Source organism: Camarhynchus parvulus, chromosome 3 (assembly GCF_901933205.1).
Source record: "Camarhynchus parvulus chromosome 3, STF_HiC, whole genome shotgun sequence".
Classification (NCBI taxonomy): domain Eukaryota; kingdom Metazoa; phylum Chordata; class Aves; order Passeriformes; family Thraupidae; genus Camarhynchus; species Camarhynchus parvulus.
In genome coordinates this window covers 7,555,458-7,677,353 of record NC_044573.1, presented here as the reverse complement: position 1 = coordinate 7,677,353, position 121,896 = coordinate 7,555,458, and the positions used below count along the sequence as shown (strand labels likewise).

Sequence of the window (121,896 nt, the reverse complement as noted above, 5' to 3'; positions counted from 1 at the left end):
TCATGATTGTATCATCTGTTCAAGGGAGAGCCTTAAAACAGTGAGACTGAGATGCAGTTTGAAAAATTAAATGAGAAATTGATATATTTGCATCCACTGTTCAATTTTAGTACTAGTGTCAAGGGCTGAAAGAAAGGTCAGAGCTGTCAGGGAAAGCAATTTTAAGTGTCTTATATCTGGTTTCTTAAAATAACTTAAAACTACTGAGGCCAGCTTTACTGCTTTTCTAAAAAGAGCACTTGCTTAGAAACTTAGCACTTGCTTTTTGTTTCATAGTAAGGTTGGAGATTTTTTAAATGAATTTGTGTACCTAGTGAACATGGTGAAAATAAGATCAAAAGGTACCATAGTGGTACTTTTTTGAGGGAAAAGCTGTTTGCAACAAGGTCTTGCTTCCCAAACTGAACAGCTTCTGTGTAACTACAGTATGCAAGGAGCCTCCAGACCTGGGCTAATGGAAGTGCTGAAGGAAGAAAGAGTACCTGCAAATTTCACAGATTAAAATCAGATGGAAACAAATGGAACTTGGTCAGTTCCTGATACTCAGCATTGCATGTTAATCACCAAATTCATTAATGCTACAAAGGACGCCTGTGTGTAACTTCTTAATGCAAAAGGTAAGACAGAATTGAACAGAAACTAGGTTGCTCTTACTCAGATCTTCTAAAAGTGAATTGTGGGGAGCACTAGGGTTGCCAAAGGAGTTTTCAACATCAAGAGCCTCCTGAAAGTAGGATGATGTAGGATATAGTGGAATGTGTCTCAGCACAGGAGAGGATTCTCTGATTCCTTGGTGTTCCTGATGCTTTTATGAGGGTAACTAGCAAATTTCAGTGATTGTTACTTCATAAATTAGTAAATTCAGTTTGGACTATTTTACAGCAGTATGTCTGCTAGTTGTGAACTATTCTGTTCAACTCAAGTTGCATTTCTGTGCTACTGTGCACTGTACCTGGGCCAGCTTGCTTGTCCATGTGCTCTCCATTCCTGCAGTTCTGCCTGGATCTCACCTTGCCCATTCAAAGGATGCAGTCCTGGCTTTGGTTCACATGAAAGTGAACATTCCAGGAGTTTTGTTCAAGCTTTGTGCCAGCTGAAGACACAGTAGGTACTGGATCTCACTGTCTCTGGAATGGAAAACATCAGATACAAACACTGTTGGCTTGCTGAAGACCTAATAAATCTGGATATGTTACACAGACTGATCAAATGCAGTGATTAAATAGGGAAAACACTTCGCTCTCCAGTACACTTGGGCAATTAAATTGTCCAAAGCTTTCCTATTTAATATATTTTTTTAGTTGTTTAAGCCTTGTTTAACTGCTCTGGAATGTTTAGTTTATAAACCTGGGATCTTCTGTTTAATTGCCCTACTGAAATTCATGACCATTTACAAACCTATGTATGTTTGTGGTTGCTGTAAACCTGCGTCTGTGTACCAAATTCCTCATGTGCTGTCACTCCTCCAGTGCTCCTGTCACCTGCTGCCACACTCCTTTTGGCTGGATCTTTCCCATGGGTGAGGAGGTCCTTAGCACAATAATTAGCAGTGCTAGTATTTGAACTCCAACCAGAAGGGAACGCTGTCAGAAATGTTACATGTGGTGTTTGGAGTGCAGCTGAGTGAAACACTTGTGACCCCGGCGATTCTACAGTCAGCTGCTGCACTGGCAACCCCAAAGCTTCCTGGTTTATTGTGAAATGGTCACTGACCAAAAAGTAAACCTGGCAAGGTCACAGAGCCTCGATGCAATCTAGACATCTGCTTTGCCTCTTATGCTGCACCAGTCTGCACAGTTCAGATTTTGTGACTGGGGAGGGAAAGGCTGAGCAAAACTTTCCCATGTCTCACCTCCTTGCTGCATTTTTCACTTCTAAATCTCACCCTAATGTGCCCTAATTAAAATGTACGCAAACCAAACTATTCACAAAAGTGCTATGTTTTACAGATCCTGTGCTTTGCCCACTGCTTCACAGAATTGCAGACATTTCCAGGGAGGGATTGAATTTCCCCTTCAATAGCCCTGTTGCATGTAGGACTTCCAGCCGCTTGTAGGCATGGGCCTTTTGTACTCGTTATTACTAATAAATTTAAAGTGATGAATCATAACCTTGAGATACTAACACTACCTGAAGAGATAAGGCATAATTTACTTTGTGATAATAGCCTCCATTGTTTTTATCACTACTGCTGATTTAGATTAATTTGAGTGGATTTTTGATCTACTGTTGTAGATTATTATGAGCAGACAACTGAAATTCCAAGCAAGTAGTAGTTCAGCTTCTACACAGGGTAATATTTCTCACTGAACTGCCCACAATCAGTGTTTTATGACAAATACATGCAGTGACAGATTAAATGGAGGTAAATTCTTACAGAGGAGTTTGTCAAAGAAGTTCTTCAAATATCTTACCCTTACAAAAAGGGAAGGAAACGGAGACTTTGCTCCAGGCGTTTGGAGTTGTAGTTCAGTACCTTTAGGCAGGGGCCTGGAAGCACGGGCTCAGACCAGGACAGCAGCTCACGGGAACGGGGGTTTAGGACGGCGGATCGCTGCTCTTTCCCAGCTCTGAGGGCTCCTCTTGTCCGCCCTGGGGGCTGCTCCTGTCCCGCTCTGAGGGCTGCCCCTGTCCCCCGCTCTGAGGGCTGCTCCTGTCCCGCTCTGAGGACTATTTCTCTCCGCTCTGAGGGCTGTTCCAGTCCCCCGCTCTAAGGGCTCCTCCTGTCCTGCTTTTAGGGCTTCTCCTGCCCACTCTGAGGGCTGTTCCTGTCCCGTCTGAAGGCTCCTCCTGCCCTGTCTGAGGGCTGCTCCTGTCTCCGCTCCGAAGGGGGCCTGCCCGCTCTGAGGACTATTTTCGTTCTGAGGGGCTCCCTTCCCCACTCTAGGGCCCTCCTGTCCTGCTCTTAGGGCTTCCCTGCCCGCTCTGGAGGGCGTCCTGTCCCGTCTGAAGGGCCTCCTGCCCTGTCGGGGCTCTCCTGTCCGCTCTGAGGGCTACACCTGCCCGCTCTTAGGGCTGCTCCTGTCCCCCGCTCTGAGGCCTGCTCCTCTGCTCCTGTCCGCCCTGAGGGCTGCTCTTGTCCCGCTCTGAAGGCTGTTTTCCTTCGCCCTGAGCGCTGCTCCTTCCCCGCTCCCCGAGCCCCTCAGCGCCCGCCCCGCCGCCAGGGGGCGCAGCGGCGGCGGGAGCGCGCCCAGCTGCCGGCGGCGGCCAATGGGCGGCGAGGGCGGGGCGGGAGGGGCGTGGCCGTGGGCCGCCTCCGCCGCGCTATAAAGTGCGGTAGCGGGGGTTCGGCGCAGCGGGTGTGCAGTCGGTGAGGGGATTTCTCGCTGCCGCCATGGGGAACACTGTGGCCAGGGAGGATTTCGAGTGGGTCTACACGGACCAGCCGCACGCCGACCGCCGCAAGGAGATCCTGGGTGAGGAGCCGCCGGCTGCGTGGCGGAGCGGGGGGGACGCGCACGGGCACCCCACAAGATGGCCGCCCTTGTCGGGGGGCGCCGCGGGCCCCCGGAGCCTCCCGGCGGGGCGGCCGGAGCCGGGCCGGGCCCGCGTACGTGGAGGCGGGAGCCGCCGCCTTGGCGGCGCTGGCGGGGAGGGGAAGGGAAGGGAAGGAGCGGGGAAAGGAGCGGGGGGGCGGCCGCCTGCGGGGGCCGAGCCCGAGGCGCGGGGCGGCGGCGGCGGTCCGGGCTGCCATCCCGAGCGGCGGAATAGGAGCCCCGGTTCCCCGGCGGCCCCGGGCCGCGCCCTGCCAGCGGGACGGGCGGTGCGGCGGTGCCGGGGCCGCTGTGCGCAGAGGTCACCGCGGCACCCGCGTCTCGGCCGGGGCTGGCGGATAGCGGCGGCGAGTGCGGCGCTGAAATCGGGGCTGAGCCTTCGAGAGCCCTTCTGAATTACCGGGGGTTGTCGGCTCAGAGGCGTTTCCTTCCTGAGGAGGCTCATGTGGTACTGGTGCTTGACATGTACGTGTGTAGTTGCTGAGCAACGCAAAAGTGCTAAAACGACTTGGTTGCAAATGATTCATTATAGCAGTAAGTATCTCAAGTGGAAAGGTCACGCGTTTTCATTATCTTTGCAGACAATTCCTAATTGGGACAAAGGGAGGAAAAAACTGTAATCTAATTGGGATAGTTGGCTATGAGGAGAGCTTTGAAATAACTTTTCTTCATTTAATTTTTTCCTATCTAGCTAAACATCCAGAGATCAAAGCATTGATGAAGCCAGACTACAACCTGATCTGGGTGGTTGTGCTGATGGTTCTGGCACAGCTGACTGCATTTTACCTGGTTAAAGACTTGGATTGGAAGTGGGTGGTCTTCTGGGCTTACGTTTTTGGAAGTTGTATTAGTCACTCCATGACTCTGGCTATTCACGAGATCTCCCACAACAGTGCCTTTGGCAACTGCAAAGCCATGTGGAATCGATGGTTTGGAATATTTGCCAACCTCCCTCTTGGTCTCCCCTACTCCATCTCCTTCAAGAGGTACCACATGGATCACCATCGTTACCTCGGCGGTGACGGCATCGATGTGGACATTCCTACCAACTTCGAGGGCTGGTTTTTCTGCACCCGTTTTAGGAAGTTCATATGGATTGTTCTTCAGCCTTTTTTCTATGCCATTAGACCTCTCTGCATCAATCCTAAACCTATTAGTCGACTTGAAATAATCAATTTATTGGCTCAGCTCGCCTTTGATGTGGCAATATATTATTTATGGGGAGTCAAATCCATTTTTTACATGCTTGCTGGTTCAGTACTTGGTCTTGGGTTGCACCCAATTTCAGGACACTTCATAGCTGAGCATTACATGTTTTTAAAAGGACATGAGACCTACTCCTACTATGGGCCACTTAATTTGCTCACTTTTAATGTTGGCTATCACAATGAACATCATGACTTTCCCAATATTCCTGGCAAGAGCCTTCCACTGGTAAGTTAACTTCTAAGGTTATTACTTTTTCTTAAATCAAGGCCTAATTTAACATGAAAATAAGAAGAATGGAAGTTGGGAGATTAAAAACGAAAAGAAACCCCACACTATAAGTTGAGTGATAAAGGAGGTAATTATTAAGCATTTTAGTGATAGCCTGAATAAGCTTCCAGTTTGCTACTGCTCAGTCCTCTTCCATAAAAGGAGAGGGGAGGGAACGCATATCTTATGCTTTGCACTAACTTTAGCTTTCTGTAATTACAGCCTGTCTTCTGAATTCTTGTTTGTAAGTATGCAAGAAACTAGTTAAGAGGTTGTAGTTCCCTCTGGAGATTTGTTATCTCTGTCATTGAAATGTTAAGGGCAGTACTGTAATGTGTGCTTATCCTTCAGTCTTCTATCAGGGACATCCTCTGGTGGAGGAAGAGAGAGGGTTTGAGGTACTGTTAATGTTTGTTGTACTGCTGACAAATGTTAAATAAGTTCTCTAGTCTGCAGTGCTTCAGTTTCCTCTGGCAAGAGCCTTTGAACCCTAAATAAGTATCAGCTGTACGTTGGCAGTGTAGGACAGGCAGAATTAAGAGTTTGGAGCCAGGACTTAGACCTGTCATGCCTGCATGAGTAGCAGAGGTGAAGTTTCTCCTACTTCAACCTTTGCTACTTACAGGCAGGAGCTTCTTTCTCACTGTATCTGTTTCCCAATTAAAGAACAGGAACACAGGCTTCAGGGTTACACCTGGATCTTCAGTTTCTCATCAGATACTAATTTTGCAATTTGACAGCAGCTGTGGTGTTGGTCTTACAGCTTTGGCATTGCATTTGGCAATAGTGAGACCTTGTAAGATCATCCCTCTGGTGAAGTCCAAACTTGATTGGTATTTCTGTTGTCAGTGGTGGAACTGCAGCTGAAATAACTACACCAGCACTTTTAGCAGGGCAGGTAGATCATGCAGTTGGTTTGCTGAGGCTTTGTGTGGTCTTTTGTAATTTTTTTTAAACCTAGATGATTGCTTTTATTAATAGATTTTAATCTTTCAAATGCAGTGAAAGTTGCTTTAACTCACCTTTGATATTTGGGTCTGTGCTGTGAACCAGCATTTCACTTCTTGGATGGGTACTTTAGCTATAAGTAGGCTATGAGTTTTTCCAGGTTTTTAATTCTAGGGGTAGACACCCAGTTCTGCTGCAAGACTCATAATCCACAGCTCTGATAAGAAAACAAAGCCTTCTTTTGGAATAGTGCAGTTCATTTGATTGGATTGGACTGCTGTGTGTCTGTTAAAGATCCCTGAGTACTGAACACTTGATTCCTCAGCACTGGTGAGCTGAGAGTTATTACTGTGGAGTAAAAGTAGATTGCCTAGGTGCGCTATTTTATAGGTGTGATGGGTCACAACAAGCTTTGCCTTCAAAGCAGCCATGTAAATACCTCGGGTTTGTTTGTTACTTAAACAGATTGATATTATTCTTTGGACTAAAGCTATGGAATTTTGTGAAAATTCCTTTTTGTTCTGGTCATGTTTTTAAGGTTTTAAGTGGCTGGCCCTAAACAGCAGTGTGGGCACCTAACTGAACCTGCTGCTCTCAGTTAAAACAGTGGTCTAGCTAACATGTGGAACTGAGAACAGTCTTTGGATGCAGTTTATATCCATTCTTTGAAGTCTGTCCTCAGAAACAAAGTATTCCTCAGAAATAAAATGCCTTTTTTCTTCTGAGTACCGAGACTTGAAACGACAAGTAAAAACAGCTGTGCTAAACAGCTCTTCCTAGAACATAAAACATCCTTTTTACTGTTAGTTGTATATCTATGAGTCAGCATTGAACTGAGTCACACACTTTCAATAGCAACCAAACCACTTGCTTTGTGAGCTCCATCACCCTGTAGGAAGCATGGTGAAGGGACTTTGGAAAGTTAGCTGAGTTTGTTCTGGCAGCTCCAAAAACTGCACAGCAGATTTACTTAATAACTAGGGAATTGCTTTTTCCTTCAAGGGGTGTTTGCATTGTGGCATGAGTGGCCTTTCCTGTAGGATCTAACTTCTGGAATGAAACTTCCTGTGTTGTTACACATTGCCAGGTTACACATTGAGGTTTGTAAAGTTGCCACAACTGCTGTTAACATAACCAGTAAATAAACCTCATATCTCTCCTTCAGGTGAAGAAAATAGCAGCTGAATACTATGACAACCTGCCCCAATATAACTCTTGGATAAAAGTACTGTATGACTTCGTGATGGATGACACAATCAGCCCATATTCGCGCATGAAAAGGCAATTAAAGGGCGAAGTGAAGCAAGATTGAACTTCTGGCAACCAAAAAACTTTGAAATGTCTGCTTGCTTTAAAGTGGCTGGTATAAAGGTTTCCTGCTAAAGCTGTTCACCTGTGTCCTGAATTAAGATGTACAGCAACATAGCAATGCATCCTTAAGGATTTTGTAGCAGACTCCAACCAGCTATAACATTCCTCACAGTCCTCAGATTTGTTGGTTTAATGTGCCTCTGTTTGCCTAAGGATCAGTGTTATATGCATTAATGCAAAATCACTTTGTTACAGAATTTACTTTGGTAGGTGTTAAATCTATATAAAATGTCTGTCTGACTCATAACAGTTTAAAAGTTCTCAATGTATTGTACTGCCCTCAACATGCTATTTAGAGGACTAGTTTTAAAATGCTGTACTTACCTGTTAATTCTAAACTAACATGATTTGTTAACTTAAACATTCTGTTGAAAGTGTTTCCAAACTGATGGTTGGAAGAACTAAATTTGCACAGAATTGTTCAGTCTGCTTTTGTTTAAGTATGTCATTTAAAGCAATGCTTTAAAGTTCCACCTTTTCTACTGAGAGTACCTTAAAGGAGCAATCTTACCAGAATGAAACTGGTGTCTTTGAGATGGCTTCTGTGACTTCTTTGTTAAAAAAAAAAAAGGTGGGGAATTCAAGGGTATTGCCAACTCCAAGGGTTCCCCCCTACTGCCTGAGCTGCTTCTGTTGGCATGCAGAGTGAGCAGGTGGCATTTAGGTAACTTAATATACCTGATGTGGGGTTTCATGTTGGAAAAAGTCTTGTTAGAGAGTTTGGGGCTTGTCTGATCTTTGAAGAAAAATTATTACCATGTTACTATGGCTTCAAATATAAATATTTACACTTACTTGGAAATTTGGCTTTTATGGAAGAGTGAACGGATGAAAACAGATACTATTTTGGCAAACAAGTTTAGCTACAGCCCCTGACAATACTGCCTATTAGCACATTAGTCATTTGTGTACACAGAAAGGTTGTTAAATAATCTTGTTTGGTTTTTTCCCCCTAAACCTACAGTACCCTCCATATATACTTGTCTTTCTTATATATTAAAATGTGGTCAGAGGTGGTGTTATCAAACTTCTTGCCTAGGAAATTTTTCATTTGCAACAGATAGACATGCTGCACAGTGCAGAACCTTTCCATACCTCAGCACAGCAGATTTGCCTTCTTGGCTTTAAGCAGTCAAACCTGGCTACAAATTACCCTCAAATTTCAAATGGTGGCTCTGTGCTATGTTCTTCATGAATCTCAAAGATGGAATCTGAGGAAGGTGGAAGTTGTAGCTGCTATAACTCAATTTTAGATGCCTTCAGCTCCTGTATTTTGGGGTGGTTTTTGGGTGTTTGTTTGTTTTGAAAAGGTGAGTGCCTGAAAAGATTGTAGTGGTACCTCTTAACTCGGTCTCGACTGTGGTGCTGTTTTAATGTGTGTTTTGTTTAAGTGTGGGCCCTTATCTGTGGCTAAACAATAGAAGTGGTATGAAAGTCTGCCAGCCACCTACAGAGTGACTTCATTATGCTCACAACCTGTGAGGGAGCCAGTGTGTTGCTCAGGGTGGAGTGTAATGTCAAAATAGAACTTGTCCAGTATTTTTACATGTAATTAAAAAGAAAAGGTTAAAGTAATACTGGGTGAATTTTTGATTGGTCCTCTTATGCTGAAGGACTTTAGAGAAATTTGGTATTTCTAAAGCAGATTTGAGACCTTTCTATGGAATGGTGATTTAGATGAGCTGTAAAGAAAAATTACCTTTCCTCCCTATGCAGAGGAAAACTGACTTGGGTTGAAATACTTGTAAAGGCTGAAGAAGTTGCAAACCAGTTTCTTTTTAAGCCATTTAATATCACTGTTTGTTTTTTAAATTATATTTGGTGTTGATGATTTATTCATAGCTGGATGAAGGATGGGAATTGTCTACCAAGTTTTACGGCTAAGAGCTAAAGTTAAGAAATTCAGTTATCCTACATGAATATTTAAGACAAGCAGAGTTCAGAGTAAAAATTTTGTAGTTAGTTGTCTTAGTTATCTACTTAATGGAATTCCTGCTTTTTAAAAGGGCTGAAGTTGCCATCTTTCTTGTGTAAATTGCAATTTTTGTTTTAATGTGTTCAGACTATGATTTTCTGTTCCAACTCAAAATATAAATACATTATTTTCACTTCAGGAGGTACTGAATGGTGCAGAATTCTGAGGGAGATACTGTGCTTGCCATAATCTTTCTGCTGCTAGGTACCTACTGGAGAACAAGTTACTGTATCAGGTTAATCTGAGCTAGTGAGATTTAAGTTTGGATCTAAACAATGGTCTGATTCTTGCAAGCATTGGGAGCTACCCTTCTCAGGCACAGCATTCCTGTGTAATACATAAAAAGCCTTAGCAGCCAACCTCAGTGGTAAGAACTGCCAAAAGCAGATCATTTGAGAGGTAACCAGCATTGTTTCCTCCCTAAAAAGCAGCAGCATTTCTGCACCACGGGAAAAGGTAACTAGGAACAGCTGGCCCTACTTGACTGGTTTGATGTATTCTAAATGAACAATGAATTTAAGTTCTATGTCATGGTGTTTACTCCAAAGACATGACATAGAAATATGAAACACCAACATTTAAAAAATACAAATATGAACCATCTAGTTATTGGTTTAAGGACTTAAATAGTTTTTGTTAATACAATTAAAACATACCTGGCAGAAAGCTGTTAGTGTAATCTTTGAAACATTTTATCTGGAAGTTGGAGGAAACTTAGACTAACTGGTGAAGAACAAATTAAACCTAAAGAGCATCAAGAACCCTGACAGTTAACCCAGTGGTTTTATCTAAATCTATTCAGATGGAATGAGTTAATTTTGGTGTTTCTACATGTTTATTAGGGTTTGTTCCATTCAGTTTGTCAGTTTGGAAAACATCTCCTTTATGTGAAATCAGTCAGGGATTTTAACTGTCACTCAAGTATTTTAGTTGCAGTTAAATTGTGCAGAGCTCTGAATCTTCAGGGCTTTTAGAATAACCTGCAGCGTTCAGAATAAATGTCCTTGCATGGCCTTTAATGCTCCCTGCCCCCAATTACCTGGAGCTGCTTAAGTGGAGTCAGTAATGCATCCTGGAGTCTGATTGTACTAGGCATTAGTTTTCCCACAGGACAGGCGTGGATCTGCTCCTCTTTCAGAACAACCCTTGCCTCTGGCATTCCCCATTTGCTGTGGAACCTGTCTGTTCCCAACAGGAACGTGCTGAATGGGTGCATCTGTGTCTGCCTGCAGAGCTCCATGCTTCAGACCAGGGCAGGGCTTCCTCCCTGGAACCAGAGGTCAGTTGGAACAGGTGAGAATTCCAGCTGTGTGTTCAGAACTCCTCTGGTGAACTCACTGAGTGAGCAAAGGTCTCCAGGTGTTGAGACATGGATCTGGGCATGGCAAGTGGCCACTGTCAGAGGCTGAGGTCAGTGGCTCACCTCTGCCTCCCTGACATTTATTCTTCTGTTAGATGCAGTGGCATGTCACAGCAGAGCTTAAAGATGTTCATTCCTTATTTAATGATGAGGTTCAGCAGGTGATAACATCAGTGCTACAGACTGCAGCCTGCCCTACTCCTGCTGGACTGAGAGGAAGAAAGTGACTTTGAAGCAGCAACCTTGTGTAAGTAGTTTGGCACAGCTTTTGGAAACTGTGCTCTTTAATTTGGAAGTCTCAAAAGACTTAGAGCAAAGCAAGTTCTGCTGTTTAGCTTGCTCATTGCAAGGCACAGGAGGCACTTCTGGGTCTGCCAGCATTGCTTCTGCAAGGTCTTAGGAAAGCAATCTGATAAATAGGTGTGTCTGAATCATGTGGATCTGCCTTTGGCACAGCAACCTGCAACTCCATGCAACTATCTTTTCTCTAGCAAATCTATTTCACAATCAACCTGCAGTGGGATACAAGACTTTAGTCAGAACAGAGATGTGGAAGAAGTTTTCTACTGAGCCAAGAATGAAGACAGCATTTTTCTTTTCTCTTTTTGACAGTGCTCTGCACTGCCTCTGCCCCCCATCCATGCTTATGTTAGCACCTACTGTGCTCTGGGACAGGCTTGTTCTTGTGGTTTTGATATGTTGCTAGCCTCAGGAAAAGGGAGAGGAGAATGGCATGATGAACAATTTCTTGATCTTGTCACAACAGAAACAAGGTGACTGGAGGCAAAACCTCAAGGCATGTCTGCTAGGAGGGGTGGTAGCTGCCTATGCAGAACAAAATATTTGTCTCTATTGGGTGAAAAGGCTCCTTCCTTAAAGCAGTTCCCATTTTCTCTGTACAAAGGATCGTTGTTTTTTTAGTGATACATACTATAGCCTAAGCAGAATTTCCCACAAGGAGCATGTGTGAGCAGGCAAATGGAATTCAGCTGCCTGCCCCTGCCTGCTCCTTGTGGCACATGGAGCCCAGGTGAGGAAGCAGACAGGATACTTCACTGACCTGGCTTTTTCTCCTTTCACCTTAACTTCAGATTTTCTTGTGCATTCAAACCCTCCTGCGTCCTACTTCCTCTATCACCTGATCATGAGACACCTTGAATAATACACCTGTTTTGTGCTGGCAGTTTTGACAAGACTGTAGTGCTATTACTGCCCCTTGATGTTGTCATCTTCTTGCAGGGGTTCCACACTGCTGTCTCCTTATCACAAAAGTTTCACACCTTCCTGGTGTTTCTCGTGGGCAGCTCTTCAGAGCACTGACTCTTTCTTCTTCACAAAGCAGCCAACTGACCCCAGCTCCCTTCTCACCCAGCCACCCCACTCTTTTATAGCACTCTTCTTCTCACTGGTTACAGCTGTGGCCTGGTAAAGTCAGGCCTGCTCCTAATCTTTGATAATTGGCCCAGCTGCAACTCCTTAGGGGTGAGATTACTTTCTACACTCTCTTTATTTTCTTATATTCTATCTCCCTACACCTTGATAGCATTTCCTCCCTTCTCTTGCCTTTCAAGCCCTACTTTGCTTTTTTGCTCCATACATACACAGGAATATCATCATAAAAGGAAAGGAAAATTCTCAGGTGGATATGCCAGGACTTGAAGACTCCACTCCTGCTTAAGGTCATCATCTGCAGCTATCAAGTATGGTGGTAGGAATCTTCTCTGTATATTCATAAAGGAGAAATAATTTATTCTTTTCATTGGTCCACTCAAGTGAATTGAGTGTATCATTATTATTATTATACTGTTGTAGTATTATGAGCTAAGACTGAGAGAACTGTGTTTGTGCAGCCTTGAGAAAACAAAGCTTAGGGAGAGAACTTAGCACTATGTTCTAGGGGTGGTTACAAAGATGGAGGGAGATTCCCTTTCTACGGGGGTGACATGGAAAAGATGAGGGGTAAGGGGTGCTTCCAACTGGAAATGAGGAAAAACTATTCCATTATTTGATTGTTCTCATGGTGAAAAATCTCCCCAGGGAAGTGGTGGATTCCTCAATGGCAGACACTTGTAAGATTCAGCTGGACAGGGTGCTGGGCCATCATGTCTAGACTGTGCTTTTTGCCAAGAAAGCTTGAACCAGATGATCATTGATCATTGAGGTTTCCTCCCAACCTGGTATTGATTGAAAATGGTGATGCTTCATCTTGGATTTCTGGGAACCATCACTGAAGCTTCAAGTCTGATTTACAATTAAAAGCAGGCACATAATCAGCATCTGCTTTATATCCAGGGGCTTAATTTGTTAGTCTGATGAGTCAGAATTTGAGTCACTCAGGCACCAGCTTCCCTAGGAGAGGGAGGGAATGTTGTCCCATGCTGAGCAAAAATCCCAGTGGTAAGAACAAGCTGCCATGATCATCAATATTTTTAAAATTCAAGTCTGTGGTGCTAAGTTACATGTGATAACGTGTACCTTTGGGTAAAAAGGTGCAACAAGATTTCTTGTTAGCTGGCAATTCTGAGAAGAATTTAAGATGTAAGGTACTATTCTCTATCAAGGTCAGTCTTGTAGTTAGATCTGGTTGTTCAGGGTATTTGTTTAAATGAATTCAAGTAGGAGATTAAATGTTGCTTACAAAAACTGTTTCACTGGGGTTTCACTGGGTTTTTCCCTGAAGGCTTGTAGGTTTCATAATCTGTCACTTTTCAGTGTTTTGTCTTGACTTGGATGCTTCCCAATTTTGAAAATATATCTGTTTAAGGAAAATAATTAAGAACCAGCTTGTTAAGTACCTCTTAACTCAAATGTTTCCTAGGTTGAATCATAGTATCATAGCACTTCTCCAATTTCCAAACTTTACTCTCTCCTAGATGACCCTCCCAGCTTGCCATCTGTGGGCAGTTTATTTTGGTGAGGTGGAAGGAAGCTGTTAGCAGCTCAGAGAACCTGTGCTGGCACACTCATGTGTCACTGTCCTTGGAAAATGCATGATTAATGGTGTGATAACATCCAGTGCAGCACTTTCCCAGCCTAATTTCACTGTCCTTGTTCTGGGAAACAGCAATTTTCTCTGGTGGTTGAAAACAGCTGTTTGAGCAGTGTAAACACCTGGAAGGGTTGGCCTGTGCCTCAGGGATTTCTGATTCAGGGCACCAAATAGATCAGAATGGTGTTAGCTTTTTAACACTAAAAGCATTCATTTGGAAAATGTAAATGGTTATCAGAGGGAAGCATGTATTGTATCTTTTATTCTGGAGACAGTTAAATTAAGGATGCTTTAGAGCAGTAGATTGTGATGACCATTTTTTCAGGTATAAAAAGTATAAAAAGTTGAGAGATAGATTTAGTACAGCTTCTTTCCAACTTGCCTCTTGAAAATAGGCACTGCAGAACTCTTCACCAGTGTAGTGAGTCTCTTTTGGGTATTGTCCAAATGTATCACCTGCACAGTGACTTCTGCAGCTCTTCATACATTATTTGATCCTAACAGTGCCAAGAGAAGAGGAAAAATACCTCAGACAGTGGTAAAAAATTACACAGTATTTAAAAGTGACTTTGTGTAGTATTTAAGCAAGTGAAACAAACCAGCTCTATGAGTCACTAGCTGCATTTTAAAACATTTACAAACAAAAACCTAAAGAAGGCAAACCTCCATTAGCCTGGCTCATAAATGAGGCTGTCCAGGAAGAGTCACCACTGGTGTAATTCCCAGAGGCCTCAGGCAGAGTTCTTACAGTTCCTGTTGCCATGCTGGGTTAGATGGCAGCTTCACTGAGGAGGCACTGCCCTCTCCACCACAGGAGCTGCTGAATTGACACTTTCCTCCCCCCTCTAGTTCTGCACCATGAACAGACAGGATCAGCCTTTGCTAGTCTAACCCAACTGTTCCTTAACCCTTTTCACTGGTCACTCAAAATGAGAGTTTTGAGGAGCAGAATACTTCCACTGAAATATCTGGCTTCAGAACGTAATGTCTGCCCATAGCTTAAAGAATATTTTTTTTTGTTTATCTTGAGTTAACCAATTAAACCAAAACCAGATGTGTATGGGATAGAAGAGGTAGATGCACCACATCAGTAAGATGCAGCTTTATTGCCTTTTTAAAAAATTTTCCAGTGTCACAGCAAAGTGTAGTTTTTGTCAAGACTGAATTTGTCTAGCAGATAGGAAGCAGCAGCTGGAAATGGGACATAAGTATCTTGTATTGCAAAAGATATTTCAAAATATTTAACTGACAAATCTTCAGATGAATGTAACTGAAATATAGGACTCTCAGATATGTGATATTTAAGCTGCCTTTGAGATGCAGAATAACATTTTTGGTTAACCAGAAGGAATATGTTCTAATACTTAACTGTCATTGCCATTTTAGAGGAGATGTTTTAAATTTTTGTGGCTGTTTGTTTAGTGATTAGCAAAGGGAAAACAACAGCCAACATCATCTTTAAAGGCTCTTGGAGCCACAGATCACTTTTAATTTTATGAAAGGTCACTGACCACCAAAATACAATAAAAATGAAAGGAAATAGTTTACTAACTTCTCTGGCTAGTGCTACATGTGAATACATGATTGTATTCTGGCTGCAGCACAGCACACTCTTGGCAAGACATGGAGACCTAGACACAAGCTCTGCAATAATAGCAATTCCTATATATTAACTTCAAAATTATAGTAATTAAGATGACTGAACAGCTTTCCTTTCAGTCATTAAAAGGAAAAAGGGCATAAGGAAAGGCTTAGAACAAACTTCCTTGACAAATCCAAATAACGAAAAGAGTGATAAGAAATAACTGAGATCATGAAGTGTGTTTTGTGTCCCATCTCAAATTTACATCTCTTGCACACCACCAGAAAAGGCTGAGCATCTTTTTGTGTGTCATCATCACAGGGGAGGAAAAGTTGTGGCAGGATGTGGTGCACACTAAAGGCCTTGACTTCTACACTGAAAGCTCAGCAGACATAAGAGCTTAAGGCCAGGTTAATGATCAATCTGGGAATGTCAGTGAAGTCCAAGGCATCACAGTAAAAAATAACCTTGGTATCTTGGTAAGCCATCTACATACAGTGCAGCTGAAAAGGGAGGCTTTAATTTCTGACCTTAACACAGACATCAGGTTTGTTTAATGCAGGATCAGGCAGTGTCAGTTTGAAATCCACCTCAACCATTCCCAGCAGCCTCCAGCATCAGAAGAGTGTCCTTCCCAAGGCAGTAATGAGCTTTACATACTGGAATTTTACCTTACCTGTTTGGACACTGAAGACTTCACTTTCCTGAAAGCTTCTTCAAAGTGTTTACGAGAAATCTTGATTTCTGCTTAAAGAACAAAGCATAATAAATGACTGAAATTGCAGACAAGGGACAATCAAGTGACTGTTGCATGTATTTCAAAGTAGCATTCATGAAACCTAACTAACTCACTTTCTGGAAGTGAATCCCTCAAATTCTGCTGCTTCCACTTCTGGGCTTTTTTTTAAACATAAATTCAATATTAAATTTCTCTGTTATTTAAGAAGTATCTAGAAAACATTTTGCTATCATTCCAATTCTACTCAATTTCTAAGTAATTGGTTTTATATCATTGCTTTATCTGGCATTACACAGAAGTGATGAAAGCTTTCACTGCTACAACTCCCTGTGTTTATGCAAATTGCCTTTTTGACCTTAATGCAGCTCTCCACAGTAATTATTCCTAATATTTTGAACAGGTTTTCTTAGTATGTTAAAACATAAGCATACATCAAATAAGTCACAGATTCCTCTGCTCTCACAAGGAAGTGCCTTGTTTAATCTGGATTTTAAAAATCCTAAAATGCCACTACATAAATAATTACCGCTAACACTGTGCACAGGTACCAGATATGTCAGAAATACAAATTGTAGTCTTGTTTGGTGCATTCTTCTTATCTCTTTCATTAGGATGATTATTGCTTTTATTTCCACCTCTGCCACATTAAATTGGATGTCCCAACATGAAAAAACTCTTAACATTAATCTGTTTTGAGTCCGAGTTGAACAAAAATCTTCTGCTGATACAGTAAAAGACTAAAAAGCAAATGGAAGATACTGAATCAAAAATGACATATATCTTGTCTAAGGTGTTAAGCAGAAGAGCAAATAGCCTACAGTTATGATTACCTTTAACACAGGTAAAGATGAAGGTTAAATTTCACTGAACTAAACATACAACCTCACTGCTTTCTCATCTCACTTCTCTGGAGCTCACGTTCAACATTCCTATTACCAGATAAAATAACACCTGGAAAATCTGAAGATGCAAGTTTAAAATATCAGGAATTTCACCTATTTCCCCAAGGAAATGCTATTTACAGTAATAAAAAGGTTCAAACTGGGACTTTCCCAGAAGACGGATGACTTTTAGACTGAGTCATTAAAACTCCATAAAACAATAAAGATAGGAGAATTTAATTTTGCTTTCACTTTTGTTTTTAAGCATGTAATTGTAATCAAACTGTGACAAGGCTACAGGGAGAGAAAATGTCCTGCTAGGTAGCTGACCTCTCACTGCAGGTTAAGTTAGACTGCTTCATGCTTATTATGTGATAAAAGCTTGCCCAAAGCTTGATCATGTAGAAAATGTAGCTGTGAGTAATCTAGACCTTGGCTACTTGCTTTAACACACTTTGCCTTGATTTCTGATGACCAAACCATTTAGTCTGAACAAGTAGGTACAAATATTATTTAAAACAATTTATATTGTTAAATTAAAATAATGAAGTATATAAACAAGTACAGTCTTTTAAAAATAAGACAATGTACTTAAGACTCTAAATATGAAATTGGGAGTTCTCCTATTTAAATAGATGAGTGAGGGATACATGGCTCCTATCAAACAAGGACCATATCTTGCTTTTCAAATTCAATTGCAAAGATGCAAAACTTTATTCTCACTTGTTAAACCACATTTGGTCTTAACTGCTCTAACAAAAAGTCTCACAGATTCTCTGCTTAAGATCAGCCCTACAGACTGCAGGTGATGTGGGACCACTGGCTATCTCTTACAAAAATGTACAAAAAGGGTCATGGTTTAGAAGGTCTGTATTTGTCACTGCAGCTGAAATAGGAGTAAGGCTCTCTCTCAGGCTCTCTCTCTTATTATTTCTCATATCCTGTACATTCTGTGTGACTAGATCTGTTTGAAATAAATACCCAAGATTAAGCTAAAAGGTAGGTGTGTTAAAATGTCAATGGGAAGAAGTCACCAGGAGCACATGGTGTTCCAAAGTTTCTGAGGAGCCTGACAGAAACTGCAGAACTGCTGCAGCAGGGTGGGGCCCACTCTGGCAGTGCTGCTGAAACCACTTTTATGCACCATCTTCAGTGGTTTGGAGAAGGGAGGCAGAAGTGAAACTCCAAGTTTGCAAATGACAGTGAACCTTTCTGGGCATTCAGTGCTGGCCCAATGATGAGAAAATCCAGGGGTGCTGCATAAAAGTGGAACTCTGCCCAGTTGTTAGGAATTTCCCCAACAAACTTCTGTATCTGGCAATTCTTAGACCATAGTGACTAACATGATCAGCTTGCCTAGGCCTGTTCAGATTAGCAGTAGAATTTCTGAATTCTCCTAAGAAATATCACCAAAAGGATATCTTTACATTTCACTTTCTAAAAGCACCTTCAAGCAAACCACTGCCAAGTGTTAAAAAAACCACACCCCCGATTTTATTCCAGAGGGAAAGTATCAGGTATAACAAGGAGTTGCAACAGTTCCTCCAGCACAGAAAGGAGCAGCCCTGATTCCAAAGGACTGACTGAGGAGGACACTCAGCAGCCAAGCAGAGCGTGGGAGGGGAGGCAGCCGAGCTTGTCCTGCTCAACACTGAAGGAACAAAATCCCCAGTCTTTATCTTGAAGATAAGAATGAACAGGGTCTCAAATCAGAGACCACCTCACATGTTTTCATACCAATCAGGGCTGACATCTTGGAAACCCAAGGACAGTGCTAGCAGCAGCTGCTATAAACATGCAAATCAAGCTGTACATGTATTACTGACTTGCTGGCTGCCTACACATTCACACAGTCAGTGCTTAGGCTGCAATCTGAACTGTGAAGGCTGAATTCAAGGGATGAACAGCTTTGAATAAAGCCTGCTCTATTCTGAACAATTATCAAAATAACCAGGATAAACTCAGATATTTCTACCTCAAATCAAGAGTTTTAGCCAGCTACAGCAAGCAAAATGGATAACCAAGTCATACAACAGGGAAGGTTTTTATAGCTCAGGGTTTTTTCCTCCTCTAGCTGAACATGCTTGTTGGCTCAGAACAGGGAATACAGACACTGTGCTCTGGTAATCTACTGTTGCTAAAATCCAGACAAGATTGGATAGGTACTAGATCAAAAAGAATGATTCAAAGCCATTAAAATACCAGTGTTACTCTTAGAAATCAGGGGCATAATGAAAGCCTACAATATTTTCCAAGGACGTAATCTGAAAAGTCACAATTCCATCTCAGCTTTGCGTTTTGGCTTAAAGATAAAATAACAAACAAAATTACTGGGAAGAAATCTAAACAGACAGGCATTTTACATAAAAGTCTCAATCTATAATTTAAAAATCCCCACAAAAATACAACTTAAACCAGCAGTGCAGACAGATAACGAAAGGGCAGAGATTGTACTTGAATCAATTTATAACTTCCTGTTAAAGTCCTGGCAAGAGGCACTGATGAGCTAAGCACCAAAGATCAAAAGTGGCACAGATCTTCCCAAGTCCATCGGTGCTGGATGTACGTGTTCAGTTACACAACACAGCTGGGTGCCAAAACCAGGAAACCAGGGAATGTGCAGTTTACAACCCTCCTCCAAATACATCAGTGATACAGTCTCTGATAGTGACAGGGGAAATTGCCAACGGTGTATTTATTTAGTCTAGAAAATAATCAGTTTACATAACCGTTTAACAGAAACCTTTCTTTAAGGCTGCAACCTTCAATTCTTTAAAAAAAAGAATTGTGCTGACTTCTGGCATAACCATTTTTCCTGTACCTTCCCCCACCTCCCCTTATCTGACTCAATTTTTGTTTTGCTCAGAAGTCAATCAATCAATAATGTACAGCTTTCACAGCCTTACGCTTGTCTTCAACTCCTTTAAATACCTGATATTCCATTTACCTTGTCACTGTTCAGTTAAGATTTTCTTTTTAAAGCTCTCTTACCCTTTTTGCTTTGAGTATTCTGCAGGGCCATTTCCTGTCTCAAGGCACAAATGGAAGCCTCACGCACCAGAGCTGAAAGGTCTGCCCCTCTAGAGATACAAACAACAGGTTATTTGGGGATAAATTGCTGATAAACTTCTGTTTTGCTGATGGCATATAGGAACACACTCAAAATGACATTAAAATTTGGTTGTACTGTCACAAAGTTTCATCCTAAGAACACTGGAAAGAGGCCTGATGATTATGTAGTCTGCAACCTTCATTATGGAGTGATGCCCTTCAGATTTTAGCCACAAATTAAGATCAAATTAATGAGAAGCAAGGGAAGAGGCTAAACCCCCATTCAGCATCTTTGAAAATGCCAAAGGGTTGATTAATACTGTGCCACTTCTTAGGAACATAACTTCTTTTTTTAATAAATCTTATGAGAGATTCAAATAAGAGCCCTCACCATTACAAAAAGAGTTGCTCAAAGCTGCATCAATAGTAAAGTTAACATGCTCTTAAAATAATAGTATCCACAAAGCATGGTCAGATCAGTTTAAGTATTTCTTTCCAGTTTCCTGGAACTGGAACAGCTTTCACATGTCTTTCAGCTGGTGAAAGTCATCAAACAAAAAAAAAATTTCAAAATTAACTCCCCATGCTTCATTTGGGGGTACTAGACATAAAGTATTTAAAAATCAAAAATTAAACCCAACCAGATAAAACAAAAACCCCAAATAAACCAAAACCATCAAAACCCACAACAAAAACCCAAGCACATGCACACACACACACACAAAACCCCCAAACTCAAAATACAGATATACCCAAGCATCAAAAAACCCAAAACCAGACAACAAAATCTCAAACAAAAAACCCACAAGAAAAAAACAAACCAAAACCTCCACACACTGAACAAAAAACCTCTGAACTATAAACCAGTGAGTGAAAGGTGTAGAAAGAAAAATTACTCATCTTTCCCAATAATATTGTGGCAAGCAGCCTGTCATAACCTTTATCTTTTGTGAGCTCCATAAAAACATTGAGCATTACTAAATTATTGGACAGCTTAAAGCTTTTTAAGTTTTATGGACCATAACTGCAAATTATTCTGACAGGCATGGTCATCAAGCTTTCCCTAAAGCCACACCTTGCTATTCCCAAAGCTGAAATGGGCCCTCATTCCTTTGTCAAACAGATTGCTCTCAACTCTGTGACAGAACAAGCTGCTTATGGCTGCTTAACCAATTTGCTTTCATCACCATTGTGTATGGGCCCACAACTTAAAGAGGGCTCTTTGTTCCTCAGATGATGCAAGAATTATAAAATAAAACCAAAGGAAACCAAAAGGCCTCCACTGTTCTGTATTTGCAATGTGAAGACTATTCCAGAGGAAGAAGACTTTAGCATCCATATATTCCTACCAACTTCTTGGAAAAAAAACCACAAGGAAAAGCAAGAAAAATACCCTAAGGGAAAAGGTTTATAAAGTTAATAAACTCTATTAATAATACCAAGAAAACACAGCTGATCATGCACCAAAGACTGCTGGCACTGCACATGAAGTGTGAACGTCAAAAGTAGAAGATACTCACGTGTAACAATCACAGTGCTCACTGTAAGCAATTTCCTCCAGGCTCACATCACTGTCCAGGGGAGGCCTGGTGCCATCCTAAAGGAGTTGAGGTAAGGAAAAAGAGAAGGTAAGAAAACTCTTTTTCTTTTACATCTACCATCCCTGAAGTGATGAAGTTTCTTTAATCCAGAATCATATAAGTATCTGACAAGATTCCTGCAATATCCACAAATATAAATATTTTTAACCTCAAACTGGCAAGAAGGATAATCAGCCTTAAAGCCATTTAATTAGAAAATGTTAAGCAATGGTGAATTTTAACTTGCCACCCACAGATTAGATTTTCTCTAAAGAAATGATGGCCAGCCTGTCCCAGGGCATTGTAACAACATTATTCCATACGTGGGCTTACTTTTAATAAAAGTTGGGTGCTTCAGCAGCTTGTTTAGCTGAACTTCCTCTGGTTTTACTGTGTGCTGAAATCAAACAGCTAAGCAATAGGCATGTCAGCTTAGTCTTATCACATTTAAGACTAAATTAATTGTCTATCTTTTATATTCTGGATATAGATTTTCAAACTCAGAAGTTTTCCATTTGGGTTTCATAGGAGTTTAGATATACTGTAGATTTTTGGACACTACTTTTCCATATTATTACTGCTTCCTCCAGAAAGACTCCAGAAGTGGTTTCTTTTGTTATTATTTTTGCATCTCCAACAGCAAAAGTCTTAAATGACATAAATGGTATTTGAAACTAGCCAACAAAATTTCCAAACACTGTAAGCTTAGAGATCCTCCTGTTATCCTTAGACAACAGTAAAGTATTATCATGATAGTACAGAGATTCAAGATGTCTCTTTGATCAAACAATATCTGAGTTTTGACAGGAAAGAACACTTTTAGGATAAAATGATACGTTTCTGCCAGATATTCATTTGACAGAAATGCACAAATTCACATAAATATTTTCTGACTCCTTCAGAGGAACTAATATACTGCATACCTACAATATCTTCAAGAGAAAAAAATAAAATGTATAGTACCTGGCAAGTTAAATTACTTGAATACTTAACAGACAGTGGAACAGTCAAGGACTAGGCAGAGTAAGGAAACAATCTTGAATGAATCTTTAACAATTAGAAAGGGAAAAAATCCAGAATAACACCACAACAAAAAGATAAAGGAGCAGTCTGATTTGAAAACATCCTGAAAGGAGAGACTTTAACCTGGAAACAAGGAAGCTTCATACAACTTCATATGGGATACTTTAGTAATTCTTATAGGAAATTGCAAGCCAGAGAGATGCCTTCTCTGCTAAAAAGAAATGTTTAACCTACTGTTTTGTGGAGCAAATAAATTGGGCATTTTTTGCCCTCCCTGCTCTGGAGCCCAGCTCTGTGCAGCAGAGGAGCTTGATGCAGCTTCCAGGAATGTTTAAGTACAGCAGTACTTGAAACATGTGAAGGCAGGCTTCTCTTGCATAATGTGCATAATTGGGAATGACTGATTTGTACAAGTTAACTGAAATAAGTCTTTCACAACCCACATTTAGGCTGTCCTCCTGACAGCCTGTTCCTCCCCCCAAGTCCCTTTTCTGCCCCTCACTGCTGCCTTTCTAAGCATCCATGTTTTCATTCAGCAAGGATTCAGTTTCCACTTGCTGTGCATGTATTCCCTGGAGATTTCTGGGAATGCATGCCATCATTCAGAAGCCACTCACATCTGCACCAAGCATTTTGTTTTCTCTGGCCTTGAGCAAATATGTTCTCAAATTTTTCACACTTCCTCACCTAGAATGCATGGACTGAAATCTGACAAAAAATAAAGTATTTCAATTAATTTAAAACGTTTTCCCCTCTTCCTACTCCATGTTCTTCTTTCAGATAAATCTTTAAAGATGTGTAGGAGTTAACTCCTCATTCACCATAAGGATTTGTAATCAAAATAGCCAGACCACTGTGAATAAAGCATGCATGAAAGCATCTTGCATTCCAAAAAGCAAGATAAACAACATGATAACCAGTGAGAGGATCCACAGAAACCAAGCTGATAAACACTGTGCAAGGTATTCCTGCTGCCAAGAAGGCCCCTAAGCAGGTAAGTTCACATCAAAGCTGATATCAGCAGAAGACAAAAATATTCTGGCAGTGGGATAATAACAGGGTTACCACATCCCACTGCCACTCCTCTTGGTGTTATCCCAACAGGAAGACAGGATTGTAGGCACAAAGATTCCCAGGAGAAGGGAGCAAAGACACCTTTCAGCGACCTCGCCCAGGATTTATGGCAGTAAATGCAATTCTGAGTTTGATTCCTGATGGGAAACTGCAAACAGTTCTCCCCAACAACCACCTGGTCACTGACACACAAGAGGAAGCCAGAGATGAAGTGAGGACTCACTACAGTTCCTTGTGCTCAGTGTTACCCATGAGTGATCCTGCCCTTGCCAGGTGGGTTCCTGTATCTTGGTGTGGCTGTGAGAGTGAGAGAAATCAGCTCTGTTTAATGCCACCTTTGCTCCAGGGAAGGGAGCAAAGTACCAAGCTCTGCTGCACTATTCCTCTACACCCCTAATTACCTTTGAAAATAAATCTGGTAAAATAAAAATTGTGATTCCTTACAGTATTCAGAGAGTATCCTTACACTCAATTCCTCTCAACATCTCATGAAGAACATTAAGAACAGGGTTGTAAAAAGTATGAACTGAAGTATTTCTTGGAATACTTCCAAGTAAAACTTGGAAACAACAAACTTGTCTACTGCAAATAGCAAATGGAGGAATACTCAATCTATTTTCATCCACGAAGCAAAGCACAGAACAAATGAAGGAAAGTCTAACATCCTGAATTTGTAATGAGAGGTCACCCTGTGAACATCCATTTTGGCATGAAAGAACAGGCTGGAACAAGTTCTCACTTTCTGAATTCTGAATCAACTATTGCCTATACACCACAACTTTAAGGTTACACAAGTCTGAATTATCCCTCATTACAAATACACTAAACAATTTTTGCCAGACTTCTTATAATGCTATCTTTCCTCTACAGCAAAGACTTTGTCTCCTTTGCTGCTCAAACCAAGATATGACAGAACATCTGGTCTTAAAAATTAATGTTGATCTACTGGAAAAGAGGAGGAAATATCCAAGTAATTCATATGCTTTTTATGTTCTTTTTTAAGGCCTTGATTCCTGCTGTGCCCTACTTGGAGAAACACTCCCAGAATTCTATAATCCAAGTGTCTGAAGTAGCAGATTGTGCTGTCCACCACAGGGAGGACCCATGAAGGCACAGATTGTACATTTTCACATTTACTTTAACGCACAACCTCAATCATCACAAGCTTCTTTTCATCCTAAAGCAAATTAGGTGTCACAACTACTGTTGAGCAAATACAGATGGAGCTTGTGAATCATTCTGCTGAATGTCTGGAACCCCCCAAAAAAGCTTACAAAACACTTCTAGGCCCATTACTCACTCAGATAGGAATCTTCTAATTAAATCTGTTCAAGCTGTGACTATCAAGGCAGCAACTTCTACGTTTAACAGGTTTGCTTTACTCAAGATTCATCAGCCCCTTGCAGTCCCAGAGCAAATTTAACAGCAGATGGGCTGAGTGATTCTTTTTATGACCTCATGGAATAGCTGAAAGTGTTTCATGAGACAGGATCCTGCAGTTCTTTGTAACATTTAATTTCTCTTACAGCATTCCACCAAGCTTCAAGATGAAGGATATATTTCCAAATACTCACTTTGGTGATGGTTTTTAGAATAGCAAGTCGATCTTCAGGTGGTGGCAAACCCACATAGAGTGTTTTATCCAGCCTACCAGGACGCAGGATAGCTGGGTCAATGATATCTTAGGGAGAGGAAAAATAGAAAAGAATTAATCCAGAAATGAGTTGCACCCTTAGGAATATCTGCACATGAGAAGGAATACATGCATATTTGTACCAAGACTCAAAGAAGCATTTGTGTCATGCATATGCATTTGAAGCTCTGAGCATTATGAAAAAGTTTCATTTTTGTCATCAAGTCTCTAACAGCCAGTAAAATTAAGCCACAGCTGATCAATGATGGCTCATAAATACCAGTTTCAACTCTTCAGATAAGAGGACAACTCTATATTTGGCAATACAGAATTAGAACGTTTTTGCTGAGGAATTCCACATTAATTATTAGCAGTTTCTTCTACTGGAAGGAACTCTACCCAAAGGGACAATGATAAGCCAAGCATAACAAGCACACAGGGCCAATCACAACCATCCATATGCAAACTTAATTTTATTGGTCATTTGTATTTCTACTACATCATGGTTATCTGAATGGTAAAACAGGAAACACAGGAAAATACCAAAAACAGCTGCAAAATACAGAATCAGTTACCCAGGGAGAGCTACAGCTTCCAAATTTATTATGTGTGGAGAAATAAGAAATCAAAAATTATCACAAATGTTTCTAGAAAACCATTCAAAGCCTAAGAGTAACAGAAATGTGTAGCTGCCTTTTAGCACCACAGGCTGTGATACCAAATGTACACAAAGTGAGTCAGGATGTAAATACTATTTGTATAACAAGAGATACAGACAGGGCATATAACCTGGAAAAGGCCTCAATTCCTGTCTGTGTTTCAGCACAAACTGCCTGCATGATGTTTCTCAATGCTTCTTGACACCCTATTTCCCCATCTACCAAAACCCAATAATGGTATTAATCTGCTTCACTAAGGAATTCTATGGAGTTACTATCCCTGGAGGTACTGAAAAAACCTGGAGATGTGACAACTGGGGACACTTGGGTTTAGTGGTGGGTTAACAGGTGGACTCCATCATTTCTGAGGTCTTTTCCAACCTAAATGATTTTGTAACTCTCTGATATCCCACATGCCACAGTAATGTAAGCAGCAAAGTCACAGAAGCACTCACAGAAGATATAAAGAAATCTATATTTTTACTATAACAGCCTATTTGGAAGTATATAAATTATATGAATGTGTGAGGTAGCTACTGCAAGAACCTCTCCCTAAAGTGACAGTTGATGATTCCATCTAAGTCTGAAGCTGGAAATTATCAAGGTCTCCCAATGAAGCTGCCAACAGCCTGCATTGGCTCTGCCCTCCTGACAAAACAGCTCACAGACAAACTACTGCATTCCTGTACATTAAAGGTGAAGGGCTGCAAAAAGTGAAGCTGCTAATCTTTACTGTACAGTAACAGACACCACCCAAGCCCTAAAACAGTAGCAGGGAAGTTAAACTATCACTTTTTTGCAAATGAAAAAAGTCTGCTTAACTCTGTCAACACTTGAACTACCTGATCCTACCACAGTATGGTCTTGATCCACTTTTTAAAGATGGGCATGGTTTTGTTCAAGTTGCTCTCTCAGTTATGCTTAAAGGACAACTCTGTTATCTTTTTCTTGGACAAAAGCTTTTTTCCCCCCCTAGGATACAGCAGTCATGGACAGAAACATCTATGGAAGAAAAATCAGCTAATGCAGATGCTAATGTGATGAGAATGGTGAGGGGAAAAAAAAGGAATTACTTGTATTAATTTAATCCAGACTAGATGAAACAAGAGTTAAATAGAATCCTTGTTGTGGCAGGCACAGACAAAAACATGTTACTTATACATCTGTGCATTGTTCCAGATGACACTTTGTCTTGCTTTTGACATAAGTGCACTTTCCTGTTTCTGTGTTCCTTATCACATTATTAATAGGAGATGACAAAGTTCACTCAAGGGATCTGTTACAAACACCAAAACAAATACTTTCAACAGGGCCTGCATTACAACAGCAGGCACTTGCTGATTTCCTCATTCTAATGTTCCAAAAATAAAGTATTAAATAATATTTTAAAATATTAAACTTGCTATGGAAGATACTGTTTCCATTAAGCACACTGACAACATGGTACTTGCTATTTGTCCAACAATATGAAGACAGCAATGTGGTCTGAAGTTGTATTCACCTTTTTGTATGGAAATTATCACACTGCCTGCATTCAAAAAGTTACCACAACTGACAGAACTAGATAAGCTGCAGTAATGGTGGTTTACAGCAACAAGACCACACCAAAGTCTGAAACACAGAGCTATACTCCTCATCTCCTTATGAATCTCATTTCATTCTTCTGGTTCAGATCTGGGCCTGAAGTTCTTGAAAACTCATCACATAACCCAGAAAATTATTATTTACTCATTGGACAAACTCACTCACTAGATGCATTCATATCCATTTAAAAGAACTGAGTAAGGTACCCCTTTAAGGAATTTCAAAGCATTCCACCCTGGCAAATCATAGCACTCCCTCCATATCTATTATCTTAAAACTTATCTAAACAGAAGAGAGTCAACTCAATTTAGACACATTTACCATTTTAATGAAATTAAGGCAGTTGTTGCAGATACCTCTTTCAAAGCCTATTATTATCCCTCAAGCTGGAAGGAAAGTGAAGCATGGAAATGTGATGAAACACAGCACTCCTTTTCCAAGCAGCTGTCTCACAGACAGAATATATTTCTATTGGGAGAAATGTTAATAATTTCCTGCCTTTCTGAGGTGGTCAATGGTGTTGACTGTCATTAGAAGACAGTAGTATAATTTTCCAAACAATGTGACAAAATTGCATGAGAAGATATTTACAGTACATCCATTCCTTGCTCTGTTTTAAGGGTTCAAACAGGCACGAACCTTCAGAGAATGAAGTCACTTTTCAGTTTGCTACACTGCTCTTCAATCTACTGCAAACTTTTACAGAATCATTATGTGCCATTGAAAGTATCTGTGCATAAATTCCTATACAGGGATATTCCATTGCTCTAGAATAGAATCTCTTAGTCCCACATTAATTTCTAGTTGATTATTCATGTCTTATCTCAGCTGTAGAGAATCCAAGCACATTTACAGAAGGTCAGTGAATACAAGCAATGACAGCTGTTGTGTGAGTCCATCAAACTTCTCCCATGCTCTCACTCCAGCTTTTAAAAATATATTTGAAGTATACAAGACCTAGGCCCTCCCATTTGTGATGTTCTGAAATGCAGGCTCAGAAGCCCTGAAAGGTTTTCTGAGACTCCAGGTGAATGCTGCACTTAACAACTGAAGTTACTGGGAAAGGTACACAACACTCAAGGGCTGCTGAAATGCAGAAATATAATTTGTGTGAATTAGAACTATTATGAAAGAAATTGTTCCATGCCTCATTTATTAAGTGCTTTTCTTAGATCTTATCTTGCCTTTAATTCAGCAACATGTATAAACAGGTAAAAACATAAACAATGCCCAAACTGTAACTATTGTTAAAGACTGGTGATTGTTTTTTTAATTGTGTTTCAAAACATGTGGTTCAGGTGAATAGCTCTAAAGAAATGAAAATAAACTTGCCAACAAAAATAGAACTCACTGAAACCAGGATTGTGCTCAAAGGTAAGAGCAGAAGAGGAATTTTGCAAGAATTAATTTAAGAAAGCTAGAGAAAGAGGCCACGAATAAAAGCAAGACATCATCACAATTTATGTTCAGTTTAAAATCACTGTCTTGTCTGTTTCCTCACATGACAAACAGCTCCCTAGATCCCAGGGGAAATGCTGCTGATGCCTTGGTCAGCATTTCTCGAAGGAGTTTATAATGTGCAAAGCCTGGGGAAGTAAGAGAAGAGCAGAAAGCAGCAGTATCCCATCCTGAAATTCAAACTGGTAGCTAGAAAGTTGTGGAAAATTATAGATTTCATTCAAGAGTAGTGTTTGGCTGTTGTGCAGTATTTAGTCTTGAATTTGGGAAAGGAAGTAGGCTGGAAAAGAATTTAATTATTGTGACCCATGAAGGTGCTAACAAGACAAGACAAGACATTTCTACCTCTATTTTTTTACCCCTCTCTAATAATACCAAATGCTTTAAAAGTTGAATCCTCTTCAGACAAAGTCTGACATTGATTCTGCATTTAGGTGGAGAGCTATTGACTTGGGAATATTGCACCCCTGCTAATTTAGGAGTCAAGAAATATCTGCAGAGGACATTCAAAGTCATTGAGTAAGTGCAAAAAACATTCAAATATCCTGCTTTTTAGGGCATATCAAAGGCTTTTTTCAGCACTGCCAGAATAAGAATTACCACTTGCAGATTGTAGATGATAAACAAAGGAATCAAACTATTGTGCCTCCCCTTTTGCCAAAATGGGACTTAAAGCCTTCCAAGTGTTTAAAGGCTATATACAAGAGAATTCGGCAGTTTTCAGCCATGGGGTATAAACCACCACCATTTCACAGTAATACTCTGTCCCAGGTGCCAACACCTCACTGCAACAACTGTGCCAGGAATAAACCTTGATGCCAAAAGTGGTTGGGCCACTGCTGTCCTAACTACTCCTAAACAATAACAACAAGAGCAATAATAACAACAACAGTAATAATAACTTAAGAGAGAAGACTCTTCCTATTGCACAAGGATTTCAGCAAACACAACAGTCATGAATAGTACCAGCAACCAACTCCCAAAGCTACCACGCGTGCCATCACTCTAAAAAAAGAAGCATCTTGAAAAGCCATTTTCTCTCCCAATAAATTATACCAACATGGATTAGAAACCATGAGCTCTCACACTTCTCAGCACTGGCTCTGTGGAAGACTGCAGAAGTCCTGCTGGGACACATAATATTATTTAGCTTTACATTACATAACTCCCCTCCCCAGCAGCACCTCTACTCACCATAATTAGGACAGAAAAATCTTTCTTACAACAATTTAAAAACCTTTTCAGGCATCACAACTTTAATTGTTTGGGGGAATTACTTCAATATACCAGCCAGTCTAAGCTATGCCTGTCCTACAGTTCTCTGCTTGGGCTTTGCATTCTTAAGGTGGTTAAGAATGCTTTACTAGCACAGACTTCATTGCTCTCTACCTGCAGTGTGCTCCTTTTAACTACACAGACCAAACCAGCAAAACCTCATTTAGTGAGCACTGCCTCCTCCTAGGGCCCATGAACTGTGAATAAACTACAGGAGAGAAACATCAATTTCCCCAAGTTAACCACAACTTCAGTAGAAATTGTCCTGATGAAACTCTATTTCCTCATATTGACAAATGCAAATATCACAGGAAAAATTTAAAAAAAGGTCTAAACCTTCCCAAAATATGTGTGTGTATATATATATACACAGATGTGTGTGTGTAAATATGTGTGTGTGTATATATATGTATGTATATATATATGCACACACACACACATGCTTTTGCATTTTCTTTACATTTGGCATTTTTACCTCAAATCCCCTTTTTTCACCAATGTCACTGGCTAATAATAGACTGCTGATTTCATGCCTTACACATTTCCCAGCTGCCCTCAAATATGAGCCCAAACCTCATTATTTGGTAAAGTTTTTTAATTTTAACTATTCCTGTATGGTCAAACAGTAGATCTGCCACTGCAGCTGAAAAAGATGATAGTGACTTTTTAAAACTGAAGGGGGAAAAAATATCCTAAAGCCATTCCAGAGGTACTTCCTAACCACATGAGGGTAAAAATGTACTTTGTATGAGGCTTATAGAGAGGGAATTAACAATTGAACAGGTGTCTATTTTGCATATGCATGAAAATCAGACCTGTAAGCAAGCACAGAATCAGTGTATATCTAAATCAAGGAATTAGGACAAACCTGCCACATATAAATATTTATATTTTGAAATTAACATCGAGCAATATTTACCCTAAGCTGGCCCTGGTGAAGCTGCTGGAGTGCTTGCACAGAGGAATCCTTGGCTCAGAGCAGCCCAAAAAAGGACTGGCCCCCTGCCCAGCCAGCTGAGGAGGCACTGCAGGAAGTACAGCTGGATGTGTCCTCGCTTCCACAGAGCTGGAATTCCCAGCCCAAGCTGTCATTAGCAGTCAGAGCTAATGACAAAGTCAGTAATTAGATATGAAGCCCTTGTGATACATTTCCAAACAGGGCTGCTTGATACAAATGCTTGCAACAGCACAGCTAATTCAGGGAGAGATCTCTTTGCTAAGGCAACTTGGTGACACTCCCACCAGCACTCCTGGTACATCCAAGTGCATCTACACACAGCATAACCTTATTTTCTATTGTGCATTGCATTAGATAGCTCAGGACCAGCAAGCTCATGCCAAGAAAACCTGATGCTTTAAGTCAAAGAATTTGCACAAGCAGGTAGAGATTTAAGCCCCTACTGCTCATAGTTCACCACATGGAAGGCTTGAAAGTCTGTCATGGTACAAGGAATTTGAGACATAGGAAGATCTTCCTCCAAATCTTTGAAGCTTTTGACCATTGGAAAAAAAAAACCAACCCACCTAATATTGCCTATTCTAGATGATTTCAGACCAAATTTTCCTTAATTTGTAGAACAAAAGCAATGTCAAGTATTTTAACTTTCCCACCTTCCAAATTATATCCAAAATAGCCATGCTACTATTTTTCCTGTTAAGCCATTTCTCAGCAAAACCACATCTTGTCCTTACTTAATACATGCAGGTAAGAAATAACTATGTCTCACTGTAAGTAGGAATTTGCCAAATATCTGTTTTAAGTGCAAAGGTTCTTTCCAGAATTGTGGTACCCACACCAGTATGGTTTTACCAAGACAGATTTGTAACCCTGTATTTCATTTCACTTGCAATATTCAGGAAAATAATCATAACCAAGGAAGTGCAACACCTCTGTGCTTTCCTAAACTGACAACAAATTCCTTTATCTACAACCCACAGCTTCTACATGGAATTCAAATTCAGGAAAGACAGGTTTCTTGCTATGTATAAAACACAAGGCTTCTCCATAATACAAAACAAATCTAAAAACAGAGATAGAAAGTTGCCTGTAAAATACATGATGCTTGTAAAGCAGACATCAGTGTTTAGATTATTAACTGAGAAGATGCTGCTGGAATTGCAAGAGTTGCCAAAAACTGAAGAGCCAGAGAGGGAGCAAAGACAGCTGTTAATATCCAAGCTGGACATGAAGCAACAGAAGAGTAACTGCTCCAAACAAGAGTCCAGTGTGGAACACTGAGCCCAGGAATCAAAAGATAAGCAAATGGAAAAATGACTTAACATGAGACAGGCGTCTTAAGGCAAAAAAAAAATATATATAGCAGAAAACTATAAAAAGAAAAAAAAATATTTTAGGTCCCTTTTCTGCTTCTACATTGCAAGGAGATAAACATCAGCAGTCAAAGGTATTTCAAAGCTTTTTAACAGCAATGATACCAGATGCTAAGTGAGACACATTTTAAAGAGATTGCTATATCTCACAATACCACATGAGCATGATTAACTGATCAGAAAGGCTTTGGATTTGAGCAGACACTGTAATTTTAAATACAGAACAGGCTTAGTTGCAGAATTCAAATATTTAGGAACACATAACTTTGTTAAAAGAGAACCAAGGATGTCTGATTTCTTGTTTCTGACCTCTGGCTCCTCACCTGGCCTGTTTGTAGCAGCCATAATGAAAACCTGCTGTCGATTCTGCAGCCCGTCCATCTCGGTGAGGAGCTGGTTCACCACCCGCACGCTGGCTCCTGACTTTGGGAGGAGAAATTTGTCAACAAATCAGAGAAACAGTGGGAATGTGAATATTTCAAGAAACAAAAGCTCTACTAACTCCCTGCACTGAAATATTATACTCAAAGAAAAAATTTCTTTTTCACACTTTCAATGGAGCTGCATTGTGGATTCCTTCTCTCATACTCTCAGTACATCTCCATTCCAAATTCATGCTAGCCACACACTTCCCATGTATTTTAGCATGTGGCAAACCTTTTCTTTCCCATCAAAACTAAAGGACTCACTTAAAGGAGTACATATAAATATTTGTACTAGTTGTTCTGATATCTACCTCAACAAGAAGACACAAAATTTCTCAATATTTAGTTTTTTGAGGGAAAAGAGCTCTTAAATATTGAAACCTCTGAAACAACATTTTAAGCAGGTGAGGTACTGAGAGGTAAACAGCAATTCCATAGTAGTGACATCCTATAACCAAGCTTAATATTGATGATATTTTTGCCCCTGACGAGGGGGAGAGAAATGATGCCTCTGAGTCCATCTTATCAGAAGACTAATGAATTACTTTATTATACTATATTATTCTATATTATATTACATTACATCTAAACTGAATCTGCCAAGCACTCAACTCTGCACACACTGCACAGAACCCATGACTGTCACCCCATAGTCCTAACACACACACACACACACTTGGCCTTGATAGGCCAAGGAAACAAAACACCATCACTCTGGGTAAACAGTCTCCATGTTACATTCTACTTTTGCACAACACAGGCACAGCAAATAAGATTTGTTTTTCCTTTCTCTGAGGTTCAGAGAATGTGAAACCCAGAAATATTCTTGGGAAGAATCGTGCCTTGCTTTTCTCTGTGAAGAGAAATGTGGCTACAGCTTAACCTGAATTACTCTGGATATTTTTTTCATATATGCATATGAAAAAAAGTGTTAAGCTTTATAAAATTTGATCAATATTATTTCCCTCAAATAAAAGCCTAGTGGATTGCCTTTCTTGAAAAATACTGGGGTAATACTTGGGAAATACTTCTGGATACTTCTGTTTCCAGCAATGTCTCAAAAGTTGTAACTGAGAGTATTTATTTGTGCAGATATCTCAAGGCAGACTCACCTCACGGTCAGACCTCCGAGGGCACAAAGCATCAACTTCATCAAAGAAAATCACACAGGGGGCAGAATTCCGGGCCCGCTGGAACACCTGGCGTACGGCACGCTCACTTTCACCCACGTACTGAAACAGCAAGAGAAACTACTTTGAAACAGTGTAAGACACAAAGATTTTGCTTGGGGAAAAGAAATAAATAGTTTTAAACACTATTTAAGGTACTTTGCAAGGGAGAAATGCAATCTAGTAATCTGTTTTTTTCTGACAACAGTCTCTTGTCTCTGTTTCCTCACTGATCATGATTTACATGGGAACTGTCACTAGTTGACTTATGACAATTCGCAGAACATTCAGAGTTTAACAGAATTCCTTTTTTCTGGGCAATAACTGTAACTTGCCATCATTTTGGTGATGAGAATTAACAAATAAGTCTTAATTAAGGACCCTGTTGTTCAGCTTTTCATGAACAAACCCAGCGAGCAATGTGAACACAATGAACATCTGAAGTTCATAGAGTTGTTGCCTGAAGACAGGGGCTTGGTGGTAGGGAACTGAAAAGTCACCCAGAATTTCACTTTGAATGCTGAATTGTAGGAACAGGAGCTATGAAGTTGTAAATGCAAACACTTAACTTTTTCCAAACAAAGATGTTTTGATTCAATTTATATGTTAACACAGTCTCTGAACCACGGCCAACCATTTTCTCTGTATTCCACAAGGAAGTTGGGCTCCTCATTAACTGTTTTATTTCCTGCCTGTATCAGTACTTGAAGCAGACATATAAAAACATTTGGAAGAGATCAAACAAATCCAGTCTGTGGGTTTCAGCTTCCACATTACTGATAATGGAGCTGCAGCCACCTTGCTCAGTTCAACACATTCTCTTGACTTTGAAAAGGACTGAAGTCACATCACAGCACTTCTAAGTCCAGTGCTTTGAAAATTTGAACTACAGCACTCTTATCTGTTGACATTTAAAATCTCCATGCTATAGAAAAGCAGTGATGCATGTAGTTGGTCATTTAGAAACCCTACTTCAAGTCAAGAAGGGTTACCTGCCACGTAACTTTAACTAAGATAAATATTTAAGTTACACATGTGACTTTTTTCTTTTCACATGAACAACTTCACTGCTAAAAACTTTAAGGAGAGGTTGAATACGGCAATTTCAGCTGCACCAGTACCAGTTGTGTAATTATCAGGAATTTTGCTTGCCCCACATGTTGGACAAGAATTCCATAAATAACAAAAGCCCCACGATTAGCACATACCATATTTAGCAGCTCAGGACCTTTCACAGATATGAAGTTCAGTCCAGACTCGTTTGCCACAGCCTGTAGAAAAGGTAAAGTGAGACAGATATAGATAAAGATATAAATATAGATCTAAAACACACATTTATCGTGTCTGCTTGGGTTCTGTCCATGGAAAATAAACAAATACAAGGGGAGGAACATACAGTCACCGACTGTTTGCAAAATATAGAAAACAGTACAAAGTATAATTATATGCCATTAAGAGTGGGAGGGGAGCAGAGAATTTAGCAATGTGTTCTCTCTCTCTCTGATGAGGCAGTTCCAGATTCACACCCCACCCCCCACACCAGCTGAAGAATGTCCAATAATTATGGGAGCTAAAGAGATATTCAATTCCATAAGAGCACCTGAAGACAAAATGAGAAAGAATCTGAAATTTGCATGATTATCTGCATTTACATGGAGATGTGGTAAGAACTGAAACGCTCAAGAAGCAAAACAGAAGTATTTTCAGTAAGAGTTGCAGAGTAGTCCCAAACACATAGTTTAGTTACAGTAAAATATTCCATAGGGTGGTTATCCAATAGAGTTTCTTCTCATCTTTGCTACTTCTTCCTTAATCAACTTCATTCCTCCAAGTTTTGCAGGAATTCCCACTCCATTCAAGCAAAGTTGTAACTTTATGCAAGAAAAAATCAAGTAACTTCAACACAAAGGCCTAAATTTAGAATTCTGATGAAATGTGGTACAAAAGGCCAACTTCTTGCACTGTGATCCAGACTCATCCTACAAAAACACCCATTTCAAGAGGATTCTTCAGTGCTTTTAATGATGTTTAGAAAATGCATTACCTTAGCTAACAGTGTTTTGCCACACCCTGGAGGCCCTGCAAGCAGGACACCAGCTGGAGTAGTCAGGCCCAGAGCTTTGAACTGCTCTGGGTTTCTCACAGGTGCCTAAAAAAGAAATTATCATCATTACCTCTGCATAAAGAAAACATGAAACTTTTCATTTTAGTTACAGCTGGATGAAAAATCATTCACAGCAAGTTCTTTATTCCCATTTTCTATAGACTAGAAGAATAAATATTCAACCAGCACCTTAGTATCTTGCACTGCTAATTACCCCTAAATGGGAGAAATATCCTTATTCAGAGGCAAAGATTTTATTCACCAAAGTTACCTAAAGGTGTTAATGTTAAGTTCCCCTCTGATTGGCAGCAAGATTGCTAAGCTTCCAGGTAAGCAGTCCCAATTCTTTGTGTGTTAATTGCATAACCAAGGTTATTGGTACACAACTTCTAAAATACTTAAAGATTGAGCAATACAAACACACCGAAAGCAAGAATACAAAAAGCAAAATATTAAATACAAACAGCAGACTTGAAACAAATTCTGAAGTAAATTATACAAGCCTGACTGTTTTAAATAAAGGTCCTGTGTCACAGTCATATTTTCTGAAAAATCTTTTGCCCAGGATTTTCTCCTGGGAAGCTGAGAAGCCTCAGAGAAAAAGGGAAACCATTCTTATCTCATTTGCTTCTCATGTGTTGTGCTCATATGTGGAATGTGTTTGGAGATTGTTTCATTGGTTTCATGTGAATTGTTTTGACTTATTGGCCAACCAGGGTCAAGGCTCTGGAAAGAGTCATGAGTTTTCATTATTATCTTTTTAGCCTTCTGTCTGTATCCTTTCTGTATTCTTTAGTATAGTTTAGTTTAGTATTCTTTAATATAATATAATATAAAATAATAAATTAGCCTTCTGAGAACATGGAGCCAGATTCATCATTCCTTCCTGCCACGGGCCACCCCACAAATACAATAACTGCAAAATATCCCTATATCTTAAATAAATATTGAAAATAAACAGGTTTATTTCCTGCATAGGGGGGAGTGCAAAAGCTCTTTGGAAGGAAGGCTGGGACATACCAATATTGCCATAGTCAGCTCCTCCCGAACATCCTCCAGGGCTCCAATGTCTGCCCATGTCACATCAGGGACTGTGACAAAGCCTTCTCTCTTGGCAGAGGGCTGCACTGATGACAGTGCAACAATAAAATCATTCATCTCAATGCACAGCTTCTGCAGCTGCTCCTCAGGCAAGGGGGCTTGCTCCTTCAGCAAATCCAAAAGTCTCTGCAATTCATCCTTAACGTACAAGGAAAGGGAGAGAAAAAGATTATGCAACTGGGTTAGACTTCCAGAACCATTTTAGGGCTTTTTCATCCTTAACGATACATGGAAAAGGAGAGAAAAAGATTATGCAACTGGGTCAGACTTCCAGAACCATTTTAAGGCTTTTTCAAAGCCACACTTCAACTATCAATCACATTATTATATACAATGCACATAAAATATGTAAATTACTATAAATGATAAAAATGTTTCAGGGAAGCTCTGTATATATTTAACAGGTCTAAGGGGACTGAGCTGAGCTTAAAATCTTGATTTAGATGCCACAGAAAATGAGCTAGCACATGTATTTTGCCTTCCAGCTGTTGGAAGGCAAAATACATGTTTTTTTGCCTTGCTACTGCTTCTCCCACACTGACTAGGAGAAAGGTATTTCCATGCTGAAATTTCCAAAAGATGTATTATTTATATGTATTCATTCTGCTTTTAACAAGAAACTGCTTTCAAGAGAAACTGAAAAACTGCTGGACAGCACAATTCCAACAATTTGCAGAATATTCAGTTCTGTATAAACTGCTAAAACTCTTAAGACACTTGTAGAACATACACTTGGATTTAACACCATTGAATTTTAACACCATTTCTTCAGCCTGGTCAGACCTGGTTCTGCAATCAGACCCTGATAAAGTTTGGGCAAACAGGACAGAGATGCAGGAAAATGCTTTTCTGCACTGCCCCATGCTGCAGACCACAGTGACCAAGGGAGGTACATTCCAATTTCTCCAATCAGTTCCATATTGGGAAATGAGAAAATATTCCATCAAAGAACTTTAGATCTTCATAACATAAATGCATCCTCATTCTAAGGCAGTGTCAAAGCAAATTGGTATTGTGCTACAAATAGAACTGTTTCAGGATTTTCATTATAAAATAGAGGGGGAAAAAATAAATGTAAAAACTCTGTTAAGTTTCAACGGTTTTCCTACAGGAGTAGGAAGAAAAAGTATCACTTCCTATCAATTTCAGCTAGGATAGCTCTACAACTGACCACAAAGAAACACAAGTGCTAAGAATGCCTGATATTCCTTTTAAGTCCTTATTCCTTTTAAGTCCTTCCTCCTCCTCTTCACAGAGCCATTGAGAGAACCTCTGAAACAGCCAAGACCACTGGGTTTGTTTACTTGAATTGTGTGAACGATTTTTAAAGGTTTCGTATGTTTATTTTACCATTATAAACATAATACAAGGGTTTTAATGATAATACCCTGTATTAGACTATGTCAACCTCCTGCCAGCTATCAAAACATGGCTTTGTTAGGATTAGACTTCCTCATTCTCAATGACCCCTTTGATCATGGTGATGTTGATAAAAGCTGCAGCTACCTGCCCCTCCCCACTTTCTTCTGGCTACAGCAGGCCCCAGGAAGCCCTGGGAGGTATAAGCACCATGCTTATGTTACACTAATACAAAGGCTTACTACAGCTTTTTATACTGATTCTTGTCATCACAGCACCACTGCTCTCTGACAGCTCTCCTAAAAACAGAACCTGAGCACAATGTGCATTTCAGCCCACTTATCTACAGACAAATCTTTAGGAGGCCTGCACATAATGAAGGCATATACAGACTCCAAATTTTGAGAAGTAGGACCAAGGATTTCTATATAAAGTTGTTCTGCTTCACTAACCTTCATGTTACTTAGGCCAGAGAATAATTCTGGCACTTGAAATATTATTTTCTGCAACAGGGATCCAGCTGTGCTGCACTTTCACAGCTCCTCTCTTCCTTAAACCTGTTACAGGTACTAGACAGCACGTGTGATTTACCCCAAGTAATCACATAGCTGGAAGGCAAACAAAGGCTGCATAAATACTTCTAGACTTTGGCTTACTGTAACTCTACCAGGTCAGGGAAGAGCCCCAGGCACAATCACAGACATTTCACTGAGGGCACAGCAAACAGCTGGTGCAAAATAATCAGTTTAAGTCTGCTACATTTAAAATTCTGTTACAGCCAATACACTTTTCAAGAGAGATACAGCCACTCTTTGAAACTTTCCTCTGTTAGAAGACAAAACAGCACAGCACAAACAAAACAAAAAATCCCAGGGTAAAACCACACCTTGTATGAAACAGGAACATAATTTTTAGGGGACTGGGGTTTGGGATCTACTTTTCCAGGCCCATCATATGGGTCATTAGGAGTTATGTGTTACTGTCATATTTTCTGAAAAATCCTCTTTGCCCAGGATTCTTCTCCTGGGAAGCTGAGAAGCCTCAGAGAAAAAAGAAAATAATTATCTGATTTGCTTCTCTTGTGTTTTGCTGCTTTGGAATGTGTTTGGAGATTGTTTATCCAACATGTGAATTGTTTTAACTTAATGACCCATCACCATCAGCTGTGTCGGAACTCTGGCAGGAGTCACAAGTTTTCATTATTATCTTCTTAAGCCTTCTGTCTGTATCCTTTCTCTATTCTTTAGTATAGTTTTAGTATAGCATTCTTTAATATAATATAGTATCATAAAATAATAAATTAGCCTTCTAAGAACATGGAGTCAGATTCATCAAATCCTCCTTCATCCTGGGGACCCTGAAAATACCTCAGTTATGCTCCTGCCTTAGAAGCTGCCATTTCTAAATCTACATTTTATATTAGGTTGGTTGTGGATGTTTGAGAATTTATAAGTAATGACTTTCATAACTCTAAAATGGCTCAACTCTTCAGATGTTAAAAACACACCCTTCAAGGAACACATACCTTAGGTGGAAGTTCTGGTTGGTTGGTGCCCTCTTCCTCCACGATGTCTGCTCCTATCCCTGGGCTTCCTTCAGCAGTGCTCCCCCCAGAGTGTGTGTGCTTATTCCTGTGCTCCTCAGATGTTATGAGGACCCTGCTGACCGTGCCCATGGCTGCCTCCCTGCACAGGGCCATCAGATCAGCCCCCACGTAGCCCGGAGTCAGCCGCGCCAAGTGGCGGAACTCAAACGACTCCGGGAGCTTCAGCTTGCGACACAGAGTCTGAAGAATTCTAATCAAGGAAGGGGGGGGGGGGAAAGAAAATATAAAGATGGAGAAGAAGCTGTTATTTTTTTTTTCTTCACATGAAAACAAACAGCATTTAATGTCTCTTTCAGTCCACGTGAACTGAAGTAGCACAATGGGAAGTTTTTGCTTAAGTAGGAAGTAACCAACACTGAAACCCACAGAAGTGTGCTATAAACTTCCTGTCACTTCTTAAACAAAAACCAACAGCCTCAACCAGGCATTGCTGATCAGTTTTGTTCAATTAAGTAGTACAGGTCATTTTTCAACTCTAATATTTAAAACTGACAGGCTAGGTTTCAGTGTACCACAGAGATGCACACGAGTTATCCACTGATACATTTAACCTCATACTCCTAACAACCTAAGGCTGCACTGGCTGTTCCATGCCACTTTTTAGAAATTTATTTATTGAAGAAACATCTACAACAAGCTGTTCTGCAAGAAGCAAATGAAATCAGACTGTGTGAGGAGCTCTGGTTTAATCTTCATTATCTTTATCTGACCACTGAAAGCAGAATACAAGAATACAACAGCAAAGCATCAATTAATTAGGAAAATATTTTTTAAAGGCAGCACAAGCCAAAGAAGTCCAGATCAGTAACATACTTCTAGTTCCAATAAAAACTAGTTCAAATTATTTCTAGATCAAATAATGTAACTATAGAAAAGTTATTAAAAAAACCAAGTGATTAAACTCTTCAAAACTCTAAAATTATAATATATTCCATCTGTTTCCCTCCCCATTAACAAGTTCCATCATCTCCTTTCAATCTTTATTAGGGATAACAGCCTGTTTCTCAAGATTTTTTCAACCTGTCTGACAAGAGCTGTAGTTAACAGATTGAGATGAAGTGTAAACAGCTCAGGACTACAAATGGCTCATTCTGAATCTGCACAAGAAAACACCAGGTAAAGCAAGATCTCCAGGTACACCTTCTCATCTCACTGCACCCCTTCAGGCTGCAGAACCACAACTCAGCAGCTCAAATGTTGCCCTCAGCAAGACTCACCCTGTAAATCAGCACACTGCAAGGACTTAAAAGGTCTATGCAAACACTCAATTTTAAAATAAAGGAATAAGTCAACACCACCATGCTTTCCACAAAACACAACAGAAAGCAGGAGGAGGGAAGAATTTAAAAAAGAAAATTATCATTATTCCCTGTAAGGCTACACCTCCAGGAACACAAATACAAACAAACAATAATATGACTGTGACTCCACTTGAACCTGTGAACAATCTTTACACATCACCATGGCTCTGTCATCCACAATTCCTGTCCTTCAACACTGTGCAATTTCTGGGAATATCATCATTTTAACATGTTCCTAGGAACTATCAGAGAACCACAACTCTCCTCAGGTGACCCATTAGTTCCACCTCTAACCATCTGCATGTCTTGCCCACAGCCAAGAGGAACACAATTACTAAAGGGCAGCAAATCTAGAGGAAGAAGGGAGGGAAGAGAAAAAAAATAAAAGACCTGAGGGGGAATAATGGCCTGAGTGCTGACAATGCAAAGTGGGCAATACTGCAAGCACAAGTGTTTGCCTCTTCAACTTAGAATTATTATTACTTGAGAATAAGAAACTTGTCCTTTAACCTTTCTTTCCTTTCCACCACAAGATAAGCTGTAAGTTTTTCTAACTTCCCTTCCCATGTTTTTTGCTCTTGAGGAAATGAGTAGCAGCTCCTTTTTAACTAAAAATGCAAAACCAGATTTATTTCTTGTAACTTAGTCTGGTAGTCATAGATCTTTGGAGTAAAAAGGGACAGTTACACAACACAGGATGACTGCAGCTCAGCTTAATGCCAGACTGGTGTATTTCCATGAGGAATGGAATAGAAGAATCCAGGCCTGTTGCTTCAGGTACAAACAGGCTTTTCTTAATTTATGTTCCTAATTTAACAGTTACATAGGGAGCACCAAAGACAGAATGTTAACTTCCTGAACACAAGAAAAGACACACTTGATTCCATCATCTGTACTGTTAAGGCACTAGGAAATAGTGTTAAAAGCAGATCTGCACACAAGAAAGGAAAGTACTCCAAATGTAGGCACAGCTAGCAAGACAAATAGGAGTTCACTTAATGTCTTCTGCAAATTTTCAGTGTGTGCTGACCCACAGAGGTGTACAGGTACAAACAGAACTAAACACAATAAAGTACTTTTCCTTAAATTGTATGTTAACTTACACCTTATTTTCTTATTTATCAATGTATCAAAAAGAAAGTTTAACTTCACAACACATACTTCTCTCTTGCCCCTTCATCTGGGATCCCTAAACAAATTTCTCTGTCAAATCTCCCAGCTCTCCTCAGGGCAGGGTCCAGGGAGTCAGGTCTGTTTGTTGCTCCAATAACAAGGACCTGGGTAGTGGCAGCCACATTATTCAAGTCTAAGGGAAAGAAGGAATGAAGTCAGTACACATACTCAATACCTGTGGGACTCCATTTCTGCAGCACATGATAGTAGTCAGCAGAGATAAACTAATCAGTCAGACTGAACTGCTGCTCATCTCTGCCTCTACTATCTAAAACTTGTATTTTGCACAATCAAGGGAAAATTTAAAAATTAGCAGATTGTTATTAATAATTGAACATTAATAAATTGAACATTAATAAATTGAAATTTCTCCATTATTTCTGTTTATACAACAGATAGGCTTATACAATGCTGTACAGACCACTGTGAAAATATTGTAGTAACACCCCTTCAAATTTATTATGATCTTCCAACCACTCCACAGGCAAACTGTGTCAAAACAAGAAAAATTATTGCCACTATCTCCTCTCAAGGAAGCACAAGTCACTCCTGAAGGGAAGCAGACAGTGAGCCTGATAATTCTAATCTGCTTTTAGCACAGCCCTTCCTGAAACTCACCATCCATACAAGTCAGGAACTGAGCTACAATCCTCCTCTCCATGTCCTTGGATGCAACCTCTCTCTTGGGGGTGATCGCATCGATCTCGTCAATGAACAGGACACAAGGAGCACTGGACTAAGGAACAAGGCAAATCCATAATTACAAAATCACACTGACACAGTGTATTACAAGAAAGAAATGTTTCAGGTTTTCTGATCTGTGATACTTAGTGGAAATCTCCTGCACAATCAAGTCCTGGAACAATTCTGTTGTGCTTGCTGACAATCTGGAGAGCCTCCAGACTATGAAACTTCACTGATCTGAAGCTATGGAATAATTAAGGCATGAGACCTTAATTTTTAGAGAGTCTTTAAACACTGTCTAAAATTTAAATATACCTCTGTGTTGCATTATATTTTCCCTAAATATTCCATTGTGACTGCCTGCTGAAGTATATAAACGAAAATCACACAAGAAAGGTCTGGTTGGGTTTGTTGTTTGTTTTGTTAGTGACATTAGAGCTGTGGAATTTCAAGAGTAGCATTATTGACACACAGAATGAAACAAAGGGAGCAGTAGGTGGTCATGGAACTTCAAGACTACTACAGAGCCTGACTACATTCAAAGAGTAAAAATGAGCAGTGAGAAACTCCCACAAGTTCTAAAATTCCATTAACTTTAACAAAAGCCAACAATAATACAGATTAATAATTAGTGTAACTAATATAACAGTGCTTAGCTGATATAAGATCATTAATATTCCCAAAAAGCACTAGTAGTGCAAAGGGATACTGTGAAAAATGTGTATTTTATGATTGGCTTTTGCCATATATTAAAATGAATATTATATGTGTTATGTTAGAAAGTTATGCTGTATTAATTTTTTAAAGTAGTGTGTTAAATATAGTTTTAGGTTATAACATAATGTTAAAATAGAAGCTATGTATGTGGGATATTTTTTTAAAGAAATGAATGAGGTACTCAAACTGAGATAGCAGCCCCAGGACACCTAAATCTTTCAGAGAAAAAGAATTTATTGCTCCATTAGCAGATGAAACGAACTTCTTCCTGCCTCACTCAGGCTCGAAGACGCCGTCAGGATTCAGAGGAAGAAGCTGACACTGACCAGACAGAATCCTGTGTTTGAATGGAATTTATGCATCATGGATGAGGTGTATGAATATGCAACAGGCTGTTGCTTTTAAGGGTTAATCCTCTGTTAACAGTGTGTCCTTTTTCGGGCTGATTTTGCCCAGAAAGAGGTACCTGGACTGTCTGTAACTCTTTGTTTTTATTGTCTCGTATTGTCCTGAATTCTAATTGTCCAAATTTTTAGTACTCTAATTATATTATTACTTTTATAACCATTTTATTACTATTAAACTTTTAAAATTTTAAAAACAAGAGATTGGCGTTTTTCACAGATACTTAAGGAAAACACCGGAATCTTGTTCCCAAAAAGCCCCAGGTAAAAAACCCTCGTGGTTCCCCCTCCGCACTGGGTGTTCCCAGCACCGGCTGCGCCATCTCCTGGTCATTCCCCTTCCTGCTGGGACCGAGCGGGAAGGGCCGTGCAGATTCCTAGGCACCCAAATAATGAGGAATCTTTTATTATTATTATTATTTTTTTTTTTATTATTATTATTATTATTATTATTATTATTATTATATTATTATTATTATTATTATTATTATTATTATTATTATTATTATTATTTCCCCCTGCACGAAAACTGCTGCGGGAACTAAGTGGGAAAACTTAAGGGAATGTAGGAGACTATCAGAAAGGCAAGAGATTTTATTTTAGACATATTTTATGCAATAGATGTTATTTCTGTAACAGTAATTTAGAGCGACCTCCCCTTGATCACTACACGTACAAAACATACATCATTTCTAAAAACTCCTTGCCATAAGCTATGTAATTTATTTCTAAACAACTTCTTAACAAGGCTCCCTAAAAATTAAAATGTAGTTGCAACAGGAAACATAGCAAACAGCTTTGCAAACAACCTTTTGGCCCTGTTTAGGGGCATACTTCAAATACCTACAAACAGTTTTGGGGGAGAGTAGAAAAATGAAATGAAGTCAGAAAACCAGAACATCCTCAGAGGTCAGGAACAGAAGACTGACCTCATGAAATAAAACATCAGCCCCATACTAAAAACCAGAAACATCTGCATTTCTTTATATTAAAATTAACTCAACCTGTCTTGTTCTCTTTGCTTCCTACTACATCCAAAAGGAAGACTCCAACTTTAACTTTTCTCCTGCTCTTACCATGTTTGTTCCAAATTTCCTGCTTTCTACCTGGACTGCCAAGGCCTAAAATCTCTCACATCCACTCAAATTCCATGCCAAACAAAACCAACAAAAACCCCTTGTCACAAAAAAGCACAGTGAACTGCTCTTAATTTTTTTTTTTTAATATATCAAGCCGAGCAGATCCAAATATGCAAATAATTTATGCTGCTCTCTTTACATTGCTATGATGAACCATCTTTTGTCAAGGCTTCAGAACAGAAAGCTTTGTGCTCTGTGACATCATGGCAGTACAATGGAATTCTGGTCACAGGAGGGGACACAAGTCATGCGTGCAGCAAGATAAAGATTCACTCACATTTACTCAAATTCAAACCACAGCAACAAAGTATGAATATTTACAAAGAAAAAGACAAAACAGTTCACAGAGCTATTTCCAGTGGGTGCCTTACCACAGCCTGCTCAAAGAGCTCCCTCAGTTTCTGCTCAGATTCCCCTGACACTCCAGACACAATCTCTGTTGCTGCCACCTTCAACATTGGGAGCTCCAGCTCCTGGAAGAAACAAGGAATATTTTCTGATATATCCAGAGGTTAGAAATGCTGGCTGCCCTTGAGGACAAACATTTTTCAATATGACATCTTTTAAACCTACAAATTACGTACTCATGACTAAAGCTTTAGGAATTTTTGGAAAACAGAAGGAGCATCCTCCAACTTAAAAAAACCCCAAAGCATTGTTTAGCAGTGTGGAAGGTATTCCCCACCAGGTTTGGTTCCCAGAGTCCTGTTACAGAAATATCTGTGCAGGATTGTACAGTAAGACACTTACAAAGCTCACACTCAAATTTCTCTGCTATTAAAAATAAATAAATACAACTGCAATTTTAATAGACTGCAGCACAGTGTGTTACAGGTTGTTGCAGCCTATTTCAAGCTCTTGGAATTATATATAAAAGAAAACTATCCCTAATATATAAAAGAAAATGAACACTAATTTATGCAACTCAAGGCTACCAGAGACCCTACGGCACTCAAAGACAATTTGCCTAAAAGAGCACTACTGAAAATCTCTTATTTAAGAAAAAAAATATTTAAGAAGCAGTCATTAAATTTATTTAATCTCTAAGTTTTTCACTTGTGACATGCTTCTTTCCTCAAGTGTAGTACCCTTCCAGCATACAAATACTTATTTAGAAGAATTAAATATCATCAAATTATTCAAAGGGTTGCATTTTACAATAAGGCATTAGAAAGAAAACATCTAAATATTCTTAATTAAAACATCTGAAACAATGTCAGAAGGGTGTAATCAACATTTCAGGAATAAATATCTTTTCTTTATCTGCACTTCAAAAGTCAGTAATTTATATGAATCTAAATTTAAGGTTATAATCAGTAACATTTATGGAGCAACTGTATTAAAGAAAAGGAAATGCCCATGGTTATTACTGAGAGCCTTACAAGTCCTCAGATTTATATCCAAAACAGGAACAGTAGCACAGCAGGTTCACCATCACCCAAACTATTAACACCAGTAGTGTCATGGGCTCTGAAAACATAAGTATGACACAGGCAAGGCAAGATCCAGTTTTGGAATTCAGAAATCAGCTGTTTAACAACCAACAGAATCAATGTCATCAAAGTGATCAGCAAGGTTCAGTCTAGATTTGAAACAGTAAGGTAAATTTAAGCAAAATTATCTTTCATTTATACCCTTCTCAAACCACCTGTGCCTTTATTGTTCTGTTCTGGGAATGCCCCAAAACAGTTAAAACACAGATAAAACCTTGTCACTGTGACTCTTTATGTATGAGGTTCTGTCAAGTAAAGATTCAGATGGAATTGAAATAAAAGAAGCAAAGATGATCATATTCCAGACTATCACAGGATGGCTAAAATAAAAAGCTCTAGTCACTCCTGAAAGAGTATTATTCTCTTTCCCTCTAAAAGCAACTCAGAAAAGGAAGAAGCTGTAGATGTGAAGCCATCTCACCCCAGCAATTGCCTGTGCCAGCAGTGTCTTCCCACACCCAGGGGGCCCATGCAAAAGGAAGCCCCGAGGTGGAACCACCCCTAAGTGGGTGTAGACCTCAGGATGACGGATGTGAAGGAGCATCTTGCAGATTTCCTGTTAAGAACAAGAGAAATCTACATTGAAATTGCAGAAAATAGTATTTGCTGTTCCTATAGAGAGGGGAAAATAAAACAAGTTCTGTTTAACAATCTGAATTGAATGACTGCTTAAAGAAAGATTAATTAGAGAAAAATCAACAACCCCCTTGCTGTTGGTTTAAGCAGCTTTGCTCAGTGCCATGCACATGAACTATGAAATATTTCTTCTCTGCCATTTTTCATGACACATTTTATTCAGTGCACCCTGTAGCCCACCAATAAAATTGTAACTAACCTTTAATGTTTCATCATTGCCTCCTACATCCTCAAACTTCACTGAAGGGTGGTAAAGCTCTGACCCCTTATTTCTCACTGTTAAGGAGGAGAAGACACAAATTTTGTCATGGTATAAATGTATATATGCTAATACTGAACAAAACATACTCAGCCTAAACAAAAATCTGAGCACACAGAGTAATATTATTTTTTAGTAGTAGACACAGGACTGCAATATTATTTTAGTACAACATTAAGGCTAAATTTCTTTAAAAAACTGCCTGGGGTCACTTCTCTGCACATCAGAAAACATTTTTCTGGTAACAGATTCCATGGTCTAATAGTATCTCTTTGTTTGGAGTAATACACCAAAAATAACTTCTCACCTTTCTTAAGTAACATGGATTCAATTTCTCCGTCTACATCTGGAAATTCTCCTTTTTTCCTTTTTACTCTCCTGCCCTTTGTCTTCTTTCTTTCACTCTCCAAGACAGAAAAGTCTGTTGATTTCTAGGACATAAAACCAGAATTATATACACAAAACTTTCCAAGTCAGTGAACTTCTGCAAAAACTTAGAAGAACAAAATGGGTGTCTATGATGCTTAATTTACACAAGTTATATAAATAAACACAAGCAAGGTAGGAACTTACATCTTTTTGCAGAAACTCTTTTTTGTACTTAGGATTTGCCTTATTTTTAAATGGGTTGATTACAATAATCACTTTTTTCATTAAGAGAACATAGTAATGAGCAAAAAAACCAAACCCAAACCAAACAAACCCCCTCAAAACTACTAACCAAAATCAGACAGAAGTTGTTTGCATGTCATGGAGGAATTCAATCTGGGCATGAATACAACTATACAAATGTATTTACTCCACTGGAAACAATTTTTATTTCTAGTAAGTCACAAGGGGGTGTAAGAAAATGTTATTCAGTGCTAACACAAGTTAAGTGCATGTGAGAGAAGGACTATTACAGGATAAAAGAAATAAAAAGAGGTTTCCTGTTTTCTCCAGGGTCACTAAGACTTTACCACTGGCTAAGCAAGCCACAGGCCAGGTAGGCTGGTCACTGGCAAATGCAATAAATAACAGCTACATCCCACTCATCTTTCTCTCAGTGTGGGCACTAATCTGGGCCTCCTTGATACTGAGAACCACATTTTCCTCAAAAAAAAATCTAGAAACATGCTTGAAATGTGCCAATTCTATTCATGCATCTGCTTAGAACACCTTGGGTTTGTGAAACACAAAGTACCTCAGAAATCAGTTTCTTTTCCTCTCCTTCTCCATCCTCAGAAAGGTCAATGAAGAAGTCTTTCCCATCAGGAGTTTTATCAATGAACCAGCCACCATCAGAGACTGGTCTGTCACCTCTGGATTCTGGTGTGAGGGTGCTTGTTTGAGGTGCTGTTCTCACACGAGGAGAGGTCTCCACTGGCTCATTTTTTGGAGTGGATGGAACAGAATCAGGATTTCCTTTCTTGTACAAGCTCAGCAGGGAACTGTTCATGTGATTTGTAGACTGCAGATTTACACATTTGTAAAGAAAATACACAGGGCAGGTTTTAACTTGGATTATTTATATTTAGAGGTCAATGAAAACTATTTCATAAACATAATTCAGCATTATCCCTGCTGGAGAAAATAGGCAATGCATCTTCCAACCCACTCCTCTGCCAACCAAATGACTGCATAGAAACCTGCATGTGCTGGCTGAAGGGGCAGCAGGCTTTGCAATTTACCCTGGAATGACTCCTGTTAATGGGCAGACTCCTCTTTTGGCAGGAGTTGGAGATGTCAGTTCCTTCAATCACTTCACCCATTTGACAGCCAAGTCCATCAGGCCCTCAGTGTGCCTTCCCAAAAGTGATCCCCCACCACAAGTTTCTCTTTTTCCTTCAGGAAACAACCTCCTTCCAGCTCCAGAGATTCTCAGTTGGAATTGCTAACTCTGACTAGACCTTATGTCTATCTCCCCTTCCAAACTCTTCAATTTCACTACACAGAATCATATATTTTACAATTACAAAACAATCATAATAAAATACAACTTACTAGATCTTCTGGATAATCATCATAGTCAGAATCATCTGTGCCACTTCCAGTAGTGCTTAACAGGGAAGGAAGACAAAAACTATTAATTTATCAGAGCAGAACTGCAAGACATCTGTAAAATAAAACAAAAGTGATTTCCACAATGTGGTTCCCCATAATCATGGTATGTAGCCTAATGGTGGAGAGAAATTCCTGATTCCTATGCTCTCATCTTCCAGTATGAAAAGTTAAAAAATGCATCCTTTCCAGGTGTGTGATGAGTTGGATCAACTTGCCAACCTGTCTTAAAGATAAACCTATATAAAAGTGATGTAGTTCACTATGACTCAGTTCACCAAGGGAAACAGGAGCAAATCACTGCTGAACCAGACCAATCCTTCTGACAACAGTGTCCTACTTTCCCATGAGATCCTTAATATCTATCCCAGGTTAGAGAAAACACAACACTCCATGGGATTATGGACAGGGTTAGGAGTCAGGAAATCTTCATCCCCCACTGGTGATTTACTCTGAACAGCCTGTCTGGTAGTCTCATCTCTCAGATGTGGCCAGTATCTCTCACACCCAAAAACAACTAAGAACAAAACCAAGGAACTGAAACACATGAGGAACAAGGGCATTATGTGGAAAACTATCAAGGAAGCCATAAGGTTGTTCACTAATTCAGGGATGTATGTTCCCCACAACAGAGAAATCATGATTGGCTCTAATATCTGCTTGTCATCAGCACAAAAAAAAATTTCCAATAACTACAGGTAACTTCTGAAGAACACAAGCCTATGGGATCCACCTGCACCCTTGAAGCAACCAAAATAAACCAATAAACCAAACCCAGAAAGCTTTAAAGAACTGGTAACAGTAATGGCATTATTAATTTAGTAGTAAAAACTCTTCTTACTCATTTTTCTCTTGCTGTCTTGCTCTTTTTGCCACATGTTCAGATTCCAAAACTGCCAGATCTTCACGCTCCTTTTCATTGCTGATTATTTCAAACACTGCAAGAAAAAAGTTCAACCTTGTTAAGAATTAACAGCCAAAACACAATCAAAGAATTGGGCATTTTGGACAATGTATTAACAGACCTACCTTTTGCAACTTGTATTCTAAAGGCATTTCTTTTTCTTCGTCCATAATCTACACTGAAAAAAACCAAAATAAACAGGTTACACCAACTGGTTTTTCCTTCAACATAGTGTCATTCCCAGTGGAAAAAGTACATGGAAAATAGATTTTAAAACTACCTGGGCAAAAAGGTGATTGTCCTGCTGAGCAACTGAGCAAGGTATTAATTAGCATCTTACTGGATCCTCTGTCCCTCCCACATGTCTGCACTGAGGTGTTACACATTTTAAACTCGCTGGGGTAAACCCCACATGCTACAATGAATCTGCAGCTTTTTATTTAAAACAAAACAAAAATCAACCCATAAAAAACCCAAACCACAGCTAGATCTTATAATGCCAATGAATTAATAAAATATGAGTCATTAAATGTATCAGCAGAGGGAAACAAAACAATCTTACTGCTTCGATCAGCCTCAACAACTGCTAATGAAGGTAACATAAAGAAAACTACAATTTTCATCATGAATGCAATAGAACAAACTAATATATTCTACATTTTGAACACAGGATATAAGAAGACAGATGTTGGCTCACCTGTAGGTTTTCTGCAAATCAGATGCTAGAATTCCAATGTCAACATACTCCCCACATTTACTACTTGCAAGATACTGAAATGAAGAAATTGAAGCAGGGAATAAAATCTTTGTCAATCACTTCACCAGAACAGCTCGACCAAATATGCCTATTTTAAATCCTGCCCTGCTTAAAAGTTGAAATGAGACTCAGAATCAGCTTTTCACTGCCTTGCAACACACCAGACACTATTTCCCAATGAACTGGGAAATGTTTATTAAAGCACAGATTCCTGGGCAGCTCTGCTTCTTGGGGAAAGGCAGCACCCTGCACTTGGGGGCTTCTGCTGGGTCAATTCTGTTACTTTTATTTAGCAAGAAAGCTGACTTTGTAGCCCACACACCATCTTATTGTCTTGGTTTCCTCTCAGTTATCCTCCTTTTGGTTTATATCTCCTGCCCTAAAAATGAATCCATCTATATGGATCAGCAGGGATACTCTCATAAGAACAACTTTAATCTTCACAAGACATTTCAGAGCATACTATAGAGAACTATGCTGATAAAGTGAATTCTCTCTCTCAAGCCTTTTTACTGCTCTGACAGCAGCTAATCCAAACCATTTTTCAAACCCCAATTATGAAAGTGTGAGAAAATGTACTAAATTTCATGCACAACTGTACCCACTCTCCAAATCAGCAGCAAGAACTTTTGATACCATAAAGATGGATTCCTTCTTGAAAAACAGGAAGAAAATACAGAATCATCCTAAAGGATCTGGTATCACAAGTATCACAGCAAGGAGGATTTCAAACCCTCATTTAAATTAATAACTCCATAGAAAACAATCAAATTGAACACATATTTAGCTTTTAAAATGATGCTGCACTTCAGATCACCCATGGGCAGCTCCTACCCTGCAGGAAATATCAAGGTTACCATAAACCCAGCTGGCTTTTCCACTTTGGAATAGTCAAGACACACTCAATGTGATCTTGTGAATTAAACCAAGCAGTCACTGCCTCATTTTAAGGAATTAGAAGTGGAGTACATTTATACAGAGGCTCAGAAACCAGGAGTTCAAGGTGCAAAGTCATTACAAACTGTCATAAGATGTGACACAGCACTGTGCCACTTGAAGGAATTATAGTTTTCCCTGTTGTTCCCACCATGTATTTGGGAAGTAATCGCATCCTGCCCTTTCCTCAGCTATTCAATAAAATCACTGTGCGTGTTTCCAAACACAAACAGCATTTGCCAGTGTCACAGAATTGCAGGATCGTTTAGGTTGGAAAAGACCTCTGGGATCATCAAGTCGAATCCATGACTGATCACCATCCAGTCCTTCCTTAAACACCTCCAGGGAGGGTGACTCCATCACCTCCTGGGCAGCCCATTCCAATGTTTAATCTCGCCTTCTGTGAAATTCGTCCTAAGTTCCAAATATATACATATACACACACATATATTTACAGACAGATACCGATACACCACACACACACACACATATATATATACATAGGCATATATACACACAGATACACACCGTGTCTGTATATATATATACACATATAACTAAGAAATTGACACAGAAGAAAAAAAGACTTTACAGAAAATTTAAATCAATAAAATAAACCAATGGACCTTTCTGAAGCCTTTTAAGGCCTTTCTAAAGCCCTCAGAGGCAGGGCCGGGGTCGGCGCTCTCCTAGCACTGAGCGGGCCGGATGCTCACGGCCCCTCAGCCAAAGGAGGATACACGAGCTGGCTGCCGGTGCCGGGGGTACCGGTGGTACCGGTGGTACCGGGGGTGCCGGGGGTGCCCCGGAGGGCAGACGGTACCTGCTTGATGCGCTGTTTTAGCCGGGGATCGGAGACGCGGCCGGGCCGGCACCGCATGTCGGCCACCCCGCCGGAGAGGGAACTCCATTTCCCAGCGTGCCTCGCTGCGCGGGCCCGCCCAGGCCAGGCGGCGCCTACGGCGGCCGGGAGGGCCCGAGCGCGGCGGGCGCGGCGGCGGTGGCGGGATGGAGTCGGTGGTCTTCATCTTCTCGCTGATCGACTGCTGCGCCCTCATCTTCCTCTCCGTCTACTTCGTATCCTGCTCCTGCGGCGGGCGCGGCGTGGGCAGCGAGGGGCACCGGGCCAGGCCGGGCCCGCTGAGGCGGCGAGGGGCTGAGGGCGGCGGGGCGGGGCTGGCGCGGGCTCGGCTGCCGGGCCGGGCTCGCTCCGCGGGGCCTCGGCTGCTGAGGGGACACGGGAGGGGCTGAGGGGACACGGGCGAGGCTGAGGGGACACGGGAGGGGCTGAGGGAGCGAGCGGTGCTGAGGGAGCTGCGCGGGCCTGGAAGCGCGGCCGGCGGGGTTTTCAATGCCGTGCGCTGTGTTGGCTGTGTGTGCTCCGAGCTGCGTTTCAATGTTCTTTTGTTAGGGGCTGGTCCGCAGTCTTGCACAGATTTCCCTCCTTTTCCTTACTTTTCTCAATAAAAGAGAATTGGCTTGCTTTTTTTTTTTTCTTTGCACGTTCTTCCAGTCCTGATGGGATTTTTCAGGGACTGCCCAGTTCTTCTGACAAAACCAATTAAAAAAAAAATTCCTCTTAGAAGGATAAGTTGTTGAAAAATGAATAGATTTTACCCGTTTTTTAGGAATAGGAAAAAGATGTCTTAGTGTTCATTCCCTTGGAGAAAAGAACCACGAGCTCTACATGAGACAGCGTGGTGAGGTGCACATGTGCATCCTAAGCCTTTTTTAAGAGGACTTTTCTGTCTGAAATATTCATATTTCAGTCTGAAAGTTCATTCAGTAATGAACGTTACCCTCTTATTTCCTAGCAAAGTATTACTTCAATATATTGTAAATGTTAGGGAAAAAAATGTAGATTCACTACTTAAAACGGCGCAGTTGTGTGAGGAGAGTTTAGAAGTGCAATAGTTTCTCCTGCCCATTAAGTTTTGGTTTCAAGGGTTGTAGTAACAATTTTGATACTAAAAGTACTGTTTGATTATACAATTTTACAAGGGCTGTAGTAACAATTTTGATACTAAAAATACTGGTTTATTCTACAATGTATCAACAATTTTGATACTGCAAGTTTGCCTGCCTGATCTGTTTTAAAGGCTGAACTGAACTTTAGCACTTGTGCAACAGTTGCCCTTGGGAATACATAATAAAATCACTTGGCCTGATGATAAAATATATCCAAACCTTCTGTCTAAAATAGGAGTGAGTTGTGACTAATTGAAAAATGCCTTTGACAGAGCAAGGCAGTGGATGCTGAGAGCAGAGGGCTGTCCCAAATTTATTGGATAAAATTAAAACTTTGTGTATTCTAAATTACCATAATGTGCTTCCTTATCCTGAACCTCAGATAATCACACTATCAGATCTGGAATGTGACTACATCAACGCTAGATCATGCTGCTCCAAGCTCAACAAAGTAAATTGCTCTTCTTTGCATTTGCTGTGGTTTGAGAAAACCACATCCTTCACCCAAGCATTGTAAATAACTGGGGTGTGATGGGTACCTTGATTGGCAGTATTTTGCATGTGTCTCTTATTTCAGCCTGCTTGTCTTTTTTGCGGTTTTTTTGGATGCCCATCTTTCAGTAAATTCCATTACCAAAGTACCATTTTAAATGAATCTGCTTAAAACTCTTAGCATTAAATCACTGTGGCCTACCCATCTGTGTGTTCACTTTGATTTAAAGGCATTTTTTTTCTCAATGTGAGAGAGAATGGCACAGGATCCTGTCAGTCCAAGAATGTGGAATTGCCAGGGGCTGACCCAGTTGAATGATGCCAGTTTTTATATTGATCACCTTTCTTATCTGTTCCAAGCCTGGGGCTGCTTGTGCAGGTTTTAATTATCTGAATCCCTAAACCCACTCCTCTCTGCAGTGATATCAAATGAGCTCCTTCTGCTTTCTCAGTTCTCTTTCTTGAATGCTTGTGTAGTATAGTTGTGTTCAGACTGTGGTGCTCCCCAGAAATGGTTGTGATGCTTGGAAAAAGCATCTCTGTTACAATATCTCAGGGCTTGATTTCTGCTTACTTGTGTGGAACCTGCCTGAAGGTACTCATTTGTCCACACTGTGATGGAACCACATGCCTCTGCTGCCAGCTTTTCAGATTTTATAATCAGACTGTAATCCCAAATAGATGTCTTTTTCATCAAGGAATTTACAGTTGTGCATGTAACTCTTTCCTCTTTCCCCTTTTTTTTTTGCAGTGGGTGGTGCCTGAGGTGATTGGCCATGCTGTTGTCACTGTATTAATGCTTATTTCATTGCACTGGTTCATCTTTCTCCTCAACCTGCCAGTGGCCACGTGGAATATATACAGGTGAGTGCTCAAGGATTTCTGGGGTTTCTTTGTTACTAGTTTAGCTTTAAGTGTAGTACAAAGATGAATAATATGTCATGCTGAGGTGTTTCAGTTGCTAACAGTCTTCATTGATCAAACTGACATAATTTCTTGTGACAAGAAACCCAACAGTGTAAAGGACATGAAACTTTTGGCCTTTGCTTGCATTCTCTGTAGTGCCCAGGAATCTCCACTTGTGGGTCATTCCCAAATTGACAGGAAATGATAGCACATTAATTGGGATTATGAAATAGTACTGAAAACAGAGTTAATAATGTTTTCATGCCATTCCTGATATGTTGTAAAACCATGGGGGGTGATGTTGTCCCCTGCACCCTCCTTCATTTACTGACTTGTGCCTTCCCCTCATCTGCACTGGTTTTGGCCCCCCATCCTGCAGGATACCATTTGGAAGGTTTGGAATGGAAGGAACCTTCTGTTTGGGAAGGTTTGCAGCCTTTTCACCCTAGGACAGCTGTCAGTGTTCCTGCTCTTTGTCCACTGGGCTGCCACCCTTGGAAATGGTTTAGTTACCAGTGGGGTTTCCATGTGGCAGCACTGGGACTGTCAGTTCAGACCATGTTTTCTCTGACATCATTTGGTGTGTGGAGAACTGACCCTTCACAGGGGTTTAGCTGATGGAAACTGGATGTAGATTTGTCACAAATTATCTGCAATCACTGTACGGAGGGAAGAGCCCAATGTTAAATGTGCAGGTATGGAAAGCTGGCTGGAATTCTTGTTTGCCTAAACCTGCCAGGGCTAACTGTTTGCAGGGATGGGTTGAGTTGCTGGTAGAATTAAACAAAAAGTTTCACAGTTCTCATTAAAACAAAGTTGAGGATCTCCGTGCTGATAACCTGGTTGGGCAAAATAGCTGTGCTATTTAAATTTTGATAAATATCACCCTTGTTTCCTGCAGAACTGCCAGCAAAGCCTCCAAGTGTTTCTAAACTGGAGAAACATGAGACTATAACTTTATGTTTAATAAATAAATGTTGCCTAAATACACAAACATAGGGCATGGTTTGGCCTGGTTTTGTTTGCCCCTCTCTGTGTATAGCTCTGACCTGTAGTGACCAATATTTGGTTTGGGATCTGCTGGCAAGTTTAGGGTTTGATGTTTCATTTAGGCAAGGCTGAGATGCCACAGACAGAATGCATTTTCTTTGAAGCTGTCAAAATTTCTTGTGCTGGTTACCACCTTGCTGCTTCATACTGTGTGCTTCTATTAATTTTTAAAATAGGCACTTGCTTTCCCTTCTAAAACTGGTTAGAGAGTTAAATTCCTGCATGGAAAGAGTCTGATTCCAGGAAGGTAGAGCCTGTATAACATCTGAGTGAAGTTGTAGCCTGAGCTCAGCTGGAGTGAGAACTTCATGTGCTCCCTTGAGAAATTCTAGTGACAAGAGCACATGCTGCTGGCTCACTTGTCACAGGACACAAACATTTGGTTTGCTGGTTTCATGCTTCCTTGGCTTACATTCCACTTGGCTTCACTCAGCTTTTGTTCTCATGTGGGCTCAGACAGCAGAACTTGACATGTTCAGTTCTGCCCAGCTCACCCTGTCAGCCTCTGTCTGTGCTGAGGTGTCCCAGGATGGCTGTGACAGAGGCACCATAACAGCACAGGGCCTTGGTCTTGGCTTTTGCCATCTCAGTGTGACCACTGGAGTTTGTCATTTTCTCTGTGAGGTTTTTTGCTAAATAAATTACTGATTCTTAGTTAAATTAGATTCTTTTCCAGTCCCTTCATCTAATGCATCTTTCCAGTGTGGGTGGGCGTTTTCCCCATGACAACAACTAAATGTGAACAGCAATTAAAATGAGCTGGGATTGGCTGTTACCTGGAATCTCTCTCACTTATACATGGAGAAGCTGGGCTGATGTTTTTAGTACTTCTTGTTCTCTTATTATTTGTGGGTTGGTACTGGCAGAGACAGCTGCAATATCCAGAACTCCCTTACCTTGAATTGTGAAACAGCTCTTCAGATGAAAGTCCTTTCTTGGCAAGCTTTCCCCTGCTTCTTGTCCTGACACTCCCTAAGGTTTTTGGGTTTTGTTGTGTGCTTTTTTTTTTTTTTTTTTTTTGTTTGTTTTTTGGTTTTTTGTTTTTTGTTTTATTCTTTAACTTTCAGGTACATTATGGTGCCAAGTGGAAACATGGGAGTATTTGATCCCACAGAGATCCATAACCGAGGACAACTGAAATCACACATGAAAGAAGCCATGATTAAGCTGGGCTTTCATCTGCTCTGTTTCTTCATGTACCTTTACAGGTTAGTTTCAAAAATTGCTCCCAAGCAACAAAGGGATTGTCTGCCAGCTATTTTTATCTCCTCTATTCCACTGGTGTAATTGCTGGTATTCATGTCTTAGCTTTTTGCATCCTGCTAAGCCTTGGTAATACATTTTGACAGCTATCTCTGGGCTCACTATATGCCTTTATTCATTCTGATCAAACACTGTTTGGAAACTCAGGCTATTCCTTAAAATCAAAACCACAAGTACTACATAAAGATTTCATGTTTTCAGCACCTACAGTAAGTGGCATGTTTAGAAAGGAAATACTCCTGAGCACCAAATTTATTTTACAAGTTCTGTTTTTAAAAAATGAAGTTGATCTGGCTGAGTTACAAATAGATGTGTTGTGTGATAAGGCTGCTTACTCCAGGGTGACAGGCTGCTGTTCCTGTGCTGCAGTATTGCTTCTGCAGCCCTGTCTTCATAAGCACAGCACACAGCAGGGCTGCCTTCACTTTCTATTTCAGGTTCTCTCAGTGCAGCTCTCCCATGACACTGAGAGCTGCTCCTGCTTGCACAAGCTTCAGTAATCCACTGGTATCATGTTTTCTGTTTTGTCACAGTATGATTCTGGCTTTGATAAATGATTGAGAAGTTGAAAGAGAACCATTAGCTGCCAAATTGGGTCATCACTCCAGTGACTGGTTGTGGAGCCACAGACACCTCCCGAACACACCTAGATCAGTGTCGTCATGCAGTATATTTTTCCTCTTTGAACAAGAAATATTTTTCTGTATTTTTAACATAAAATATTTTCAAAAGGCATTGGATCTGTGTAGCAGTTGTTTTTGTTCCTTTACAAGCCAAACTTCTGGAGCTGCTGCTTCTGTAAGATGAAATCCTTGCTTACAGAAGTGACCTCATAGGAATTGAATGGTGATAAGGGAAACTCGTTTCAGCAGCGTTAGCCAATGATGGTTGTTCCAGAACATATTCAAGTGCAGCAGTGATACCTGATTCTTGCTGAGAGGCGTCAGGATGAGACTCTGGCTGCCAAGCTGTCCTATCAGAGCCCAATTTGAAGGAGCACTTGGAACAGATTTCAAAGTGGAACAGGAGCACAGCTTGCATCTTTGTGTTGGTATTCTTTCCGGACAAAAATCAATGGAATAAAAGTGATATTTTCCTCCCTTTCCCCACTCTGCTGCAGCAATCTATATGAAGTCTTGCATTTGGATGGATTAAGATCCCTTTGGTGGATATGACACTTGTGTGTAAGAGTGCAGATAAACATGATTAATACTTGCTTTTTCCCTTCAACTCCTATTTTGTCATTGAAGTGCATCATGGACATCCAGATAAAGTAAAGATCATATTGCACTGGGGTGGAGTTGGTTACAGAGCAAAAGACTATCTGCAGTTGCTACTCCCTGAACCTGCTGTTTGTACAGCCAGTGGGGTGAAACAAGAGTCTGTCTAGCTCAGGGAAATGGTCTGGTACCCCATAAGCCCACTCACTCCAATTCTGATGTGACTCTGCTTCAGTGATACCAGCAAGTTCTCTTTGTGCAGCTCTTGCATCAGTGACAAGTGGATAAACCTGAGTTTGTACCCTCACTGTCCAATAACTGTCTTTAAGTTTTTTATATGTGCTTGCAAACAGGTCTCTTGGAACAAACACAACAATTAAAACACTTAAAAAATACACTTCTGTAATTACATCTGAAGATTTATGAGCTTTTTTAAGTACTTGGGGTTTCAGTGTACAGCTGAAGTCAACAACTGTTTTCAGGGCTAGCCATGAAAAGGCATCACTGATGCTTTACTGCCGTAGATAACCTTGTGTTTAGTGTTTGTTCTAGGAGAAGTTTGGCTTTAAATTTCTGATGGATGGAGTCCAAGTTTAGCTGTGTTAAAGATGGATGATGAAAATTATGCTCATTAAAAAAATAACTAAGGAAACAGCTACCCCAGCTGGATGACACTGACTACCTGACAGCACAGCATCAAACTACAAAAAGTACTGCCCTGTAAAGCCAAAACTCTGACAGGAGGTAGGTCTGGAGAAAGGAGAGCAAATAAAACTTCAGAAGAGTAGAAAGTAACTTTTTTAGCAGATTATGGTATGCAATTGAATTACTTTAATTTGTGTGTGAAAAAACCTACCACACATATTTTGGGTGTTGGAAGAAAGGGCCTAAGTCAGGTCCTTGCTGTACTCTGATAATAGATGCAGTTCACGAAACTTGTTTCACACTGAGAAACATGAGCATTACCCACATTTAATTGTAAGTCCATTACTCAAACTAGCAGCTTGGTATCTTATTCTAAAAACGTGATGAATAAGTTCTCTGTTCATTTATATCCAACAACTGATTATAAGACTTGTAAAAATCTCAGCAGCAGGTTTCAGAGACTACAATTCTGCTGAATATTTACACTGGTAATGTTGAAGCCTTCTTACTGTACAGGGTCAGTGCCTGCTTCAAAAGAGATCTTCAGAAAAAATGTATTTGTAATAGCTAAAAACATTATTAATTACCTAGAAATAGGGATACTGCAATTATGTCACTCCTGGGAGACCCACAGAGCACAGAAATTTTTATGGTGGTAAGAAAAAAACCCAAAACTCCCTATTTTTCAACAGAGAACAGGGTAATTTAAACTCAAGCTCACCATACAGAATTCAAGACAATAAGAAACTTCAGACTGATTTTTAAAATAAATTCTCCTATCACTATAAATTGGTGTGATGTCAAATACAGATTCCTTCCTATTCACTCAGACTATTTTCCTTTGGACTTCAGGTATTCAGGTATAACTTTGTGACATACCATTAGCTATGATTGATAGAAAACTCCTAATCAGTGAAAATACATCACTCCTGCAGGGATTTTAACTGATGTTACTGAGCCCTTTTCCTCACTGACAATCTACAGCCCAGCCAGCTTGCCAAGATGGTCATCTTGCATCAGTTCTCAGAGAGATTACAGAACACAGTGAAGAATTCTGCATTTGGGGAGTTAGTTAAAATGTGTAGAATTGCATGTTTCCCCCTAATTAATAATTAGTTACAGACTGTTGGTTATTGAACCTGTTTTTTAAAGAATACACTTGCCTCCACAATCCAGTAAATGACTGCTTTGATTTTCTAAAGTGGTTCTGTATTATGGAACATGGTAAATCAGTGGTCTGACCAGTAGTCCTAAGAACAATTCTACATGCAGGTTAACAATCAACCAGAAACCCTGATAAGCTCAAAAAGGCAAATCTTTATCAGTTCAGCAATGTCAGAGCTTTATTCCAATTCTTTCTTCTCACAAGAAGCTCTCTAGGATTTTGTTGTACAAGTGCCAAAAGACCATTTATGCCTTTAAGTATAGGGTGTGATGGACATTGGAGGCAGCAGTAGGACAATTTGGGTTGTGTAGTATGAACCAGTTATCAGTACATTCAGCACCTTAGCTCTGGCAGGAACAGAGGCATACAAACCCTTCAGAGAGTTCTTTAAAAGTGAGGAGACAACTGGCACTGCCATCCTTCTGGGATGAGGTGACAGTCTTGGCACATGTGAGGCACACAGGCAGCACAGGGAGCAGGGACAAGGTGTAAGGAAGGGCTCTTCTCAGGCAGAGTTTGGATTTAAGCCGATTAGGAAATGCACATCTACTCTCGGGTTCATTGTGGAATTTCTTTAAAATAATCTGAATTATTTTAAAAAGCAAACAAAAAACCAAAAAAACACATTAAAAAACCAAAACAGGTTTTAAAATAACCCCCAAAAAATATCAAATTCCAAACCCACAGGACTTCAATGTTACAAATGTTGAAAAGTCACAGGCCCATAGAGCTCATATATCTGTTTCTCTTGCACTCTTCTGACCTGTTAAAGGCAGACAGGACAGCAGATGAAGCACAGCTTTTTTGGGTGGGTTTGTTAGTAACTCCCTTCATCTGCTGTGTGAATAATTTATGGCTGAAGTGGGTCTGCAACCCAAGAACCCTCCTGCAAATGCCAGCAGCCAAAGGAAGTGGCATAAAGGAGGACATGCAGAGGAATGAGGCACATCCCTTCTCTTGGCAGCTGCATTTAAGCCGTAATTATCTGTGTGCTGCCTACACTGTAAGGGAGAGAATAAAGTTAATACAAAGGTGCTACTAGAGGGACTGAAGGCTTCTAATCATTAAGTAACTTAAAAGAATTAATAAATTTAATGCAAATCAGCAAAAGGTTTGAGTTTGGAAAAGCTACAGGGAGTGGAAATTCAGGCACAACTTTTTAACACAACATAAGCTAGAGCTGAATAAAAATGCAGGACAAAGATGATGTTCTGGTTTAAGGTACAGGGAGAAGGGACAAGTTGGAGGAAACACAAAGGCAGGAGATCCAAGTACTTTAGGTGCACCTTCTTACTATGAAGTATCAAAAATCCCCATAAAACTCAGAGATCACCTACAGCAACCAGAGGGAGGTATTGAAGCAAGCTGCAGTATTAAGGAATGATGGATTCACAGAGCCTCAGTGAGATAAGCACAGCCTGGGACAGGGGCAGGTCGAGTGCTAAAGTACAGCACAAACACAAGGGTGAGGTGCATTAGAGGCAGACAGCAGAGCCTGAACAGCACTGAGTGACTCAGCTGCAGCTACACTGCCACAAATTAATTTTCCTAGCGAGGAAGTGAAATAATATGGAAGAAATCTACAATTATTGATCAAGAAATTAACATCCAAGTCAGTCATATAAGTGAAGTTAGGGAAACTAAGAACTATTCATTCCAGTTATTTATTGTTTATTGAATTGAAAGAAAGGGAATACAAACATTTCTGTTAAGTGCTGTGCACCGACATGGAAAAAGTGTATTTTTTTTTTAAAAATCCTAATAAAAACAAATCAGAAGTTAATGTAGTTCCAATTGAACAATTTTTAAAGATATGTTTAAAATACTACACATTTATAAAATAAAAAAGTTAAAACGGTGTTCTGTAAATAATTAGTAAAACAAGTGAAAATAAATACGAGACCCAAAGTTCTTATGTTTTTAATGTAATATAGCAAAGAAATTTTTAACTACTTAATAATATCTGAGAGTAACAAAAATCCAGAAAGTTTAAGAACGCAATCCTTTGAAACATTTAATATCAGTCCATAGCAAATAGTCATTACATACCAAAAGCTCTAAGTGTTAACTAGTTCCACCACAACTCCATATAAATCTTGACAATTTAGAAATCTTGAGATCAACAATAAAGTTCTTTTCTTGATCTCTACAGCTTGGTTTGTAAGTACATACATGCTTTGAGGATCCATTTTGTCCCATATGTTTTCAAGGAGCCAATAACTTTTTCCATCTGTGCCTAAAAATGTTAAGTTTCGAATCTAGCACGTATACCCTAAGAATGAAAAATGTTTATGAAAAAAAGATGGGGCACAATGAATTTCAAATTTATAAAAATATACTGATATTAACCAAAACCTTCTGGTCAAAGGACACTTCACATACACACGACTTAAAGTATGCAATAAAACATGACAAGTACCTAGAACAGTTGGTTCTCTGTCTGTTTGTGGAACACATGCACACACACACTCACACCAGATGGGAGGAACACTCTCACAGATGTTTGACTGAATCCAGATTATCTGGATGAATAGACAGAAAACTTGGCTACAGTTTATTTCAACTAGAGGCAGCTACTGCAGCAGTAGTTCAACACTGCACACTTCAATTAAGTCCACCCTGTTTAAAAAAAGTGTCATAGTTAATGATTTTGCTTTCTAGACATCGTTAAAAGTAGCAGTTTTCAAAAATCAAGTATGGCAGCTGAAAATGGACTCAAGCCAATGTGGAAAAGACAGGAGGAGGGCAAAAGGAGGATTAGCCATTTATGGGATGGGTGTTCCTCTTAATAGTCGTCTCAAAAAGAAATTAGATACAAGTGTATTTTGTAGCTAAAAATATGGACAAACTATTGAAAGTGCATTTTTCCTCCTCCCCCTTGAGTTACAGTAGTTTATTTGTTGGTCAGTAAATCCTGCTTTTTATGCCCATTCTTTTTTCTCTACCTCCCTCCCCATTTGGATCTACAACATATCCCCTCGAGCTACAGCTAATTGTACAAGTCCTGGCTTCCTGCTAAGGAAACTTCCAGAACTGATTTTGGGTGGGAGTATCACATAGCAGTGTAAAAATACACAACTAGACACCAACTCCCAACAGCAGACAGTTTTATTAAACATTACCTGGTTGAAGCCAAGTTGAGAAGTAACTGGCAAGATCTGGGCAGATTTCTAGCTTGCATCTTTGCTCCAATCATAAAGAGAAGTTAACTTTAAAGTTGGAGAACTTCAGAAAAGACAGAGGGAATTTAAAAACAAAGGTGTCATTTCCCCCACTTCCCTCCCCTCCAAAACATGAACAGAGCTACCATTTTCCCTTTTGTGTTCCATTGTGCCTTGAAAATTACTTACCTGAACAGCTAAAGAACATTCAGATTATAAAATGCTTCAGCATTTCTTTTTGAGATCTGCCTTGATAATAACCTGGGGCTACTGTGAATATTTGAAGCCAACAGGTGACCAGAGAAAGTTACAAAATGAGTACACACTTACAAGTATTTTCTTCTCTAAAACCATGGCCTGCTGACTGGAAATACAGTCATTTATTGTGGGTGTGTACTTCTTCCAGCCTTACACTCCAGCCTATAAACATTTTTAAGCACATGGAAATCAATGTGTTGCAAATGAGCAAACTAATTTGGGTTCCCCCACCCACCCCACCCCAGTCTCATTTTATTGTCTGTGCACAAAAAGTATTGGTACTTTTCAATCCACATAGTGTTGGAAATAATTTAGGTTGGTCTTTCATCTCCAGGTTGGGATGGTACTCATTGCTACATCTCTAATGACAGCTGCTGTGGGACTGAGTAGTGTGGCAAGATGAAGATGAATCTCCCCTTTCTGTCCTGCCTGCCAGCAGGCTGGCACTGAGACACTCTGGAAGCAGTGCCACCTGCTTGGAGCTTGCCTTTTCATGCCATGGCTGCACCAGGACACTAAGGGAGAGAGGTCCCACACGTGCTGCTCCCTAAGTCAGCTTCTAAATACCTCAGAGGGACAAACCAAGGCCAGAAGAGAGGGGCAGTGTTTTTGCAGAGGTCCTACATTTGAATTCCTGACTGCACTGCTGTGGAAAGCATGCATCAGCCCACACCTTCCCCCAGCTGCAGCAGGGAAGGAATCTCACCCTGGTCAGTTATGGCCACCACACTGGAAATGCCTGAAGTGCAAATAAAACTTTAAATCTACACTTGAGATTTGATCCAGCCGTCACCACCTGCCTGAAGTTCCCACTTTATTTCCATGAGTATGTAGTGACAGACCACTGCATGAGACATAAAGAGACATCAAAATCATTCTTCTCCTTACTCTCCCTAAACAATGTTTGGTTTGAAAACCTAAGTTCCAGAGTAAGACAATACTAGAGTAACTTCCAAAGATACACATGCTGGCATTGCTTATGAATTGTACCATGTTTTGAACATGTAAAACATTTTACAGTTTACTGTTTACAATTTAGGTTATTATTTTTTCCTTAAACCCCAAGGTTTAACTTACTCAAATACGACCATGGGAACTTGTCTGTTTTCCTGCAACATTAAGGCCACAGGCCTGACTCATCTTGCACTTTTTGAACTAGGAAGGGAAATAAAGAGCTTCCTCCAGAACTGATTAAAGGAAGAAGGAACTGATGTATAATCTTAAGTTTACATGTGTATTTTCAGTGCTGTGAAACAGTAATTGCTATCAAAGCATTCACCTTAGTTTTAAGGCTGAACATTAAGTTCCTACCTGGTTTTGGAGGTATTAGAAGACTCATATGTCAGATTTGGGGCTGGTTTCAACCACAGTATCAGAATCTTAAGTCATGCTTAAGTTTGCACACAAGGCAAGACAAACACACACCACTGGATGGCTGGAATCTAAAAGAAAAAAAATGTCTAACCTGCTAACCTTTGTTTTTCTGGGAAACACCACACTCCCATTCAGAGTGGCTACACCTCTCTTCCCAGGAATCCCAGCAAACCTTCCCCCACCCTTCTTCCACACGTGACTAATAAGGACACTAAATCATTATCTCATGAAAGGATGAAGTCCACACTTCTGCTCACAGGACTCTGGTGGCATGCCCTTCCCTGCTCCCTCTTTACTTTGCAGCAGTACCAACACTACCTTTCCACCCAAGGTGGCAAAAGGGAATCCAGTGCCATCCCATAATGGATTTGTGTGTAGTGCAGAAGCACAGAGATGCCAGGCCATCTGTTTATGTCAAAAAGAATAAATATTTAAACTATAAATGTTTGCTTTCTCTTAATATGGGACATTAGTGGAACTATTCCTAGATGTGTCAAGATGTTCACAGCACCAGCTTGCAACAAGGTCTGGGAGAGGCATTTAAATCTGCAAACTTAAAAGTATATTCTCAACAATGAAATCTGTCCACCCCTGTTCATCAAATAAAGAAAAAATTTCCATCATAATACAAGTGTTTAATTATGATTTGTATGTAAATTACTTATACAAAGTGTTGACTTTGTGAAGAAAGGACTCTTTCAACACATTCTTCCCTCAAAGTGTAGTCTACCTTTTACACCAGCATTGTTGCATATATTTCTGTAATTAAAAAAACCAAAAGACCTCTTCTTGTTTCAGCTTTTAGACTAGTGGTGCAGTCTGAATGCCTTTTTTCCTAGCTAATACAGCTTAACTGTTAAGATGGACAGTGAATTCCTCCATCTGAAACAAGCTTTACTGCCTACAAAAATCTTCTTCCAGCCACTGCTTTTGATTGGGTCTCAGGCCACTCCAGAAAAGCATCAGTGATACCGTGTTTCACGACACTTCTTGCATTGTTTTAATTCCAAATGTATACAAATGAAGTCATTTTAATCCTATAAATAATTTATTTTTAAAAAATTGTGCTGTTAACCCCTTTGCAGGGCAACGAGCTATGTGAAAAGTACAAAACTTTTTGTCAAATGTGATACTGAGAGTGCTTTTGACATAGTTCATTGGTTTATCCTCTCAATTGATAGATATACTGCGCAACGGGCAAGGCTAGAATCCATGAACCAAGCTGCAAAGATCTCAAGCTAAGTAAGGCGGAGAGAGACTTGAGAAACAAGAGAAGGAAATACTTTCCTATCCAATGTATACTCTTCAGACTAAAGCACTCTTTCTATCAAGCCTTCTAAACTGTTAAATAAAGTGTTCCAAACAAGCATTTAAACTTCATTACACAGAAGAGCAACAAGAACAGTAGCCTGCCAGACAAAAAGGCAGGAGGGAAAAATATATATACTGAGTTCAATGGTTAGCCTGAATGTAGCACAGTTCTTCACAACCGATGGGGGGGTAATTTCAACACGGTGTCCAACAAAGTTCTAAAGACGTGCTTCATCTCGACTGGTTACTATGAAGCAAAGGTGGTAAATGTTTGGCCCCAACTGGGCTTCAGAAATGGTTCTTTTTTCATGACGAGCATGTCTGTCCAGCTATCAATCATGTTTGTTTGCACCAAATCCCAAGCCATTTAAAATACGACTAATTAAGTTAAACTGAAGTCGTCTGCTCCAAATTCGCCATCAACTATCCATGCTACTGCATTCCTCTGAGCAAAAACAAAAACATAGAGAGAGAGAAAGAAATCACAGCTTGACCATCTTAGCAACAGTTCATATTTCTATCATAAGGTAATTAATACAATCTATTTACATAAATTTTAACTGAATACGCACTAGTTAATGGATCTTGTACTGTAGCTAAATTCCATGCTTAAAAATTACTTATTTTAGATAAAATTATTCATAACAATCTAGAAATTATTTTAGCATGTTAGGTGTGGGTACTCAAAAAGCATCTTCCAAAAAGACGTAACACACATTTACATACAAGTTCATGGGGAGTGTGCTAAGGACAGAGCTGTCTTGTCACTACCCATTTAGGATTCCTAAGTGGTTAAGTATTATTCTGTGCACCTACACCTCTTGTGAAAGCACTGCTGTGAGAAATCCATTTGTGGTTGGTTTGCTTTTGATGGCATTTACTGGTTCATTTTCTGGAGGAACTAAGAAAGAGTGAGCAAGCAGCTCACTGGAGAAAACCAAACAACAAAGCCATGAGTAAAACCAGCTGGAGGACAGGCTCTGACTCCTATATGGGGGCACTCCAGGTCTTACAGATTAGCCAGGCTGGTCCACCTAGTCCAAGACTAGAAGCACATGTATCAAAGCACTGGAGCAGGGAGAAGAGGTAATTCTTCCTCCTAACAACCTTCCAACTTTCAGCCATTTTTACCTAAGGGACATTCTGAACTAGAGGCGTTTACTTATCTACCAGCACTTAATGGATTTCTCTTTGATTACTTTGCCCAGGTTCCCCTTGGTGTCACATCCATGAGGTTCTGTGGCAATAGGATATACATGTATCATTTCAATGTCTCCTCTAAATTCTTACTGCAAGGTTGAATACGTAATGACAGAAGCATATAAAGTGTACAACAACTCCCCAGCAGTCACCTCCTTAACAATCTGGGGAGGCAAGAAGGGCTGGGAACACCTGGGTGCATTTTGGCAGCAAAAAAATGAGCATTCTCTCTCTTTCCCCTGGACACATGTGGTTACTGATGGTTAGTAAAGATACAATTTTGTACAGGTTCCCTAGGGTAAAACTTTACACTCTGTCTAAATTCTGTTTAAATTCCTTTTGTAACCATTCCAATACCATTACTCAATTTGCAGTGTGGTTAGAATGCACTGTTTAAATTTTAATAACATTGTATATTACTAAACCTAAGCATTGAAATCAAGGTTTTCATGGATAAATAACTTATTTATGCAGGTTATATTAACTTAACATAATTCTAGGCTCTTAGTGACACCACAGTTTTCTACAGGGCCATGTCAGAACAACGTTGGAAATACCGGCTGTACACAAAATGAGTAACTCGGATAAAAACCACCAATCACACGCTAGAAAAAACCAAACAAAGCAGTGACTAATTTTTCAGTAAGGCCTTTTTTCTTTTTATTTACCTTCAATATCCTGGTTGTCTACGAAAGGCGCTGGTCCCCATATCCTGACGGTGCCGTCGTCGGAGGCGCTGGCCATCATGGCCGGGAGCTGGGGGTTCCAGCTGACGCAGTTCACCGTGCGCGTGTGGCCCGTCAGCTCGGCGATGGGCAGCTCGCTGCGCTTGTGCCAGATGTACACCTTGTGATCTGAGCCAAACACAGGGACAGCAGCCTGAGCAGCACTGCTCTGCACACACCCTCACACCTGCTCTCATTAAAACTCCAGTCTCCGGGGTGGAACGGCACTAACAAAATTTTGCTTTTAAAAGTGATCAAAAGAACGCAGGTGTCACGACATGTTTTATGAAAAATCCTTTTCTTAAGATTTTTTCTCCTGAGAAGCCGAGAGGCCTCAGAAACAAAATGTAAACAATGGTTAATCTGCTGCTGTGGAATGCAACAGGTAGATCTGTGACTGGTCTCTTGTGGTTGTTTCTAATTAATAGCCAATCACAGTGCAGCTGTCTCAGACTGTCTGGTCAGTCACAAGATTTTATTATCATTGCATTCCTTTCAAGCCTTCTGATGAAATCCTTTTTTCTATTCTTTTAGTATAGTTTTAATATAATATATATAATAAAATAATAAATCAGCCTTCTGAAACAGAGTCAGATCCTCATCTCTTCCCTCATCCTGAGACCCCTGCAAACACCACCACACGCAGGCAAAGCCCTTCCATTAACACCTGCAACTCTACCACACTTGGTGTTTGAAGCAAAATGTTTGACTGTAATGCAAATAAGTCAATACAAGGGTAAAAAGAGAAACTAAACTACTCTACAACTCCATACCTGTAATTAAAATCTTATTCAAAAGGAAGACTTGCACATTTTTTTTCTCCCCCTCAAATAATTGTATTTGCAAATTAGTAAATGCATTATAAAGTCACGAGTACTAAGAATATTTATAACCACCTCCTGTTGATGAGTACCAGATAAGATCACAGCTCTATAGTTTATGAAAAACATCTTAATACTAAAAACCTGTAACACTCCAGAGAAAGTGCAAACAGAGCAAATGAGGGAGTGCTAAAGCTTAATGGCTCAAACTGTGAGCTATTGCTATCTTTGACAACCAATTACTGTGTGGTATTTAAAGACATCAATTTGTACATATTGAAGTAGATGCAAATAAACCCTGCACATCCTATTTTGTGATAGGAAGCTTTTAATTACCTCTAGCAACTTGATAGAAATAGACTAGGGGACTGGTTAGACACTCTACTGCACTGTTTAGAGAAGAGTCATTCTTTATAACCAACCATATTTAAGAATAAATGGGGGTGGGGAGAAGGAGGGGGGGTTTTCCCAGCTTTAGACCAGCAGGCTGTAAGAAGTCTGTGGGTTTACCTGTCTAGGATTGTCTGTGGAATATTCCAAACAGAGTTACACAAACTGGACAAATGTGTATTGCTAGTATTACACAAAAGCCTAGTATTGGGCTCTAGAAACCAAATGAAATTATTTTGATCTATCTGAAAGGTTTTCACATAGATGCCACTGAAGGCTCAGCAAACAAACCAATCTTCCTCTATTCCTCCTCCCAGCCCCTTATAAAACAAACTTGCTCTCTGACCTTCCTGCTAGAGAAGCCTCAAGGCTTTTTCCTACGTGGTAACTCCCCTGTCCTGTGCTGAACCAGCTCATTTGAGGTACCACCTTCACATGTTCTTGTGCTGATGCAAATGTCCTGGCTGTGCTTCCATTCCACTTAGGATTTCAAGGGGACTGCGCATCCATGCCATTCACCAAACAACACAATTCACACACTAGACACACAAGCTTCTGCTCTGTCAGGTAACCAAAGCCTAAAGACAAACCAGTGCTTTGGTCTGGAAAAAACAAGACAGCTACCTCAAGGCAGCAGTCAATTCCCCTCTGAGAGAGACCTCTATTTTCTTACTTTGGATGCAATTGCCAGGAAAACCCCTACCTAACCTGACAAGATGTTTTAAGAGGTTATGACAATGTGATCAACTACTTTAAGGTGACAGTTTCAGACAGTTCAAACCTAAGAACCCATCAGTTCCTTACTGCCAGTTTCAACTACAGTGGTTTTTAAACAATCAAAGTCAATAAACTGGGAGACAAAAATGACTGGTACACTGTAGTATCTACACCTGCACACAGTTATGGCTAAATCCTGAACTTTCAGGCACTCAGGTCTCACACAAAGAAGCTTGTCCAGTCATGGAAAAAAGGTTCACACTGGATTGGAGGACTGGAGGTGCTGTCCTTCAGTCATATTCCACTGGATATAGTCAGAGAGGGAAACTTGATTTTATTTTAGATATATTTCATATTTTCCAAAAACAGAGTAAGAAATGCCTTGGCCAACCTTGTTTCCTAAGAACTGTGAGTTACACAGTAGTCACAGTAATTTGTTTACATATTACAAGTGTAATTTTTGGCCCTGCATAAGCTTGAATTCAAAGTGACGTCCATGGCAGGTGATGGCACTACACCAATGACAAAACCAAACCAATTCAACACATAAGCTTTTAACAATTTCTACTCTTGCCACAGACAGCTGAATAGAAACATACTTCAAAGCCTTTAATCACCAAGAAACTCTACCAGACTACGTCAACAACTGCCTAATTTGAGACTACTCTGTCTGTAATTAAAATGATTCTATGGAAATTAAAATAACCTCACCACACCTGTATCTTCAACAGGCAAATGAAGCTGTTATTCCCCAGAAGTACATTTTATTCAAACCAGAAGTCTAAATATCACACCACAAAAAAAAAATCCTCAAGAACACCCCACCCACTTCTAATTAAAACTGTGCAGATGCTTTTGCTGTAGAGGAGGAACACAAAAGGGTCATTAATGTGTTCTACCTCTGCCATCCTCTCAGAAGATTCTGTCTGCCAGCCCACAATTACTTCTTGAAGTACGCCACAATCCCAGCAAGCCTCAAATTTATTTCATGAGCCACTTGGTTTGCTTTTATAATGTTGTTGTTAGCAACTGTCATCTATAAGATGAAGGTATAGGAAGGATACAGTGTTCCAGTTTTCTGCACAAAGGAGAATGGTGTTACCTTCACTGCCACTCGCAATGAAATCTTCATTATGACCTCCAAAACACGAGTGAATTGTGTAAAATCCTTGTGTAACACCTTGATACTTTCTCACTAAAACTCTGTCTTGTAAGTCCCATAAGTGAACTCCCTGGAAATAAGAAATTTAAAGAATGTTATTTTATCATTAAGTATTATTAATAGCATTCTTCTGAACAATGAAAAAGAATTAGCCACGGAAGTGCACTACTTTAGAGCCAACTTTGATACTGTTAGTGGGTGAAAAAAGTAAAGATGGATCAAATTATTAAACTAAACTTCCACTGTAGGTCCCTTCTACTCTGAAAGCTTTATTTTTACCCAAGATTTCAAAAGCAAAAATAGAATAAATAAAATCAGTGTAATGTGCCACAGTTCTTGCTGTACTGGCTTCTCAATGCAACAGCCAGATAATAACATTTAATTGTACATCTTTCCCAATATGAAACTCTTAACTATAAATCAGTCAAAAAAAAATTAGGTCTCAAGAATAGGATCGCCTTCTTGTCAGAGAATTAATTCCATGCTGTATTTATGAATATTAAAGCCTTCATATTACACAATATACAGCTAGTTAATCTCAAACATTCCAACTCACATCAAAATATTTAAAAACAGGTAGCAGTTGCAAGCAGATTTATTTCCATTTCCTTTCAACATGCCCAACTCACCTGAGTTGCTACATTTAACAAAGCTAAACGGCCATTTTTTGAAATAGTAAACGACATAATAGGGTGATCCTCTTGTACTCTGAAATGATAACACATGAGAGTCAAGATAAGCAGATAATAATGCAACATCAAAACAACAGGCATGTCCTGTCTCTGCAGTATGATCAGGGAAAAACAGTTCCAAATCTGAAATAAGGTATGACTCTAGAAACCAGTATAACCAGGTCTGCAATACTTGTTTATAGTTAGGCCAAACAGCAAGACCAAAAAGTACTCCAGACCTCAACTCCTAAATTCAAGGCAGAATCTACTAAAATATGTCAAGAATTGAGAGGACTACAAGTACTCCTGATGACAGAAATGCCAAAACATCCACCAGAAACCTACTTCAGTGCTCAGGAAGTTATTTCTAATATTTGATCAAATGCTGCTTGCTGAAACTTGCTCACTAATTCTTGTCCCATCTTTTAATATTGAGAATATCTAACAACTTATTTCCCATCCTGTCCCCCACAACTGCCACTAGGAAGCAGGAATTCAGAACCAAAGAGAGAGGCAGTTACATGTTCCTGTCTGTGAGATCCTCGAAGTTGTAGCCCCGAATTCGCTGGTGTGTGTCCGACGCTAGAACAGTTTTCCCATCACTCAAGCACCAAAGGCATTGTACTCTCACCCCTTCCCAGGAGTCAAGGAGATTACCATCTAAATCCTGAGCAGAAGGAAAAAAAAAAAAACCAAACATTTAACCATTAGTCTCAGGTTTTCGAGGAGCTGTGACACAAAAATGTTTTTCCCTTTCTATTCAGACAATTGCTACAGAAAGCAATCTTACCCTTCACAAGGTAGGACCTAATGAATTAGGAGTTGGTTGTCTTAACCAAGGGCTTTTGTAGGAATCCACCCTGGAGAGCTGAGAATCCGTTCTGTCACTTTCTCATGCCACCTGCACACCATCACTGAGCTGATCTTCACAGTGAGGTCTGCATACTACATTATTAATATTATTATTCTGGGAACCAGTTGAAAAAATAATCAAGAATGTGGTGAAACTGTGGACCACCACACCAAACCAGCTCTAGTCAAGTAATCAGGGTTTCACATCTATTTTCACTAAACAAAGACTGCATGCAAAAACTAAGAAAGATGGAGTCAAAATTCTGTGGAATAAAAACACTTGTAGGCAAAGGTAGTGCTTTTTATGAATGTTTTTTTCTGAAGCAGCTAAGAAAAAAAATTCCAGACCACAAATCCTCCTTGAGGCAGGTCAAAGATGCTCAAACCCTTCAAACTGCTCCATACAGAAGTGCTGCTGAAATATCTGCATTAATGTATTGCTTCTTTGAATTGCAAAGGATCAGAACCTTTAGTGTACACATCTACAAAACCCAAAAAAGCAATGACCAAGCTTTTAATTCTTTGCTTTGCTTTCAAAGGGACAGCTGCAGAGCACTTACACACTGATAGAACTGTCCACGCTGCCCTCCCGTTACAAAACGCTTCCCATCAGGATTCCAGGCCACACTTGTTAAACTGTCTTCATGAGACTGGCTCATCTTTGTCCTCAGCTCCCCAGTCTGGAAAATAAACAAAGGCAGCAGGGCCTTACACCAGAACCGTTTTCCAAAAAGGCACTGGTAATTTTATCTGACAAGAATAGTTTGGAGGTGCATACATTTATTAAAAAGCAAGACATACTTATGAATAATGCAATGAAAAGGCAGAACTACTTTAGCATATCCAGTGAATTTGGACTTGATTTGGGACAATTTCTTTTGTCTCTGAAATCAAGAGAGATGGAATAGTTGGTGTGTCAGACAGCTAAAAGATTTTGAGTGGAATGAAATCATAGGAACAAGCCAAGACAGGGACAAGCACTATCAAATGAAAAAAACCCAAAACACTGAAAGAAAGGAGGCAGGGAGAAACTAGAAGAAAAGAGGTGACAAAATATATTTTAGTAAGAAGTTAGGAATATCACAGTAGTTAGAATGTTTTCCTCCTTGAGCTGAAGCTCTCCATGCCAAAATTTAGCTTTCATGCCTATAAAGCCACCGTTTCACAAGACAGAACACCAATGAGTGGCATTGTCAGCAGTGCTGCTCACTGAGCCAATTTAGTCAATTAAACAGAAGAAAAGTGTTCCAAGGGTGAAGAAAGGCAACGTTTTTGTTTTAGGAAACTACATTAGTTCAGAGTCCAAGGCAGCACAAGGAAGTCTATACAGCTCTCAACCAAGGCAAGGGAAGCTTTTATATCAACTCAAGTGCCCATAAAATTCAACAGCAGAAACTGATTTTCAAATTCATGGAGGGAATGGCAAAATGCCCAAGTGCCTGATGGAAAACTGAAGTTCTGAAATCGTAAATTGAAGCCTCCTTTCACTGACATCACTGGGAGGGTTACATGAAGCAGAACAGTTTGCATCTTTTACTTTTCCTACTTGTAAAAATCATCAATGAGCAACTGCTTCCCTTCAGTGATACTTCTGCCGTCTGCTTCTCTTGATTCATTTGCTGTCCTTCTCTTCAGGAGCTCTCTGACATCCTATGCATTTATGCCATCCCTTCTCAGAATGGATAGTAACCACCCACACAAGAATTGCTGCACAGTCCCAGACACTTAGACTTGAACTCCAATTTCAGTTCTGTCCAAAGTGCAAAGAGCATTTGCAAGCTGCCATAATTATTTTTTCAAACTGAGAGGAGGGCAGCGAGATCAGCATCTCTTCTTTACACTCCCACCTTGGCACAAGCCTGCAGCGATTCCTTCTTTCAGGAAGGGATTTAGATATTGAAACAAAATCAGCACAGAGTTTTCTTTTTCACTCTTAGCCACCACTTACTTGTACATTCCAGAGCCAAAGCTCAGAACAATCATCTGGGCCACAGGCAACAAGGTAGTTGTCATCTGGACTCCAGGCAATGTAGGAGACGCCGTACGCGTGACCCTCTAACGTCTTAAGGAGTTTTAGCTGGTGAGTGTCCTGGAACAAGAGAGGTGTTCTTGAGACACTGCAAATCAACTCCCACCACATTTCACACTTCCACAGCATCCATCTACAGCATGAGAGTTTTAACAGTTTACAGGGCCAGAAAATGAAAGCGCCTAACTTCAACCTTCAAAACAAGAACGCTCACAGGTGTTTTTGTTCCAATGTTCTGTGATTCTGAACATAAAACTCAAGAAATACCACTGAGTACAAAGTTTGACATTACATTATACTTGCCTTAGTACAGAAGATTTCTGTAGAGTCAAGTTTTTCTACATCTACTGGAATATGAAAGTACTATCATCTGTATTTCACAGGATTAAGTTGCTTTCTTAAAAGTAAAGACATGTTGGAAACCTGTTCTGGTTAAATAGAGAACTAAAACCTCCACAGCTGCTGACAAGGGAAAACCTTCAAGTGCCAATATTTTTATAAACTTGCATGCATCTTGTGTGCGCTGCTCAAGGAAGGAGATTTACAGAAAGATATTTTTAAAATCTTCCTTGAGAGGTGTGCTTATTTCAGAAGCATTGCCTACAGCAAGCTGCTTTCTGCCAGATTTAGTGAATGAAGCATACTTGGCACATGCAGCATCTTGTATCATCTCTATATTACAACTGTTTTACTGCTGCCTCGTCAGAGGAACTTGACTTTTCAAGAAGCTTGTAAAAATAAATAGTACAGCTAGATACTGTGAAACAACCACACACTGGCTTCCTAAATACAGAAACATGCTTCAGTACAGTATTAGCACTGATTCTTGGGAACAGCAGATACACAAGTAGAACAGAGCTTGCTAAAACACTGACAATAATTATTTTGAAGCCTCTTGGAAAGGGCAATCAAATTGTCCTCCCTCTACCCACCCTCCCCTGTTTTTTTCCATGCATGGCAGATGCTTATATCTCCACATTTTTTTCCAAAAAGCATGACTAATTTGAAAATCTAGCTTGATTTCTCTAATTGTCCCTTCTCTCTTTTTTTTTCAGTATTAATCAACAGAGCACTTCTTGATTCTGAAGAGAAAGACCAGAAGCAGAGTGACACACAGGATTGTTTCCTGAGATCAGCTGTGAGGGATTTGGTGACTCTCAGCCAGCCTGCAGCACTGGGGGTTCTGCTGGCTAGAAAAAGTAAATTCCTCAAAAGAAAGTGAGCTAAAAATAATCTCCAGAGTGCAGAGAAAGAGGGGCAAATGAATGGACCTCCTCAAGACCCCTTTTCCATTCTAATCATTATTCCTGGACTGCATTAGACACTGCTGTGTCCGTAGCTGAAGTGATTTTCAAGGAAATTGAGTCATATCTGACATCATCTCACATTCTGGAGCTTGTCTAGAACAGACACTTTTTTTTTACAACAGGATTAAAGTAGCCTGTCACTTCAGCATATTTGAAACTCATGAGGAACAAGATACATAAAATATTCCTCTTCTAATGATAGCACTCTGGGGCTGTTACTATCTTCCATACTGCTCTCATACTTCCCCCCAAATACCATAAAGCTGCTATACCATGCTCTAAAACAGCAGGCAGTGGTATTTCAGGCAAACATCCCCAAATGTAGTCAACCTGCCTCCCACCCACCACCAAAAGAAATCTCAGCACTTCTATCCCTTACATACAGCTTCCCAAATTTCGGTCGTGTATGACAAGCAACTATTCAGGCATCAACTCAAGTCTGCAGTAGCTGAGCTCCTTGGCTGAAACACCAAAAATCTGTCAACAGTTTTCAGAAATTGCAGAAGGGATTTTTTTAAGGAGCCTGTTAAAGGAGAACTCTTAACAAAGACGCATGTGAGACAAGGTGATGCACAGTGCGCTCATCCTTTGTGCTCCACAGAGGTTCTGCCACACTTCCTGACAGTCAAACAATGCAGCCCACACAAACCTAGTCAACTCAAGACACTATTTAATGCTGCTGAGCCTCCCTTAGAGCTTTGAAATTAGCACATGGAAACAACAACAGAAGCATAGGTTAAGACAGTCTAGACATGGCTGGGTCTTAGAAAAGAGTAAGAAATTCAAGGTATGAAAGTAAGGAAACACATTAGAGCAGTGTACTTACATTTCAAGAGGGGCAATGAAGAAAGAAAAGGAGAAATGAAGGATTCTTACACATGTTAAGTGTGTGTGGAAAAATCAAACGCTGTTCATTTAAAACAGGGCTCTCCCACCACTTGCCCAGACATTGCTGGATGTTTGTTTCCATGTAGTTTATGCAAACATATTAGAATAATTCTGTATGCCTACAGCCTTGAAAATCACATTAAATTTATGGGTCAAAAGACCTTGTCAACTGCTACAGGAAATGTGAGAAGCATGCCCTGGCAAATATGAATCGCTTGATGTGGCATAATGCTATTTAAGTATCCACCTGCTTGAAAGCATTGCAATTTTTTTAAAGCACCCAAAAAGGAGACAAACCAATAAAACTCTACAAAACCACTTTCCCACTAACTATTTTTAAGAGATTTTTATTCTTTGGCAACCTTTGGTCAAAAGGCTTAATCTAAACAATCACAAAACATTTATGTGCTTTTACTAAGCAGCTATTAGCTAACAATTCACTTTAAGATGTACTAATCAACATGTTTGGTATTAAAACCCATCAATATAGAAGGAAGATGTGCATCTTAAGTCAACTGACAAGTTAAACAATGACAGCAAAAAATGTTTGATCCTTAATTCACCTAAATTACTCTGTTAAAAAAATACAAAACTAAAACAAAACCAACAAACAAATCACAGATAATTTCCAAACTAAATAACATAAGTCAGCTTTGCTGCTATGCAGCTCTTGGCCCAAAGTAAGACACAAACCACAGCAGTCTTATGCCTGAAAAACCCATGGTGCCTGCTGTTAGTTCTAGGGCTACATAACATTTATGCACATGGAATGGGGTTTTCAAGTCCTCCCATCATTTTAACAAATGAAAAACGACTCAGATTATATGGTTTCCTAACCTGAAGTGAAAGAAAAGAAACTCAGATTCAAACCCCACTGAATACCAGTATGGAACTGCAGAAACTTTTCATTTTCCACCTCACATACCAGCCTGCAGCAGTGTGGTTAAAAAACCATAAGGATCTTATTTCTGATAGAGTTTCACAAGCATTAGCAACTTCAAATGCTGTGTGTGTATGTTCAAGTTTATTCCCATTCTTCCATTGTTACGAAATATATGGACATACTTTCATAATCACTTCTACAAGTCAAAACAGGTTTAGAGTCACCAATCAACTACTTTATTTATGTACCAATAGATACGTGTAGGAAAGATGTATGAAATATCCTACTGCTATGAGATTTACAAGACTTAAATCCCAGGAAATGGGATGTAACAGGGCTACAGTACATGTCAGCCTGTCCTACAAAAATCACACCATCCTAGCAGGAGAAAGCTGAAAGGAAAGGGCAAGACAAGTTCATTCCATTTTCACACTTACTGGATCAACCTGCCATATAATGACAGTTGTGTCCTTAGATCCTGTTGCTAATTTCGTGCCGTCGTTGGAGAATTTACAGAACCACACTTCGTTACAGTGCTCCGTTAGGATCTGCTGGGTATAGCAGGGGAACTGTTTCCTGGGAAAACAAAGGGATGAAGTCACACATTTGAAAAAAAAATCTTACTGCTTTCTTGTAAGTCAAGCTATTAAAAAAAACCAGTCAAACAAACACCTTATTTAAGTGCAAGGCCAGACAACTTAGAAACCCCCTCTATTAACAGCTGCCTCAGTAAGTACAGAATGAAGTGTCTTGCCTGGCAACAAGCTCACACCATTAAGTCATCATAATTAACCATAAGAACATAGAACTGTTCTTATTTCACCTACATAATTTGTTATTCTTTCATGTAACTTGGAATTAAACTGACCTCATCAGGAGTGCAACAGTTTATTACAAATCATTTTCTACTGTATAGAAAATACTATAGCATAGGTCTCTTTGAACCACAGATGCAATGTTTTCACTCATGAGGTTTTTCTAGGTATCTAACTCACTTAGCTATATCTTGCTAAGAAATTATTCTTACATAGAACCTTCTTTTCCTGAATGTGACCTTGCAATAAACTACATGTTTCTTTGCCTTTGTTTTGTCATTTTTCACCTTTGCAGAGTACCACATACAATATCTAAGCATAACTAGCAAGATACCATTGAGCTTTCAGCTTGAACAGTTCTCCCTCACAAAATTTAAACTATTTCATAAAATGCTGAGTTTATCAAACAAAATATTATACTATAAACTACTGAAGAAGATTCAAACGTTCCTCTAGAGCCAATATTTAATATTCTAGTTACACACTAAAACAAAGCTAACAGTCAAATTATTAAGTTAGGTGAGAACTGGAGACAATTTTTATTTGATTTAAATCTTGCCTACAAGCTCTCAAATAAGGATTTCAGAGCTAAGATAAAATAAATATAGGCTTTTACAGCAGATGTCTTTATTTTGAGATAATACTGCAAGAGGTACAAGTTCATTGCTCAGATGCACTAGAAGAATCTAACCACAGACACACTTTCTTCAGCTGCAGAGATGCTGAAGTGGTTTAGTCTTAGGCTGAGTTTTTACAGCACCCAGTGCAAGGGGGCAACACAACTCTGATGGGACACAGTGACACTAAGGGAATGATGGTGCCCTTGAATGTACAGTTGTATTTAACACTGCAGATAAAACTGGCTCAAAAAAACCAATCAAAAAACAACAAAAACACATCACAATCCACCCACCAAAAGCTAAACAGCCCCCCCAATTAATTTAGACAGAAAACTTACTTCCTTCACATTAATATTTACAAATACAGTTTGGCAGCAGCCAGGCTGACAGACACCTAACAAACTACCTCTTCCCTGGAGCTGGAAAAAGTTCTGCTTCACACAGTGTCTGCACCCTCTCAGTGCATTTTCTTTTATTAGAAGAGGCTTCCTAGTCTGTGCTTGAAGGCTATCAAGGAGCATTGAACAACCACACAGTCTCATTTCCACTCTTATGGTAGAGAAAGATAAAATGTACATATATATGTATCTATATATCTATATTTGGCTTCCTTGGGTATGTCTATACTTACTTGTTTACAGAGAAACACAAGTGTGTTCTGCTTCAGCTTTCAGCTGACCAGGAACTGCCTGGCTGCCCCTGGAAGAACACTGAACCCAAGGTAAAAAAAGCCCCACCCATAAAAGAAGACTTTGCTTCCCTTCAAGTCTAGAGAGAAGCAGGCAAGTCCTCACACAGAGATGTGCACCTACAGGAGCAGTGTTTCATTATTATTTAGCCATATTGTTATAAATTAATGGTTTTGCTCTGAACAGCAACTTGCCCTAGGAGGTGAGGCTGCATCCCTAATTCACACAAAGTACAAGGGGCATGCTGTGTCCCTGGAAAGTCTTTTCAGCACATTTCATTTCAAAATAATACTCTGTGGAACAACAGCTCTTCCATCTTAAAGCTTAAGAAAAGCAGCCAAGGTTTTGCAGACATGAAAAGCAAGCAGGATAATGCTGGAGCACACCATTTTCATAGTAAGATACTTTTAGTTCCTAAAAGGGGTGACACAGCTATTAGGGCTGCTGCAGACACATCCCAATACTGAATTATGTTGCTCACAACTCAGCTGGATCATTGTGCTTCCACAAAAAGTCCTCTTCACCTAACTAGTGAAACAGAACTCGGCAAGTTTGACTTCACAGATAGCAAAGCCACATTAAATAACCTGGCTGTGGAAGGAAATAGCAGCAGTCTTGAAACAAGAAACCAGGAACCAGTTGTCTTAACAGCTTCTGGTTTTGGTAATTAGATATTACTGAAGCTCAAAGGTTTTTCTTGATCTTTTTTGAAGTGTTTCATTACAAATTGCTCTGTTCAGCACAAAACACCTGAATTATGTCATTCACTTACTGAGATAAAGCACCTAATAAAGTTTACTGTTGTTATATCTACACAAGTTCAAAACTATAGAAAAAAAACACTAAATAGCTACCTTTTTGTTCCCTGTACATACAATGAAAGATTTATTCCTCAGCAAAGAAAACAAAAAAGGCAAATGAACAAAAAACCCCAACACACCCAACTAGGCTGAAGGTTCTCAAAACCAAAAATCATCATTCCCAAGAACATCAACTGTCTGCTATCAAAATCTCTGCTATCAAAATCTCTGGCACAATAACATGAAATCCTTCACCTTCACTCCCAGTAGTGCCTCATTTATATCTCCCACTCTTACCAAGTGAGTTTTAGAGTTAAAAATCATTTTGCCTGTCAGTGCAATTTAAGCATGCTTAACCAAAATATTGCCATAAGTCCAAAAGGGATTAGTTCCAACTAAAAAAAGGGAAACTTATCAGTGTTCCATCAATTAAATAACACAGGACTTGAACTGTCTAAGCTTTTAGACTACTGTTACTCCTGTCACCTTCATCAAAATTTGGCTTCCACTGCCTAACTGACCCCACTATGCCCAAGAATGGCAGCAGTACAGCACACTACAAACTGGAGCCAGACCCCTGCAACAGGCAGCTACAGTAGGATGAGGACAGAAGGGAAGCCATGCTTTTAAGTGGATTTTTGGGTACCTTTTTGGTTGGGGTTCTTGTTATTACAGTAGCCATGAGTATCTATGTATATAAACAGCAAATATGCAAATTTAGGAAGTACTACTTTAGCCAAAAAAAAAGAACCAACAAAACAAAAAACCCAAACTTCTATGTCAGCAAATAGATTCAGGTGGGGGAAATTCAAACTCAAGTTTGTTGCATATAGTGCCTTTTCTATCTGGCTCTCTGTAGCCTGGCTTCAGTAAATCAAGCTCTTCACAGTGAACTGGAATGCTCCTTGGGATTTGATTAGTAATATCAAATCTGTTGCACAACTGCCAATACTACTCATGGACTTGTGTAAAGGTTAAATCTCTTCTAGGTAGTCTGATTTTAAGACTCACTTCTGAAGGAGGGAAGCCACAATACCAGTACATGATCATTTCCAATAGCTCTTAAAATGGGCAACATTCAAATGTCTGCACACACACCTACAACTGCTGAAACAATGCAATGCAGCCAAATTGCCAGCTAAAAGACTACTTGAATATATGAAGTGCCAAAGACAGTAATTTTCTAACCTTAAGATGGCTACAGCAAAGTACTGTGGAAGTCTGCATCTTTAAAAACCGACTCAAAGTAACCCAAGAATACAAGCCAAAGCAGCTGAGTTCAGAAAATTTCTATAATCAAGTTTATCAGTTCTTAATTAACTTCCTCAGAGGAACTAACCTTAACTGGAAACTATTCCCCTGAAAGCCCAAGTGTTAGCCTGTTACATGGACAAATATATAAGGATATCCCATACAGCCCTTATTCCCTTAATCCACCATGCACAGCACAGCAGTTTTCCATAAAAGCTACACTGAGTTTTAGGTCCTTAGCCAAGTTTTGCTGGATGAGGAAAAACTGCTCAAGTCAGCCATTTGTTAAAAACAAACACCTTCCTGTTCCATGTCTATTAAGAGTACTGCATTTTGAAGGTTCAGAAGCAGCCACCATTTTGTCACCAAAAAAAAAGTTATCCAGACAGTCTGAAGAGCCAATACAAAGGTATAAGAGACACTCAATTCTTACTACCTTACAAATCTGAGAAAATAGTTCTTTTTACTATTCATGTTATATATTATATAACTCAGAAAACTCCACTGTACATTTCTCCTCTGTCTTAACCTTTGTGTCTAAAAGCACCTGTGTCCACCCAAAGTTACAGCTGAAAGTTGAGTTCATACAACCATGCTTCAGCAGGCTTTCTGTATCCTTGAAGACAGAGTCTGGGTAAGCAACACACCACTGAATCTCCAGTGGAAAAACAGCAATCCTGTGTTGATGAATAAATAGACTGGAAACAAGTGGCTATGGATTAGCATAGCAGTATCTTCTTTTTACACCAATCTGATTAAAATTTTTAACCTTCAGTCTGATCCCATTACCCCACATCCAGCTACCAAAATCTCCTCTACACACCTCCTTTACTCCCCACCTCCACCGCTCATTTAGCAAGAATTCCTTTTTCCCAGCAAAATCCTGTTAAACCAGCTCAGAACAGTCCTCACATTTCTGACCATCAGATTATTTTAAAAGACCAAGAAAAGACTGCCCATCTCAGGAGTCAGGAAGGTTCCTTACCTACTACAAACGTGATCTATTAGCAGCGAGACAGAGTCGAGGTTGCTGTCGAGTTTGGTGTTGTGATATAGGCACCGGTCCCGTTGGAGTTCCACAGCCTGGCGCAGCAGGTTCTGTAAACGCCTCGGAGGAAGCATCACTGATGGGGGCAGGTAGGCTTCAGAGGAATTAGGAAGAAAAAATAAACAAATGAAGAAAAAAAAAGACTTCTCAAATGCAAGTTACAAGTAAGAGCATACTTTGATTTGAATGGTTTTGGAAGAGACCTTAGTAAATAATAGCACGTAGCTTGTTGAATTTGAATGTACAGCTCTACACCTGGAATTAGAAGCATGAACTTCTGGGAAGCAGAGCTGTATGCAAGGTATTTGTTGTTGTAGAGTGCATTGTCCCAGGCAACAAGCACCATTTACACAAGCTAACTCAAAATTCAGTATTTCACAAAATCTATAATGTTGCATAACAACACCATCAGCTGGGTTCCTTTAAGGAATTCTCTATCAGCATTATGAAAATAATAAAGAATGGGTTTTATAACTTTGGTCCAGAGTACTACAACAGCCACAAGAGAGAGGAGAAACCATAACCCAGAACAAAGTATGAGACCACTATCACCCAGCACCAGTATCACTACAGGTGATAGGCCACACTTAGCTTCCACCACTCACTGTGGCAGGCATTTATAACACACCCCCCAAACCACACATTTAATCACCAAGGTATATCACTACTGCATGCAGCAGAGCTAAGAAATAACAATTCTTATTACAATTTATCAGAGACAGCAAAAGCTAAAGTACAGAAGACCAAAGGGTAAACGCACCTAAAGGTATCCCCATGAACCAAGAAATACAAAAATCCAACCAACCAACCAACAAACACAGTCAGTTCCCTGGGATGTGTAAGTTATACTGGATTTAACAGAGATGAGAAGAAATTCTAAACACTAGAATATCTTACTCTGGAGTTTGTCCAAAAGTTTAGATCTGGAAGCTGTTCCTTTCCCTTCCCACTCTGCTTTTGCACGCAAGTCTTCTGCATGGCTACACATCAGGTACCTGTTTCAAAAGGGCACATACACCAACAGACCAAGTCTTTTTGGAATCATTCTTTTCACTTTTAAGCATGATACAGATCATAACATTTTTAATGAACTGGGAACAGGTAAGTTGAGCTTGAGACCAACAGGGAAAAAGGCAGGGAACTATTTCACACAAACACATGTCTTCTGAACAAATGTCTGCAAACTGCCCATACAAAAAGAAAACAAAGCACAAGCAATTTTAGGATGGTAGAATTGTCTTATTTTCATCTAAGAACAAACCAGATTATACTCAATTAAATTTTAAGGTAACTGGCTAATAATTCTCAAGATCAGAAAACCATACATATGTTTTAATTTGGGTTCTAGTAGTTATTAGAGTAAAACACCATCAGGTTGTTTTCAAGCATCTGAAACAAAATACTGTCTACTGAACAGCATTCTTTACTCAGCATTTTATCACATCTCAGTACAGCCTATTATCCACCAGGATAGTAGCTTTAATACAGCTTGAGTCTTCACAACATCAGCTATCAAAAGCTACAGAATTCCTTAAAAAACATCTCAGCAAGAGCTCTCAAAGTGCAAACACTTACCCACTGAGGACATGAATGCGTTCTGTGTTATATTTCAGAGGCGTCAGTTCACAGCGTAGAACCTGAAGTGCCTCCAGGACCTTGCCATCCTCCAGGTATTCCAGGTACTTCTGCTGCAGCAGCAAAAACTTCATCCTCTGACATGACAGAAAGCAGCAGTCAGGGGAAAAAGGTTGACTGAAGTTTCAGAAAACGTTTGAGCCTAAACAGAACAGTAGAAACCATTCTACTATGCCCTTCAGAAAGACAGCTCTAAGTAATGTTTCATTACTCAATTTCTTTTGTTGCTTTTCAACAACATTGCAGCAATTAAGCTATCCATGAATTTCTTCCCTGCCTGATGGGGCTCCAAGTAGTTCCTATCTCATTCCTCAGATCTCCCCTGCAATTGTTCCCATTTTCACCTGCTCTCTCTTTAGTCATCATCTTTCAAACCCTGCATTACTCAGGTTTTCCAGTGAAACATTCTATCAAGAAAAGGGCCCCAAATCAGCTATTCACATATTTAAGACTGCATGACAGCACAGAACACAACAGGGCAACTCATCAAGTTCTCACACTGCTTACATAGGTGTTGACATAAATTGTTTGCATAGCTCCATAACATAAAACAGTAACAAACTGACACTGCCTGAGGTTTTGGTTTTTTTTTTTTTTTTGTAGTTCCATGTTTACTTGGACATGTTTCAGGATTACAGAAAAAAACAGTTTCCTATATTTAGGAGTCACTTCAACATTCTGAATTAAGTGCTGTTATTTCATAGTGTTTTTTCACTTTTACAGTTTTGGGTTGTTTTCTTAAAAAAAAAAAAAAAATCAAGCCTGCTATTCTAACAAATATCTGTGGGTAAAAAAAATAAAAATTAGGCATTAAGTTACTATATTAAAATTTCTAATAGTAATTTAGTACAAACACAGTTTGTTTGTTTCTGGATGAAATCAAGTATTTTGTGTTTGTACACATTCTTTACTGCTACCAGAAATGACAGGTTTAGTCCACAAAACTCACCAGGTTGAAGAGGAAAATGAGGAAAATGTTCATGCTTAGACAAACTGGTAAGACACAGGCTGGAGATAAAGTGCAACAAACTACATTTGCTTTCCTAATGAACACACCACCAGTTCAATCACCAGTTTCCTTCGCTTTCATCAGACTTCAGGCACCTCACTATTTTCATGCTCATATTTGGTCAATGTTTACTTAGTTTCAAACACACTGCCAGCCTCCTTAAGTAGAGGGATAATCAGGAAGTTTAAGATGTTCCTGTCCTATTAAAGCTCACATGAAAGTTTAAGGCTCACTTGATGTTAAATTCAAAGTTAAAACATTAAGCATTTCCATTTCCAGAGACACTCAGCTCTTCAAAAGAATGAAGTTTCCAGATACAGTGCTATTAACTTACCACACAGCTTTGTGAAGCATAAAACATGACACAGTAAAGATGATTTATGTTCAAACTTGTCTGTAGTGCTCTGCTGTCCTGTATCTGACAGGCAAACCTGTATTGCACTCCCAATCCAGCTCTTTAGTTTATTTGAATTTGGAATTATTAGACCATTACTGTACAGTTCTTCGAGGTGAGACAACTTTTTTCGATGTTCTGACATGTGAAAAACCAAATGAAAGATATCCCAATTACTTACAAGCCCAGAGCTTGGCTCCATGCAGCAGGCCAGCAGACCCCACGCTGTTTGCTTATATACCAGCAGCAGGAGGGATAAGAACTTCCTCCACCAGCTGTGCACATGCTCTCCAGGATACATGGAAATGCCCAGGTAGCAGACACACACTATATTTCACTGCTTTTGGTCACCTCACACTGATGATCACCACCAGATAAAAAACAGGCTGATATTTATTTGTAATGAAAATTGTAATCCCTCCCTATCTTCCTTCTCCATCCACTTCACATAATATGTAATTTATATTTCCATTAAATGTGATAACCTACCTTTTCTCCCTCCTTACTTTCAGGACTTCGAACATTAATTTCATTTTATTAGAGGAAAAAGTAAAAAGAGCAGAAAAACCCTGTAATATGGGTTTTACAACATCAGTTCCAGCAATTCCATGAAAGCATTACAGGAATACCACACAGAATGCTGTGGCCAAAGAGGTGTAATTTCACTTCTAGCCTAGAAAGTATGGCTTAAAAAAAAAAAGAGGCCATCAGTGCCATGTGTGACTTAGGCATATTAGGAATATAAAGGCCCCCAGAAAAACAAGTATTATACATTTCATGCAGCAATCTAGTGTTCCCATAATGGAGAATTAGAAGAAGAGATAAGCAACTTGAAATAGTAACTTATCAACAGCAGAGGGCAGGGACTAAAGTCTTGATGGGGAAATTAAATTGAATTACTAAGCTATTTTGATAACTGCTCCAAACTTGCCCTACAGCATACTCAAACAATGGCATGAATTTCCTTGAGGCAAGAGTCACACTCCAGTAATATTACACTGCAGGTTATTTTTTAACATTGAGACACTGTCTCCTTATTTCTGTGCAATTACAGACTTTGCTGGCAAATAAATTTCTGTCAACTCCTTTACACCCTCCTAATAGTACTTCTAATTTCTCCCAACATCACCTTCTACAAAACCCAAGACCATTTTGGGTACACCATCTCTTTTAGAAACAACCTCTTCTAGAAGGAATGAGAACTGTTTAAAATATAGCAAAAGCACAAACTCTGCTGATTAAGAAGCTTATTCTTTCTCCATTTGTTTTTTAGATGCCTTACAAAGAAGGGAAATCAAAATGACCATTATGAAAATCATACCAAAGTAACACAAGTGCCTGGGATTTGTTATCATCTCAGTGTTTGCAAAGGAAATTCAACATCATTACACTCATGACTGCTGAACAATTTAAAATTCAGACACCACCACTGCTTAGCTTATTGCCAAGATTCCCCACCCTGATGGACTCCTGGAAAAGTCCAATCCAAGTGTCAGCACTGCAGTCGGCCTGGTTTTGTTCAGTTATTATACCTCATCCTGTCTTTCACCTCTACAGAATGGATGAGGATAAAGTGCATTACTTTGTTGTTTCTACAAGCTATTATTTAAGTGTAAATTGAACTCTGATTACCCTGGGGCAAAACTAAGAGTTAACAGATTTACAGGATTTTGTTTGTTTGTTTCAATGTATGCACTATTAGCATTTTTCTTTCTTCAAACTACAGCCTTGGATTACTAACATGAATGCTTAGTACTGTACTCCTTCCTTGTCCTGTTAGTAGGAAAGCTCCTTCCAGAATCCTAAATTCTAGGAAGTCTGGCAGGTACCATAACTCACCATCACTACATACCCAAAGGTGAAAACCTCAGCAAACAAAGCTGTGAAAGGAACAGGACAAGCATACTGCCACAGGCAAGAAATTGGGCCATTCTGATCAGTAACTGGAAGCAGCAGTGAATCTTCAGAAGTTTAATGAGCAAAATGCAAAATAAGCTAATTTTATGTCTAGATTTTGGGGTTATTTTCAACCTGCATATCTTAACAAGCTCCACAAGAGTTTTACTAATGTACTAGGAGTCCAAAATAAGTAAACATTGCTGAAACAACTGCTCTTTGAAATTAAATAGGTAACTAAAATACATGGTGAAATTATCAGCAGATGTTTCAAAACAAACTCAACACAGTAGCTATCTACTTACAGCCTGCAGAACTAAGACCTCAGTTTTCTTCATCCTGTAGTCTTTTACGGTGATAGTTTTGTAAAACACTGATGAAAGCACTTAAAAACAATGCAAAACTTAAATGCCCTGATATGTAAAGGGCAGAAAACATTGTGCTCTACAGAATTCAGCAAGCAATTTAATGAGGCTTCAACCACACCACGTCCTACCACACAGGGAGTAATTAACTCCAGTAGGGAACTGCCCTTAATGCTGGTAGCAAGAGGGACACCATGCAGGCAGGTGGAGCACTTTACTCAAATGATAATATTTAACTCACTTTTAGATTGTATTGCCTGCTGCAGGCTGTATACCTCTGGAATAAGTAAAGAGAACAATCTGAAGGTATTTTCTAGATGACTGTAGAGGAATAATCCCAAAGTTTCTGCCTAGGTGCAATTAAGTACCCAAAACAGATGCCATCACATGCTTGAGCAGCCCCAAAGTAAGCAAAATCTCAGGCTGGCTTGAAGTTGGTATTTTCTAACTGTTGCTGAAGGAAAAACATCATGCTTAATTCAATTATAAAGTTTTCCTACAGATTTTCTAAGACAGCTGTATCTGATACGCTGGAAAAGCAAACATGACTAATCACATACTGTACAGCACTCAGCTGTGTTAACACAAATAGAAACAGCAAACTGTCCTGTGTGCTGCCACACCCTCCTCCCCCCAATACCAACACACTGCATCAAAGCTTTAAAAATTGACATCAGCTCCTTCATATTTAGTGTTTTCACCCATAGAACTTAAAGCACTTTGCAGAAATCACGAAATTAAACACAAGTAGGATTTTTTTAATACATATGCATCTCCCTTCACTGACCAGACATTTCAAGAGCAACTATGTATCCTGGTTATTTTGTCCATATTAACTGTAAGGAAAAAAAAACCAAAACAAACCCACCCAAACCACAAACCAAAAACAAACCACAGAACACACACCCTACTTAGTTAAATACTCCCTGTGTCATCTAAATTTTTAGGCAGCCATTCTTCTTGTATGCACACATTTTTAAAACATCTAGTCACATAGTGTGAGTCACAAGTCAGGAAACTCAAAATCCAATTTTCTATTTTTAAAGAGCTACCTGCAGCAGCACCTTGTTTGGACTTTTCCTGATCAAGACATTTATCACCTTCATTAGCTCTGACTTTTCTGCAGTGGGGAATACCTAAAGAGCATAAAGCATCCCTCCTTACCTGTCATGACCTTTCTCTAACTTCCCAGCACTAATACCCACCCAGAACCTCAACCATGTGCACAAAAGCTGGACAGGGAGGGAGGAGGAAACTCCATGCACACAAGCTCAACTTATCCTTGCAAATAATGCTGTCTTACACATGCAAGACATTCAAAACTGTTACCTGTTTTAAATTATTATCAAGTTAATATAAAGGAGATCAACTTTAAAAAGAAAACAGTTAATATTGGTTCAGGTAAAGTTCAGTTTAAACAAAGTGTTTTTACTGCACCAAGCTTTATGGAACCAGTTAAGATATCAATATTAGAGAATGCTTTTGTAGCCCTTCAGAACAACAGAAGGAAAACATTATTTTTTCTCAAACTGAGGTCTCCAAAGACTACAATGTTGAAATGCAATTAAATCTCTTGCAAAACATTTGATACTACAGACAAACTTTGTAACTTCAGAAGTCAAAAACATGAGAAAATTTGTTTCAAATGACCATTGATATTCCAATATAGCAGTTCCATACTTGCAGGCTACACAAACTGTTCGAAAGCTGCATGCAATATTCTCAACTCCTTCAGGTCTTTGACAAAAGAGAAAGTGAACTACTGGTCGGTCTAATTAAGAGGTGCTAAGCTTTGACCCAACTAATAGAACCAAATGTAAACTTCTGTCAAGTACCCTCTGATGTTTTGTTAAACATCTGTTTTTCCTACTTCATTTCCTGTTCTCTCTTTCTCTCCCTCCCCCACCAGACAGGAAATTGTCTTGACAACAAATGAATCAGCTAGAAGTGGAACTAAGCAGCCATCAGCTGATTCCTCATTGTTTACAGTCACAGACACTTCAAAAAGCCTTGATACAGTTTGCTTCCCAAGTGACCATAGCTGTTGTAACTTCATCTCATTAAAATAAACGTTTTACAACAAGAGAACAAGCTCTTTGAAGAGCCAAGTGATGATTTATATCTTGAGATCCAAAAATCAAAACAAGAAACACTTTACTCAGAGCAACTGAAATCATAACAACACATATTGTAGTGTCAAGTCACAGGATCCACCAACCTTCTATTTCTAGGTTTATCTTTTTTTTTAAAAAAAGCCACCCAAAGAGAAAAAGCTCTAAATAAAATCCCAAACAGCAATACAAATGCATTTGCTCTTTAAAAGCCATCTGGAAAAGCAACAGTATTGTTCATGGTCTATAGCAGCCTCTATATTCTTGTAATGCGCTACTACAATGCCAACTCCACATTAGTATCAGTGCATTTTATTTCTAAACTTCTCTTCCCTCAAGAAAACCTAACTCCTATAAACACAGAGATTGTGAGAAGTATTTCAAGGTTGAAATTAGTATTCAACATAGGCAGTTTCTACAGAAACTGACCTATTTTAGGACTGTGACAGGATTTATATTTTATCAGTTAGGAACATTTAATAGAGTTTTAACATTCAGTACACCAAATCTCAGCCTCAATACTTCAGGGCTGCCTATCTCACATTCTACAACAGAATTAAAAAAAGTTCAGATTAGTATGACGTTTGAGATAGCATGCAAGCAGCTTAAAGTAAACAAAAAAGAGAAAACAAGAACTATGGACAACCAACTCCATAGTGAAAGATTACACCACTACAATTAGTCCAACTATACAGCTCTGAAAGAGTTCAAGTGTGCCTCTTACCACAATTGCATGCGGAGAATGCACTAAGGCCTTAAGTTCATTCAGGTCGTTCTCAGCCTGCAGAAATCGGCATAAGAGAAAAAAAAATATATGAGGAGGATGAATTTTGAATTCTCTCATAGATACTATAAATTTCAACAGTGGTTAATACAGTCCTATAAGCCCTACGTTACCTTATCCCATTCTCCTTCCATGACATGATTGCGGAATTTGGTAGCTGAAGGATGTTCTAAACGACATCCTGACTCTTGCATGAGGAGATCAACAGTCTGGCTGCAGGAGAGATACAGTGTAAAAAAACCCGACCAGTTTCACCCTCACAAATACACCGCCTGCTATGATAACAGTTTACCATAAAGTAACTTTAATTAAACAAGAAAATGATGACCAGATTCAGATGCTTGTTCAAGAAGGTGATCTCAGTTGCCTGAGACATATAAAAAGCTACCTCTACCTAAAGCAAGTTGTCAAGGAGCTCGAAAGCTTTGCTGAAGTACCATAAAGTATGTGACTTACCAGCCACCACAAACAGCCAGCCCTGCACAGAAGATAAACCTCATGAAGGAAGATACACTCTAGGAAGCTGTTAGCTACTGACTGCCATCCCCTGCCCCCTCCCTACCTCCCCCCTAAAAGAACAAGGAGAGCTACAACATCTGGCACAGGCCTGATTTTTTCTTCTTCATCACTTCTTAAAAGACTGGCTCCTTAAAAAAAAATAAACAAACTCGGGAACCTGTAGCCCTCCCCCTTTTATACTAAAAATAGCTTATTTACTGTGGTGTCATCTATGAATAGTCACGAGTTGTCTGCTGCTGTAAACTTGCCTCTTGTGTCAGAGGCAATTTATTTTATGGAATATGTTCTTTATAGCTGACCCATTCTGCAGGGTTTTGAAGACTTCTTTTGTGGCTACATAAGCACTTCGCAGGACTTCTCTATCCTCCTTCCAAAATGATGACATACTGGCTAGCTTTAGCTTTACTCACAAAGCACTATGTTTAAACACTTAAGACTTCCCCTATTCCACTGGGAAATTATTTTCTCTATTCTGATTTTAAGGAAGGGCCAACATTCTCATTTCTTGTTTACAAGTAAAATTATTAGCAAAAAACACGTGTCCAGCACAAATGTAGAGAGGCCTTCACCATTTAGAGGACCAAAGGTTTCCAGAGTGAAACCAACCGGCCTGCTTAAGTGGCAGTTTACTTTGTGTGGCTTCCTCCGAGCTGACAAGCCAAATCTTGGAGCTCATCTGCGAAAAGCCGCCCCCCCACGCCCAGCTGCGGGCTCCATTATGTTTACCAGATAACTTCTCCCCCCACTAACACATTTGTATTGATCTACCCTTATCGGTGTGCAACTCGACTTCCATATTGCCATCCCTGGCAGGGGAAGCTCCCGTCCCGTCCCTTCGCTAGACACGGACACGGGCTCGGAAAACACAGCTCCGGCTCCATTTTTCCGGGAGCGGGCCTGCCCCACCGCCGGGCACTGCTCTCCCCTCGCCGGAGACCTCCGGGCTGCGATGGGGCAGCTTTGGCCACCAATCCCCCCCCCCACCCCGAGCCGGGGGTCCCTTCCCTTCCCCTCCTCCCCGCTTCGGGCTGCCCATCCTCCACGGGGACCCCGCGCCAGACCCTCCCCGCGGACGGAGCGGAGGGCGGCGGGGCTGCCCCGGCCCCGGGGGGACCCTCCGGTCAGGGCGCCGTAGGAAACCAAGGAAGGAAGGAGCGCGTCCCCCGCCCCGGCCGCGCTGCCCCTCGCCCACCGCGGCCACTTACTTGAGCCCCAGCCCGTGGAGGTGCTGCCCGATCAGCCGGATCACGTCCTCGTCGGACTGCGAGAGCCGCTTCTTCTTCTTCAGGGCGCTGCCGCCGCCGCCGCCCCCCAGTTCGGCGGCGGCCGGGCCGGGCCCCCCGGCGGCGGGCACCCCGTTGTTGACGCCGAGCCCGCCGGGGCTGCCGCCGCCGGGGCCGCCGCTGTTGGCCGAGGGCAGCAGCCCGTTGGCGTGGGCCAGCTGGTCACCGGCGGCCGTGCCCGCCGAGGCCTCGCCGTTCTGGGCGCCCAGGCAGCCCAGCTCCGGGCCCTGCGGCGGCGGCTGCTGCTGCTGCTGGCCCCCTCCCGCCCCGTTGGCCTGCATGGTGCTGCTGGCGATGCCGCCGCTGCTGCTGCTGCTGCCTCTGAGCGGGGCGGCGGCGGGGGCGAGCCCGGCGGGCACCGAGGGGGACTGGGACGAGGTGAGGCCTGCTCTGCCCGCGGAAGCCCCGGGCTCTCCTGCTCCCTCCGCCGCCGCCGGGGAGGCCCGGGCTTTCTTCCGCGGGGGCGGGGAGGCTCCGCCGGTGTCCGAGTCGGAGGAGGAGGAAGCGGAGGCCAGAGTTTCCTCGCCGAGAGCGGCCGTGGTGGGAAGCCGGGGGGGCGAGGGAGGGGGAGGCGGCGGGGGCGAGGGGAGGCGGAGCGGGGCCCTGCGCCCGCCGGGGGTCCCGGAGGCAGCGCCGCCGCCCGCTCGGGGCTCCCTCTGGCGATGGCGGCCGCCGCTGCCCTGAGCCCCCCGCCCGGCAGCCCCAGGCGCCCGGCCCGCTCCGCTCGCTGCCCGCCGGGTTTGTCTCCTCTCAGCCCAGCTGCACCTAATGGAGTCCGGGCCGGGACGTCACAGGAAATTCCTGCACTGCCCCCTACACACACTTCCGCCGCCCGGGGCCGCGGTGGGCACGGCCCCACGGCTGCCGGGGGCGGCGGCGGGGCGGCCCCCGGCGGGGACGGGGACGCCCCAACGGCACCGCCCGCCCGCCCGCCCGCGCGGGGTCCCGCGGCGGCGCCTGTGGGGGCCGCGGGCGTCGTGCCCAAGGGGCTGCCGGGGGTACCGGGCATGTGCCCGGTGTGTGCCCGGTGTGTGCCCGCGCCTGGCTGCGTGAGGGGCGAGGGTGGTCCCGCATGAGGTGCGGTGAGCTGCCCCGACGTGTCCCGGTGGGACCGGGCATCCCTGTGACACCGTGGAGGTGACCGGGTAATTTCCGGCCTCAGGTGGTTTCCTGGTGCAATTTGGACAGGGAGAAATGGGTGCAAACTGGAAGAGGGGGAAATTAGGTTGGGTGTGTGGAAGAAATGCTTTTATGTGAGAGTGATGAGGCGCTGGGACAGGTTGTCTAGGGATGCCCCAGCTCTGGTGGTGTTCAAAGGCAGGTTGGATGGGGCTTTGAGCAAGCTGATCTAGTGGAAGGTGTCCCAACCCAACGGGATGGTCTTTAAAGTCTCTTCCAACCCTGATCCTATGACTCTGCCTTTGGGGGTTTGTAAAAAAGGAAAATGCTTCATGAAGTTGCATCCTGGTGTTGTGCAGGTTGCTTACTGGAAGGTTTCAGGCCTGCTGACGGTCTTGTCTCTCGCAGCCATTGCATGGTTGACATGGAAAAAGGGAGGCAATCTACAGCAGTTTTGGTGTAGATCTTACAGGAATGGTGAGAGTTGGGGCACTTTTGTCAGGACAGGCTGTCAGAAGACAGTGGGAATTTTAAGGGTCTCTCTCTGCTAACCCTCCTGTGTGGTGGAAGGCAAACTCAAATGCTGAGCCAAGCCTCTGGTCAAAAGTCATGAGATGAGTGAAATCTTGGTCTTTAAAAATAGCATCTTGAAATCATATGTTTTATGTTATTTGGTTTAGAGCCTAGAATTTTTATCTTTGGTATGCTCGAACTTTTCTCCAAAACCCAGAGGAAAATAACAAAACTCTTTTTTCCGTATTGAAAGCTCAAGTTAATATCTAAATATCTTCCCCTTCAGAAGCTGAGGTTTTAGGAGTACTGGCTTAGGTTAAACTAGTACGTTTGAGCAACAGTGCTTTGTTTTGAGTGGAACTTTGAAAAAGTCCAGCTGGGGGAAACCAGAGGTCCAAGAGCAGTGGAAAACTCCATGGAGGGACAAAATGCGTGAAAGGAGTGATACCAGAGAAGGAGATGAGACCTCATGGAAGCCTGGCCAGCTGAAGTAGATACCTTGGCCCTGTTTAGAGGCTGCAGAAAATATTTGGCTGATAACAGCTAAAGCACTCTTACATCAGAGGGAGAGGTTGGTAAGGGCTTTGTCCCTGACCTCTGCCCAGGTGTGGCTGTAGGGTTAAATTCAACATCAGTCTTCCAGAGAGGGGAATGTTGATTTTGTGTTTTTAGCTCACCAACCATTGCTGGAGAACACAAGGCTTGTGTTTTAGTCACTTCACTGCTGTGTATACTCTCATTTCCATTGTTGTGTGTTTTCAGCATTCTTGAGTTCTTTCTTGGTCTTCCCCAGATGCCATCACTGCATCCATAATTCAAAGACTTGGGTAAAGATGACAGGAACAGTTGCAGAGAGCAGCACAGACCCTGTGAAGGCACCTAAAAGTGAACTTTAAAGATCAAGACTAGGTTTTCAGGAAGGCAAAGTTGCCCATCACTCTTTTCCTGCCCTGTGCCTCAGTGTCCAGGGGAAGGGGAGGGTAAAACCCCCTTCCCACTGTCTGCTCCTGTTGTGCTTTGTCACCTATGCCTTTCCTAGTCAAAGAGGTGTTTTTTACTTCTCCTAGACTTTCTCCAGTCACCAGGAGGGGATCTTGGAAGACAGGTCTGGGCTGGCACAGTCACAGGAAAAAGACAATTGTGAGAGGGGTAATGGCACCATGCTTTGTCAGTTTTTCATCAGCTAAGCCCTGACTTGGATCTGATTCTATTCTGCAGCCAGATGAGAGAGGGCAAATTTAATAATCCAAATAAGTGTGCAGCTTTTTGAGCAATTAGAGAATCAACTGGTAAATACAAAACATGTCTCACTTGTGACAGATGACTCTATTACAATAACAGAAGTATGAGTTCATCCTATTCAGGCATCTTTAAAGTTTCCCAAAAGTAGAGAATTAATGCACCAATTCAGCTGTAAAAAATGACAAACTTATAAATGCCCAGAAGAGGAATTTTGAAGAGAAATTCTGGCAACCTTAAATACAGTTGTAGTACCAGCCATGTTACTGAAGCAGAGTTACAATACACAACTGTGCAGAATATGTACAATTCTGAATATATTGTAATTCAGACAACTTCCTATTGTATAGTTCCACATCTTAAATAGAAAAAATATTGCAGAAATACTTCTTATTTATTGTGATATTTTAGAAAACCGAGGAGAGCAATCATTCCCTGCCAAAAACAACAAATGAAATTACCAATGTAGGATATTTTGAACTAGTTTTACTCTTAAGTGTAAGAAACCTGTCTTGGGACATTCTAGACTAAATACAGATGCTTGAGAAGCAAGGAACACTTCTATTTTCTAGATCTGGAAAGTCAGAAAAAACAACCCTTGAATTTATTGTTTATGAACTGGCTAGAACTAATAAACTTTGGCTCATTTAGGTCTTTTTTTTTAACTTTTTTTTCCCCCACCATTTTTTTTAGAGGAGGATGGAGCACATAGTCCAGATCTGAATAATAGGAAGGAACTCTCATTAAGGGCCTGGGTTATTTGATAATAACCATGTGAGGCTGCTTCAGCAGAGCTGTAATACTACAAAATATTAGAGAAAATCCTCGAGAGATGGATTAGCAGTCAAAGCTGAATGCTGAAGGTAATTAATTGTTTGATTCCCTATCAGGTGTATATACTTTCCCTTTTCTTCTGCATCAAATTTGAGGTTACTGGAAACAAACCAACTAACAACAAAGAACAAAGGAAGAAAGAACAATTTAGAACAATCACATTTTCCACAGTACCAGCTAAATAAATGCTCAAACAGGCACCTGGATATGCTTGCCACTTCCAAAAAATTAGATAAGGGTGAAAGATAAGCACCTTCCTTAAACAGCATTTTTAGAAACCATTCAGCAGGTAGTAAGCAGATTACGCTGGTGTGAGATTCTTCATCGATTCATGCAGAGGAGGATGGTCAGTCTTTTAGTAGAGGAATGGAATATGGAAAGCCAAAACCTGGCTGGAGTTGCAACTGAAGGATGTGAAGGGGAACATAAAGAGCTTCTACAGGTGATTTGGCAGCAAAAGGAAGACAAGTAAATATGTGGGCCTGCTGCAGGACTGGGTGATTAAACTGGCCATAAAGGTCAAGGAAAAAGAAGAGACCTCTTTCATCTTAGACTTTGCTGGGAAAAAACCCTTTCCCATCTCCCAAGGTATACAAGTCCACTGGACCCCATCACACTCATTGGAGTGTTGAGGGAGCTCACCAGTTTTATTTTGTGCTCACACCCTGTGACATTGGGAAGTCCATGGCATTTAAAGACTTCAGGTGACTGAACAAAGGTTAAAGTTACACATTTAAGTTCAGTTGTGTCTGGCCCATTGTCACTGACTTTGGGCTTAGTGAGCATGGACAAAGCAGAGGATGTTGTTCAAGCTTTTTTTTTTAAGAGGGCTTTTGGTGGATTTCCTCAATAACCTTATAACTGGGGAGATGTAGGTGGGGTGGGCAGAAGAAACTGGCTGTACCCCCAGGCTTGAAGGTTGTGAAGGTTTGAAGTCTTGTCTGGAGGGATCAGTACTGGAGCAAGTCTCGTTTGACAAGGTCACCACTCAGGGGGTGGTACAGAGTGCACCCTCAGCAAGTTTTCAGCTGCTCCCCTTGCCAAGCTGGGGAGATCAGCTGGTGCACAGGAGGCCACCAGTCAGAGCAGGCTTGCCAAGCTGCAGGAGCAGGCCAGTGAGAATCTCCACTTGGTCAACAGAGACAGGGGCAAAGTCCTGAATGTGGGACAGGCTACAGGATGCTAAGAACCAGCTGGCTAGGAAGTAGCCCAGCAGAAAAGGGCCTGGCCATCCTGGTGGACAAAAGAAGTTCCTCATGGGATTTCAACACCTGCAGGGCTGCATTCTCCACATAGCCAGCAGGTATGAGCTCTGTGTGCAGCACTGGTGAGGGCACACTGGATTCACACTGTCCAGTTTGGGAACAGCCAGTTCAGCACAGGCTGCTGAGGTTGTGAGGGGCTGAAGCTCATGCTGTGTGAGGAAGTGGGTTTGGCCACAGCAGGATCTAATTACAATGTGCACCTTCCCAAAGAGAATTATAGGGAAGATGGCACAAGGCTTTTCTCTGAGATAGTCACCAAGAGGATGAGAGATAAAAGTGAGAAGCTGCACCCAGAGATATTCAAATTGTGTGTAAGAAAACGAAAGTTCAAAGTGAGAGTGATCGAGCAGCAGAACATTTTCCCTGAGTGGCTGTGGATTTTCCATCCTTGGAAACAAAACTAGACAGGAAAAGACTTTGAGCAACCTAGATTATCTTTGAAGATAGCTGTGGAGAGAGCAGGAGGTTGAACCAGTGACCTTCAAAATATCTAGCCCAGCTTTAATTTTGCTATGATTATAAATATACTTTCTACAAGACTATCCTTGAGTTGGTGGGGAACAGTATTGGTGACTGGATAATTGTCATGTCTCAGGGGTTACTGGTGTTGTATCCCAAGGCTTCAGTACAGCCATCCTGTTGCTTTGTAGCTGAGCTTGCATAGTGAGGATAAGGGCAGTAGTGCTATCATTGCAACCTAATTAAATATTAGGTAATCACACTGTCTTCTGTCCGCCAGATTCATGTGCATACACTGATGTTGACCTCTGCACTCCTCTGGGTAAGCACAGCGTGCTGTGGTCACAAAAATAAATGTCAGAAAGAGCCAGGGATCCCATGTGGTACAGAACGTCCTGTTTAATATAGGGTGTGCTGTATCTTTACGTGGTCAGCGCAATTTCTCGTAGGAAGAGCATACCTGGCATGGATTCCCCTGCCTTTCCATTGCCACAGGTGTTTTCTGGATGTGCAGGATGTATTGGGAGAGCTCAGACTTCTCTGTAAGGACAGATTAAACATGCATGTGCAAGGGATGTGCTGCCAGGTTGGTACTTACTGTGCAACTTCTCTGAGCAAGACAATATTGCATATGCTGTGAGTCTGACATGTCTGACTTGCTTTGCATGTTGGATTTATCTGTCTGGGACTATTCTAGATATCACCTGGCAAAATCTGTCTATGTATCCTGTGATGTATAAGGCATTTTCAGATATATTTAGGAGTCAGGTGTGGGCAGGATTTGAAAAGACAGCATGTCAGTGCTGCAGTGGATTGCACTAGACAGAATAACAGCGTGATTGGATTTTTCTTTTTTTTTCTCCACATCTTGGTAGGTGTAAATGCTCACTCTAACACTTATGAGATCCCCTTCTGACCACTGTGTGCAGCAGGAGCTGGCAGATATTCCACAGAAAAGCCAATCACTGAGTTTGTTCCATGGAGGATTCCAAGCTTCTTGTTTCTTGTGGTCTGTGTTCCTTAATATCAGCGTGTCGGTTTCATGTCCAGGTCTCAGATGGGTTATTGGTGTTTTTATGTGAGATTAGATTTGTCCTGCTGTTGTTGCAGTTATTTTACTTTTCCTACTTGAGGGCTGCTCCCCTGCCTTTTATTTTGTGCTGGCTCTCAAGGCAATTGTTATTTCAGCCTTGTTAATTGTGTCTGCCAACTCCCACATAGCTCCTAGAGCCTAACCCTGACTGGGGTGGCACACCACCTTCTATTGCCTATCCTTGGAGTTAGGAGCTGTCTCTCCCAGAATGACATGTACACTTGGCCTTTCTCTAGGCTGCTGCAATGAGCTCTCACACCTGGAACTGAACATTCAAGACCAGGCATGTAGACTGTAGTATCTCATATCCACTCTGGAATGGGCAGAGGGGAAACTATTACGTAATCATCTGAAGATTACATCTTAACATTAGGCTTGTGAATAGCTCCTTGGAGCCCTGGGATTACTTACTAATTTTTTCCCCTTCTTAATCAGAAATATATGGTGTTCCAAGTCCATGTTTTAAAAAGCAAGTAAACCAGACCCTCCTTACTTTGGGCAAGGGATTAAAGGCTAGGGTCACAAAAATGTCATTGCACTATTTAGATGCCCCTTATTTTAAGGGAAATCATTACTTTTTCTTGTTACCGTACCTTTACTTAAAATACAACTTCCTGTACAAGCTCCTCCTCCCTTGTTGGTGCATAGTATTTACATCAGAAATAAAGAGCCACAAAATTAGAGAAAAGATTCCTTTGTGTGGCTCACTACTCTTTATGTAGTGAAAAGTCTTCACCACTTAATCTGATGTTTTCTGGTACATCACTTCTGGCTCTTACCTTCAGACTTAAGACCTCAGGAAGTTTCAAATACCTACTCTGATGAAGAACCAAAGGCACCAACACTAGTCCAGCACAAAAACACTTCTGCATGCTTGAAAGAGGGTTTTGTTCCAGAACTACACTGGCCTCAGATGCAGGAGTGGGCAAGAGCATTGCATGGTACTGAAGACTGATCACTCATGCTTTCAGGAGGATGCTCATGCAAGACTCAAGTTCTGTCTGAGGCTAACACCAGGCAGTAAGATGTTAAATCCATGTGATCCAATTACTTCTAAACATTACATTTTGACTTCCAGAAGAGTTTCTTCAGATCCTTTTCCAAAGGCTCTGAGTATCAGAGGGTTCAGGTTTTTTGTCTTTGACTAATGTATTTGGGTCTTTTGTACTAAACCAACCTGATTTCTCTAATTGAAAGTGTAACTTTCACCAAATATTCTATAACACTTGGGTATTTTTTGAAGAGGATGCAAGAGATAGTTTTTTACTGAGACATACTTGGAGCAACTTTGAATCTTTGAATCTTTGCCTCATAAATGATATAATAATTTCAAATACATGTAGATTAAACCTTTATGCTTTTGTGGCTTCTCTCTTCAAGAAGAGTGCCAAGAGGGTTTCTGAAGCATAGCGTGGTAGGTAGGATTTACTGATGTGCATTTGGCTGCATTACTCATCACCAGTTGGACTAATGGGCAGGACACCCTAGATATTGTCATTCCTATTTTTATCCAGAAGGATACGTTGATACAATAGGCACAATTCCATCTGTAGAATTTCTGAGGTAGTTCCTCATTTTCTATAAATACAAACACCTTTTTTTGTCAGTAACTCTGATTTATTTAATAGCACTTCCTCAGAGCGGCCTGTCTGAGAGAGGAGTGTGTCCTGCTGGATGCTGCCAGTGCTGGGAGGCATGGTGGGAGGGAGTTCCAGCTGGAAGGAGTAAAGGGGAGTTTTGTAAAATTAGCATCAAAGGCTAGGTCTTCTAAATATTTCAGTGCATGCATAGACATACTTCTGTGGGCAGCACTGTTTACTGCGTTTTCACAGTTGGATCCTAGTTTTATAGATTATAACAAATCTGTCACCTCAGAGTGACTAATTATATTGCACACCATGGCCTTTCAAAGCCTCACAAATGCATCCTGAAATGAGCTCAAGCTTTCTGTCCTGAAAGACAAAGACTCCTCTCCCTGAAGCTAAAAGAATACCCATGTGTTGTTAGGAGGCCTGTGCCAAGGATGTGCAGTGCCAAAGACACAGCTGAATAGAACTAATTTCATTTTGCCAGGAGCATTGACACAAATGCAAAGTAGATAGCTTGATAAATATGCTTTGCTGTTATTGTAACAACAGTGTTAGCAGGAAAACCTTGATGGAACTTTCTTTTTGAAAAACATAGTTCATGGCATTAATCTAGCCTGACTTTGTACATCTCTAAGTTAAGCTTTTGGCCTAGCTATTTTCCTAGGCTTCCTCTGGAGAGGTGGAGGCAGCCACAAGGGTGATTCATCCCAGATCCTTATCATGGGATGGGTTGGGTGGCTTTCTGGTGTCTTGCAGTGACACCACAGGAGCCTAGCCCAGCAAGGTTAGAGCACATCACTCACTTGTAAGTGAGTAGAGTTAAAAGAGGTGAATTCTGGCCTACATTCTACCATTGTGGTTGTAAATTTGGAAATTCAAACAGTGTCACATTGGCTGTGAGATGCCAGTGTGCCACTGACACCCTCAATGAGCTGTGGCAGTGGAGCACTTACTCCTGTGTTACTGGGAGGGCAGCCTGTGCCTCGTGGATTTTGGAGCTGTACCATCCCATCCCTTCTTGGTGATCTGTCATCATCTGTCCTCAAGGCCATAATGGCTCCTAAGACCCAGCTGTGGGAGGAAACCAGCCAGCCAGGGGTGTTCAGGCCAGTATTGACAGGTGGCCTGAAGGAGCAGAAGGTCTCCAGGGATGTTGGCAGGAAGGATCCAGGGGATCTCTGAGGGTCAGGACCTACCATGAGGGTCAGGACCTACCATATCTTATCTTGAAGCTGCTCCCAGGGCTCTCCATCCTCCTGGTTCTTCAGGGGATGTTTCTTGTGACCCTTGGGCCTAACTAGAGCCAATGTGCAGTTCATTAGATAGTAAAGGGTAGTCACTGATGCTTAATTAGTTTTGTTACTTTAAAAATATGCACACTATTAAAGTTATTATGGAAGTAATAATCAGATGAACAAAAAGCAAGGTGAAAGCTTAAAAACCTTTCCTGATTAAGTGCAGTAAGCATTTTGTGTATACAGAGCTGCCAGCTGTTTCTCTCCCCACCATCTCTCATTCTTTGTAAAAATAAAGAAGAAATACAAGTAATCCATCTTGAAAATAAAGCCTTTTCAGCAGAACTCTAAAATAGGCACTTTTGTTCACAAAGCCCATTTTTCTTATTAATTTTTATATTTTATAAGGTCAATTACTCCGTAACACATACTTGCATGCCTTCTTCAACAATATTTTGATAGCATTATTTCAACACTGAGAAGAGACTTAGGACCATCTACTTCATTGTTCAAAAAGTTTTACCATGCAGATATCCTAAAATATCTTGTATAAACACATTATGACTTCCCTGAAATCTTCTGAGTTATTTGATGCTAAAACACCCTTAATCTGTCTTCTACACAGAACTAATATATTACTCTGCATCTTACTTTTATAATGTGTTCAGTATTTGTGTTTTATCAATATTAAAAAATATTGGTAATGAAATACATTGCAAATATTAAGTGGATAATAAGACAATGTACTTCACATATGATCAGAAGTTTGTCATAAGAATAGCAATTTTGGCTAGGTCTTTCAACACCTTTAATGGCTTTTTATCATTTTATCTATATAACAAAAATACCTATAAACATTAATTTAAATTGTAACTAATTTAATATATGGAACAAACCCTATGGATATTCAGTCTGGTTTTTTTTACTAGAAGACAGTAAATTGAGGCAGACTCATGTTGTCAACAACTGCTTCCATGACTTGGCTTTTGAAACAAGCCTTGATAATAATAATAATAATACTGCATAGGTATTGCACTATCAAGCATTTTCAAAAAATAATTAAAATAGTAATTTCTTTTTAATGAAACCGTCTAGAATGCTCAACCTGCTGAATTTTACATTGGGCCTTTGTATTCCTTAGGGAATAACACTAGCAATGTCCCAAAAGGGAGCATTTTCAGGGGCAAGGCAATATAAAACCTCTGAGATGGGGAATTTTTGCTGCTTGGATAAACATAATCAAAAACAGAATAGTAGAAATCATGTCCTCTGTGGTGTTCAACCTGTGCTGATTTATTCTTTTTGTTTCTTTATCAGTGGATATCAGACTGATATCAGTCTTCTCATTTCTAAAGTTGTTTTTGTTAAGAGTTTTCAAGTTCACCTATCATTTTCATTTGCCATTACATTGGATTTCTCGTTGTCCAGATCAGGCTGAAAATTTTTCTTTCAGTTTTCCTCCAAGGTTTTCATAGGGAGGAAAGAGGATTGTTTTGAGTGACACTGGCGTGCAAATAAATAACACTGAAACTTGGAAGAGTGTTAATTAAAAATTATTATAACCTGACTGACCTGACTTGGCACCATGGTATCTCGCCAAACTGGCTCTTTATTCTTACACGTGTCTGATTTGTGTTTGTGGTGTGCAGCTAGTGAGCTCATGGAATTGTTTGGCCTAATCCTGCTCTCTTTACACTGCAGAAGTTTTCTGTGAGGAAGAACAAGGAACATCAAAATGAGGTTCACTGGGTATGACTCGTGGTGATTAGCCCAAGTAATATTTGGTGTAGACTGCTATTTTAATGAATTCAGGTAGATGACATATTGAGGCTGTTGTTTGTTTACCTAGATGAGATTTACTTTGTTTTAACACTGGCTTACACCTGTGTGTAAGCTCTGTTGGCTTCAGTGCACATTTTTTGTGATTCTTAGCTGTGTGGGGCCACATAGGTTTCACTGAAACAAATTAGAATGTGTTTAATTTTGTAATTAATCAATAATAATGTAACACTCAATTTGCTGTGACTTCTGATCACACTGCCATCTTTAGCTCTGCAGAAGAAGAGCAATTTGGGTGGTTGTGAACAAGAAGGACTGGAATCTTAGAGAGGTCTCTCAGTTAAAAGAGAAACAGATCTTATCTTTATATCCATTTGTGCTACACAGACAGCAAAGGCTGTTTCTTAGAGTCTTTGAAGTGAGATGGATCTAACAATTGTCCTGTTCCTCATTCCCAGAGGGACACTGGGCTGTGGGCTGGGGCTGTGGAAGGTGCAGGTCTCCCACCTCAGCCCTCCTTCCCAGCTGCTGCTGTGCTCATTACAGGGTGGAGTGCCCTGGTGACACACCTCTGCAGCATCTTGTTTTGGAGTTACTTGGTAGGAGTGCTGTGCTGAGCTGTGCAGCCATATCCTGCATTTAACTATAGGGTTACATGAGTAATAATTCAGGCAGTTCAACCAAAGTCATTCAGAATATGTAGCACAGGTGATGCAGTTACCAAGCACACGCTGTGGGACCCCACTCCATGGCCAGTTCTGTATTCAGGAATGGTCAGTGTGGTTTGACATGTAACCAGCACATTCTCAATATGTTTTATCACACTGTCCTTTTTTGGCATCTCCTTTTTTTCATAAATTTTTGTAATATTTCAAGAAGAATGCCTCGATTATTCCCTCTGTTTCCTGAGGTATGCAATAGTAGCCACAGTCTGACATTACATTACATTGCATTATTAACAGTACATAAATGCAATGTTTTAATGTCCATGTACCAGTAATCCCAGCAGACCCAGGCAAAGTAGATACTTAGATATTTAGTAGATATTTAGACTTTTGTAGATACTTAGTTTGAATTTAAGTCTGTCCATGCCCCTGCAAGCTTACAGTTTAGAAAGAGGAGACAAAATGGAAAGGTAACATGGACAGAACAGGTTGAATAAGGGGGATTTCCCTCCCTCCCCCTGTACATTTATTCTTAATGTTGGCATCAGTCTTTGAAACTATTGGGAGGGAAATTATTGCTGAGAAGTGATGGGAATGGGAAAGGGAAGACAAATAGTGCCACAGCAGTGTGAAGAGAAAGAGCAGAAAGAATGAATTTGACTCAGAGAAGCTTTTGATGACTGACTTCATAGAAATAATACAATAGAAAGTGGAGAAAAAGTCCATGGTCAAATCACATGAGGAGTCAGTCCAAAATTTCCAAATAGGTCGCTGATGTTTGCTGGCAGCTTTTAACTTCAGCTGGAAGAAAAGAGCCTCTTTTCTCCACAAACCAGAATTAATCTGTAATGCTTTTCTCCTCCAACTCAAGTGACTTGTGTTAAGAGGGCAGCTTTGGGACAAGGACCTTGGACCGAGTCCTGTTTGGGTACAGTGGAAAATTTCCAGCTGTATTTTAAAGCACCATTCACCTCTTGTGTCTGAACTGTTAATTTGCAGTGGGGTCACTCCCAGCTTCCACTACTGCTAGGACATTAATGGTCTAAATAACTGCACCTGCTATGTTAATGAAAGTGTGCAGAAAAGCTCAAGTAATTTAGAAAATTAAGTATTGTGTTGGGGTGCCAAGAAGGACAGAAAGGTGCAAGTGGCAAGAAGTTGGTCAAAAGAAATGGGGATTTCAGATCACTTGCTGTATTATTGCCACAGTGTTAGCAGTGCTGCTAGTGCTTTCAGTATTTTACTGACTCTATTCAGCTTTGTAGTTGAATGTGTTGCAGAGTGGGAGGGCTTTTTGACTAAGAGAAGGCATTGGAATAATGTTTATTTTTTAAGAAGTCCTTCTTATTATTTTGCTGGCAGGTTTTTAAGATGGTGAGATTTGTTTAAGACCAATCCCTAGCAAAAAAAAAAAAAGGTCATTAGGCATCTTTGGATCAAACAATCACAGGAGAACAGAACTTTAAACAATCCATTCCTTGCTTCAGTCTACAAACATGAATCCTACCAATATGATTCCTGATAAATATTTGTCTAACCTGTTTTTGAAGTCTTTTGCAGCCTCCTCAAGCAATCTATTCAAGTCCTTATTATGCCTACTGGTAAAAGAAGCCATTTGTAATGTCTAGTCTAAAACTCCCACCTGCAGTTCACACCCATTACTTCTTATCATGCCATGCTGGGCATGAAGAACAGCTTAATTCTCTTCCTCTCTGCATCCATCTTGTATGTATTAGATAATGCTTGCATCCTCCTGCATGTGCCTTTTTCTGTGCAGCTGGACTTGGATGAATATAGATTAAAAGGGGGAAAAAAAGTTTAAAAAAATCACATTTCTGGCTGAGACAGTCATTTTAGCTGCTCAGGCAGCAAGTGGCTGAGATGGAGGAGTTAGAAAATGCTGGGCAGGGCTGGGTGATTTGGTAGAGAGAGTGAGATGCTGGTGCCTGCCATGTGTTGCACATCTCTCATGACAGTGCCTGTTTGGCATTTCTGTCTCACCTGCCCATGTCTCAGCCTGCATCTCTAACCTGAACTGTGGCCAGGAACCGTAGGTGCTTCTGTGGAGCCTGATTTTCAGGGATTAGGTCAGTTCTCTGCTTCCATTTTTAGTTGTTTCCATTGTTGAAGATGGGTAAGAAAAAGTAGGGAATGAGAAATGTGGCAGCTGGTAACTGACCCACACTCCTTGATTCAGCCCTCAAATGTCATACTCCAAGATACAGGAGATATCCATGAAATACCTTCGTCCTTCTTTTTTCACATCTTACAAGTCTTGGCAAAGATCCCCAAGACTCTGATGTCCAGAATTATCCCAAACATGAATCCCTGAGTGCTCTTAGCATCTGCTCCAGACCAGTATCCCTTAGCACGGGTACAACAGAGGCTTCCCAAGGATCCTGCAGATATTTCTAAGCACTTAGGAGCACCAATCCTTTGGCTGTCCACTCTGTCTTCCCCCAAGTGTCCCAGCCATGCCAGCTTTTCCTCATGGATCGTTTGCATCACCCATATGGTGACACAGCCTCTAAATTGCAAGTTCACTTGGTGCTTGGTTGCTTGGGTGCTGCCCTTGCTTTGGGTGCATGGAGCAGCTCTCCAGTTCTGCAGGTGGGAGACACACACGTGGGTGAGTGAAATCCTCATCTCATGGGGATTTTGGGAGGTGAACAGCCCTTTGTTCCTTTGGGGCTGACAGCTGAACAAAGACACAGAGCAGTTAGCATGATTTAAAGCTGTTATTTGCAAATCTGAATAGTCACTGGGGTCACATTTTCTTTTCTATGGTGAAGACCATACACTTTTAAATTAAGAAAATCACGTTCTCCTACTAGTTGTGTGACTCTGAGAGCTGGAACCTGAAGCATAAGGTTATAATGCTATTTATAATGCCAAAATATTTAGAGAGAATGGGATTCTTGGAGTGGAGAGGACATCATTGTTTCTCATGTCACTTAATTTTTGAAAGAGAAAGCCTATGGAAATTTTTCCTCAAGTCCATGAAATCTAGAATTGCCTCATTCCACTCCAGTAGTGAACTTCACAAATGTGCTGTATGACAAAATCCTACCTGTAGGCTAAATTTGAAAGAGAAATCTCCATTTTGGTACATTTTAAAAAAGAACACAGTTTGTATTAACTCTGATTTTTTTTTTTAATTGAGGAAGCCATTTTCTTCTCTTGGAATGGGAGTGGGTATTAACATTACAGGTATAGGAATTGGTTTTACCTCTGATGATCTGAGTCCCAATTGAAATGAACCTGGAAAAGTCCCCCAAGCATTTTCTGTTGATAACTGTGACACCCAGTGGTTATTTAAAGAAGTATAAAAATGTAGTACAGTAATCCTAAAGGCTGCACAAAGTACTGAGGTTTATACAATAAATGTGTGCTTTTAGAGTAGTACTCTTTTCTTTAGTAATGTGTTCAGATACTAAATTTAAGCTACTTTAGGAGTTGTGAGGCTTTAATCAATTAGGTTTATGTTTTGTCATATTTAAATATACACACACACACACGCACACATATAAATATATTTATGTATTTACTTATACAAAGCTTTTTAATACATTGTGAGGCTGGGTTTAAACTCTGCTGAAACACTGACAAAAAGTAGCTATGAAGGATGAAATGGCTTTTAATTCCTGTTGGGGAGAAGCTGGCTCAGAAGAATTCTGGCAGATAAAGGAACCTTGTTTCCTCTCCTTTGTTTGCCACTGACTCATTGTGTGGCTTAGAACAAATTGCTTGTGTGCATGGCTGATAAGTGCTTCAGTCTGTTCATAAAGGTGCAAGGTGTAATTTGTATTAATCTAGGTGGCATTCACCTCCAACCATTTATGCCAGAGTCAAGAATGATTAAGTTACATGCTGTGTATAATGCCTCATATTTATATTCCAAAGCATAATATTGCTTTATGAGCTGTGTTTTATTACAGGGCACTGAACACAGATTTACTCCCATATTCCTGGTAAATGAGAAATTAAACCCTATTGTTTAGGGATCACTGCCCATTAAATATTTACTCTTGGTGGCATGTTTAAAATAAAGGAATGCTGTTAAAATTCAGAATATCTGTGCAGTGGACCAAGCAGCAGGTGCCCATTATAAACAGATTACTGTACCTATTGTTTGGGAATGTCTCAGGGAGCTGCTGAAGCTTTTTCTTACGGGTAAGAAGAGTTACACAGCAAAGGGGCAATGTCAGAAGGCATCCCCTTATAAGCCTGGAGATTAGACAGAGCTGCAAAGTCAGTTGCTGCCTAAGGCCCTGTCTTGGCTGCATTATCTGTGGTTATACTGCATGCCTCAGCAGTGCTCTTCAGCTCCCTGAGTGTGTGCCTTGTCTTCATCCAGAACTGGGGTGACATCTGTATTCCCACCCTTTATTGATCTCCAGCCTGTGACGGTGTTCACAGGAGTCTCAGGTTGAGGGCAGAGATGAGGATCTGACTCCATGTTTCAGAAGGCTTGATTTATTATTTTATGATATATATTACATTAAAACTATACTAAAAGAACAGAAGAAGGGATTTCATCAGAAGGCTAGCTAATAATAGAATAGTAAGGAATGATAACAAAGGCAGCTGTCTTGGACTCTCTGTCCAAGCCAGTTGGGCTGTGATTGGCCATTAATTAGAAACAGCCACATGAGACCAATCAGAGATCCACCTGTTGCATTCCACAGCAGCAGATAATCAATGTTTACATTTTGTACCTGAGGCCTCTCAGCTTCTCAGGAGGAAAAATCCCAAGGAAAGGATTTTTCATAAAAGATGTCTGCGACACTACCCTATCCAGTTTTCATGCAGGGAAACTGCAGCCAGAAGGGGAGAAATGAGACATTCTGGCAAGTCCAGCCATATCAGGGTGAGGAGAGAAGCAAGACACACACATACACAGAAACACAAGCTGAATGGCTGTGCTACAGCATCACTTTTCAAGGACATAAATATTATCTATTTCACACTATTTTAAAATTTTTTATGATTCATTAAATATGAAACACTCATATTAATTCATTATTTCATATTGTTTCATATTTAATATGAAAGCCTCACATGAAATATTGAATTGTCATAACATCCTTAAATGCTGAATTCAGGATAAAAATACCTTAGAACAACTGCACATGTTGGAGCTAAACTTGTTTATCATGAAACAAAGCAGGGTTTGGATGTTATTACTTGGAATTCTGTAACATTTAGTAGTCCTTGTTTCACACCTGCTGCCCAGTCTTTACAAGGACACAAAGAGATGGAAACAGAAGAGTGAAAATGAAATAATGCTTGATAAAGTGCAGTGTTTACTCTGCTGCTAACAGATTGTCACCTGTTGTTGTTAAGTGCAGGATGAAGAGTGCTTTTGTCTTCCAGCTTCTGATAAGAACAAATATATGTGATAAAATGTTGTTCTAACAGAAGAATATATCCTGGTGCTCACTGATATGCTAGCATATATATACCCTTGGCTCAATCCTGGTTTAGTCTCCAGAAGGAGATGGTGAACAGACCTTTTACTCTTTAACCTAGTCCTGAAATATGGATATGCAGCAATTTGGTTTTGCTTGGTGCCCCTCCACTGTTTATTCTATACTCAAATGACTTGAATTCTTGAATTCTGGCTCTGGGTCATTGATGCCTACTTTTAGTTTTGTTTTTTTTAATTATATGTAGCTCATTTCAGTCCTTCCACTAGTTTGGCTGGTTAATTGTGCTGGGTTTTAGTGTTATAAAGTTTGGTTTTATTCCTCAAAGACTGGACAAATAATGTTAAAAACCAATTGGCTTCTGCTTTGTTTATGGCATATTTTGCTAGCCAGCATAAACAAAGCCTAGGGCAATTTGCCATCCTATTCTAGACAGGATGTCCAACAAGTGGAGTAAGTGCAAAGTCTTCTGTTTACACTGTGAACTGAGTTTGGAGTTTTTTGCATCCCTATTCTGGGTTCTTTATCCCAAAAGTGATTTCTTATCCTATGAGGAGAAAACTACAACTCACAGTGCAAAAATCTGCATTTTTAGGTAAAAATATGTAGTAGGTGGAAGAAATATGTCCCAATACTTGGATTACAGGAAAAAGAGTATGCTGAGAGAAGAAAGAAGTCTGCCATGTATGTTGATATTCACCTTAGTTTCTGTTGGGAAGTTGGGAAGAGCATACTTGAAAGACGTGAGAAGTGATGTGCTCTATCCCTTCCCACACACTGGGGCTTGGCATGCCCTGGAAGAGAGTCTCCCAGTAATTGTTATTTATGGCTGTGCTGCAGCACTCCAGTGGCTCATGAAGTGCCTCTGGTGTCTCACTGAAATGGAATGTTTCAGATACAGACATGAATATCATAAAAGACACTTTTCCCAATAAAGCTACACCCCTGCTGATTAGCCAGTGCCCTGAGGTCTTGTGATAATAAGATGTGACTTAAACCTCCACACTCATCCCTCTGCACACCTCCCTTCTGTGTCAACGCGGCTCTTCCAGCACTCAAGTTCATTTCCATAGCTAAAATTTGGCTCCTCACTCTCAAGAACATCGAGGTCTGGCACTTTGCAAGTGGTGCCTGCTAGGCATGCGCGTTAATTTATTAATTTCAGGGAGAAAACAAGAACAGGGAAGAAAGAAGAGAGCTTAGGAGTGGAAAAGGAGCAAGAAGGTGGCTGCAGGAGCAACCCCACAGCCTGGCAGTAGCAGGGTGAGCCACAGTGCTCTGTCAGGAGATCAAAACAAGTGGATCCACCCTCATAATCTTCTTCTTGCACAACCCCTGACATGGCTGTGTTTCACACTGAAAAGAGGTGAATAGAGGACAGACTGCTGACTTAAACAACATTTAGTGGAGATAGAAGTGGATTTTTAGGCAGTCCTTGCAGCCAATCCACTGAATAAACTGACAAGTATAAAGGATGCAGTAAGCAAGTTGGTTTTGTATCAGGGTGCAACTAATTAAATAGTTACCAGACCAAACTCCTGCCTTCTGGTGTTTTGAATTCTGAAGTATGAAAATAAAATGTGTGAAGTACAAAATAGGATTTCTAGATGGTGGGAGTGGGCAAGATTTTATTAAGGATGTTTGTTTAAATACTGCTACAGCAGATGTAATACAGATCATAACTTCCCACTAAGTCACAGGAGTTCAAGAGTTGAAAATGGCCATTTAAAACTTGTATGTATAAATAAGTGTCAGAGAAACTGAATAAATTCTTTTCTCTTGAAGTTGAAAAACCTTCTCAGACACTATAAATGACAGAAATTTCATCTTATACACCAGTAAGCCTTTCAGAGCAGTCAGTGACTCACAGTTTCAATGTCAGTCCTAAAAGCCTTCCAACCTGAGGAGAATATGAAATGATGAAGCATCCTCTGCTGCACATCTGCTTGAAGTACAGCATAATGCTGTTTTAGCCCCCTTGATTTCAGGAACACAGGCACAGTCTCAAGTCACTGAACACCCCTGTTGTGGCAAGACAGGACTGTCCCTTTTCTGTGGAGTTTTTTGTTTAGATTTGGTTTTTTGGAGTTTTGGGCGGGGGGAGGGTTGAGGGAGGAAGTAACTGGCTGATTGATTACTTGTGACTACTGAGCAAAGGCCCCTTTAAAGAAATGACTTTGAGCTTAAGCAGACAAAGTCATCACTTGATAGCCTGTTGATTTGCAGTAGGAAATCACTTAAATAGATATTCTTCCTGGAAAAGTCCTGTCTGCTGCTTTGCAGAAGCTCAGATGGAGCACTCTGCTTTGCTTCATCATCACTTACAATGTGTAGTATTCCTGTAGGAGTGCAAAGAACTGGCAAGAGACCAACAGAGAAATTTTTAAAAGTTAGTGACAGAATATCTTGGCCATTGATTGTAGCAGGATTTAACCCAGGTGTGCTGGAAATGAGCTCTGTTAGTCTGGACAAGCAATTGCACCCATTGGCACATCATGGCCTTATTTGATTTAGGACAGAAGTTTCACTATTAACTTAAGCCCATCTGAGACTGTACTGCTGCCAAAGGGACACTCCTCCTCCTCCTCTCACGTCAGACCAGGCACCCACATGCTCATACAATAAACTGATCCATCTGAAAACCAGCCTGGCGTGGGGGCAGAGAGGGAGAGATTACTTTTTCAAGTCAGAAAGTTAAGCAAGAAGCCAGAAGGTTGCTGAGGCTTATGAAATGGGTGGACTGGCAACAAGGATCTAGAGAGATGGAGAGGTGAGACCACCACCTCTGAGGCAGTGGGATTCAGCAGGTGAGTGTCATTTGAAGTCCCTTTAGATGCAGTGTGGCGAACCAAGAAGGTTTGCTCTGGAGAGAGAAGCAGGTTGTGCTGGCACAGCTGTGCTGAGTGTGTTGGAGAGGCTGTGCCTCAGGTTAGCTCTGGCCTTGTCCCTGTGGGAGCCTGCTGTGCTGGGTGAGCTCCTGGAGTGTGTCTTCCACTTTAGTTGATCACACAAACTTATGTGGATGCACCCAGTGTGTACCTGGGGACACCACTGGTACACATATTTGTTGAGATGTCGAGGTGCTCCCATCATATGGAAGTGTTTAGGGTCTGTTTGAACTCTCCTGTTTGGGGGTGAGAGGCAGGAATATAGCAGAGCTGGTGTTGAGCAAGAAAAGAGAGACCACAGGGATTTTGTCTGGTTTTATCCCCACAAGAAACTGAGTCTGCTCTCTGGTTCTGGTTTGAAGCCATGGGGGTGTGCCAAGGCTGAAGCTCAGCTCTCTGTGTGGTTCCTGTTGGCCATGGTGCACTCAATGGTTTTCCTCTTTGTGGTCATTCCCAACAGAGAGCTCTGCGCTTCTCAGCTCCTGGCTGCTTCACCAAAGCAGTCTGTGAACTCACACTCTAGTTTGAATGTGCCTTTTTGAACAGCATCCTTAATTTGCCCTTTGGGGGAGTTTTGTGCAGTTCAGTATGTTTAATCACTTATTCATATTTTTCATAGGTCACTCTGGTAATAAAAGACAGCAGGGGGCACCAAATCTGCATAATTCTGTTAAAATTGCAACATCTAGCTCCATGCTCATAAAATTTAAGTTATTAGGCATACTTTCAGTTCAACTATTATTATGCATACCTTCAATTTAACATATATAATTTCATTCTAGCACCGATATTGTCTAAGACATCTCCTTGCTTCTCAAAAGTTGCAGTGCTGGAAGTTAGGGTTGAATTTCCACAAAAATAAACATTTAGGCCAGTAGCAGATTTTCTCCTGCCTATTGTCATCCCATTTCCTTCCCTACTTAGTGCTGTAGGCCCCAGAGTTCATGCCCAGGAAGATACTCTCTCTAATACTTAATTCAGGAAGCTGTTTGTATTTGCAGAATTGGATTACCTGAAGGCTGTGCTTTCCAGCTCCAAAGTATCCTCATATTTGCATTGTGAAAAGATTTTGTGCTGAAATCAGTGTTGGACTATCTAAAGGACCTCTCAATGGCCATGCAAAATGTTTTCAAGCCTAGAATAACCAATGTAGCTGCCTCTGTTCTTTTGGAGAAGCTGGAACTCAACTGTCTTACAGGTTTTTCAATAAAAAATCCTCTGCAAAATAAAAATGAAAGGCAAAAAATATTCTCTAATGGCTCTTTGAGTACTGATTTAAAAGTAATCTGTGAGCATAGATCTGATTCAAAAGCCTTCCTAAATTGAGTGGTTCACACTCATGAGACAGCTGTGGGCACACTCAAAGAAGTAAACACTATTATTTGTGTATATAACACACAAGTATTATTTGTGCTTTGGAAATGCTTCAGGGTTGGATCCTCACTTGATAAGATACAAAGAAAAGTAACATTGCAGTTTGACAGACACTTTTAGAAATCTTTTAATTGATTAATCTATAAATTGTGAGCTACTGGTAGTGTATTCCTGTAATGCACTCAAGCCTTGCTGAGATGGTCATCACATGATTTTTTTTTTCTGCCCTGCATGCCCAGTCTTGGATTTCTATTCTCCTAAATTTAAAATCCTTCTTTGAAAAATCAGACCCTAAAGAGATAGAAAGAGTCATGCAACTAAGAAGGGAACCTAGGTCTGAGATATGTCTGCTCATCCTGTAGTTCCTTTAGTGTCAGATTCATGAAATAATTTGGTTGTTTGAATTGTAGGTTCAGCTGGGTAGCTGCATGCCTAAATAAGTAGCATTTCCAGGCTTATTTATCTACTTTAAATGTAATCACTCATTGGGTAAAACAGGCAAACAACAGACCTGCTAAGCTTTCCAGAACAGCATGTTCTTACAGGCAGTTGCTGTTGTTTCAGTCAGCAGGAAAATAATATCTTGTCAGATGACCAAGACTCAGGTGAGAGCAAATAATGTGCATATTAACAGCTTGGTAAGTGTCTAACAGCACCTGTCCTGCTCTGTGCTGAACTGATGGCACATGCTCCACTGATCTCTGCATGTACAGTCCACCCAGTTTTTTGGAATTCAGTGATTTGGGCAGATCTGAAATGTTAAAGGCAGGAGCTAGAAGAGTGATTTCCTCCAAAATACAACTGGAATTACTCTTCATGATTGGTTTACTGAGCATTTTCTCTTTGGGTTTGCAAATCTTGTATTTTGGATTGTGTGGTCTCACAGATTCACTGACCTTACAGCATTATTGTGAAGAGAAGTACATTAAAAATTGGGAAGAGTACTAATACTGCCATAATGAGGATTGCATAAATATCTTGTGTAGGTAGACTCTACATTACCATTGATTTCTTTGGAGAAAATTTACATCCCTGAACTTTCGGCTTCTCACAATAGCAGGCTAAAATAATGATTTCAAACCCATATTTTATAGTCACCTGTCAAAAACTGTGTAAGACTATAAATAATAGATTTGGATGGTTCCTTAATCATCTGTAGGATTGCTGTGTTTTTTGTGTCTCCATAGTTCTTAAACTTTGTCAACTGGAACATCTCTGGAAGCAGCCAAGGTCAAGCTGGATGGGCTTTTGAACAACCTGATGAAGCAGAAGATATCCCTGGATCTGTGTGCATGACAGTTTTGAAGGTGGGTTATGGAAGCATGGTTTGGTTGGCATTTTTACATTAGCATTAATGTCATGTAGGGAACATGCAAGTTTAGTGAGGTATTCTCACTTTCATTTCTTTGTAATTTTTAACTCCTAATTTAAATCACTTTTTGTAGTTTCAGACCATTACATTTTACCCTGTCTGTGGTGGATAGAGAATATTGTAGTTCCACATTTACTACCACTTTACATTTATGTTTTCATGTGTGTCTGCAGAGTTTTCTTTTGGTGGAATGAGCTCACTTCTTTCTGGTTTATCTCCAATAGCTCTAATATCTCCTGAATTATCTCAAATATGTGCATGCAGCTTATAAAAGTGTAATGTCCCAAAATGTCACTTCACATCTTCAGTGCTACTTTTTGGCTTATGCATCCCAGTACAATGTTTTCTGTTTTCATTCTGGATTGATGTCATTCTGTTTGTTCCATTTGTGATAAAACGTGCAGCTATTTTTTTCTGAGTACTGCTGCAGCATGCTGGGAAAACGCAGCTGGTTTTACTAACCATGATTCATCATCAGAATGAAAGGTTTCTGCACATGGGATTTGCAGGATCCTACCTCAGGTCTAGCACTAGTCAAGACTTCCATTAATATTTTGGATAACATGGTAGAGTGGATTATTAAATAGCATCCAGCCATCAGCTGCAGAGGATCCCTTAACTGCCTGTGAAAGGGTAGGATGGAAATTGAGAATCATCATGAGAGTTCAAGAAATCAGGGTGAAAAGTGTACACAACTCAATAAATTAAAATGAGAGCTACTTCATTTAGGTAGGAATAATTAAATATACAATAGTAAGAGTGGGAACAATCAGACAGCACTGTGAAATATTTCAGAGCTAGCATATATACCTTTAATTGCTCATTCTTTTTCCCAAAACCTATTACTTTGTTATAGAAAGAATTTTGCTTAGTTTCATACAATTTCCCTTTGATTAATCATTGGTCCTTGCTATTTTTTTAGTGCTCTCTTTTGGATACTTGTTTAATTTAAATCAAGAGAAAAATAATGGAATAAACAATTCAACATGCCGAAATATTGACTGTTCCACAGCTATTCCATTTTCTGAAGATAGTTTTATCTTTTCCAGTCTTCTGGAACCTCATCTGTCTTTCAGGATTTCTCAAATATGTAGTCAGTCTGAGATTACAGCAACTTCTGAAATATAAACCAGACTGGAAATGTGTGCCAGTCTCCTTAAATAAACTCATTTTCCTGGAGGGATGTTTCATGCATATCTCAGACTGCCTCACTACGTCCTATAGTATGTAAGAAACATTTTTGTTGCTGTCAAAGATAGTAAAATATTACTTTTTGTGGAGAAGCACATTTTCATAGTATATAGAGATGCCATAAAACTTGCATATTGAAGCAGAATCTCATTGAAGAAGTTGTATGGACAGAAGGGAGAATATCTGCTGCACTTGTGAATTTGAGAAATGTTCAGATATAGAGTTGTGTGGCAATTCACTTTCACAACATAATGTGACAGTAAATTCAGATACCTCAGATTTGCAGGGTTTGGAAGGCACGTATGATGTTCAGAGACAGAAGACACTAAAGTTAACAAAAGAGACATAAAATGCGTAAAATGAGTTTATACAACTATGATCTGTACAGCTGTGGACTGAAATACAGTCAGGGAATTGCTCTTGGTTTGTCTGGAGACTCCCCCCAGTTTGGTTTCACACCTTGCCTAGGAATTCAAACAAGCTGAATGTATCTTTGCCTTGCAGCACTGTTAAATTAGTGTTCCTACAACTGGGATTTCTAAACTCAAAGTTATCTTTTTAAAGAGGACTCTGGCTGTGTAGTAGGGAACAATGGAAGATTTCATGCAGTTTCCATGTGCTTTTGTAGTTAAGATCATATTCTTATTGATTTAAAATAAAGTCCTACACCTGACAACAAAGAATACTGATAAATACAATCAAAGAACTGCAAACAGTTTGGGTTCAATTCAGGCCTGGCAACCCTGCAGGATGAAATAATCCATGTAGGATAATTCTGGAATGAGCAAAGGCATAGACAGTCCCCGATGTAGTCTCTGGATTTTAGCGTGGAGTTTCCATTTGTTGGAGCAGAAGGATAATTAAGTTTTTTGTTCCTCTCTGCTCGCACCAAGATGATTAGCAGGGGAATCTCATGCTGCTGAGTTTTGCAAGGCAGACACTTTTCTGATGAGAATTGAATTTGCTCATTTCAGCCAGTCTGATAAACAACCATCAGAGGACAGCTTCTCCCAGCCTGTGTCGGGCACACCTTGCCGTGCTCAGCTCTCTTGGCTCCTCGGGTGAGCACTTACTTAGCAGCACATCAAACTCTTTGCTCAGCTGCTTAGGGTCATTTGCAGTTATTCTGCCTTCCTTCCTTCCTTGGGATGCACTTCTTCCTCCTCTTCAAGGTGAGAGGAGTTCAGTAACTCCATTTGTGGACGTACCTCATCTTAATTCACTTTCCAAGTGACTTGTGCTACTTCTATGATATAATATTTTTTTCTTTCTGGACATCTATTACCCTGTCAGTCTGGTCCAGCCACCTGCCCTATTTATGGGCATTTTAACAGAAGGAAGTTAATAGAAACTCATATTGGGTGTGAATTTCCATTTCACTAATTCACACTATTCTTGCTGGGGACACTTCAGTGTTAAAGGAAAAATAGCTTACAGTACTTTCAAGGCCAGATTGCTTTCTCCCAGCAAGACAGAGTGGTCTTAGTGGGAACTAGGGCAGCTAAGCTGCAGTGCTTGGAAATTTACACCCTAATTATCACAAATTAGCTTTTCCATCCAGGCCAGAACAAATATGTGGAGAAACTCAGAAGGTTGTCCAGTGTGTTACCTTTTCCTATGGGATGATCTGCACTGGGTGCGCGTGGGTCATACTGAGAGCATCTCAGTGGAAAACCCTTTTGCAGTTCAAATTAACAAAAGTGCTTTCTGATTTTCAGTTCCCTGAAAGTTCAAAGTACTTCTCAGAAGGCAGCATGCATGTAAATTACAGCAGTGACTGATGGATTAGAAGCACCTGTACTGCTAAAATGTCTTATTTGCTCCCATTTCAAGCCTGAGTCCCCCAGCTTGGCTAGCTTGGCTTAACTCAATAGCTTTGCTTATGTTAATTGCTTCAATGGACACAGAATTATTGCCACTAAAATGAATGCTTCAGAAGCCAAAATAACCCCTCACTGGAATAATTGTTGAAAAAGATTTTTCTTTTAGAACACCATGTCCTCAAGGAAAACCTACCTGGAGTTCATTTGATTTTGAGAGTTCCTTTACTTGCAATCCAAAGCAAACTCTTACAAAATCTCTTTGTAAGAGAAGAAGAAAAAAAAGTTAATTTCTGTTATATGTTGTTTCACGGAAGTTTATAGGTCAACAATTTATGTAGCCCAGTCAGCAAGAAACACACATATAGCATCTACTTGTCTAGAATCAGAGAGCTGGCTGATGTCAAGGTAATTACATTGGTATAGGGCTGTTGTAGGCTCAAGGAGATGAGAGCTGAGTTTCTCTATAGAAGAACTAAATGCCTCGAACAGAGAAGACTCTGTGTGTATGAGTGCCTGTGTGTGCAGTGCTTGTGAGTCATGATATTTTCCAAAAGGCTGTTTAACTTTCTGAAGTTGATGTGAGTCATAGTTCTCTTCCCAGGTAATGACTAGTTAAGATCCCATTTAGCTCTTCCATTTTTCTAGTAATCTCTGAGACCTGTGCTTCATTGATCTTCCAGTGAACAGCAGCTTCAGAGCTCTGAGTGGCAGGTGAAAGCTTTAGGAAACAACACAGATCCTTCCATTTGGAGAGCACAGATTACTAGAGCTGGAACCTGTCACTGCTCAGCCACTTTTGTCACATTAAAGTGACAATTAGTTTAACAAAAGAGAGCTTGTACTAACTGTTTAATGTAGGTACAAAACATACAGAATTGGGATAAAGGTGACTTTGAATGACACAGAATACAAATAGGCACAAGGGGAGATTTTTTACTTATGACATCACAAACTCTTTTTCTCCTAATTATTGCTAGAGTTAAACTGAGTATTTCAGGGGGCATACAGAATATATTAAAGATCTAGACCCAAATTTATCTTGTGATTTAGGGAAGTTTATCTAGACATTTCAAGGTTACAGAAAGAAAAAGAATCACAGAGTGGGTCAGGTTGGAAAGGACCACAGTGGGTCATCTGGTCCAACCTCCCTAGGGTCATCCTAGAGCAGGTGGATTGTGTCCAGATGGTTTTTGAATTTTTCCAGGGAAGGAGACTCCACAACCTCCCTGGGTGCCCTGTTCCAGTGCTCTGCCACTTGCACAGTAAAGAAGTTCTTCCTAATTTTCAGGGGGAGCATTCCACTGTTCCAGCTTCTGCCTCCTGCCTCTTGTTCTATTGCTTGGCACCAATAGAAGGCAGAACAGAAACTGAAATACTTGCAATACAAAATGCCCTGGAACATTTCACCAGGATTTCAAACCTTCTCTTCTTTGTAAGAGGTAGGTAAATTGCAGAGAATCACCTTGTCTTGCTTGTTCTTCCTCAGACTGACAATAAAAATATATTAGGATGTTAAAGCCAGGATGTATTAAATGTATTAAAGATTTATATTTAGAATAAAAATGATCTTTCAGCGCAGTGTTCTCATGAGATTTCTTGCTAAACATGTTCCCAACTCCTCCATTGCCACCTCCAACCTTTTCTTCTGGTATTTTTCCAATT

General features: G+C 40.4%; 4 protein-coding genes across 5 annotated transcripts; 2 read left to right on the top strand and 2 right to left on the bottom strand.

The window, feature by feature from the left end:
* The first annotated feature begins 3,239 nt into the window (after window positions 1–3,239).
* On the top strand, window positions 3,240–8,091 carry DEGS1 (delta 4-desaturase, sphingolipid 1). The gene is made up of 3 exons (XM_030944859.1): window positions 3,240–3,416; window positions 4,186–4,928; window positions 7,084–8,091. Exons 1-3 carry the CDS (start codon window positions 3,335–3,337, stop codon window positions 7,228–7,230), a joined length of 972 nt encoding a protein of 323 aa, XP_030800719.1. The 5' UTR covers window positions 3,240–3,334; the 3' UTR covers window positions 7,231–8,091.
* Window positions 8,092–12,440: 4,349 nt separating this feature from the next.
* On the bottom strand, window positions 12,441–53,604 carry NVL (nuclear VCP like). 2 transcript variants are annotated; one of them, XM_030944858.1, is made up of 23 exons: window positions 53,514–53,604; window positions 51,695–51,768; window positions 51,123–51,175; window positions 50,935–51,031; window positions 50,037–50,091; window positions 49,237–49,503; window positions 48,361–48,484; window positions 47,994–48,070; window positions 47,580–47,714; window positions 46,037–46,138; window positions 43,340–43,457; window positions 42,710–42,854; window positions 40,167–40,437; window positions 37,202–37,420; window positions 36,122–36,226; window positions 35,286–35,348; window positions 34,021–34,140; window positions 32,807–32,906; window positions 25,118–25,224; window positions 21,387–21,463; window positions 19,807–19,895; window positions 15,872–15,939; window positions 12,441–14,110 (listed from the first exon to the last, which is right to left on the bottom strand). In XM_030944858.1, exons 1-23 carry the CDS (start codon window positions 53,568–53,570, stop codon window positions 14,066–14,068), a joined length of 2,568 nt encoding a protein of 855 aa, XP_030800718.1. In that variant the 5' UTR covers window positions 53,571–53,604; the 3' UTR covers window positions 12,441–14,065. The 2 variants fall into 2 exon arrangements, with proteins under 2 accessions (XP_030800718.1, XP_030800717.1); XM_030944857.1 differs by having other exon boundaries at window positions 13,842–14,110; window positions 15,872–15,942.
* A 36-nt stretch (window positions 53,605–53,640) lies between these two features.
* On the top strand, window positions 53,641–60,376 carry CNIH4 (cornichon family AMPA receptor auxiliary protein 4). Its single transcript, XM_030944531.1, has 5 exons — window positions 53,641–53,767; window positions 55,041–55,109; window positions 55,902–56,014; window positions 58,174–58,314; window positions 58,903–60,376. The coding sequence occupies exons 1-5, from the start codon at window positions 53,699–53,701 to the stop codon at window positions 58,928–58,930; spliced, it is 420 nt and encodes a 139-aa protein (XP_030800391.1). The 5' UTR covers window positions 53,641–53,698; the 3' UTR covers window positions 58,931–60,376.
* Window positions 60,377–63,053: 2,677 nt separating this feature from the next.
* WDR26 (WD repeat domain 26) lies at window positions 63,054–95,156 on the bottom strand. Its single transcript, XM_030944530.1, has 14 exons — window positions 94,290–95,156; window positions 92,679–92,778; window positions 92,506–92,562; window positions 85,947–86,083; window positions 85,269–85,366; window positions 84,309–84,465; window positions 79,586–79,724; window positions 75,990–76,130; window positions 74,602–74,721; window positions 73,711–73,856; window positions 73,148–73,226; window positions 72,459–72,588; window positions 69,372–69,557; window positions 63,054–67,948 (listed from the first exon to the last, which is right to left on the bottom strand). Exons 1-14 carry the CDS (start codon window positions 94,646–94,648, stop codon window positions 67,923–67,925), a joined length of 1,875 nt encoding a protein of 624 aa, XP_030800390.1. The 5' UTR covers window positions 94,649–95,156; the 3' UTR covers window positions 63,054–67,922.
* Window positions 95,157–121,896: the final 26,740 nt, after the last annotated feature.

Bases quoted from the DNA above. Each gene is read 5' to 3' on its own strand.
- WDR26 (XM_030944530.1), bottom strand. From the start codon at position 94,648: ATGCAGGCCAACGGGGCGGGAGGGGGCCAGCAGCAGCAGCAGCCGCCG. The intron at 92,563-92,678 runs GTAACGTAGGGC...CGATTTCTGCAG, and splicing joins TGGAAGGAGAATGGGATAAG to GCTGAGAACGACCTGAATGA. The intron at 67,949-69,371 runs GTAAATAAAAAG...GTTTTTGCTCAG, and splicing joins AGACAACCAGGATATTGAAG to AGGAATGCAGTAGCATGGAT.
- DEGS1 (XM_030944859.1), top strand. From the start codon at position 3,335: ATGGGGAACACTGTGGCCAGGGAGGATTTCGAGTGGGTCTACACGGAC. The intron at 3,417-4,185 runs GTGAGGAGCCGC...TTTCCTATCTAG, and splicing joins CCGCCGCAAGGAGATCCTGG to CTAAACATCCAGAGATCAAA. The intron at 4,929-7,083 runs GTAAGTTAACTT...TCTCTCCTTCAG, and splicing joins CTGGCAAGAGCCTTCCACTG to GTGAAGAAAATAGCAGCTGA.
- CNIH4 (XM_030944531.1), top strand. From the start codon at position 53,699: ATGGAGTCGGTGGTCTTCATCTTCTCGCTGATCGACTGCTGCGCCCTC. The intron at 55,110-55,901 runs GTAAATTGCTCT...TTTTTTTTGCAG, and splicing joins GCTGCTCCAAGCTCAACAAA to TGGGTGGTGCCTGAGGTGAT. The intron at 56,015-58,173 runs GTGAGTGCTCAA...TTTAACTTTCAG, and splicing joins GCCACGTGGAATATATACAG to GTACATTATGGTGCCAAGTG.
- NVL (XM_030944857.1), bottom strand. From the start codon at position 53,570: ATGCGGTGCCGGCCCGGCCGCGTCTCCGATCCCCGGCTAAAACAGCGC. The intron at 43,458-46,036 runs GTAAGGCACCCA...CTTGTTCCTTAG, and splicing joins AGCTCTTTGAGCAGGCTGTG to TCCAGTGCTCCTTGTGTCCT. The intron at 37,421-40,166 runs GTATGTGTTCCT...TTGTACGTTAAG, and splicing joins AACCAGAACTTCCACCTAAG to GATGAATTGCAGAGACTTTT.